The sequence below is a fragment of the Pithys albifrons genome, chromosome 4 (genome assembly GCF_047495875.1).
Source record: "Pithys albifrons albifrons isolate INPA30051 chromosome 4, PitAlb_v1, whole genome shotgun sequence".
NCBI lineage: Eukaryota > Metazoa > Chordata > Aves > Passeriformes > Thamnophilidae > Pithys > Pithys albifrons.
This window is the reverse complement of record NC_092461.1, coordinates 19,122,984-19,267,162: the sequence shown is the minus strand read 5'-3', so window position 1 is coordinate 19,267,162 and position 144,179 is coordinate 19,122,984. Positions and strand designations below refer to the sequence as shown.

General features: G+C 38.9%; 1 protein-coding gene across 1 annotated transcript; it reads right to left on the bottom strand.

Moving 5' to 3' along the window:
• Nucleotides 1-49,632: 49,632 nt before the first annotated feature.
• On the bottom strand, nucleotides 49,633-135,312 carry GALNT1 (polypeptide N-acetylgalactosaminyltransferase 1). The gene is made up of 12 exons (XM_071553596.1): nucleotides 135,225-135,312; nucleotides 94,698-94,928; nucleotides 88,469-88,643; nucleotides 73,217-73,383; nucleotides 67,191-67,398; nucleotides 65,463-65,633; nucleotides 63,904-64,021; nucleotides 62,669-62,849; nucleotides 54,566-54,705; nucleotides 53,693-53,791; nucleotides 52,830-52,964; nucleotides 49,633-50,521 (listed from the first exon to the last, which is right to left on the bottom strand). The coding sequence occupies exons 2-12, from the start codon at nucleotides 94,834-94,836 to the stop codon at nucleotides 50,375-50,377; spliced, it is 1,680 nt and encodes a 559-aa protein (XP_071409697.1). The 5' UTR covers nucleotides 94,837-94,928; nucleotides 135,225-135,312; the 3' UTR covers nucleotides 49,633-50,374.
• Between the last annotated feature and the right edge of the window lie 8,867 nt (nucleotides 135,313-144,179).

Below are 144,179 nucleotides of genomic sequence, written 5' to 3'. Positions count from 1 at the left end.
GCTGTAGATCAAAATCTGCCAAAGGGATTCTGACAGGACTTTTCATAAAAGCTCTTGATACATCAAGAAGCGGAGGCACTGATCCACATCCTGCAACTGGGACTGACTGATTCTCCTTTGCTCCCTCTCCTCCTTGCCATACCCACATTCCACGTAGCCACGGTTCTACTGCAAACCCTGGCAAGTTACCTGAGAATGAAACACTGCATCAGGAAAGGGCAGCTACCACCAGAGCAGAGCAATTCAGAAACATCATCAAAGCTCAGTTCAGCTATAATGCCAATTTTTCTGACGATTAGGAGGGTGTTGCTAATTTGCTTTACTGTTGTTTAACTTTACATGATACAAGACTAATTTTATGTAGCAAATAGTAATAAGTAGTTTTTCGATAAAGAACCAATATGTACTACTCTAGCAATGCACTAGAGGGAACAGAGACCCTGAGAGACAGAGACACAGGAGACGGTATAGAGAAGTGCTGACATGGGGTGAAAACACAAGGGACACAAGTTGGTCCTGGAGAACCCACAGCTATAAACAACTCATCAATGGCCAGTTAAAGAAGTGAAGACCTGGAGTTGGAGAAAACTTGCTGTATGGCTAAGGAAGACAAAAAAAGACACAGTATCTAACATACATAAAAGGCAACATAAATAGTAAATTTCAATGTAACTTGGAGCTGAAGACAATGAGAAAAGAGCAAGGCTGTTAAAGTCAAAATGACAAATTGAATGTGGGGGAGAGAAAAAAAGGAAGGAAAGAGGAGTGAAGAAGAAACTGTTGGCACTGTGCTCCTCCCAGTGAAATGTGCTTTGTTTCCTTCATGATTTATGTCACCCAGACTTGGGTGTCCAAATACTATGTAAGCTAAAACACTAAAGCTTTTCAGAAAAAACAAACCCAACATAAATACCTTTAGACTCTTGAAAAATTCTCAAATTTTGCCAAATCTGACCCCAATTCATGAAGCAGCTTTAGCTGAACTGAGCTTAAAAGTTGAAAATAAATTCTCATTAGGAAAAAAAAATCTCAAATTTTAGTCAAAGTCAAGGATAAGACAACAGGAAGGATACTAGGCAAGAGTTTAGGAGTCTACAGGGCTTTGTCTGAGGATCTGGGATTTGGAGGAGACTTGTTGGGGTTTTGTCCTTTGTGTAGAGAAAATAAAGCCTTTATTTTTAATTTTTTCCCCCTGAACTAGCTGATAAAGAACTTATGAATTCCTCTAGAATATTTACTACCATAGACGCTTACACTGCCAGACTGCTCTGGACACTAAATTTCTTCAGGAATTCAAGAGAAGAATGGATGAAAAAAAGAGCATTATTAAATACACAGATTAAGTATGTGGTCTAGTAAGCACACAGAAAACACATCTGAACCTACCAAAAAATATTTAGAGAGTATTTGGGGAAAATAACACATATCCTTGTCCTTCACCATTTCCTAGTTGTCCACTTGAGGCCATTTTCAGAGGCCATCACAAGGAATTGGACTCCATGCACATTCAGTCAGATCCAGGACATCCACCATTACGTTGCATGCAACATCTTGGGCAGGTTGGAAAGAACTGGTACCCAATTTTACTGAGATGAGGTGTAAGAAATAAGGCCACACAGCAGATCCATACTAACCTGGGCTTACAAATGTCCTGTCGAAAGCCTATCCAGGGATCCAGGACCTTATATTTCCTCTTTCAATAGAGCATACAAAATGGATTTCAGGCAAGGAGGGTCTCCAGAAACACACATTCTCAGGAGGCACCAAAATCCTTAATAAGAGTGAGCCAATCATCATTCTCAGAGCAATACCACTATAGTTTGTTTACTCAGAAGTATTTACCGCCAGCCCCACATCTTTGCACACCAGTTGCTGCTGCTTCTTCAGGCAGTAAGTCACTTGCCTGCTCTCCAAATACTATATATTACCAATTCGTTCCCAAGGTGATTCAATTAAGAAGTCAGAGAAACAGCCACATTGCTCACAAGGCAGTAAAAAATTTCTTTTATGGTATAGTTTGCCATGTGTTCTTCTCTCCTGTATGTAAAGGAAATAATAGGATGCAGTAAACTGCACTAGGCAATAAACATCTGTTACAATTATTTAAATTACTCAGGCTGGCTTCATTGTTTAATTGCCTGCAAAGAAAGCCATTTAATGCCCTTATATATATTTTTCCCTGCCAGAAACACTATCCTTCTCATGCAGGATAAAACATTTTAAAATACAAACGTTTCTTATGATCCAGCATTGTAATTGCCATGCTACAAAACATAATCTGGGTTCAGGTTTCCTGCATTCAGTGTCACTCCCTTCTGCAGATCCACAGAACTCCAAGACTTTGAAAAATATAGTAGTAAGGTGGTGGTGGGTGGCCAGCATTGTTTTCTCATCACCCCTTATTTCCTGAAAGAGAAATAAAGAAAAATCACATCATCATAGCAAATCACAGTTGTGCAAAGGCAATGCATATCAAGAAAACAATAGAAAAGAAATAAACCTCCCAGTTCAGGTGGGATTAAATGGGACAATTTAGGAGCATTTAAGGCAAAGCAAAAAATAATAATAATAATTTAAAAATCAATGCCATCACTCAATTCTGACTTGATAGGTTTCAAATTCAGCAAACATGTGCCAATGAAATCCTTGGGTGTAATGGAAGATTCAAAAGCTGGGGAGGGAGAAAGGCTGGCAACTAAACATCAGCTCTGAAACAGCCGGCTGGCATTTACAGTGCAGCCTGCTCAAGGGACTGCGCAGTTCCAAAGGTGGCAAGGAAAGCCTCGAGTTCCAGCTCAGTGGTATTGAATAAAACTGCAGCAAACCCATGACAATGGCCCATGCACCCTGTCCCAGGGAGCACAGAGGTGACAACATTAAAAATGGATGTAGAAAGGAGATGAGTATTGGTGAAAGAAGTGTATTATTTTCTTTATTGAGCTGATAAAGAAAAATGTGTGCCTTTAATGTGAAGTAAAGCTTATGTTATGGAAGTTATTACGATGCCACTAAATGCATAACTACATCTGAAAAGCTACCTATTAAAGCAGAAACTCAGTGACTAAAATATCAGAGCTAAAACCACCCACACAGCTTACTTACTTCAGCTTCAAGTTAAAATACAGCCTTTAATTACATGACTGTAGACTATATTTTTATACAAAGCCCCTGTCTTACCCAGTGAGTGGCTAAATATTTCCATTTATTTTTACCCTGCTACTATAATATGCATCCTTTAGTCTTATTTACTTCACATCATCCAAGTCCTGACTCAGAAAAAAATTGTTTCTTCCTTCCCGTTCTTCCCACTACAGCATCTTATACTCCACAAATACTAAGAATTCCTTATAGTTTGGTTAGGATACCTAGCAATAACTTTCCTTGTTTTTCCATCCGAGGACAAAGAGATGGTAAAAGTTAAATATAGACCTATAAAAAGCATCTGCAAATTTTGAATAATGAGGCTGAGACTCACATTTTCCAGAGTACTGAGCTTTGTTATAGCTCAGCATCTAGACAAAGCTCCCACCATTTGCCTCTGCATTTAGCTATTCCTTAAAAAAAAAAAAAAAAAAAAGAAAAAAAATGTCCTGTATACTTCACCTTGGACATAGAGAAAATAAGAATCATGCACTCTGTGGTTAATCTTTACCCTGGTTCTCCACAGAGGCATCAACCCTCCCCTCTGAGACCATTTTATGTCTTTCTGTATCCTGCCTCATTCATTATGCATTTTCAGCCTTCTCCAACAAGCAAAGACAGAAAGTGCCTTCACTACACAGTCCTGCTATTTCATTTATTTCTTCTACTCTTCTCTTGGGCATCTACTGAGGCATACATTTGCAGAAAAAATAAGAGAACATGATATTTTAATTAAAGTCTAGATTACTGTGCATACAAAGGACCAAGTTACAGTTATATTACATTGCTCTGACCTAACTCCCAGGAGTTAGTATTTGAGCCCAAAACATTCTTCCCATTCTGTAGGTGGGAAGAGAGTCTTGTGTTTTGGGGGATCCTTGTGTTTTTAAACAACGAGAACACCAGGTGTCTGGATATGCAGAAACACATTGGCATGGTCATGACCCCTCAAGCCTCCACAAAGCAGATCTGCACAGAAAGGGTTTTGTACTGGAGCTTGACGGTGAGTGTATTACCTGCTGTACCTGATGCCAACAAGGTGTTGGCAGTGGGTTTCAGATGCTTTTACTGTCAAGCACATGAGTGAAGGCAATAAATGTCCTCATGTTCAGGAAACAAGGCATATGCTTGTGTACATGTGTAAATATATGTAAATTTATGCAATGATAAGTTTCAAGGGCATTAAAATCTGCAATATAGGCAGCATGGTTGCCTCTGAATTTACTAAACGAGCAGTATATGGTCGTGGGACTGCTGTGACTTTCTCCTCAGGTTCAGCACTGTTGTGGTTCTCACTGTTCGCATACATGGCTCCAACCCCTACAGAAGGCCCATTCTTCTGTCACCAACCTGTTGGCTTAGTTTCTATAATGTGAACACTTCAGAGGAGAGAGGTACTATCCAAAATATGCAGAGGGCAAAACTGGTGAAAAAAATTGTTTGGCTTGACTTTTTAAAGAACTTTTCATCTTAAATAAATTAACAAAAAAACAACAGACAGAGAAATTCAGAATTTTTGTAAAAGAAAAATAAATATCATAACTGTTCTATGAGCTGCAGAACTAACAAAACTTTCTTTCCCATGAATTTGTGATGTGTCCCATAAACTTTCTTCTCCTCCTAGGAGCAGTAACTCCTTTTACCTACTGTCATTTGCTTTTGATGGCACCAAGAAAGCGAAACATCTGTGGTAGCCAGTTTGAAAACACCTGTAAGCATGTCAGCCAGCAAACATACACTGAGGCTCTACTGAAACCTTCCTGACTTTTCTCACTGACTGACTCTAATCCATCAACAGGGACTTTGTTGTTTGGGGGACTTTGATGTCCCTCTCGTCTGAGACTGAAACTCGACAACAGAAAAAACAGCCAGTCAGGGACATGTATCACACAAGCCTTGGGAGAACTGGCCAACTGGATTCCCAGAAACATCCCTTGGGTTCAACATTTTATGTGGGTATCCACATGGCTTAGTTGGGGAGACGCTGATATTGCAACTATTTATGTAATATAAAATTAATAAGCCCAGGTTTAGTTCCCCTGTCTTCTCTCCTATAAGCTTAGCTCAGCACAACCTGCTTGGAAAAGAAGACCTATAATGCTGGATTTTTACTGTAATTGCAACTCATATTTAAGACAACAGACCTTTTTCAACAAAGTGGGTCTCAAACACTTCAGATGGACTTGGCAAGAGCTCTTTTATGGTGCCACATTTAAATATGTGCAAAGGATATAGCATTGCTGTCTAGCCTGACTGCCTTTGCAACTCTCCAAGGCATCAGGATTTGCTTCTTTGCTTAATGGACCTCATGGTTTTTATTCTATCTTTAAGAAGTTTTGTGCTTTCAAGGGGAACAGACTAAATCAGTTTCCCTGTGCATTGCAGGACCTTGGCAGCCATGCAAGAGGCATAATCAGAGCTTGTCTGTTCGTGTTGTCAATACCCCAACAGAGCACTATAAAGACAGATTCAAATCAGAGGGAAAATAACTTGTCAACAGAAGCAGACTCTGTGAAAGATACTGCCTTCGAAAACACAGAGGAATTACTGCTGTGCTCCCCATCTGGTAGAAACGATGAATCAATAGATATTCAATTTTCCCTGAAAAAGGGAAAAGAAATGTTTCCAACATGGACATGTCTATTATTTCATCAGCCATTCTGTTTGCACATTTCAGACAGAAATTTGGCCAGAGAAGTCTGGGAGCTCTGGGTACTGTCAGTTTTGCTAGAGTGCATTTACGCACACACACACACAAAACTTCAATAAGAAAAAAAATCAAAAAACCAACAGTAACAAGAAAACCACTGACAAAGCAGGATCCTAGTCAGCTAATTAAATCAAGTTACCATGTTTAGAATAGCTGCAGCCCCCAAAATGAGCAAAACCTCACTCAGACAGACAGAAGCTCTAGACCAAATGTTGTTTTTCTTTCCCATCTGTTAAAAATAAAACCTGCAGAATGGTAGTCCAGTTTGTCAAAGTCCATCACACTGGAATATTAATCAGTGCATTGTATTTGATATTTCTCTGCCTATAAACATTGCTTAGCATTTTCCCTGTCTTTGTGCATTTTTTGCTGGTGAAAGAACTCTTTACTCTGCAGTCTCATCACTTACTTGCCAAAAATTATCTTTGCTATGCTAAGCAAACACAGTGCTTTATAGCCTTTAAGCAATATGGTCTCTGCTCCTAGGTGGAATACAGTTGAAATGTTGTGGATGTTGTTTAGCTGACCATGAAGAGAGGGAAGGAAATGTAAAAGGAAAAGACAGCAAGTCACATCATGCTACATAGAGAGCAAAGCAGCTTTGCCTAGATATTTACTGGGAGAAAAGTGGAAGACAAAATAAATGGAAATGTGCAGAATGAACATAGAGAGCATTTAGGAAAATGGACTTTACTTGTGAAGCAGCAGCAGAAACAAGAGGAGAAAATGTAGGGACAATGGAGTGGCAGCCCACCAAAGTAGAAGTGAACTTGAGAATTTGGTAGCAGCAAGGGTCTTCTTTTGTGCCAGAGGGGAACAAAACATTGAAAAAAGACCAGTGGTTTGGGGAATAAATGCCAGCTAAGCCAGAAACACAGAGGTTGGATGAACCCAAGATGAAACATTTGGTGGTGTGAGCAGCACAGGAGACACAGAGACTGTACAAACATCTCAGTTCAGTAATGGGTGTGAAATGAAGAACTGTTTATTTTCAACATGACTGAACCCCCAGCAACAGGCAGAGCAGTAGATTTGTCAGTGGCCACAAGTAGAGATGTCAGGGAAACACAGAGACATCGAGTAACTTCATGTTCGGCCTATTCCATGAAGCCCTGGTGGAGATGGAAACAAACGATGGGAGACAACAGAGTAGGGGGAGATCGAGGCAGGAGAGATGTGGATATTTGGGCAGCACAGCAAAAATGGAATTTGTGCAGGATCCCCACCAGATTAGTAGTAATGGACAGGAAGGTGCTTTGCTTCAAACAGAGCACCCTCCACCTGGGTGGTGTCTGGCTTTATTACCCGTTTTCCCACCACATGATCACCTCCTCTAATGTTCTTTCCATTAATGTGCTAACCATTGTATCAAGAGCAAACCACAGTTACAATAAGGACCAGATAGCCTATTTGCATGCTTTGCACACCTCCAAAGCTCATGCACTAAAATTTCATATTGACACTTCTGTACCATTCAGGGTCATGTGCCACTAACAGAAAAATCATAAATTAAAAGCAAACTAATGACAGTCATTGAATTTTAAGGAGAGTCAGTCATCTTACCTGAGCTCTTATTTCCTGTTAGGCATGGGCTGTCAAACACTCAGAGCTGTCTTGAAGTCCGCATTGCACCTGTAAATATTCAATCACAAGCATAAGATTCCCCACGCTTCCTCATCATGCTCCTAAAATATTAATCATATAAATTAGTTAAAGCAATGGTTGGGTCAGAATTTTTATTAATAAAGAGTCATAAACTCAATGGCAAAACAAACAAGCAAACAAACAAAACCAAAAAGAAAAAAGAAAAAACCCATAGCCTGACAACAATAGGATAGGACAGGAAAAGGAAAGTCATGGGATCAGCTTTCAGAAATCTTTATGGTTCCTCAGTCATTGACAAATTCAGGAGAACAAGTTTTATTGTAAATGAGAATTGACTGCCCAGGGAAGTGGTGGAATCACCAACCCTGGAAATATTCAAAAGGTGTGTGGATGAGGCACTTGGGAACACAGTTCAGTGTTGAACATGGTTATGCTGGTTTAATGGTTGGACTCAATGACCCTGAAAGTCTTTTATAACCTGAATGGTTCTGTGACTGTAAATCCAAAGGAGTGGGTCCCACTAGATGACACATTGTCCCACAGTGACATCACTTACTGTGCCCAAAATGATGGTGCCCTTGATTTGAAATCCATAGAAACTGGTGAGGGACCACTTTAGGGAGAGCTCATCCACATGGGCACATGCTGTGGGAACCCATTGTCAACCTGACAACCAGGTGCAGAAGCCTGCAGAGGTTACTTCTGAGAGGGACTGTGAAAGGTACTGAGGAAAAGGAAGTAGGTTTAAACATAAGCCTGCAACCCCTATGCAAAATGCATGGGCTCTGCAAACTGAGGAAGGCAGTGAAGCATCTCATGTCACTGACTTGCTTTTGAGCTTGCCCAGTGCCTTGGGCTGAGCAAAATGCCAACTGCCCAATATACAGTGAGTCTCTCTCCCTTCCTTGCTGAGAAAAGGGAGAGAGGAAAAAAGATTTAAACTAGTTATATATATTTATACAGAAAAGAGAAAATGAAGACTACAATATAACACGTACCTACACAAGTTAGAAATAACAATAACTCCCCACTCCCCATTGAACACAAATCCCACCATTCTAGCTACAAATCACTCAAAAGAACTCAATCTCCTGAGGGACAAACCCAAGCAGAGAGAAAGACTAGGAACAAACATTTTATTCTCCTAAGATGCCATAGCAGTGAGGTCCAGGAAAACAACACAATATGTCTTGCCCAGACGAGCAGACATCAGGAACTGAACTAAGCCCCTCCTACACCTGCTTTTATATTCGAGATGACGTCGGAATATGGTATGGAATACCATTGGCCAGTAGAAGTCAGTTGTCAGCTGGCCTGACCCAGCTTGAGTCAGCTGATTGTCTCAGACCTACTCTAAAACTAAAGCCTAAATCTAGGCCTGGCTAAACCCATAACACCCAGTTAGGTGTGAAGTTCTCCTGCATGACTTGGGGGCAGGAGACCAGTGTCTAAAGGATGAGTCAACCCAGAACCCCATGCTGAGCCTTCCCCTTCCCCACCCATGTAAGGAGGGAAAGAAAGGAGAGCTGATCTCTACTGTCACACAACTGGGACCATGTCAGTGCCTCACTGCCCCAGTGCTCACCTCCCTCACACATATCTCCAGGGAGGCATCAGGGTGCTACCATTGTTGGCACAGTGTCCTATCACACAGAAAAACCTGACTGTAGCGCACTGTCCTGAAGAGGGCAACCCATCTTTGGTCAACAGCTACTCCCTGGAGGAATGTGGAGGTTTTTATATATAAGTGCCACACTGGACACACACAGTGATAGAGTAGCTTCCCCTGGGCTCAGCAGCCCATTCATCCTGGGGCTCTCCCACTGATCATGGTGATGCAGGCACATCTGTCAAGGTTGAGTGGGTCTGCAGGTGTTTCAGCCTTTGAATGCTCCCCCATACTGTACCAGCTGTCCCAGGAGTATCCTGCCATCATCCAGGTCTGGATCATGTCAGAATTTCCCTTAGAGAGTGGGGGGAAACTCATTGTATTTCCATTTGGAGTCTCAAATGCTGCTAACACTGTTGCAGTGCTCTCAAAACACTGAGACCCTTGACACCCATTTTGGCCTGCATGGCCCTCATGGCTCATGGGTTTTAGCACTTGAAAGAGCTTGGCTGGAACTTTCCAAGTGATATGGATCAAGGGATAGGGTGAATTTCATCTGTTTATCTCACAAATGACTTAGTCATTAGCTTTTAATCAAGGTTTATGTACACTGATCAGGCACCACTGGACATCAGAAAAAGACCTGTGTTTCATATAACAGCCTGCCCATTCCCACCAATAGCAACAAGAATGTATTTAAGAAGCCCACTTCAAACAAGCATAAGTGTCAAGTTTCTTCTGAGGAGAAGAAAAAAGTCATGAAAGAAATGTCTTGTCCATGAAAGAGATAAAAGATTTTTACAGAAGCAAAAGTCTGCAGGGATCTCCCTCCTTTCTGCACCTCCACCCTCCCCAGAGAGAACAAAGAGCTATGGGGTTTCATAGCCAGATAGAAAAGAATTTGGTGGACACCTGGGTTAGAAATAAGGTGATGTTTGCTCAGCTCAGACTAGCCCTTTGTCAGAAGCAGAGCACCAGCAGTTTTAACAAAAAACACTAGATGGGAGTAAAGCATCAAGCAAAGTCTGCTTGAGGAGCAGCAAGAAGATTTTTTTTTCAGACAGGGAGAGTGATCAGAAGGTGCTGCTGTGAAGATGTGTCTTATTTTGATGCAGCAATCAAGTAGTCAAAGTTAAGTTAAAATAAATGTGTTTGGAAGTGCTGTAATAAAACTTGGTGCAGACACAAATAGGCAGAACTTCCCTGACAGGGTGCAGAGATCTGGCCACCTGTCCAACATAGAGCTGCTGCAATGAAATGGAAATAGAGGGGGTACTTCATAGACTAAACAATTTCCTTTCTTAGGAAAGTGTTGAGACACTGCATGGTGGTGCTTGTTCCCAAATGTAGGAGGTATGTATTATTCAGGTTGCCATGGAAATTGCTGACCAAAAATCACACACCAGGGCCAGGACCCTAGAAACTCAGCAATATGGGAATTTTGCAGATTTTGCTTTAGAGAGAGAAACAGCATTTACAAAGCAGAGAGATGTTTACATACTTGCAGCAAATTAGCAATGCAGTTTCCTACTCCTCTAAGCCCATTACCAGGAGAAAGTAGTGCTTTTTTATCTGTCAGAAGTTTAACTGAATTAATTTTTTTATGAATCCTCTTGCTTCCCATTTGCACTGAAATGGATGAGCTCATCTCCCAGATATGTAAATGGTGTTTGCAACACTGCCCCCTTCTCTTTCCCACTTCCTTTCTGCCAGCCTTTGTGAGGATGCTGTGTTTCCCTACTGCATGCAGCCTTATTGAGGATACAAGAACCTGTCACATACCATACACATCAGTATATTCAAAATTGTGCACCTGGGCTGAACACAGAGAGGGAGAAAGGGAGACATTATTTCTGCTTTTTTTTTTCTTTCTTTACTCCAACTTAGGGAAAAAAAAAAACCAAACCTAAAATAATTTTAGGTCTGTTGATGTGACTTTAGAGTTGATGAGAAGTACCCAGGACACAGGCCTTTGACAAATAAATCCCCCAGATCACAGTAGTGTAACACCTCTCTACATGCAGGTGCTCTTATCTAAGCACCAAAATCAGCCAGGAATGAAACCCCACAACTCGTCTGAACCCTGTGAAGTTCATGACCCAGGGGAAGGCAAAGTGTCCTGTGGGAGTATTTCAGCTTCCTCACCTTTTTCATCATCAGTTCAGCAAAGAAAGTTCCCTGGAGTGCAAGGTTAAGCAGGACATCCCATTAACTCTCCAGATTGAACCACTCTAATAAAAGGCATTCCCAAACCCAGACTAGGACCCCTTAGGCCTTAGGAAACCCCCAGCTTCAGGGAAGTGAGCAGCAGTATGGCCAAGTCAGGAAAAGGCTTCAGCAGGAATAAACTGAGGCACAACATCTGTGCCCTCATGGACAGTTTGGAGCTGTTATATGGTGTGGGCAAGGTGGAATGGCTTAGCTCTCCAGCCATACTAAAATGCTGCCCAAGGTGAAACGCATGTCAGACACCACCTTCAGAAAGGACGCAGCACAGCACAACACTGCCTCCCCACCTTCATCTCCAGATGTCTGGAGCCAGGTGGGTCCTAGGCCAGACTCTGAGGTACTCCAAGCTGTTGCAAGGATTGAGATCATGGAGGGCTACTCCTCCTTCCCTATTTGCTGCCTTTGCTGCTGATCCTCCCGCTCTCTGCCTACACATTCCCATCTCCTCATCTCCTTTTCTTTGTTCACATTTCTCTTTCTCTTTTGCATCTTGTCTCCTTCCCTGTAATTTATCCTCTGCAGTGTAAGCCTTGTGCTGTCTTGGCAGTGCCATTGTTCCTGGAGAGGGCATCATGCCACACTCCAGCACAGAAGCCCAGCAAGTCACCAGATCCACACTCACCTACAGCTCTGCACCTGTGGCACCAACAGTGTTGTCTCCCTTTCCCACTGCTAAAATAAAAGCAGAACCTCCTTCATGTGAAAGCCAGTAACTGCTTAACCAACAGTTCTTGTAGGATTGATAACAATGACTGCCTACAACACCAGCTGAAGGGCAGTTTTGCTGTACAGGTTTTCCTGCTCTCACAAGTAAGCAACAGGCACATTAAGCAGAGAACAATCTGTCCTTGAGAGGTAATGTTGGACTAAGGGATGTGGGGGAAGGAATATACCAGTAACTTACAGGAGACAGAATTAAAAATACTGTAATTAAATAAACCTTCAACATCAAAATGACATTAAAATTACATACTTCAAAAAGGACCAGTCTGGTTTTATTGAACTGGGACCAGCCTTTTGGAAAGAGATGGGCTGGTAGGTAATTAATTCTGTTTGTTTACTCAAAGTTCAATTGTGTTCCACCACTAGTAAATATTTATTTAACTTATCCTTGCATAAATGATGGAACATACTAGCACAAATAGTGACACTAAAAGCTATATCCATTAACTGATGCTTTAGGGGAGAGGAAAAATGCTACCATGGATCTCGTGTTATCATCTAATGTAGGAAATAGAGTGGAAGTGGCCTTTTCAATTCCCCAAAGCATGCAATTTAACAATTCTCAGCACTCTTATCTTGTGCCGAGATTAGAACTAGGCAAATAAATTAAAGCAGAGTAATCAATGAATGCATTCCTTTTTCCTGTCTGTGAAGAGGGGAGGGAGGCTGGAGTAACATCAGGCAGTCAGGTTAATGAATGCATTCACAGACCAGCATTACTAAATGAGTATGTGTGCGCACACACATACACTGAGCTATTGATTACTCATAACCCTATTTGCAAAGAAAACTCCTCTGAATAGTTTGTAGTTCTGATTAGACATCGGAGCTGTGAGGCTATCTGTAGGGACTGCAATTAAAAATGTCTGTACCAGCTTAACTTACCAAGCTTATTGATTTAACTGCACCAGCATAAAAATCTCTCTATTGCAGGATAGTGAATGTGCATTACAGGTTAGTGCTTGTATCATTACCTCAAGTCAGCTAAACACAGACAATATTGTTCTACCTGACTGACCCACCTGATTGACCCAGCTTCATGGATGACTTGGGACCCTAGCTAAAACAACAAGAATATTGGTCTTGGATTACATATTGCAGTCAAAACTAATTTAAAAAAATACAGCGGGGAAAAAAAATAGGTAGAAACAGGGGTACAACCGAAGCAAAGACCCTGGTTTAAGAGCTGCTGACATGTTTGCAAATTCATTGTATTTTGCAATGAAAGCACCATTGCTTTGTAAACAAGGTGAAATGAGGTTAACAGGAATCCTTTCAATTGGAAAGAACCTTAAAGATCATCAAATTCCAATATGGCAAAGACATCCAACAGATCAGGTGGCTCAAAGCTCCATCCAACCTGGCCTTGAACATGTCCAGGGATGGGGCATCCACAGCTTCTCTGGGCAACGTGTTTCAGTGTCTCACCACCCTCACAGTAAAGATTTTTTTGCTAATATCTAATCTAAACTTACCCACTTTCAGTTTAAAGCAATTTTCCCTTTTCTTATCACTACATGCCTTTGTAAAAAGCCCGTCTTCAGCTTCCTTAAACTTGTGTTTAATGGAAATGTTTTTTCCAAAAATAAGGTGTTAGGAAGCATTTCTAGACCAGAGACTCAGAGCTGAGACCTTAAAGTTTTCTACACTGCTCTGGGCTCCTTCAAGGTCTACAGTATTTTCTCACCAGGAAGCTGAAAGAAACACACAGACATGCCTAACTTCCCAAGTACAACATAAGCAGGGGTGCTCAAGGGTCAGATTGCTCCAGCCGCAAAGGCAGTACCCAATCCCCAAAATGCATGCATTAATCCAGATAGCTGGCAGATGGATTTGTGGCCATAGCTGAACTATCTGATCTGGCTAGCCTTTGTGCTTATGCCTTGGGGAGTGCAGATTATCTCCTCTCTAATCTCCTCTCCCCTTTCCCTAACCTACAGACTGCTACCTGCAAACACGCACTGTTTGGTTTAGCCTTAAGCTGTCAGCTGTTCACCTCAGGGCCCTACCTTCTATTTGCTCACAAGTCCCAGGAACATTTTGGCATGACATAAATAAAAAGAAGACCCATTCAATTTGCTCCTCCTTGTCAGTGTAGCTTCCTCAGGTTATCTCTTTGTTTGGAAATAATGGCTCTTTTCATACCTTGGATAAATACAGTCAGTCTTCTTATAATATTTCCCCTCTGTCTGCATATTCACTTCATCTGTTTGTCCTGGGATGCTTCCAGCTATTTTCAGTGCCTTTCTATGGATATTCATAGGCAGGTCTTTGTCTTCTACAGCAAGGTGCCCGGTGTAATGCAGAGTGGTGTCCAACTGCACTGGTACTGGAAAGAGGCAGGTCTCACTGCAGAAGATAGAGAGCAAACTACTAAAAGATACACCTTCCACTCCCTCTTTTCAGGTTTCCTACTCTAAGACACCAGCTGAATGAAGCCACCCAGATGATGAACAGAAGCCTGCTGCATTCTCCATTGGTCCCTTGCTGCTCCCCACCACTTCCAGAGCCCAGACTGCCTTCCCTGCTTTCCCCAAAACCAGGTTTCCCACTCTCCTCTGCAGGTGAAATCCATTCCCCTGGGTTTCCCCCCACCAGCACATCAGGTGTTTCAAAAAGGATATGAAGTAGTTGAATTTATTACCAGGGCTGTGTGAAGCTTTGATTCACAAGTGCCAATGCTTCAATTTGTAATAACATAAAATGTATTGCTAGAGGGAGCCATTACAGTAGCACTGAAAACTGACTAGTTTCTGCCCCCAGCAGATACAATGCAACAAGAACAAAACCGTGGGGAACTGTTGGTTCATACACCAATTTTTCTTTTTCACTTTGCTCTGCAGTTAAACCCAGGTGAAAACTACTTTATCCTGATACAAGCTTTTCAGACACTACACTGACATCAAGTTACTTGTTAGCATTTGCCAAGACCTCAATTGCATTGCTATGCAGCCATCTAAAAAAAAAAAAAAAAAGAGTCCCACTGAAGGGTAATATTTGATGGTATAACTTTGTATACCATAACAGGGAAAAAACCCCATAGTGCTTTTCAAGTGAATTCATAATGTTCTATAATGGGGGGGTTTGCAGTGCAAAAAATATGCAGGGATATAGTAAAAAGGAAATCAAAAGCACACCAGAGCATGCAAACTCTCCTCCATTCAGTCACTCCAAAGCAGTAAGAACAGCTCATATTTGTAAAGTAAAGTCTGCCAAACCCTTTCCCAGGAAATTATTTCAGGGAATGCCTCTGAATTCAGAATAGCAGGAGCACTGCTATTTAACTTAAACACAGGGATGATATTTTAGTTTGATTTTGCCCTTCACATCCCAGATCCACCAAAAAGCAGCCATCCCTGCAAAGGGAAGGGTCAGTGTTTGACAACACACTGGAGAGCCCGGGGAAATCTTTGGTTAATGATTCACAGACAAAGCTCTGCCCTTAGAAGAAGAGCTTTAAAATACCATTAGACCTTTACTAGAGCAGGCAGTCTTTGATTAATAAGGTCTCATCCAAATAAATGTTAGCTTTTAGACCCGTTAATAATAGAGACCAAAGATAAAAGCACAAGTACACCTGAGTTCTGCCTCTGTAAGCTCCTTAATTGGGGGGAGAAAAACAGTAAAGTTGTGCAGCTGAGGGAGATAGAAGACTTGCTCAGATATGAAGGAAAGATGAGACCTATCCCTGCCCATACTCGAAAGCAACACTTATTCTCTGAAACAGGAATAAGAATAGGCCACAGATCATCTATATTGCTCTGTGTTTCCGTCTGAATGGGAAACAGAGCTGGGAGAAACACGCAAGTGCAAACCTTCTGCTAAGGTTGCATGAAGCTGGCTGTTAGCACTAACTAGTTTATTGTCTTCTTTTTGCAGTACCAGATTCCCTGGATAAATTATGGTGCTCTGTCTTTTGCATCAGAATTTGATCTTCAACATTTTTTGACTGGGCTTTTTTTGGGGGGGGGAGTAAAGTGCCCCCAGTGACGACAGCCCAAATCACCTCCCCTAACTTCTTCACCCTCCCTCTGTGCTTGAGGGGCATGTGATGGGGCATCCTCTTACATGGCAGCTGGGAACTACTGCCCAGGCTCAATCAGGCAAAGTGCTCTGTGCCACCTTGCCTCAGGGCTGTGCAGGTACATTGGCTGCTACATAAACCAACACAATCAGCTAAGAGCAGTGTCTCACATGCCTGTGATACTGTTCTTGCATGTGTATTTTATGGTAACTCTTCCCCAACACAGCTTAATGGGGAGATGCCTTTAGAGATGATGGTTCACTGATTAAAAACAGCACTAAACCAAAAACATCCAAAAACCCCCAAGCAAACAAAAAAATCAAATGAACATTTGAAGACAGAATTAGGACATATTGGCCAGAAGTCTTAAAATCTTACTATAGGACCTCTTCCTCTAAAATTCACAGCAAAAGAGTGAATTTACTTTTTTCTCCTTTTAAAGCTGACAAGTGTCTCCCAGCTCTGTAGTGAAGATATGAATGAGAGGGGAAAATGCAAGAAGATTTAGTGTTTTTTTGTTTTCCTGTGATGCTCCAAGGCAGAATCTTTCTTATGCTTACTGTACATGAAGGATTATTTTAAAAAACAAGCTGGGAAATTTCCATCAATATCACTACAGTTTATGGGTAGAAATCTGTTTCATCGGGCCTTTAAGAATGTTTGCCTGATGAATTCCCTACTGAATCACCTAAACATCATAAATGATGCATAAAAACATTATGAAAAATATAATGTCTATTACTAATGTATATAATATTATATGTGTAATATTATACTATATCTCTTGCCTAGCAACTGCCTTACTGCAGTGTCTTGAGTTATCTTTTCCTCCATATAGCCCCTGCAACTAAACCATGCAAACCCCATATTAACCTCTTTGTAAAGTTTCTGGTTGCAGCAGATCTGAGATGAGGAGGAGCACAGTGAGGCTACTGAGATTCTGTCTAAACAAAATCAGAGTGCTCTTCTTGTCTTCTTGATGGAGAATTCCTCCACAGTGCTGTCACTTCCTCCTTTCATGAGAAAGGAGGGTTTTTTCACTCGAGTAAACCTCAAAGCAAATCTTGTTGCAGTTCTCCTCCTCTCCTCAGGCATGCAGTGGGCTCAATGGCCCCCGGGGTCCTTATGTTTCCTCATGCAGCTGGTGGTTTCTCAGTGTTTCCAGATGAAGGACTGCACTAAAATAAAGAGACAGGGAACCTGCAGGTTGTCCAAAGGACAATACTTCTGTGAGCGCCAAGAAGATAATCATGGGGCCCAAGGACCCAGCCCAGTGGTGCTCTCTGGCTGTGAAGTATAATGATGAGGGAGAAGAGAGGGCTGAGGTGCTTTCAGAATGACTTATTTTCAGAGAATAATGGCAGACAAGGGATGTAGAGGAAAAAAACCTGGATATTAGTAAACAAGAGCAGAAATGGTGGTGAAGAATCCTGATACTTTTACACACATTTCAGACTTCAGAAAAAACCCCAAATATTAGAACTGAAAAATCATTATGGAGAGCTGAAGAGACCAGAGATGCTGACCATCAAATCTGCAGGTCACCAGCAAACAACATGTGGAAAAAATTCAAGCCTACTTATGAGTCCTTCCAGGATACAGAGTGTGTTTCCCTGTGCTGTCATGGCTGCTATTTTCCAGGGACAGGATCTGAGCCGCTGGCTGCACTCATTTTCTCAGTAGTTATTTTCTTGGAACTCAGCATAATATTTCTTCCTTTTCTGCCCTCCCCAATAGAAAAACATGTGATGTTATTTAATGCGACACACCAGCATTCCCATCATTTTAATTTCTTTCAAGGAGAAGCACCCCACAAGGAAAATACACAATTCTACACAATACTGTGCCAAAAGGTCTGAGGGGGGAGCATGGAATTCTTTCAGAGTGTGTCTAAGAGAGTGACATGTAATGCAGGGGTTTGGGTTCTTTTCTTAATTTTCTTTTATTTTCCCCACTTTTCAAGTCTTGCAGTCTAGTGACATTTTGTTTGCTGTTCACATCATTTCCCAATTACAGTTCTTCAAAAATACATGTGAACAGCTGAATAATTCCTGGTGTGGCTTTGTTACAGCTCATTTCACTGCATTACCTCTCCTCCTCAGAGATTGAACCTGGAGATGCAGTTCAAATCTCCCTCTCACATCACTTGCTCTCTACTTTCACTTTTACTGAAGCACATCTCTCTTATCTAACTTCCATTTCACAACATTTCTATTATGACCTGGGTTAGTGTGATTCTCCTTGCATATGATAGCTAAAAGACAGGTTAAAAGGTATCCCAGTAATATAACTGCCCCAGCAGCTCAGCACTACTTGCCTGAGGCATTCCTGAGCAGGGAGGGCACCTACAAATGAGAAGGATCAAGAGCTATAACATGGCTCTGCTATGTTCAAGACTCTCTACCACACCTTTGCAGTTGAAGGAGAGTAGCACATTCATGGTAGGATATTCTGAAGCAATAAAAAAAAGGAGCAATCCATTTTATGTCCATGAAAAGATGTATACTCTTTGAATATCTCTCCTGCAAATATTTGTACTCGCTGGCAAGTTCATAGATATAACACAGCCCAATGAATGCCACTGACATGCCTCTTTTGGGTTAGACTGTTCACAGGGGAAGATTTTATTTCCCAGGCACAGTAGTATAAAGTCTGTTGGCCCAGAAGCCACCTTTATTGGTTAGTGCAGTCCTGGCTCTGCAGACCAAGTGCTTAGCAATCTGGTTTCTCTCATGTCCCTCTCCCCAAATTAAAATAGCTGTGAAAAAGCAGAGTGGAAAATGACACTCTTACAAAGAAGCTCATGATCATTAGTGAAGTCACCCCCAGTTATACCAGCTGAACACGGTTTCTGGTGGTAGCCAGACACAAACCTGAAGGACTTTTCTGCTGCACATGCAGATCAATTTTGCATGCTGTGACACCATGGACACTCAGTGAGGCTGAAGAAGAGCTTCCTGAAATGCATAAAGTTTGTTTAAGATGGCTTAATGCCTAAAAATACACTGAGGAAACACTTCACTAAGTCAGTCTACCAACATCTACACTTCGGTGGTTTGGTTTTTTTCCTGAAGAGATTGAAGGCATATCTTAAGCAGCTACCAGGGCTTGGTAGAAAAGGCACCAGACTGGAGAGTCAGGACCACTCAACTGCTGCCTTGGCCGCAACTGTTAATGCTATGCAATGATGTGCATTGCAATGACCCTGAGCAAACTGAACTCTACATTCACAAGCTGGTCTCAGCAATGAGGTTAACACCATTTTTTCACCCTTCCCTCTTTCACCTGTGCTCAGCGAATGAATTCCTCCTCCACTCAGAACCCGCACCCCAGCTCACACCTGTACCAACGGGTTGAGATGTCCTTCCTTCCCTATCCCAAAGCCTGAACAAAGATTGTCTTGAGGTCACCTTTGCAGCAAGAGCCATATTTCTGAGAACATTCCTGACCACAGAGTACCCACCACACTCTGCTTCTGCTCCACTAAGCCAAGAGTCTATAGATTTCCTGCTCTTAAAATACATTAACGTAATAAAAGTCAGAATTACACAGCCTGGTATTTGTGATTTACAGTCCTGGGCCAAACACAACAAGTAAGAAATAAGAACATCCTGTGGCAAGCTGAACAATCCAAGCCTGTTATGCAGGGAGGTGAACTTTTTACCTGCAATGAGCTATCCTGTCCATTACAGCCAAAACGAAAGTGACAGAGAAACATCTGCAATACCTTTTTTCTGGTTTTCAAGTGAGTAGATCAACATTCCTAACGACTGGCCTTGGCAGCTGTCCTGTCTAATTACCAGCTGCATTCAGACATTATCATCTAATATTAATACCACTGGAAAACCTTGTTACATTCAGTTTATCATGATGTCATGTCTGGCTTCTTGTCTGGCTTCTCCAAGCCTGTATGGTTAATCTAGACCTGTATCACTCTGCTTCCAGACTGAGTAGGCATTTTCAGACCTTCTTTGCTGAGGATGTATTTTAAGAAAAACATCTGTCCTAGTTCAGCAGGCGGCACCAGTTTATCACTCTGTGTGTGTGACCAAAGCTGTGTATTCTACACCCCATATTCATTTGCCATGAACTGTTAACAATGGACCATTTGCAGCAGTTGCCCAGGGCACACCTGACCCCTCAGGATCTGAGCTAGGTGTGAAAGTGTCTTGGTTTGAGATAAGAAACTGCCAACCCCCCCAAGCACAGAGAGAAAAGCCTCCCTCCTAACACCAGGGAAAGGGAGGAAAAGAGAGGGGAAAGAAAAAAAATCACTTCAAACCACGTTTATACTAAAACTACATATATTTCTACAGAAAGGAAGAGACAATTAGAAGAGAGTACAAATATACGCTCACACAAGTCTGCAACAAGTTCCCCACCTCAACTTCTTAACGAACACATAAATTCTACTGTCTTAACTACACATTACTTAAGAAAATACTTATTCCCCAGGGAGACAAACTCAAGCAGAAAGGAGAGACCCAGAACAACACATTTTACTTTCCTGAGATACCCTGTGAGCCAGTGGTAGGCCTGGTCCTCTCCATCCCCTCTGGGACAGCATCGTGCGTCCTCCCAAGAGGAGGGCTGAAAAGCGACTGCCTTAACCACTCCCACACTGGTTCCTACTTCCCTGGAGATGATGTCATAATGTGGTATGGAATATAAAATTACTGGCTAGAAGAGGTCAGCTGTTAGCTCAGCCCAGCTCAAGTCAGCTGACAGCTTCGGCCTAATCCAAACTTCAGAGCCCAAATCTAGGCCCACCTAGGTGAACCCATAACAGAAAGAAACCTGTGAGATAAGAGCTGTGTTAACGCCTTTCCAGCAAGTTGTTAGCACCTCCACACCTAGCCTGAGGGGGCATGTCTGCTAATGGGCCATCAACGATTCCAAATACCCTATGATTCACAGAGTGAGATCACCCATTGTGTAATTCCCTGCCCTGAGGGAGGTACTGGGTGGTCCCAACTGGACCTGAGGGGGTATAATCTTGGGGGTCTTGTGACTTGGGGAACCACTCTTAGGACCCAGAGGAGGACCAGAACCTTGACAGGAGGAGACCACCACTCTTGATCAGACTGTGAACGGCAGTCTTCACCAGACTGCAACCACCATCTGCATCAACGGGTTTTTTACCTCCTTTTGCTTTGGAGTTGGGGGAACCACGTGGGGCTCAGCACAGGGGCTAACAAACCCCTTTGTGTTTGTGCCCCAGGGCACTGGGTTATACTACTGGGTTTTGCGGGTTAAAAGCAATTTCTTTTTGTGTCATTGTATTTATTGTAATATTTTTATTAAATTGTAATTATGACTTACAATCTCTCCTGAGCTGGGTTCATTTCTCCTGCTGGTTTACCTTTAAACCAGCACAACATCACAGAGCAAGGAAATCGGTGGATTGGACATCCAGTCTTTGCTCTACAACTAGCTTTAGTCTGTTCAGAGGCTCTTTTTTTCCTTATCCACATCAGTATTTAGTCTTTATGCATAAGCACAACCTCTGCGACCAACTAATGAGGCTGAACTTTAACATTAAAATGTGTTCTGACCTGAAGAAAAGTGCTATTACTGGCACTGACTGAAAGACTTGCGTGAACAACATCAGCACTCCAGCACTGCACCTGTAGCACCCAGAGACAAGACTTGCCTTTCAAGCCTGTGTATCAGTAGTAGAGCTGTGATTTTCTGTTAGCTTCGACAAGAAAAAGAGTGAATTGTCTCCTTGCATATAAATGAGTTACCTTAATGACATTTCTGAAGGGAGACCAAGGGCCAGTTCAATTCACAAGAAAACTCAGCCTGAGGATACACCGTACTACATGTTTGAGGTTCCGCAGTACCAAATCACCAGGAAAAGATACACCGGGGCTCTAACTCAGGGTCTGTGTGCACTTTTGAGGACAATGTAGGCTCTGTCCCATTGAGACCAGAGAAAACCAGGGTATTGTACTGATCTCTAGGTTAAACTTGTGGCAGACAACAGGCGTTTGTTTTTTCTTACTAGCACATTTCATCAGCCAGACACCCAGAGGAACTCATTTGCAGGGATGAGTGAGGAGCCAGATCTCACCTTTGATGCTCAGACGCATTTTGGCTTTCTCTTGGTATCAGCTGCTAGGAAATGGCCTCTGTTTCTAAAGACATGGATATAAACTGGGCATTTTCCATAAGCCAGTTGGCTAGTTGTTTATACTTATGTGTTGCTTTTTTCCCCTGCTCTTGCCAGATCTCCAGGGATATGGGCCCCACAATCCCTCAACCTTGCCACTCAGCCCCCATTCACCATGCTGGCAGCAGCTGCTGTTGTTCATGACACTTCTGAAACCAGGTGGTGCTACAGCTGGGTTACAAACTCTGTGACCTCACTCTGTATAAAAGGATAACATTAGTCATGGAAAGTGCTTCCAGGAAGGCTAATGAAAGGAAATGGACCCAAGCACTGATGCTTTACATGTTAAGTATCTCTTACTGCAAGGATCTTCTCTGCTCTTCAATTAAATAATATTCAAAGGAAGTATTGGTCACAAACCTACTTCATCATCATCCTTAATAGCTGGTAAAACAGCTACTTTGACCCCTTGATGATGTTGCATGACCACAAAAGCAGTGAAAGAGGGGATGCTGTCATCAGGTGCGGTAAGTCAGAAATGACTGCACATAAGCTTCAAGTTTTCTCACGGACAACTGCTTTGAGGCCCTCAGCTCCCACGCACCTCTCAGCTGCCCTCAGTTACCTCCATGCTAGTCATCTGCCAGAAAAGCAGCAGTTGTTTTAGTGAAGAGAATCTAACCAGGGAACCTAAATCATGATCATACCGCTAATACACACAGGTCTCTTCTTCAGATGAGGACAGACTCAAGTCCTGAGCCATTACACACAAATTTAGGCACAAGTCTAATACAAATGAAAAAAAAAACAAACAACCAAACAAACCAAAACCTCTTTAGCATGTCATTAACCATAATAACAAGCCTGAATTGGGATCAAGTTACCCCAGTCTTAAAAGGGAATAAATTACAAGTGAACAGTGAATGAATCAATACTGAGGATCCTTCCAAAATCATAAATAGATTTACTGTATCTGGAATATATAAATGCATACATACAATGTCTAATCATCATCATCATCACCTGGAAGACTTTAGCCAACTCTTCTCCTGCACATTCTGTTTTTTTCCACTAGCATTTGGTTCTCCTTTTTGTCTTCAATGCAAATGGTAAGAAATTGGGTAATCATGTTTTTGAGTATTTACAGCATTTTGGCTGGGGGTTTTAAGTGGATTAAGCAATATCAGTGTATCCATGCCACAAGCAAGAAACAGTTGGGCACTAGGACTAAATATGATCAAAGGGCATATGTATATCTGGATGTGCTTCCTCTAACTGCTTTTGCTTGCCCAGTAAGTACTAGGGGGCGGTCCCGTGGTGTAATGGTGAGCACTCCAGACTCTGGATCACAAGGTCATGAGTTCGAGTCTCAGTGGAGACCGTACCAGGCAGTGCAATGCCTCCCTGCCATCCGATCCCGTCAGATCTCGGATGCTCAGCAGGGTCAGCCCTGGTTAGTACCGGGTGTTGTAGACAGTCCTGAGGAATTCACTGTCACTGTCCAAGCTTGCTCGGCTGTGGCAGGTGGACCTCAGGACTGAAACGGTGGGGCCAGTTCTGCACACGCTGTGCCTCACCTAAAATCCACTGCGCAGGCTCGAAGGGCTCACCCCCACCTGGGGAGAGCCCTTCCCAAATCTTTGTTCATGAAGTTTGGCCATACATACAAGTACGAGGATCTGTGTTTGTAATATAAGCAATATAGAGCACAGGAATGACAAAGCAAAGTAGGGAGAGCAAACAGAAATGGTTTGATATAAAACCTCACATTTGAGCTTTCCTTAGAAAATATAATCATGCTCCAGAAAGCAGAAGATGAGGATTTCCATAGCATTAAACAGTATTTGCCGAAGTATGGTACTTAGACAAAAAAGTCTCTGTCTGGTGGCAAAAGAAATCCAAAACATGATTCTGGTAGCAGCTGGGAAATTCAAACAGCCAAGTAAGGATCCAAGTTGGGTAAAACTCAAATGGAATTAAATAAATCACTAATCTGCTGTGTCTCCAGCCAGTGCACAGCAGTAGGATGGAGCTCCACTATTTTCCCCCCTCTGTAACAGGGCACTCCAGGTTCCTGCCATCATTCTCTCTTTCTCCCGCTGGCTGGTGGTCTTCCATGCATCTGTGAGAGGATATCAAAATTTTTAATGTTACCACCTGTTGAAGAAGCTTCACGTGTAAAAAAAAAATTATCTTTCCAGTGAAATACGATTTTCTTTAAGGTTCTGAGCTGAGGAGAGGAGTTGCAGTGCAAGGTGAGGATGATTATATATTTTCTTGCAGAGAAAACAAGAGCCCTAAATTTTTCTGAAATTACTTTAGACCCCATCACTGGTGCTTTACATTAATTTCAGTCCATTAGATTTTTTTTTTCAGGTTAATGTTCTTATTGCTTCTGGATGCATTTTCTCAGAACTGGCAAATCCACACTTTTTTGAGAAATATCTAAAAACTGAAGCACTCCCCAGCTGGTTCCTTGCTCCCTTGGGACACACATGTACGCCTTGTGTCAAGAAAGCTGTTCTCAGTCCACCTGTGAAGAGGAATTGTTATTTTCTGATTTGAATGCTGAAGCGACACCAGATGAGACAACAAACCATGCCAGATGGAGAGGTTGAGACAGCCCAGACTCATTTACAAAACTCTAAACTCCATAATTTTTTTGTCTCTTCCAGTGTACAAGCTCCAGCTGTGTCTTGTTTGCTGGTGACAGAGGATACCACGTCTACAGTGGGGCAAGGTGCCAGGTGGGATGAGCCATGTGACCCCCTTCCCAAGCCCAGCTGACTGACCAAGGCCAAGGTGGCCCCAGCAGGTCTCAGAGGGTGAGCTCCCTCATATTCCCCCTCTTAAGTTTGAGGCTTTCACTGGTCCCCCTTCCCCATCCCTCAAACCAGCAGGGCAAAGGAGATACCTCTCCCCCTGACCCCAGCATTGCGGGCATCTCTTCTGTTGTTATTCAGACCACCAGCCCTTCATATTAGGCCATGACATGAAACACCAAATGAGATCATGAAAAGCAGCAATGTGTGTGCAGCACAGCTAAAGGTCACTGCTGCATGTGAATTCACTCTTAAAAATAATTAATTGAACAACAACTTGACATTTACCCTGCAAAGGGATTTTTGAAAGTTTGCTTGCAGAACCCTGATGTTCACAGGCTGCAATGTTTACTGTTGGAGGAGCAGAGGATCATTGTTATTCTACAGCAAATAAAAGAAAATGGATCAAATTCAACTCTGAATAAAAGGGGGAGGGGGAAAACCCTGTAGGCAAACCTTGCTTTGGATTCACTCAGCTTTGCTCTTTCTCCCTGCTTTGTTTCATGGGATTGGTGAATACCATTAAGGCTGAACGAACATTTCCAATGCAAAAAGTAATTTTCCCCTGCACGTAACATCTTTCCTCAGGGCTGAAGTTTCATACACACCTTTTTCTACCTCAGAAGTATTTTTAATAATGCTATTTGGAGGAATTAGAGTCTGAATAATGGTCAGGCAGGGATCTCTTTTAGGATATAGTGGAATAAGGAAAGAAAGGAAATTGTGTTAACCTTACATATTCTTTTTAACTAATAGCTCAGTTGCAGTGTCTCATCCCTCTGTTTCACAGATGGGCTGGGTGGCATGATCAGCATCAGTTGTGATGGGCCAACAATCTAAACTCATTTATTTTATGTCCTTGGTTTCTGCATGTCCATGGGCCATTAATTTCCTTCTGACTACACATGCCCTTTTAAGTTCTGGAAAGAACAGGCCACACACTCATCACTGGTGACATTGAACACAGTGGTTGTTCACCCAGAAGCCTGTTCCACACAATGTTCATTAAGTACTTCATCTCACAGGGAAGCTAAAATGTGAATTTTCATTGTGGACTTGGACCAGGCTCTTTTTCATTTTCAAAACATCTGAAATTTGAATGGAGAGAACTTGTCCTCTACCCAGCTTTCTGTCTATTTAAAAAAAAAAAAAAGAAAATCAAACACCCCCCCAACCCCCCACCCCCCAGATCTTTTCTCCAGTCCCAGAGCAACTTAGTTTTTCTTACTAACCTCTGGTGTGGACCCTTCCCTTATGCCGTTTGAAAATCCATGCACAACACCCTTCCAAGCCCTCCTTATCCACATACTTAGTGACACTATCACTAGGAGGTTATAATAGCATGCAGGAGGCTACACTGGTGGGTTTCCCTTTAAAACAGCCATGCTGACTGCTTCCCGCAAGCTGTGTTTATATGTACCTGCCCAGTGCTCTTATTCCAGGCTATCAGCTCTATCATCTTGTTGCTGCTGGGAGTGAGACTCACTGCCCTGTGGTTCCTAGGACACCCTCTAAAGGTGTGCTTTGCAATTTACAATTAGGGATTTCAACATGCCTTTAAAGAAACATGCTGTTTATGTGCCATGATACTGATTTTAAGTTTTGGCAAAGAACATTTCAGTCTGGTGTCTGTATGTTCTTCGAGCCACAGCCAAATCTGCGATTTTCAGCGTTACTGCAACTGCAAACAGAAGTTTGATTTTTCATCACATATCATGTCTTGCCTAATCACCTGCTATTTATTAAGACACAATTTAAAGGGAACTTTCTACACTAGCACATTGTAGCACCTGACATTAACATGCATATCTACAGACGTACGTCTCCCACATCCATCAATACCGATCCAAATATCAACCAACATTTTTCTTTCAAATAAACAGTATACGTTTTCTAACATATTTGCATAATTAGATTTTGTTTGATTTATCACAATTGCAATGAGATTTCTGAAGACACATTAATATCCACAGCATCATACTGCAGACTGTGTGCAATACAAAGATACGCAAGCCAGACTTTCCAGCCCTGCTGTTGTACTGACATTAGGGAAAGTAAGAAAGCTGGCTACTCTCTCAGGGTGGTCCTGCAGTCACATGAGACCAACTGAATAATTTACTGCATTAGTTTACTGCTAGCTCTGAAATTAATGGTACAGTCATTAATACAAACCAAGCTTAAGAAGCAGGTAGATTTGCAGATTTACTGCAAATACATTTAGGTCAATTATTTTAACCATCATTTTAACTTCCTGAAGGTACATTATAAAGTCAGTTAATCTTATGGCTGACATCTGACTGTGACCTGGGATCTCTTGTATATCTTGGCTCTGGACTCCAGCTTTCCTGTCTAATGGCCAGGGGCATTTATGCTTGAACTCTGTGACAAGCCCAGGTGTGGTACCCAACCATCAGGGTTGGGGTCCTTTACAGGCCACTGGTTTCTCAAGCACAGTTGATGCACAGGCATACTTGGCATGTTTGTCAACACTCAGTACTAATACTTTGCAATTCCTTTATCTACACACTTCGTCAGCAGTTTTTCCCATTTACTGACTCTGGTCCAAATGCCATTCTGAACTCAATCAGCTCAAGAGAGCTGAGTTGTCAGAAAGATGGCAGGTGAGACTTGGTGTCAAGGCAAGCAAGGAAATACGCCTAGACAATAGCCTACCTGTGCTCACACAATGTGAAGCTTGGAAAAGGCAATTACAACTAAAAGAGAACTTGGAGTGACGACTGATAGCTCTTGACAGTTTCTAATGGCATACAGGAGCAGAAAGAAGGAAAAGAACATGTTTGGCATCATCAGGAAGGGGAACAAGAACAAGACAGAAGGAAACATTTTACCACCACATATGAAGTTGACAGCCTACATCCTGACAATGGTGTGTGGCTTGGGTCTCTGTATCTCAAGAAGTACACAACGAAATTAAAGAAAGTACAGAGAGTGGTAACTAAAATAATTAAGGGGACAGTGCAGATGACTGACAAAGAGAGATGGTAACACACTGGGACTCTTCAGTTTGCAAAAGGCAGAACAGGGGAGTATCACACAGTGCAACATCAATATCATGACATAATACCGAAGCTGGTGGCAGTGCTGAATGCCAGACTGTTGTTCACCAAACCCCATACTAGGAACTAGAGGACACTCAAGGAAACTGCCTGGAAACCAGTTTCAAAAAGCTGAAAGAAAATAACTCCTTATCCAGAAAGTAGTGAACTTCAGTGACTTGCTGCAGAAGGTGATTGTGGATGTGGATACTATCAGCCAGCTAACAAAGTAATTAAACAAATTCACAGACAATATATAAATGATTTCTGAAAGGACTGCACAAAGCTGAGTTCTGTTTAATTTTTATGACGGCGTTTGTGAGTGTTGGAGAACTATGAAGAGTATAGACTGATAGGAATGGCAGGACTTGTATAATCTCCTTAAACACTCCCTCCTATTGCCAGTAAAATCTGTGTTAATTTGTAACCATCTTTGCAATCTATACCACATAACCAATGTAAACTCCAGCATATCACGAATTGGACTTGCTAGTAACCCAATAGCTAAAGGCTGTGATGGATTTAAATCTGCTTGGTAAGGAGGCTCACTCTCAGGCTCAGAAACTTCAGAGAACTTCTACAATTTTGACTGGATAATCCAGCTCCATCATACATGGCACACAGTGGACTTTGTTGGATCTTAAGCAAACTCTGAAAGCAAACATTACCACATACTGATTACCAAAATACAAGATGCTTCTTGGTAACCCTATACCCAAGGATCATGCTACATTGCACTCTGCTCACTAAGGTATCTCAGCCCCAGACACTTGGCAGGCAGCTCAGGCTTCTATATTTGCTGATGACACTAAGCTGGGAGGAAGTGTCGACCTGCTGGAAGGTAGGAGGGCTCTGCAGAGGGATCTGGATAGACTTGAGAGATGGGCTGATTCCAATGGGATGAAGTTCAATAAGGCCAAGTGCCGGGTCCTGCACTTTGGCCACAACAACCCCCTGCAGCGCTACAGGCTGGGCACAGAGTGGCTGGAGAGCAGCCAGGCAGAAAGGGACCTTGGGGTACTAATTGACAGGAAGCTCAACATGAGCCAACAGTGTGCCCAGGTGGCCAAGAAGGCCAATGGGATCCTGTCCTGTATCAAAAATAGCATGGCCAGCAGGACCAGGGAAGTGATCCTTTCCCTGTATTCTGCATTGGTGAGGCCACACCTTGAGTACTGTGTTCAGTTCTGGGTCCCTCAGTTCAGGAAAGATATTGAGGTGCTGGAGCAGGTCCAGAGAAGAGCAACAAGGCTGGTGAAGGGACTGGAGCAAAAATCCTATGGGGAGAGGCTGAGGGAGCTGGGGATGTTTAGCCTGGAGGAGGCTTAGTGGTGACCTCATCACTGTCTATAACTACCTGAAGGGAAGTTCTAGCCAGGTGGGGGCTGGTCTCTTCTCCCAGGCACTCAGCAATAGGACAAGGGGGCACGGGCTCAAGCTCTGCCAGGGGAAATTTAAGTTGGATATCAGGAAAAAATTCTTTCCAGAGAGAGTAAACAGGCATTGGAGTGGGCTGCCCAGAGAGGTGGTGGATTCACCATCCCTGGGGATTTTTAAATGCAGATTGGACGTGGCGCTGAGTGCCATGATCTAGTAAATGGACTGGAGTTGGACCAAGGGTTGGACTCGATGATCTTGGAGGTCTTTTCCAACCCAATTGATTCTATGATTCTATGATTTCAGGCAGTTGAACTGGAAACTATTGGCTTTGGTTTTGTTGTCCCAGAGGCAGTGAGGGTTGCAGAATTTCCTAGGTCTAATTTATGTGTGGCAACCTACAATTTATTACCAACCTATGTCTGTAAGGAAACCTCAGAAGAGTCTCACAGGAAAGCACATGAGCATTATATCTCAAGAATCAGAGCTAAAATTGTACTCATAATCCACCTACAAAGCCTGTTACTCATTGCAAAACAAGTAATCACCCCTGTGATTCTGCTAATTGACTGGTCTGTCCCAGTTAATGTCTTGCTCCATCAGGTCTGTTTAGATTCCTACAGATCAGCTTCAGTTTAGAGAGTTAGAGATGGCAACAGTTACTCCCTGGCTATCTGAAACAGGAATCACAGATACTAGACATACGTAAAGTTGTATTGATAGTTCCAAAAGCAATAACCTTTTACCAGGATACAGAGACATCTTTTACTCCACATGAACTTGTGACTTTTGAAAAAAAACCCAACTCAACAAAAACCCCAAAACCCCAAATAAACCCAAGCCTGTCAACTTCATTTCAACAACAACTTGGGGTTTTGCATAAGTTAATGTTAACGATTAGCGAAACCCCACTTCACCTCCTTACCACAATGATGCATTTGTGTGGGAGCAATATCATCATTCCTTTTTAAGGTTCACATTACACAAACTTCCCCTTTACTCAGCAGCCAAGATACTTTCTGAGGAATTTCTTAGGAGATAAATGAAGGAACAGGTCAAAACAGGCTGCTGCCCAGTACCATCCTAGATAAACCCTGTTAAATACCTACCTAGAAATGTAAATAGAAAGGATCTGTTCATATCATCACAGCTTTTTGATGTGGTTGTGCATTACAGCATTCTGAAAGCCCACTTGCTATTTCAAAGCCTCAGAAACAGCAAGGCTGATCCGCAACTTTCTACTCCTTTGATCCATGGATTTTCTTGGGAGTGAGGGGTGGGAGTGGAAGTGCGTGAATTGCTAAATTAAAAAAGAGAGCTCTGTCTGTGATAACAGCTATTTTCTATCCACAAGCCAAGAGTATTTTCATCTTTTTATTTCCTTAAACAGATTAGCTCTAACAACTGCTTTTAGAAGCCTGTATTGTAATATCAGCTCCTCCCAGATATTTGGTTATTCTTCTCTACTTCATATACAAAAGTATGAGCTTGTGGGTGTTGCTTGCTTCTAACCTCTGCTCCCTTTTTCATCAGAGAAGAAATTCCATGCTCTTAGAGGTGCCTAGCTGAAGGTCAGCTCTGGAGCATGTCTCCTTCTTCTACATGAAACTGAGAAAACTTCATGCTTTCTATCTTTTCAGCACACCACACCAGGGCAGTTGGGTGTTAGACGTTCTCTTATTGCAATTCTGTCCACTTGAACTCAGAGTCTCATTCTGATAACTGTATTTCCACAGACACAGTCTTCCCATCAGACACCACTTAAAACATGGGAGCACAAATGGAGAAGCAGAGAGGCTGTTCCTCTGATCCACTGATAGCTGAAGGCAGGAAGCAAAGGACTTGTACACACACAAGCTGGTACTGCTGCTGACCTCAGGAGCTTTTTTGGTTTTGTTTGGTTTTAAAAACAGCTAATCAGTAGAACACAGACATGAAGGATGCACAGCGTGGCACTGCTTCTCTGTGAACTTCTGTGCTCTGCCACTACCTGAAACCTCTGGAGAAATGTGATTCTTTCAAACTAAGTTCTGAACTACTTCTACTGAAAAAACAAAAACAAAAAAAAACCCAGGGTGCACTAATCCAATCCTTGTATGACAACTGCCACTTTCCATAAACATGAGTGCAATATTGACCGCTACAGGATATCCACCTGATATAAGAATATTATATGACTTCCAGTATGGTGCACATTAAAATCTGGCCTGTTTAAAAACAAAACTGAACTCAAAGTACAGCACTATACCTGCTTCTGATATGTCTGCCTTGTTTTCTATTCCTACAGTCACTTTTCCCTAGTTTGTTAAGCTTTCTTTACTTTTTTATGCCTTTTGCCCTCTGAAGAACTTGTCCAAATACTAGCCAGGCTATACCAACATGCATTTTCAAGCAAGTAAAGGAACAGCCAGACAGGGTGAAGAATTTGCAAATTGCAGATTAAAGCCTGAGAGAGCAGGACAAAAAGAAAAATGGACAAAGAAATAACTTTTTTTTCCACCTATAATTTACTGTTTCCAACATTCAAAGAACAAAAATAAGAATCATGAAGGTTGTTTGGGGAGGAGGAAAGGAAAGGAAAGAAAATGTGGGGGCTGCACACTAGCTAAACAGGAATGCACACTGATGGGCACATGCATCCATCAATAGAAGTCTGCACAAAGGAGATATGCATTTGAGACAAGCACCTGCTTCATCTGCTGACATGTATTGACAAGCATATACTCCTGCACCTGGACTTTGCTATGATGGAGGCAATATAATCCAAATTGTGCTTTAATAATATGACTCTACTTTCAAAAAACTACTGCTAACTTTGAGTGTTGTTATTGTTCAAACTCCTTTCCATCTCTGGACATTTTCATTCAATCTGAAGCAGAGCTGATTTTTAACTGAGTTCTTTCTCTCCATGTGAGTCAAATATGCCTTATCTAGTTAAGAGAAGCTTTAGCTCTAGGATTAGACACCTGATTTCATTAAGACTTCTGAAAGCTTTTAATTAAGGACTCTTCCTCTTTACACATTCCTGCAACGCATTGAAGACACCAGCTGATTTTCTCATTTTAATTTTGTCCCCAGTAGCTTTCAACAACTGCTCCTTCAGCTGGAAGTCTTTCTGTTGAGCCCTGGCAACAGCTCCCCAAAAAAACTGATACAAGGTATGACGTGCACTTACCTCTGGCAGATAACCAGAAGAAACTGCTTCAGGTCACAATAAGGAGGAAAAGGCCATCCAGGTCCAGTGCCTCTCTCAGTAGGCAGCATGACTTCTGAGGTTGTGATACTGATGTAAACAGTCAGGAAACGCAGCAAAAGAAAGGTGTGATTTCAGTTCAAACCAGTACACATCTGAACTTAAACACATAGAAAAAGAACAAACACTGAAAAACTAATATCAAAACAAACCTGTTTTAATCCAGGATTTTGTTTTTCTGAGTTTTAAGGACCATTTATAATTCTGAGAAAGTTATAACACCATACTTGACTTGGCATTTTTTTCCACAGAAAGAGAGAAAACAAAATGTGTTATTAAGTCTAAGACAAGCAAACTGTAAGGCCTGCTGCCTATCCTCTGCCTTCATTCCACAGTGCTCCCACTTCCTGGGTTCCTATATCCCACTAACAAATCCGTTGCATGAGAGCAGCTATAAGTGCCAGTGTGGAGAAGGAGAACAAGGGCAGGGAGAAGCGTATTGGAACAAGGAGGTGCCTCGGACTCTTTTTTACCTACTTAGAGAGATTGCCAAGAGACAGTATTTATCTCTCGGTAAGGCAATTCCTTTACTGCAAGTTGTGCACAACCTGAAATGAAGCTCAGGAAACACAAATAGGGCTTCAATGCTGCAAATAAGTCTATTCATCTATAGAATCCTTTTTTTATTGCTACACCCCAGAGAACTCATTGAGCTCCTTCATCTTTCCCCTCCTCCCCCCCCCCCTCCTCCCCCCATGTCTCTATGCAAAATGCAGGAGCATCTTTCTTTTCCAAACAGTGACGCTCTTTCAGAGCTCCCCTCTGATATTACATTGTCCTAACCCAAAATTTGAGAAATGAAGTTCCTACCTTGTATTCCTCAGGTACAATAACCCAAAATTTATTAATCCATTATCATCTTTTATAAACAGATTTACTTGGATAGACAAAAACATCTGATCAAGCTTGGTGGATAAATACAGTCCTAGAGATAAAAGTCTGTTGTGGGTGAGTTTCAGTTGCTTCAAGACAGAGGTTGATGGGCAAAGCATCCCAGCCAGAGGGCTGTTTTCTCCCTGGACCGGCTGCTGCCTTGCTGCCCAGCTGGACCCTGCAGCACCCAGTGTGGGTCACAGTCAGGCCAATAAGACACAGAGGACAGCTGGTTCTTCAGAATAGAGCACCTCACTTTGCTAAACACAGAAAATGTCACTGCTAATCTTTACAGATGAATCAACTACACATGGAGGATTGATTAACAGCAAATTAGCAAAGTAAATGACAAAGAGATTATGCTCAGTCTGCTTATGCACATGTGTGTGGAACAGCAATTTAACATGAAGGTGTCCATTAAATCAGAGAAACATACACAAGTGGACTATCAAAGACTGTACCTAAACACATCAGTACACAGCAGTTTGACTATTTGAATACAATTAATTTTGCAGGCCAGTTATCTGTCCCCTTAAAGTGATTTTACTTGCAAGCATACAATTCCCATCAATAAATATGGACAGTGATTCAATGGTCTTTTTCTAACTGTAAGACATGGTCCACTTGACCCTAATCCCTCTGTAAAATACCCCAGCAAAGATACCATAAAGGCACATATTAATATATTTCAATTATTTTTATGCACGCACATAGGTATTTTTAATATGCATACAGAAGCTTATACTAAAAAAGAGTTCTCCAGCTATTTTCCACTGTAACTACCTGTTACACTTTATTGCACACAAAAATGATTTTGGAACTTGGAAAATAACTACTGTTTCCATCATATTCCTCTCAACATACAGAAGCCAGAAGGAGGGGGGGATGGGGTGGGGAGTGTGAGTCCACAAGCAGGCAATTTGGATGATAAGGCCTGATTTGAGCAAAGGGGTCCATCCAGCAGAAAGGCATTTTCAGGTACTCAGGTGCTCTGGGGCCAGCTCACCAGGCACTGAAGGTGTGTGTCCAAGCACCTTCTGCCCCATGCCACTCTCAGGCATCAGATCATAAGAACTGATGGAAAGAATAGTTGGGGTTTACACACACCTGTAAGAATGAAGGAATTAAATGTTATGGTATTGAGTACATAGAGACCCTTTGGAATGTAAATATTTAAGCAGTATTTCACCCCAAATGAAGTGAAAACTTACTAACAACAAAGAAGAGGACCTTGGTCATTTGGCAAGATGACTTCCATAGTACAGTTAGCAGCTGTCAGAGGCGCCAGACAGAGGAAGATAATAGGAAGAGTCCAGGAAAGTGTGCAATGGGTTGTCTAATTTTTGGCAAACACACAGTGGACAGAAATGATCACCTCAAGCACTGCTAGCTAAGGGGAACTGACAATCTGTCCATAGCCTGCTGCAAAGCACTCTGAAAAGTGAATGAGGTTATTAACTTTCAGTTGGACACCATTACACAGTTACAAGTCAGTTGCCAGAAACAACACTATTAAATGGAAAAAGAATTTCCAAGCACTGAAATTTTGTCAGGGAGTTCAGGGTTTATTTTGAAGAGCCTGTCCTGTAAAAGGAAGAAGGAAACTTGATGCTGGTGATTGAACCATCAATATTAAAGTAGCAGTGCTCAGGAAAAAAAATACTTTATTAGGCAAAGGGTGGGAATGCTTACTCATTGCTTCAGCATGGAAGCAAAAATCCAAGTGTTTGAACATATAAGCCCTGAAGATCTGGATAGGACAACTACAAAATTATATCTTACAAAGCTTCACCTTCCAAATATTTTCCTTCTAGAATGAACACTTGATTTGGTTAAAAATATCAGGAAGCATAAATAACAATGACTGGCACCTCAGGAAAAAACCATAGCAAACACAAACTCAGGCAAGTTGCATAACACAGGATTTGTATTAAATAGTGAAGCAGTAACTGATAACAAATGTTGAGCTAAAGCATGTTTAGCACAGATCTAAATTTAGAGCAGATATACAATATAACACGGGTTTCTGGTAAATAAAGCATTTTCATGTCAAGAAGGGGGTGGCTGTGATGCCAAAAGCCGGCATCAGAGTGTATGGCTTTTTATAGATATATAAGAGGTATATAAATCTTCACTGAAAGCTCTACAATATTTGATTCTAAGTCTCAACTCCATTTTCTGCAACACAGACTTACAGTGGCTGGGGACACCAGAGACTTCAGACAACAGTCATCTCACCAGCTTGCCACTCAGAGGAGTGTGCACTGGGAGATCACAGCCACCCTTGGTTTCAGGGCAGAAGGGTGCCAAGAGAGGATGTGAACAGAACTTCTGCTCCCCAAAACTGCCTCAGGCAACAACCCAAGTAGATGAAACAAGTGCCTTGAGAGTGTTACAATAAACAGATAAGGAAGTTTCAGTACCGGGCAGCCACATGAAGAACCTTGAAAATTCTGTGAACACCAATAGTAAAACCAGGTGTGAGCTTGGGAGCTCGTGTTGTACTGCAGCAGTCTGCAAAGGTCGATTTTGCTGGAAAAAGAAGGTTGTGTTTGAGGGTCACCATTCTCAGGAGCCTACCTATCCTTCCTTCAAAGCCCCGAGAAAACAATTTTTCTTACACCTTAACTTCAAGTTGTGCAATGTTTTCTTCCTTATAAGAAAAGACAGAAGATAGGGCAAGGAGGGAGAAAAAGGCCAGCTAACACATCCTGCCTATTAGGAGACACCACTGACATGTTCCCCTGCCAAACCCTCCTGCAAAACCACCTGATGGAAACATTGCCTGACAAGAGCTCAGGAGGTTCACAGGGAGCAAACTGCTGCTATCAGCACAATGCTTATAAAGGAAAAGTCCACTACAAGTGTTACTTAAACAGAGGAACAATAATGCAAGTTTATTTTGTTGATAGTGGTCAGGCTTTCACGGGGAAGTTAGCTGGCCCCTGAGACTGAAATAGCCCAAATACTACTGTAATCTACCTCTTTTTCTTTTTAGTCAGAACTATATGTATAAAACATAACAGAGACATGTCCAAATAAGAACACAGCCATTGCACTCTGGATTATTTCCATATGAAGCCTTAATTTCAAACAGATGATGACTATTATATGACATGAACAGGAATAAAAAATACTGAGTAATGGTCTCTGAAATGTAATTATTTTAAACAACCTACTTAAACTATAGCTAACACACTAAGTCCACACATTCACAGTTAAGAAAGCGGAAGCATGAAGACTAAAACCCTGTGCTACTCAGCTCATCACCAAACATGCTGGAGGCTGACAGCACAGCCACATGCTCAATGCCTTCCCCGTCGCTTTTCCCTTTTGAACTCTGGTGTCATCCAAACTCAGCTCAGGAACTTTCTGCAAATGCCTGATCTAAGTTTAAAAAAAGTCAAACTCGTGGTCTCACAGTTTCCCTGCCTTGACTCTTCGGCGCATGGTGCAGTTGCCACAGGATGACTTTTACAGCCAGAGCAACATTTCTGCTAGAGTCATGCATCAGGAAAGGAGTCCTATTGTGTTACAGTAGAAAACCAAGGTCCTCTTCTGAGGGTTTTCTTTAGCCTTCACTTACAGGTTCAGAGCAGCTATTTTATTTATTTCTCTCCTATCTCTTTTTAGCATTCTCAGTTTATGGGAAATAATTGAAAACTTACTTGCTCTCTTCAGCTGAGTGATATGAAAGTTTAAGCCAGTTCTATGTCTTTTCTTCAACTACAATAAACTATAAGCACAGAAAGGAGAATTCCTAGGAACCACCATTATTTTCATCCTAAACCCTATGGTGGAATTCACATAAGATTCTGTAAATTTCTTCTTCGGTTTTAAAGCAAACAAGACTGAGGATTAAAGCACAGAACCTGTACACACAATGACCTTCAGGACTGACGTTCAGCTTTGTGCAGCTAAGCTGAAAACCAAAAAAGCAGATTACTTTTTATAAACCACAGGGAAATTACAGTTCCCCCAGTCAAAAAAAAAAAAAACAAACAAAAACCAAACCAAACCCCAAACTACCACAAAAAAAAAGGGGGGGGTGGAAAAAAAGAAAAAAAAAAACAAAGAAGAAAAGAGAAAAACACTATCATTGATGCTTTCAATTTACTTAACCAGTCAAGCAGAGGAGAGATCATTTATCAGCAATGCAAATTAACAACTGAAGCCACCTCTGCTCTTTAAATTAGCCTGTCTGTCAAAGCAAAATGTACAAACTAAACAAAGTATGCATAACAGTCTTGAAAATTTTGACCAATGTGCACTGAATCAAAACGTGGTGCCAATAGCAGGCTGGGTTTATATAGGCAGCTGCAAATAGTTTCAGTCACACCTGGAAAGTTGTTTCATACAAGTGTGAAAGATTTGCTTTTCTATTCTTTGTATTCCTCAGTCTTTTGGAAAGGCCCCAAAGTGGAATACTTTGGACAGGGGTAATGCCTGCATTTTAAGCCAGCTATGACAAAGTTTGACAGGACAGCTGGTTATTACTGCTAACCCTACAAGTTCCTGAAATTTCAGATCACAGAACTTACAGCATTATTAGGCACAGGAAAGATGTTTTAATTTCTTTCATATGGTTTTTCAGCTGCCTGTGGCCTTGCACAGTTGTACTCATAGTAACTGATGCTTCTGGCTTTAACAAAAAACAAAGGGGTTGCCAAAAAGTGGTCCAATACAAACACTTCAAATCCGTTTAAAACAATTGTTTAATGGTTTTCTCTAAGATTTGATCCCTTGCTGCTACACAAAACATTTTTCTTGCAGTACCCAGAAGTGTTCTGAAAGGTTTTCATTACAGGGAGGGAAAAAAAGACTTCACATCTTGGGAGAAACTGAAAATTCAACTCAGAAGCGAGGACATTGCTATCAAAAGATATATAGTTTTGGCTGCTCCATGTTCTCTGATTTTAAGTTAGTTTTTCATAGGTACTACTAGCTGGACAAAAGCCATGCTGATGGCTGACAGCCACTGGCAAGATCCCCAGTACCCTCCATAGTACCAAAGCAAAGCAGCAACTTTTTTTTTTTTGGTTTGTTTTGTTTTTACACTCTTAAAATGTCAAAAATCAAAATGTTTGCAGGTACTTTATACTTCTGGCATCAATCAATTTTGTCTTTGCCATGGCTTTAAGCTGCCACTTTGAAAAGGGTTGTACTTTACAGGTAGGTGAAACAAAATCCATTCACACTGAGAGCAGCCAAGTGATCTGAGGCAAAGCATGTCACTTGAGGATGGTAAGTGGCAGCCACAGCAGCCCAGGCTGGTGCTAGCCATGCTTTAGCTGTGTCTGCCATGGTGATTCAGTCAGAAAGGCAGTTAAATGAAACCAGGGATATGCATCTCCCCTCTCAGCCTGGCTCTGACTAAATACATGACACTTTTGCAACAGGGAGGGAAAGCAGAGAGGAGATACTGTCACTGAGATGCACTCTGTGTGGGGAAGATTTTGAAATTTGATGACGTCTTTGTTCTATGGTTTGAGCTCAGAAAGAGAAGGGTGAGTGGTTGCTCCAATTTTGTGAGGGAAAAGCCACATGAAGTGACTGTCTGTAACAGCAGAAACAGAGGGAGGCAGAATTGAGGAATAATTACAACCGAGGAAAGTGAAGAGCAATGCAAGAACAGCAAGACACCACACCTGCTTGCCTTCTGCTCTGCCCCAGGATTACACCTCTGATGTAACCACGGAGTTAAATTTCTGGCCTTCAAGACAAGGGGGAAGGGGAAAAGTGAAAAGACATGTTGAAATATCAAGAAAAGGGGAATAGACCCCTCAAAAAGGAAAAAGTGAGCTCTTTTAGCTGTCATCATCAAAATACTTTGCCAATTCTTTGTAAAATGATGTGTTCTGTATTCCTCCCTAAGGATAAAGATTTCAAAATACTCAGCCACAAGAGTTGGTGTTTTCTTTTCTTTAAAAAATTGCTTTATGTATTATTTTTCTTTTTTCCCATGAACTAGATACTCATGCTGACAGCTGCAGAATCCTAACTAGCAGGGCTTTCTGTGCAATTCACTGGATAAATTTAAGTCTAAACACATTATCTTAAGATTCTCTGCTTCACCATACTTGCAACCCTCCTTTTTCACAAAAACGGAATCTAACCACAGTTTTTGCTTTGACTGTTAGGCAAAGCTTCCTTGTCTTTAAAAATAACTCCATTTGTTAAGCAAAGCTTCCTTCTCTTTAAAAATAACCCTATTTTACACATGCACAGAAAAAGGAAGACAGGCATGATCTTTTCAATGAGAAGAGGAGGATGGCTGTTGTGGGCTACGCCTTTTGCAAGCAAAAATTGAACAGGTCATGGAGCAACTACAATGGCCATTCTGACACAATCATCAGCATTGCACTTCAGTGAAAGTCCCTGTTACCGAAATTCCAATCCTGGGTCTGGAGCTGCTTTGACAATTAGAAAGACACTTCCCCAGCCTCAGCATGCCCACCTGTTTCAGGATATCCAGAAATCCCTCCTGTGAAGCACATAAGTGATGCCATGCGAGTGACAAGGAGTCATGATGAGTGATGCCTCTTCAGTTCGTTTCCAATTGTCATGTCTTAATAGACCTCTGTTCTTGTCTCCCTATAACCTGCCTCTGTACCTTCTACAAAACTGAGGGGCCAGGTCCCTGGGCTGTGCTCTGCAGTGCAGCCCAAAGCCAAAGTTCCCTGTGCACCTGCAGTAGCAACATGCAGAGATGGCTTTTCACACAGGCGGGAAGTTCCTCACAGAAGTGACAGGCATTAGTTACCTGCCCTTAAGAAGCACATGAGCTTGAGCTCAGTCCTAGTTTCAGAGAAAGGATTTTAAAATAAGGGTTTAAATTTAGCTCAAACTTGTGAAGACATCTTTTTCCATTAGTGATCAGATACAATATTTGCCTCTTCTAACTTGCAAGAAAAATAATTTATTTTTTCCTAGGACTCAGCTATATGTATCTATTGTAAGCTGCTTGAACCAACAGAATGACTCCTGAGAAAGCATAACTTGCCCCTGTGCTGGCCCAAAACATTTCTCATCTAGAGTGGTTGCAGAGACAGCAAAAACTGGTTAAGAAGATACATTAACTTGGACTTTTTATAAAAGAAAAAAATCCTGCTTTCAGTAAGTAGAGAAGCAGTAGAAATTAATCTTTGAGGAAATCAAAGAAGCAACACATTCAATTGTTCATTGAGATTTTTTTTACTATTCCCATAACTGCCAAAAATTAAAACACAGTAGGGCCACTAGCAGGGCTGGGGCATTCTTTTGGTGTATGGGGTTTTTTGTTTATTTTCTGGTTTTTGATTTTTTTTTCTGTGCCACCAAGGAACAAATCTGCTCCAGGTCATATTTACCCCATTACCTTTTAATCTAAACACTGGCAGGTAGAATATGAGCTTCTATTTCTTTTCTCCTTTACTATATACAGCTGTATAAAATCTATTTCAGCTAGTCAACATTCCTAGTCCAGGCACATCCTAAAAATACTGAGCGGAACTTTACACTCATCAAGCTACATCCACAGGATGCAGGAAAAATCACTTCATTAGCCTTTTGCAACAGCTTAGCTTTCAATAAACTTCATATTCTGAATAATCAAGACAGAAGTCAAAGCTCACTTCATCAATTTAAAAAAAATCATACAAAAGTTTGCATACAGTGAGATTACCTTTAATTGGATTTCCTGAAGTTGCAGTCTGCTTGAAAATCTGCATCTTAGTTGTATGTATACCATATTTATTTATTTATTTATTTCTACTATCCATGGTGGGAAAAGTAACTCTTCTACTCCTCATATTTGCGGTACAGTTGTGCCCAGCACCACCAAAGTTCCTTCTTATCCACAAACTGTAAAGACTCATAGAATGTGAAAGGAGGGAGGAAAATGAGCACACACATATGGATTAATTCCAGTTGTAGGTCTTAAACTGCTCTATTATCAAGAGATGTATGGAGTCACCCATGGTGTTAATGTGAAGTGTCCAACATATCAATAAGTGCTTGTCAGAGGCTGCTTCTCATAAACACCTTAACGATGCCACGTTAGCCCTAGGTCCTCACATCATCTGCTTGAGAAGCAGAGAAAGGACACAGTATAACCCCAGTGATAATATAACTGCAGTGAAGAACTCTCCAAAGCAGGAGGAGGCAGACATGGTGTATACACTGAGGTGACTGTTCCCCTGGCTTTGTCAATACTACAGACAATATTAGGCAGACCTCATACTATTAACTAAGGCAAAAATGTCTGTGATAATACTACGAAGCAGAGCTTTTGAGGTGTATGGTTTAATGAAAAAACAACCAAGTACCTTTCTGTAACAATTTGAGTAGACCTCAGATTGCCATCGGGAGAAATTTATGCTGAATTATTGTATCTCAAAAAAAGCTTGAGTAAAGGTTGATTCAGGGCAGGGGAGTTGGTATCCATAAGTCCTATTATCTTCTCTGTGTTTCCAGCAGAATTTGCTCTTCTTACAGATAAGTTCCATCAGGAATGCATAAGATTCATCTCACTTCCTTATGGAGCTGCACTATTGCAGAACACGAACACAGCAAAGGACAACCCAAACCCGAAAAACAAAAACAGAATCCCTCCACAAAACTGAAGGACATACCAGTCTCCTCCAGTTCCTATGGCTCTAACCAGTGATATCAAGAACTGTAGGAACAGCACAATAAAAATCATACATAGGTGTATGCTCTGTAATCCTTTTTGCTATTGAGGGGAGTATCTTGTGCCTGAGATCAAACACAGCAGAACTGTTTTGCACAGTGCTACACATTTCTCCAACAACAGGTCTAGGAGAAGGGACAGCATCACTGAACAACTTTTAAGGAGTAATAAAGGCATTCCCACTACCACTACGGTCCCCACCAGACCACATTGCCATCATTACTGTGACTCTTCTTCTGTCATCTCTTCAAAAAATGAGGGAAACTTGTACATCAGCCTTTCCAGTCCTACAGCCAGAATCACATCTAATGGATATAGTTTTTAATTTTCCATATAACACTGACAGGATGAGAACAATTAATCTGTCTTGTGGATGTCCAAGTCAAACACACAATTAATGGGCAGACTCAAACAGCCCCATGTCTGGAAGAAAGTCCATTACACATTCCTCTGGTATTTCCTACATGTGATATGGAACTTGAACCAGAATATTCAGAGTATGCAGTAAATGAGTCAGAAGCAAGTCTGAGGCTCAGAAGCAAGTCTGAGGCTCAATACATCAATATAGCAGTGGTCAACTGCTGCTACACCAAAACACGAAATTTTGCTGTACTGTGGATATTACATCAGCTGGTTATGTTGTGTTGTCAGGTACATGTAACAATGCAGCAGACACTGATAGAACAGCATGTAAAAGGCATTACCTGCTTGCTGTTCACAATAATACTACTTGTCCATGATGTCCATGTTGCACAGTGGCAGCATCATGCTGACAGAGAGGTGCCCATGAGCAGGTGGCTTCCAACACCAACTGTGGACCAGAACAAGTGTGCTGAACTGGAGCAAGCCAGGAGCTCTAAAATGCCAATGCCTGAGCGTAGTTGAAGAGTCATCTCAAGTTACTGGCCTGACAAAGGCAAAAAGTCCCTTCTTTGCTGGCAAAGTGTTGGGGGTAGGATTTTTGGGAACCTGAAGAAAATTTCTTTTTAACAATGTCAGTGATTATTTGAGTCCAACATTTGTCACAAACCTGACTGCAGGAACCCACAGTGTTAATGGATTATACTTAAATGACCTCTGAAGTGTTCATAAGGCTGGAAGATCATAGACACAATTGGACTGAAGTGTCAGAGAACAAAGCATATCTTAGGAGACTGATCTTGACACACCCAGGAGACCTTGCTCCCGACAAGTCTGCAGCCAGAAAAACCCCAGACCTTATGGGTCTGGTTTCTACAAAAGCCATGATTCAGAAGAAGATACAATTTCCTTCAAGACATATTGCAGCACTGTTGCATAGGATTGAAAAGCACTTTTCAAGGCAAAAGTACAACACAAGTGGAAATAGCACACAGTGCATCCTGGCAGTCCAGAGCCATGGAAAGAAAGGAGAATAATGCAGCTTTTCATCACACCTGGGACTCAGCTGAGAAGGGTTGAGATGGCAGTAACCAATTTATGTACCAAACATGACAGGTAGGACTAAGTATGCCTACAACAGATAACACGGGAGTGAAACAGCCTGCTGTGGGGTTGAACTTCAATTCTAATTGAAGTGGTTTAATCTTCTTTGTCTAAACTACTTCCCATAAATATGCTCATATGCACAATCTGTAATTGAATAATTCTCTGCTTTTTCTTTCAGTAATTCACACTCAAGATCACAGAAAACCCCAGGTCAGCTCAGAATGATTGGCTTTGACTACAAGGGGTAATTCTGAGAGCTACTACATTTGAGCAAGCCTTGAGTGTGGGTAATATAGAGTGGGTTCCTGTGGTTTTCAGTATCTGGGAATGTGAGGGAGGATTGGGGGAATGAGAATTGTATCCAGTTTATTCACAATCTAAGTACAGCCACATCTAAATGGAATTATATGTGCAACTTGATCTCACTGCCTCAAGCATAAATTTCTTTCATCATTTCACATGGGGAGAGATTCTTTACTCTGGGGTAATGGAAATGACATTTTCCACTCCCAGCATGTCTCTGACTCAAAAGAGTACAGGAAAAAGTGCAAGCAAAGGGTCACTGGCATGCACAAGCCATCACTTAGCATATTACAGTGATCATCTATAGTGACAGCTGTTATATTCCAAAATCCTAGAATACTTACCACCAGAACTGGTCATTTGAGCTGTGTCTGTCTAACTGGTATAGATCTGAAACTGCCATTTGGCTAATCTGGTTAGCTACCTGAAAACATTGTCAGACCAAAAGGATCCATTAGAGACTTGGATACCCTGATTAATCAACTCATGTACATTGAAACCAGGACAGAAAACAGCAGCTGGAAAATTCTTCCTGTTTTCACTGAACTTGAAACAAGGTTTCTACTCTGAAACAATCCAGGTCTCCTCATTATGCAGCCAAGGCAACTAAAAAATTTATTCTCAAATTCTTTGGTCTGAATATTTCCAATGCTGAAATTGCCACAGCAATAAAAGCTGGGCTTCTTTCCTGCTTCCTGTGGACTGGATATGGACTCAACAGTTTTTATTGGACCACTTCACAAGATAGGTGCCTCTCTTTGCCAAAATTAAGTTTGTAGGAAAGGCATTTTTCTAGAATTTACAGGAAGCAGTGGTGAACTCTCTTTAAAACACTGGTTTAACCTTGATTCTATTAGCAGTTCATTTGCAGTACACAAACTACACATAGTCAACTGGTTATAGTCCCAGAAACAGAGAAATGACATAGCAGGCAGTATCTGCAAAGTAAAGATTTATGATTAAGGTATTATCATTGAAATGCACAGTGAAAGGGACAGACAAGCTGCAGGAAAGGAAAATCCAATTAGGTACCAGGGTGGCAGGTGGAGGACTTCTCAATGTGAGAGGTGTCAGACACAAACAAGTTGGCCAGAAGTTTGTATTGTTCCAGACACACAGAAGCTGACTGGACAAGGCCCTGAGCAACTTGATCCAACTTTGAAGTCAGCCCTGCTTTGCAAGGGTTTGGACCAGATGATCTGCAGAGGTCTGCTCCAGCCCAAGAGAAAAGCAGAAGTGGGAATGTCCAAAACTTGTGATTGAACCAGTATTACGTACTGAGAAAGAAGTCCCAAGTTATTTAAGACACAAAAATAAGCAAAGCTAGGTGACTAAACAGCATACACTAAAAGGAAGCAAAAAACCTATAAATTAGACTTAATGCAAAATGGAAAAAAGTCACTTCTACAGTCTGGTATAATAAGCTAAATACTCCTGAAAGCATTTACTTAATGCACTATTAGAATGCATAATGTGTAACACAGAAATAATGCACATCTCTGACAGCAATATATATGACCTCATCACTATCTTAAACACCATAATCCAATCTTTGAAAGTAAAATAAGACAACTCAAAGAAAGGTGATAAAAATGAGACAGGACTTAACAAATGGTGAGGCCAAAAAGCTTTTCTGAAGAATACAAAGCATGAACAACATCAAGGTTATAAGAGAACTCCTGATGACATCCATCTACCAAAAGAAAGAAAGAAAGAAAGAAGATGCATTCAAAACTGAATGAAAGGAAGTTCTTCTGTGTGCTTCAGAGGCAAGAAAACATGTAATGATCTCTTCACAGCAGGTTACCATCTATGCCCCAAACCAGTGCTGTGACAATTATTTGGTTTATTGTCAGAACAAGCAGTTTGTTTTCATCTCAGAGTTTAATTCTGTTATGGAATAACATCATGTAGTAGCTGAATGGCTTGGCATGGTAAGGATCAGTTGACCTTGCATGAAATGCAAGAAGAATGCTACAAAAACATTCTCCAAGATTCAAAAGGAAAACAACTGAACAATGTAGTGAATGTTCTCATCTCAGTGTCATAATTTCTAGTCTTTAAATAATCTATTGGATATGTGCCAATTTTGTTTTCTCCATTACAACCTTATTACAGAAAAAAGTACTGTACAACACGTGCACAACCTTCACATACCATAACTATGTTTAGCTGAACAATTCTCAATTATTAATGGTTAGCACAAGATGAAAACGTGAGAACTATTTGCTTTAGGGTGACTGTAAGAAATCTTACAGACCTGACAGCAAACAGCACTCTGACACTGTGCAAGTTTTTAACTTTGCATATTCCTGTCCACCCTAAATCCCTACTATTCATAAATAAGTTTAAATAAGAGGCAAGGCTCTTAAAACTATAAAAATCTCTTCTGTAATACTTATGCTTTCCTGCATTTCTTAATTTGAAAGCATGTAGGAATAGTTAAGGTAGTGAAGGAAAGCTCTGAGTTACTATTTCTTAGTCAATCTTCTGAAGCACATTTGCATCTCCTTAGTTACCTTGAAGGAGAAATAGAGCAGAATAAACCTGTTAGGATTTTGCTCATCCCTCTGAATGCTTTACATTACTTGAACAAATAGAGCAAGAATTAGAAAGACTATCTTAGTTTTTCTGCTAACTTGTAACAGAGATTCTTTCTTTTGCTTACAGTGCATATCTCAGATGAGGACCATTGCTGTAACAAAATGAAAAGTAATCACTAAGCCCTTTTATATAAAACTACCATAAAACTAAAGCCACTAAAATACAACTTAATTTAATACTGATAAAACAAATTGACTGAGACAATAACAGTCATAGTTGTATTACACACAGATAACTGTTTTGTGACTCAGTATCTGAACAGACTGAAGATGACCCAATCAGACCTGGCACAATGTAGTTATCTAAAGTTTGCAGCTTAATATGTAATATACTTCAACTCATTTAAAGGGCACTGGTGTACCTCAATAAATGTCTTCACAGAGGCAAATGAGAAGAGATGGAGAACAGAACACTGCCTTTACAGCATGCATAGGAAATTTATGCTAAATACACTGAATACAGGACAGACAAAGGTCAAAAAGAGAGTTTACCAATTCTCTTCAAAAAGCAGCTACTGATTTCTTTTTCCACTTACCCTGCATGTTTGTGCTGTCAATGTCAAGTAAGACAGCAGTGGCCTCCTTTCTTTTCCCCACTCCTACATCTGATCTGAACAGCCATAAATGCTAAAGCACTGGAGTATAGAGTGGTATTTCTACTAGAAATTATTCTCATGTATGTCTCATAACACAGGTGTGTTACAAAGTAAGGAAAAAAACCAATGCTTTTTTCACAACAGGTTAAAGAAAAATACATAGATGTTCTAAAAGTTCCATCTGGAAAGGAATTGTGTGCTTGTAACTAATCAAGTCAACTAATATACCTATTCAAAGCTGATATATAGAAGCTCTATGCCTTTTAGCAGAGGACCACTCCTGGGACACTGCAGCTAAACAGAGATCCAAGGAAGCTCACTTTCAGCAGGGAGCTCTGGTAACAGCCACATTGGCAGCGAGAAAAGCTATAAGGTAACTGTGTGTGGGAAGCTGTTCTGTGGCCATGTTTGAAAGTTCTTAATACAAGAGATTATTTGAAACGCCCATTGCTGCAGGGAGTCTTTGCAGAACCCCTCTGTTGTTCACCAACACAGCACAACTCCCCATATTCAGCAGGTAAGAACTGGTAACGTATGGGCTGGAAATCACATTGCTGCCTCAGCTCTCTGAAGCTGACAACTTGGTACATGCATTTTGTGTGATTATTTTTACAGCAGTTTTATGTGACCAACATATAAAGTGACTTGTTGAACTAAGAAAGGTAAAATCACAGTAACACTGGGGCCTATCTACAAGTTCAGTTTCCTTGCAAGCCATGGCACTTCAGTTCTGTTAAAAGGCTATCACAGCAGTAATCATAAGATTTGGAAATACAAAGTGAAAACATGTTCTTTTTGTGGGTTCAGAGATCTGCCATAGGCTTATGAAATCTGAAACATTAAATTAAGCAATCTTGAAAACTTACAGAACTTTTGCACTGCAATTCTGATGTTCCTGCTTCTCATTCCATGAAAGCTTACCTGACTCTGATCTAGAGCATCTTTGTTTTTGAAGTGATGTGTTTTGTGTCTGGGAAATTGTTTCTGAAGTAATAGACATCCTACTTTTAGGCACCATCACGCACACACCCCCTAAAAAGTGCTAGTTTGCTAAGATAAACTAAAAAAACAAAACAAAACAAAACCAAAAAACCAAAAAAACAAACAAACAAAAAAACATGACCCAGATCATCATTCACTGGTACACAGCAGAAAACTGAAAACAGTATTTTGGTGGGTAATATGCACTATCAAACACACACTGTACTTGAGAAACAGTATAAAAGCAGGAGGGACCACAGAGTATCTGAAGAGCAAGAAAATGCATCATTTACACTGTCACCCAACGTGTCCTCTTCACTGACCATAATAAAGAAGTAAGTCTTCTCACATAACCCTTAAGACAGACTTTTTCCTTTTTTTTCAAAGTCATCTTGGCACACTTCAGTATTTTTCTGATAAACTACTTTCATAAATTCCCTTCAACCGCACATGATTTGCAGGGCTATCCAAAGAGGGGGAAGATCAATAAAAGATATTTATATATTTGGATGCTTTATCTGATATTAATCCCACATTGTCTCATCGTATGTATTTTTAAAGTAGCAACATAATATTACAATTTGTTAACATGTCCTCTGCTTTGTGTATGAAAATTCTCATGAACTGCTGCAGAAATAATGGAGATAACACTGACTTCATCAACTGTAAAATGGCAAATCTAAAATGGCCATAACAGCAAATATAATTCCACACAACTTTTGCATGAGTCTAGGTTTAATTTGCTTTATGGGACAGTTGGCCAAACAGTAATATTTGTCATAAAAATATCCTCTGCATTAAACAAATCCAATTTTAATTTTCAAAAGAAAATTCAGTGTGTACTCTGAGCACTCAGTGGCTCATTTTCAAGATCAGCCCACAGATTTTTCTTAACAAAACAAAGCAATTCAGTTAAAAAATGCAGACCAATGTAATGACAGTCATATTGCTTTTGGATATATTAAATTTAAAACCCATGCCAATTTAACTATTTTTCTTCAGGTTTTATTAGAAAAAAGCAGCAGATCAACATTACAATTCAGAGTCTAATCTAAATATGCACTTGACAATGAAGCACATCTGAATATGAAGTGAAAAAGAATTCCAGAAAACCTTCAGTTTTGCCAATCTTCTGCTACCCAAATCATGTATCTTTTCTTCCAGCTTTCTGATGACTGAAATCAAACAAGGAACAAAAGATTTATTGCTGTGAAAAAACCCTGTAGTACAGTAGTACGACTCTTGGGCGCTAAGCATACTCTGTCAAGTTAACTTAATTTCAAAGGTACTAAAATCTTTTGTTTGGCTATGAGAGTCCACAAGGTGACTGACCCAAGTATAAACTGAAACGGCAGGTCTGGGGAAAAACCCAAAAGTTAGACAGCATGTTAACCTCCAGTTTTCAGACAGTAATAAAAAGATACATTTCCAACAGCCAAGGAATTAAAAAAAAACAAACAAAAAATAGTTGGTCTGACATTCAAGAGCTAAGTTTATTCTTATGCTCATTCTGTTTGCGCCCAAAATTATTTTAGACTGACCAGAAAAAAAAGTATTTATGGACTATCACACAACTGAAAAAAAGAAACAATTGCCTTTTGACTTGGTTATTTTCCCCCACTGAGGTATAAAATCTACATATAAATTTGATACTTCACTATAACAAATTGTACTTTTCATAGTTCTGATTTAGTTTCATTAAACCCTGTTTACTTTTTGTTTTAAACCACAGAATTCTTATTTCATGTTACTGAATCTGGTGTCCAGCTCTCTCTTTCATTTATTTGTGGATCTATATTTAGTAGTCTGGTTACCACTGCTAACCAGGAAAAAAATAATTCTTGAAACTTTCTTCATTACAGCAGCACTTTCAGCAGAGGTTACTGATGTGCAAGCAAACTAAAACGATATGTAGCTCTTCAGAGAGACTATTTCATTGATTATGTTTCCACTGTCCAAACGTTCTCTAAATTATTTGCTGGAAGAAACTCTTTCGATCTTGTAAACATCAGTGGGCACAGTTTCACTAGTATGTGTGGTAGTTTCACATCCTTATTCAGGAAGGCTGGTTCACAGATACTGAGAAGCTGCAGGAGTTCTAACAGCGACAGACTGTGGATTCTGCTGAGCAGAAGTTTCTTCTGTTGCTACTTAACAGTGTAGCCAAAGCATCAGCCGAGGTAGCCCAGTCAATCTTTGCTTTTCTTTAGAACCTCTCAGAATATTTCTGGAAGGGTGACGTTGCGAAGCAGCCACTGCTGGGAGCGGCTGCCGGTGCAGTCTCTGATGCTGGGTACCTGGCTGTCCTCTTCAGTGGCTTTGTCCAGGCACTGGTTACTGTTCACATGCAACAGGGTTAATTTCTTGAAGACAAAACAAAAAGAAATTAGCTTTATAAAAATCACCAAGAGTAAGGTAACAAAAAAATTTCTAGTTGCTACCAAAACTCTTCCATAGGTAAGTAGAAACTAGGCAAGACACCGTGGTTACTGATTCCAGACCCCAATCCTAAAGAACGTTTAAATATGCTATTTCACATTGTAGGTGCTAAAAACATTGCTTCATGAAAAACAAAACAGTCTAAATAATCCACCATTCTTTAAATAGAACTACACAGCTGGGATCTCTGAGGAGTTAGAAATTAAAGTTTGGTAAGATGTACAACTTCAATTATTAGTTATAATAGTAGCTTTTATCAGATCAGAATGATCACATTGAATATGTATTCAGAAGTATGTTTTTTTCTTCAGTTGGGGACATGGAAGCAACTTTACACTATGCTCTTTTTTGAAAGTATGTTCTTTTATAAAAAGAATGTGCAAAATCACATAAGTATATATCTTTTCCAATGCCTACTAATCTTACTTATGCCTCTTTGATACACCACTCCATCTGCCTCAGCACTATATTCATGGAGGAGAGATCTTTGGTGGTTGCATTTCCTGCCACTGTACTATGGATACTCCTCAGTGCATCAACTAGTTTATTGTACCAACAGGCATTACTGGCAGTATTTCTTCTCTCATTCAGCAGCACAACCAGAACACTGGACTGACTGAATAGTGGCAGAACAGGCCTTATGTGCACAAGCAGCAAAGGGTAAAAAAAAAAAAAAAAAGAAAAGGCAATCAAAATCCTCAGCGCATTAATCTGCACTCATCCAGCCGCTGAAGAATGAAGAAGGTAGTTAAACAGAGGCAGAAAGAAAAAAAGATACAGAAAAAAAGTCACTCAACAACATGGGTAGGAGTCCTTTTTAAGTCTCCTCTAACTTACTTTTCTGCCATCTTCCAGTAAAATTCTGAAGATTATGCCTAGATTCTCTTTTGACAGAATAAAGAGAAAAAACACATACAACCAAATTTATGGCTGAGGATCAACACAGGGGAAGTCTGTGGTAATCACTGCAAGACAGACTATTGCCATTAGGTGTCTAAAAATGCATTTTTCTTACCATTGATAAATTAGAAACAAAAAAAATGCACTTGCCCTTTGATGAATCACTGTGGGTAGTAATATTACTCATCTTATTTCCTTAACTCCGGTAAACTCACCACATAAAATTAAGAATGAATGGTTCCCAAGACTGATTTAATCTTTTCAATTAACATGTAATCCTGCCAGTCTTCAGCTTTCTTCAGTCTCCTATCAACAGTTGCTAGCAATGTGCAAAAATCCTAGTAGAGATCCACCACCTTCCACATTAACTACCATCCTAATCAGAAAATCATCATTCACACATATTTGCTTTTAGTCTTAAAGGCTGCAGGTCTTGTTAACACCTCAGCTACTAAAATCTACAGCAAGTATATTTAGCCAGACATACCCAACTCTTTTTTTTTTTTAATTAGTGAAATGATTTTTCAGTAGATAAAGTTATTTTTACAAAATATTCATCACAAATATACTGGCAAGGTTCTTCAACCACAAGTTGTTTTGCAACTGTCTTTTGTAATAACTGATTTTAAATTAACCAACTTGGGAAGTACTTTTTTCTAACTAGCCATGAAGTCAGGGTTCTTGACTGCATTATTCAATCACAAAATTGTTTTCAGAGCCTGCAAATCAAGTTAGTGATGAGTGGATCAATGGACAATGATTTCTAGATCTGGCAGTTCAACATATGGACTTCAAAGTAAATTTGAACATTAGGTGTAAGAAAGAGAATGATTAAAATAAAGCTGTCTCAAGCATCTATACATTAAACATACCATGATTAGAAATGTAAAATCATCTTTATAAGTTTGTGATGTTCATTTTAATTAGAAAAGTATTTCCTTTTAACTTTGTGCAAGAAAAGATACCAGGTGCTGAATTGTCACATCATTAGTGCTATCTTTTATTGGTTCAATAGATACCTGGAATATTTTTCCATTTTTGATCTCATTCTAACACAACACTACACTCATCGGACTATATTTCTCCAGAGGATCCAAACACACATTCAAAATATTCTTCTACAAGTTCCCTCAAAACTCATCAGGTAATTAAATCAATACAGATGTCCATTGAGAGAAGACATGGTGAATAACAGAGCAAACATAATCCTGACTTTGTTTTCTGTTATGACTGTCAAATAGTGGTCCCACACTGGATTATGCTGCTCTCTGTAGGCTCCTGTAAAAGCCCAAGTTGTCCCATTTTACTGTCACAAGTTATTAGAAGACTTACCACTGCATCATACTCCCAAAGCTGATTTCCTTTTAGGTGGTGGCACTTGAGCATTGTTACTGGGCCATTAAGTTTAGATACATCTAAACACAAGTCATCTGTTCGAATTTCTTTATTGGCAGTGTATGAGAAAACCTAGACAGAAAAGCAATGAGAGGAACTAAAAAACCCCTTCAACGAAAGGATTCCTGGAAAGGGGGAACATTCATACATTACTTCATTAATACACACTAATTTTTTCTTTTCTGTTCCCTTCAGCATGTATTGAAAGATTTTATTATTTTTTAAGGGAACGAATATAAACACTATGTGAACAAGTTCTTCAGTCAAAATAGACTTTTTTTTTCTTAATTGCAGACTACTTTCTGTGTAGGAACAGGAGAATCCCCCAAGACAGGTAAATCTCTGTACATTGCAAAACAATTCAACAAGAATCATTAACAAAGTCAAACAAAAAAATAGACATAAAACAAATCCCATAATTGACAGCCAGAAAAATATATAACAAAACAATGTTTCAGGCACTTTTTATAAAGTAATTATGCCAATCAGGAAGTCCAACCAGAATGCAGCTCCAGAGAACCTACAGGAGGTGAAGTACAGCTTATAGCAGTCTTCTCCTCCCCTTGTTTTGTTTTTTACTTTAAAGTTGCTCTAAAATATATTGCAATCAGGCCTCAAAAACTTACAAGTACAAACCACCACCAAATCTTCTCATGCATTTCCTCTTACAGGCATCTTCTTTAATGAGGGTTTGCTAACTTTACAACTTAAGTATATTTTGAAGATAACTACTGAAAATACTGAAGTAGTGTTCCAAGTAATTTAATACATTAGGATAATTATTTTTCAAAAATGGTCACCTGATTGCCACCCATTCCATGGCAGTTAAAGATTCCAACTTTCTCATTTTCTTTTCTTGCCATGTTATCCAGGCATTGATTTGTTTCCACATTTCTTATCTAGGATTGAAAAAGAGCACATCATCAAAGGCTGCTATTTTTAGAAAAGAACTACATCCATATCAAACCACAGTGCCACCACTTCTCTCTGCTACACACCAGAGCTAAATCTACCAGGCTACAGAACTGTGTTTCTTTGCATTCTTTGAGGGATCTTTCCATCTTAGGAACACTTTTTGCTCAAAGACTCAGCTACAACAGAACAGGCACAATGGAATATCCAGTCCAAAACCTGCAGAAGTATTAAGCCCAGTATTATTCTATAGTAAGCAGACATGAATATCAAGTCTCCTGAAAGTCATGCAGCAGCATGGACATTTGCTCCATTTTTCTGAAAGAGTTTTAAAACCAAACAGTACAAAATCACTCTACAACAGGGTTGATATTTAGATCAACATGCCTTGTAAGGGAAGGCAGGTGCCTACATTTTTAGGACAGCATCACCTGTACTACCTCTACCGTCACTTAAAAATGCTAAAGAAAAACAGAAATGCCCAGCAAGGCTAAGGGATCATACCGAAGGGATATTTCTAAAGCCTTTCGACATGACATTTTGTACTGTGGAGAAAAAAGGGAAAACATTCAAATTACAGTACTGTATACCAAAATTCAATTGTCTGCTCCACTGAGAAGTCAGATTTATCATTTTACAGGTGACAGGAACACAGGTGCAAGATAGTTGAACTTTACTTGCACTACTCAGTTCAGAATACAAACAACTTACTCACAGTGTACTTTATACAGGGAAGATAAATACGAAGGATAAAATCTTACCTCTCCCAGAGAAAAGTAATGACGTGGAATTTGGGAATCAGGATAAACATTCTCCAGGTACCAGGAGAAAGGCTTGCACTGGAGCTTGCGTCTTAGTCCAAGACGTGATGATATGTCCCCATAATCAACTTTAGTAACTCCTGCAGAAACAAAAAAAAAGTTTTATTCAGCGGCTGATAACAAATGTTATATAATACCACTTTAGACAAAAAAATCATCAGTATAGTATACTACTTCCATGGAAGACTTTATCTTCAGACAGTCAGCTCTATATAAATCAGTTTTTGTTTAATATAGTATTATGCTGTTTATACTCAGAGAGGACATATCTGTCAAGACCTGTGACTTATTTTTCCAGCTAATTATACAAATGACAGAATCACTGCTTTTGGGCTGTGCACAACAATTTCTTACCTGTGGCTTATGGAACAATTTGAATGCAGTTGCTTACTAAATTAACAGAGTAGAAAGGCTGAAACCTTTATAGTTGCTAATGCTCTTCTATCCCCCAATGATAAATGGGGTGCATATCTACACAGCATAACACAGCAGTCTCCTCCTGTGCAGCAAGAAGAATCCCATTTTAATTTATTTCTGAGCCAGATACCACCTGCTGGACCCTTCACCATCTATCTAGCTGCACAAAGAAGCAGGCAGAAAGCAGCCTTCATACAGGGAACTAAACCTTTAATAATTCAGTATTTGTTCAATATAACTGCAGCATTTGCAGGAAGTATGTTCACCATTACAACTACTATAATTTTTTTTGGTGGTACTTTGCTTGCCTTTTTATTCCTTTGCTCCTCATTAATCAAAGTGCTCCTTCTTCCTGTATCTCCCCACTCCTAATGGTGGCTTTAATTCCTTCTGAAAATTAATTTGTGCAAGTCTTATCTGCAGATGGGTTGAGGAAGATGTGCATGAACAGTAGACATTTTTCCTTCACCAGAATTCTGATAATAATAATTATAAGAGTAGGATAATTTCTAGTTTTCAAACATCATGTCTTTTTCTATTTTCCACATCACAATCCATATCTCACAGGTGAAATGCAATACACTACCAGAAAAACAAAACCAAACAAAAACCCAAACAAAAAAAAGAACAAAAACAAGCTCTAGCAATTTAAATTACCAGACCACAAATATGGCTCAACTGATCACCACACTACAGACCTTCAGCTTTGTACATGATTCAGAAATCCCACCACTTAGAGGACTCTGAATTACCTCTAAAACTGTTGACCCCCTGGAAAGATAGTTTGAGACAGTTCTAAGCTGACCTACGGTGTATTAAATCAACTTGCCAGCAGATGGTGTCTTTCTACTCAATTGAGACAGATAATTGGTTAACTTTAGCTAAATGACTGTAAATATCAATAAAAACAGTAGTAATTTCAATATTCCAGAAAGAAAAAATGTTAGCCAGGCTTTCAGGCTTCTTTTTTCTTTTTCCAGTTAAAGATCTTTTAATAAAGATGCCAGAAAACTATACTGGTAAGGGAATGAATGCAAAGGAAAGCTTGCTTTTATAGAATCTCAGAGAATTTCACTCTAGGCTTTCAAGTCACAAAAGAAATCCCAAAACCAAAAAACACAAGACAAAGTTAAAAAAAAACAAAACAAAACCAACCACAGAAAGCTGCCCCATTGTCATGAAAGCAACTATTTCCTCCACAACAAAAACAGCGCTTCCTCAAAAGATGATGTAAGAACAGAAAGATTCCAACCACAGCTAAGTATGGGATTCTTCATTTTTCAGTGACGAAAAAGCAGCTAATGGATAAAACAGTTATCATGCCATCTTCACAACCTTATGACACTCAAAACGTATTCAGTCCGCTACACTGACCTCCAGAAAACAACACTATCACATCACTGAAGGGCAATAAGAATTAAAGTCACAACCATAAACAATTAAATGTAAAGTGAGACTCAATAGCATACAAGCATTCTGTTCCTTAAAGTAGTTTTAAATGTCACCACATAGAAAGTGCCAGCTAATTTTTTCTCTGCTACAATATATTCCATTAAACCATTTTCATTTTGATTTTTAAAAAACCCTCTCTGAAGTCAGGTCTGCAGCAAACCATGCACTGTCTTACAGACTACAGTTAACATCAGGTTGGCAGATGGACTGAAGGGCAGAGACCCTAAGATTACCTCATTTGGTTAAAAATTGGTTGCAATAATGCCAAGGTCATGGGTTCAATCCCCTATGTGGGTCATTGTCTTAAGAGTTGGACTCAATGATCCTTGTGGTGGGTCCCTTCCAACTCAGAATAGTCTGTGATTCTGTAACAGGTATAGTTGTCTTAGGAGAGTCCTCTAATAAGGCTGAATTACTCAGTTTCCAAGATTTCTGGTATGTTATCCATTGTACTCAAAACTAGCTTGAGTATTTCTATGCAGTGCAGAGGCAGTTACTTATGGGGAATTTCTTTTTAGAGAAAAAAAGAATGAAAAAACACAAAGAAAACTGCAGCAAAGTATAAAGTATACCAAAAATTAAGCACAGGTTTAAATCATTATTTCCTCTACAGACCCGTAAAATTTATATATATGTATGTATATATATATGTACACACACACACACACACATATATAACAGTGGCACATGACCTGCTAGTGGGTTTGGACATTTTTTCAAATGCTTATCTAAAGGCACAAAACAAAAAAACAAACCCCAGAACATGAATGAGCTCAAATCTTCCTCCCAGGAGACAATTATGCCAGACTCTAAAGGTACATGCACCATGAGGAAGACAGTCCATGTTAACTTGTTGTTCTTTCAAATCTTTGGTTCATTAAAAAAAAAGAAAAGTTAGGAAAAATCATAGAATCACAGAGTGGTTTGTGTTGGAAGGGTCCTTAAAGATCACTTCATTCCAAACCATTTGCCATGGGCAGGAACACCTTCCATTAGACCAGGCTGCTCAAAGCCCCATCCCACCTGACCCTAAACACTTCCAGGGATGGGGCATCCACATCACACAAATCAGCAGTAGTATTCAATAATACTTGCTGTCTTTACTTGACCATAAAAATATATTTCCCCCCCACCTGCCTCCCCCAAACCCTAATTACATTAGAAGCTTGGGCCACTCTGATGACCCTATTGCCGCACAGCTTGATGTTTGCTGTGGGGCAGTCACATGCTCTATTTCACGCATGTGCTTAAAGACAGGAGCAAAATATAAATATTGATAATGAAAAAAATCCACATCAAATCATCTAATCACGTCATCACCAGGTCTTTTGTACAAATGTAAAATTCTGCACTAACTTGTACTGTTAGTCTTGAAGAAGTGTGGTATGCAGTACCAGATCACTCTGATTATTAATTTACAATGGTCTTTCCTTACAAAAAGAAAACATACATGTAATGATGTCTATCAGTAGAATACTTCAGTTTAATTTTCTTTGGCACCTTATGTTTAAGCTTCCCATCAGCCATGTTGCAACAGTTTTGCCATCCTCAAAATTTCAACAGCTGAAGATTTGCTTGCCCAAGTTCAAAGTGTGACAATGTATTTATGATAAACTGCTTTAGAAAAAAACACCAAACCAACTCATGATGTTTTCATCACGATTATAAGTTGCTCAATCATTTTGAAAAGCACAGTATGAAAACTGTTTCATCTAAATCTAGTCTTTTGATAAAAATAATATAATTTGTGTTTATTTAGTATCATAAAACTTGAAAAGCAATAATAATTTAAATCCAATTTGCATAACTACATTCTTTGCATTCCCAATTAATGCTGATAGGGAAAATAGCTGAATACAAAAGCACATGGAATGTATGGACTTTGAACATGGGCTTAACTGCACTGCAGTATGTGGACTCAGTCCCTCCTCTGTCCTCCCTATCAACCATAAATAATGTTACCCATTTCTGCCTATACATACTGAATCTTGACTTACCCTGCTTGACTAGAAATTAGTGCATATAGTGATTAGATATGAGGCCTACTGATCCAGTTTTCAGGATAACACAGCTATGTCTCTGTGCAGATGATTCTTACTCAGGTAGTTCCACAATGCTGTGTGTTCAGGCCTTCTGCCTACCCACTTGGCCCCCAGAAAACAGAAAATAGCTTCCGGGGCAAACTTTTGGTCAACAATACAATTAATTTCCATAAAAGCTGGACAAGACTGTACTCAAGCTCACTGGACCTGCTTCTGGGGATGTTTCCAGCTCACCAGCTGGGATGCAAGAGGCTGCTGAATGATGAGGATGCACACTGGACAAGGAGTAGGGAACTGCATTTAGGAGCTGGAATCCAGACTCACAAGCAGCACGGAGAAACCACAGAGTATGAAAGTATCCATGCTTCATCTTTAGATTAAGGATACCAACGAATTCTACAACTGTCAGTTTATCATTAATTTGTTAGGAGATGGTTAGGGGGAGGTAGATGTGATAAGCCAGCCCAATGCTTTGCAGCTGTTGCTGTAGAAAGGGGAAGCTTTCCCTTGCTCAGCTTCAGATTTCTGCAGTACCTCCTGTGCTGATACAGGTGCTAAATTAACTCTTGGGGAGAAGCCCACAGGACAAATAATCCTGCCAACCTCAGCAAGCCATAGAATCAATTCATGCAGATGAATGATCAGCAAGTGAGGGGAGGTGAAGCCCTACCACCTGCCAAACCAGACACCTGCCATGAAAAGCAAAGCACTCCTCTCACAGCAAGCTGTAAGACTGACTTCACCATCTCCTGAAGCCTCACCTTGGACAATCCAGTCCTAATATTTTCACCTGGAGAAAGGGATGAAAGACCAGCACTAGAAATAAAGAAATGGCAGAGTCCACAGAACAGAATGACTGGAGCCAGGAATCAGACTATTCACCTGCATGTGCTGGATTTGTTTTCTGGAAGCTGAAGAGGAAATGGCCTGGAAAACATGATCCTGCTGTAACACATGACTGCACGTAAAATTATCAGGTAATGAGAAAGGACTCCAGATAGAGCAGTTACTGTTGAGGAGAATAGCTCTTGGTGCAATGAGACAGGCTTCATTTTGGCTGAGCAGCAGCAGCTGCAACATGTTCCTGCCCAACCTCCAGCTGTTCCTAGCCATTCCTAAGCAGAGAGATGGCTTCTAAAATGCATGCAGGCTTAAAACAGACAAGTAGTAGTTTTTACTAGGCTATGCTTATAAAAGGAAAAAAGGATTACAGGCTTGCTTTTCAAGAGGGCAGCTTTGCATTTCACTACATGTTATGGGTTCACCTAGGTGGGCCTAGATTTGGGCTCTGAAGTTTGGACTAGGCCGAAGCTGTCAGCTGACTTGAGCTGGGCTGAGCTAACAGCTGACCTCTGCTAGCCAGTAATTTTGTATTCCATACCACATTATGACATCATCTCCAGGGAAGTAGGAACCAGTGTGGGAGTGGTTAAGGCAGTCGCTTCTCAGTCCTCCTCCTGGGAGGACACACGATGCTGTCCCAGGGGGGATGGAGAGGACCAGGCCCACCACTGGCTCACAGGGTACCTCAGGAAAGTAAATTGTGTTGTTCTGGGTCTCTCCTTTCTGCTTGAGTTTGTCTCCCTGGGGAATAAGTCTTTTCTTAAGTAATGTGTAGTTAAGACAGTAGAATTTGTGTGTTCGTTAAGAAGTGGGGACTTTGTTGTTGCAGACTTGTGTGAGTGTATATTTGTACTCTCTTCTAATTGTCTCTTTCTTTCTGTGAAAAATATATGTAGTTTTAGTATAAACGCGGTTTGAAGCAGTTTTTTTTCTTTCCCCTCTTTAGCATCAGCTAAAGAATCCTCACTTTGCTCCTTGCAAGAACTTGTGACACTGGCACAGTAATACTGAAAGTACACATCGTACTAGCGAACAGTTTCACAAGCTGCACACCGTGCTCTGCCCAAGGGTTACTAGGCCATCATTCTGCAAGAACTATATAGTTAAATTTTTATATTAGAAGGGTATCTGGAAAAGCAGATTGTGGCTAAATGAGCTAAGGTAGCAGAAATTCACTGACTTCCTAAAGAACTAAGGGCCACAGAGCCTTACTGAAACTTTTACTGATGCTATTTGTTGTCAATGGGTAAAATCAGTCTGCAACACTCAGCTAAGTCTGGAGATACCAGAATAACAAGAATAAGGTGTTTGTGAACTGCCTAAAATAGTAATCCTTCCTAGTCAATATCTACTGGCTCTCACAACTTATGCGGATTTGGTGGGTAAGAGGCGTGAGTGGCACTGAGTACATTTGCGTGTTCATTCTCTGAACAGTAGATATTCATCATAGCTAGAGAATGACCCAGAGTACTAACCACTTTCCTCAAAGCCCCAGGCAACAATCCAATTTCAGAATAATCCATCTTAATCAGGTGCTACATGATCCTATTCTTGAAATACTTGGAAATTCCAGCATCAAACTTCAGTGCACTGTCAGTATGGATATGAGTACACAAATGAGATCACGTGATAGTCAGCAGGTGTGGATGCTCTAAGAGGAGCTTGGCAAGAAGACATCTCTATCCAACAATCCTTCAGGCTATTGGCATACAACTTACACAGACATGCATCTTTTGAAAGGAAAGAAAATACACCATGCAGTTATAGATAAAGGCTTAAGTTACTTTGAGCATTTCAGAATTTTTACTGTCTTTGGAGAAGGCATACATATTCTACAATACTGCAAAGCTATGAAAGCCCTACCAAAAACCTAATCCTATGAAAATCAAACAGTATAACTCCTCTTGTAGCTTAAGCTTACCACAAGAAATGGAAGGACTACAGAGATATATAAAGCTACAGAGCCTTATAATGGCTTATCGGTAATTTACATTTTTTAAAGAATTAGGTTATTTTTGTAGTTAGTTGTTCCAGCTATTTTTGTACATTTTAAATTCTAATTTGACATGTAGCAATCTTAAGGAAAATTGACGGCACCTATTCACATACAACTTTCCTGAATATCTATACAGGCCATATTTGCATTCATAATGCTGCACTAATTACAAAACAGGGCAGTAATTATAAGATGTTAGCTTCTGACTCCATCCAAAAAGGTTTGAATAGTAGCAAGGTATTTTTAATTAAAAATCTAACACAGTCTTATTTGAGTATGCATTCTTTTAAGACAAAAATCCACCATGAATCTGCACAGTCAGTTGCTCTCACAAACATTCTCAAAACCCATAATATAAAATTTGACACTATTCAGACTCATGTTACACTGTATTAAAACTTTTAAATTTCAATACTAATGCAGGTTTAATAAGCAAGTCATAAGGAAATACTAGTTTTAAAGAAATTTCTTTGGAAAAGCAGATGTGGCATATAGAACTACCACTTAGTATTTGAAGTCAAATGTCTCTCATGTCTCAAGTATTTAGAAATGTTGCCTGTTGCCATCCAAAGCTTGCTTCTCTGTCTTTTTATAGTACAACAAAAATATCCTGTAGTGGAAAGTAATAATTCAACATTTCACAGGCCTTCCTTCTTTTCCTGAAATTTTTTTTCAGAAAGTTTGAGGTCATAGGAAATATGATCTCATATTTTATATCTTCTTGTTTTGTTAACATCCACTTTAAGAAACATAATAAATAACATCACAGTCAAATATATTGGCAACTTGTCCCTATACTTTTGACAGTGAAGTGTAAATTCTACCAGGACAGAAGATATTAACTTTTGCCACTCCTGCTAACGCGTTTCACTTAAAACACTTCTGATCTATTCAACCTGGAATGCCTGCAACACAGAAGCCAGAGGCCAAATTTCAGCACATTATGATATGTATTTGGATAGCTAGTGTTCAGCACTACAGCTGAGCTCTTTGATGTTCCACTGAGCTTTAATTCTATTGCACAGGAAACTCATTCATAAATCATATGCAAGTTTAAAAAAAAAGAAAAAAACAACAACAAAACCAACCAACCAAACAAACAAACTCTTCAGGGCAGATCTCGTAACAAAACTATTTTTCAATTAAGACCTTCCTCTTTCTCCATCTTACATGAGTTCTGTCTTAAGAACTTCAAAGCAATAACATTTTTATATAAATAACTCATGTTATTTCCCAGTAGTAATAACATTTAAATTCTTCATAAGTATTTCTCATAACCAAATACCTGCTTACCTGGGGAAATGATGTAAAAAAAGTTTTTGAATTCATCCATCCAGACTTCTGCAAGCCGCCTGTTATTTTTGTTGATTATCTGCCCCGTACCTCCTGGAAAAGTGTATGGTGTTGCTTTTCTGAACACATGCCCAACATGTGAACAAGTTACAATTTCCAAGGTGCCACCACACTGCCAGATCTGAAAGTGATAGAACAATTATTGCACAGTTACAAGTTGTTAAAAAAAGGTTAAAAATAGTAATAACTTGCTTCTGTTCAGTTTGGGGAAACAAGATTAGCTGAGGTCTAGAACAAACACATACTGCACAGTTTTTCCTGCTCAACAGCTAAAGATGCTCACTAGCCTTACCAAGGCAGCATAAGAAAGTATTTCAGCCCTTTCAGCAATGACTCATCATCAAGAAGTTACTCTGGAGATCTGAGCAAGCTGACCGCAAAGGAAGGAAAAGGCTCACATGAATCACAGGAACTAACAGGTGTCCAAAAAAGTCCATTGTAAAATAGAATCTCTATATAAAAGAACCCATACTCTTCCCAAGAAAAGTTTCTGAAAATATTTTATGTTTTATTTTGGACCTTGAAAAATGGCAGATTCAGAAAGCTGAAGCACTTCAGCAGTTTCCACCTATATACTCTGAGCTGGTAAGTGAAATCAAAAACATTAAAAAAAGCATTAAAAATGTTTTGGTGCTGTACGGTAGGAACAAAAATGAGAACAACAGTGAATGCTCCACATCCAAACTAACACATGCAATCATTAAGTTAGTAAGGATCAAGAAGAGCAGGTTTGTAACAGAGACTCTCACATTTCACTGACACACTAAAACATGCACTGCTGAAGTCATCACTAATTGATACTTCCCCATTAGCTTTGCTAACCGAACTCCTTTTAACACACACACACACACACACACACACACGCACACACACACACGCACACACACACACGCACACACACACACGCACACACACACACGCACACACACACACACTCACTCTCTTTCTCTTCAGAATGACCATCTTAATCTTTTAATCACAAAGCTCTACCAGCTATTCACCACACACTTTTCACTGACAGATACAGTCATTGCAAATCTCCACTGAAGGAACATAACAGGAAGAGAAGTGCTAACTGCAGCAGAAGAGGACACTGATGCAGGCAGCAGATCTGTGTATTACAGAGCTCAAGATGCACTGTCCTGAGTAACAAAACACTGCAGAGATTTACCTACCCTGAAGGAAATTTCTAAGTTTTCTCCACCCCAAATATCCATTCCAGCATCATATGTTCCAATTTCCTGAAAGTAATCTCTGTCTATTGAAAAAAGACCTCCTGCCATTGTAGGTGTCCTATGGGGGAGGAAAAAAGAGCATCAATCGCCATGAAAACATAAATACATTTAACACACTTACAAAATACCTGTTTATTTCCCAAGTTCCTAGCATATTCCTTCTTGATAAGCTTCCATTCAAACTCAATTATCACTGATGTACTTGCTAGATCAAAATTTTCCAGAGATGTAACCAGTTAGTGACAGTTCTCCTTATTTTCTCACTTCAAACTGGAGTCTGGATAGAGATACAGCCCCTAAAAAGGTGGTGCCGTTCCTGCAAATGACTTCTGCCTCCAATTCTGGTAACTCATAGGAAAGAAACCAGTTTCACACAGGAAAATCATAATCCTGGCTACTGTTTTTGAAAAAGTTATGGGAGGCCATGAAGTGGCCTGCTTGCTTTCACTATTATTGCTTCATACAAGAAAATTGTACAGCCAGGGTTGCATCCAGATTTTCTTTCCAAATTCCTTATTGGTAGAAAAAAATAAAACAGTGCTAGTAGTTTCTCAGAGCTTTAGAAACATCTATCAAATTTCACCTTTTTAAGACAGCAAATACAGAGTAAGTAAATTATATATTAGGTTGATGACATAACTTTGTACTTCAATTATTTACAATTTTAGCATAAATGATTTTATACCAGTAGTTATTTTCCTGAAATGTTTTGGGCTTTTTCTGAAAGACACATAATATAGAAGCTAGGTCACAATCTAACTGAAAATTCTTATGTCTTTTACTCTATCTAAAAAGGAAACAGGGGGAGGGGGAGAACACAATTAGCCATATCCTGAGAAGATCTCTCAATTTCTTAATATAAAGACAAACAAAGCAGTAAAACCATATGCTCAACTTTACGGAAAGTAAACATTGCCCCCTTTTCAGAACAATAAGGCCAACAAATGTGCATTTCCAATTGTTAAAAGGTACATATTACATGCAAGTTATCTTTCTCATTACTTTTCACATGAACCCACACAACATTCAAGTATAATCTCTCCCACACATGCACTTGTGAGACATTAAGTTCATATATGAATGCACATACAAAAATACATACACACGCATGCCAAAACCAATGCAATCTTTGCAAAATATTGTTGACTTCGTTAGAATAAAAGATAAAAGGTTCAATAAAAAAAACCCAAAACCTTTGTTAAAAACCTGTGCATCATTATGAAAAATAGCTGAAAGCTAGCAATTCTCCAGTAATTAACATAAAACTTAAAAATATTTCCAAAGGGACAAGTTTATCACTTCAATTAATGCTACCAAAAGTTACCTACAACCAATCCATGTAAAAACTTTTATATTGTTCCTTCAACGAGACAAAGAAGATGCTACAATGCCTAACTAAGTACTTAACAACCTAAAGTACCTACTTACAAGTTTAACCTCAAAAGGGTATGAGTAAACACCAGCTTTAAATTTTAAGCAATTGAACAATATCTCATTACCTAACAGGAAGGGTTCGATCTCCTTTCCGTCGATCCATCTCTCTCTGAGGAACGGGGTACCAGCGAAAATTCAACTTCCAGTTGAACCCACCATAGGTCATGTCAGAACCTGCCATATACTCAAAGGTGTCATCACTGATTACATCAATGATGGGACACACTACTGTCCTCCTACGAAAAGGGAAGAACCAAAACCTATTAATTAAAGTGTTAAAAAAGATAGTTTGTTGTTGTTTTGCTGTTGTGTTTTTTTTTAATATTGTTTTTAAAAGATACGGCTTAAATTTTCATAATGCCAACTCTTAATAACAGTACTCAATACCAGGCAACATTCTCAAATTCTGTCTTGCTAATTAGAGTTAATTCAAATAAAGAAAAATGTCTTTTTCTGACACAATTTTGGCAATACCAGATCTTTTTTTAAATAACATTTGAGAGTAATAAATATTCTTCCCTCTACAGATGGAATTATTGATTCCCAGCTTTCTTAGTGCTACATAGTGCTTGGGTAGAAAACAAGAGGTTCTTATTTCTAGTTGAGTGGTCACAGTCACTAGCACGTTTTGAAATGAAAACTTGGAGATCAACTCTGGGGAAGTATTCTTATACACCCTCAGGACTAAGAAATTCTAGTCATTGTTAACAAAGTATAACTACTGTATCAAAGCCGACAGAAAATGGCCTCATTGTCCACTGTCCTGACGTTATTAAGACATATATTCACAGAAATCAATTCTAATCATATTAAAGACACTTAAGTAACCCTCCTCAAGGAGGCTTCCTCCCATGGGAAGCTCTGTAAAAAGATGTAAGGTTGGTTGCAACTGAACTTAAAGGACTTAAATTTGAAGTGCTTGCACAAATTGTAACCATATATGTATTTTAGTCTCAGAAAAAGTGTATTAATGATAACTTCAAGTTTAGTACTTCGTCTTAGCACAGTGCTGAACAAAGATTCTTCATTACTTATAGCTTATTTATCATGTAATGCTATATTTTGTAACATCAAACTTTAAAAGTGATTTTTACCTATAACTGTAGGAACTAAATAGAGATCTGTAACACCATACTTGATATCCATTCTATTTAATATGCTGCCTACTAACAGACCAGGGTGTAACTCAGATAATTGAACAGTCCATAAAGCAAACCATCCTCTCACTTTCCCCCCCAATATAATTTCTATCACACTATCACGGATGTAAGTGTAGATCAGTGTGATTTCAGTAGTTACTCAAACTGTGGAAAATAACCTCCCAGAAGGCCAAGACACAGCACAGATTTTCACAACCAAAACCACTTCAGAATAAAGAAATTGCAATGAGAACTTGAAAACAGTAAACCTGACAGTTCTTGCACACAGTGTTGGTGTTACTTGAGATCAGGGCCCCATTTCTTCCTCACAAGTATCTTCCCAAATACATGAAGGGATGGGCCAGGCTGCAGACTAGACTACAGACCTCAAATTCTGCTGCTTTCTCAACTCCATTCATGCTCAGGACTCCTGCTATTTAACATATTATTCCATGTACCCCAATAAAGACTTCACTTGAAACAGAGTTTTACTTTTAAAAAAGTTTTAACTGTGTTAGTCTTTTATCCTTACAGCAATGAGAATTTATTCAGCCCTTCAGAAGGTATATATTTGCTTGTAGGCTATTTCCTAATACTTGGAAGATTTCTTAATAACCAAAAAAACCTGACATGGCTGAATAGATGGATAATTACCTGTCAGCTTTGATCCTTGCCAGCAGAGGTTCAAGCCAGCCTACTGTACATTCACAATGAGCATCTAAGAAGGTGATGACCTGGCCTTTAGAAGCAGCAGCTCCCTTTAATCTCGCTCTAATCAATCCAGAACGCTGTTCCATTCGAATCACATGAACAGGTACTTTTAATTTTTTCACATAACTCTCCAGAGGTCTTTTCAAGAAGTCTGCAAAAAATGATCAAAACCATGAAAAGTGTCAGTTATGTAGTTCAGCTTTTTTTCCCACGAAGAGACTTGAATTAAGAGACATTTCCTCATTTCTTTTCTATTGTTTTCCTACTATCTCAGCTGATTTTCTCTATTGCTTATTCTACAGTTCACAATAGGCCTTTCCACATCTCCAAGTGTTTCACTTGATAGCAGAGCAAGCTTTTTCTCCTTTTTAGTTTTTCATAATGGAAAACACAACAATGAAGAGAAGGTAGAATGCTTACACAAAAAACAGATGGGACAGCAAAGGTTTTACTATGGAGATGTGACTCCTACTTTCAAAAGCAAATGCATAAGTGGTCTTGGACACAACAATTCTCTACCAAGAAAATACAGAAATGGTCTGACTAGCTGAGCATAATGAATTCCCTCCTACAGTAATGTAAGTTACAGATATTTATTTCCCTAGGAGTTTAAAACACGATCAAAATGATTTTTCAACTGTAGTTTCTCTGGGGTTTTCTGGCTAATATTTTTTCTACTAAATTATCACTATTAACACCTAAAATAAAAAAAAAGAAAATCAGCTTTACATAAATGAATGTCTGTAGCACCAACAAAGCTCAACTCAGCTGAGGAACAAATTATTCAGAATAGAATGGTCATAACTGACTACCACGTGCCTAGAGACTCAAAATTACTTGCATTGCATAGGCCTATTTGGTTATGATGAATGATGTCAAAGGCAGAACAAAGAATTCAGGGAGAATGCAATTGACAGTCACGGGAACAGACTTCTGCAATAACTTGCAGATTTCAAATCTGCCTAAAAGGCAAAATTGTCTTATAGCACAGCTACAGAATATATTATATTATTCACTCGAAGCACACAGGAGTTGTACTACAACAGTGCAAAGCCTGTAGTAGGATTTAGCATAAGGCACTTTTAAGTACCTCATGTAAGAATAAATGTGACACCAGAGGAGGGAAAAAAAGCACGGCATGAACTCTTAGTGGCTGTTTTGTAAATCTCAAGAGGCAGGGCTGACCTGAGGGTGATTACCATTCCTTACCACTGCTCCGGATGAATGAGTTCCAATTGCCTCCTCATTTTTTTCTGTTCATTGTTGGACTGTCACTAAAACCCACAGAAATAAGTTCTGACACATCTTGAAAGCTGAACTGTGCTGAAAGTGTGTAAGAGGTTGATACATCTTCAATATTTGTCTCCAGAGTAACTCAAAGCAAGTTGATTTTTATTTTGTACATTAACAGAGATTCAAATGTATAAATGTTTATTAGCACAAACCAAGTGCACATCTGAACATTTTGCAGGGCTTTTGTGGTTGAGCACATAGATGACTTAGCTGACTGGGTCTGTAGCAAATATAACCTCATCTCATTACAGTGTAGCTTTCCAAAGTCGCTAATTTAAAAGAACTAGTATCATGGTAATTTATAGGTTTAATATATATGGCTTCCATGATATACACAGAGTGTGCAGCATTTCTTTCTATGCTATCCATCTGATAAGCAAGTCACACAAGTCGACATGTTTCTCTGCCCATTTCAGGTGTAGTGCAGATAAGCTTTTAAAGTAGTTCTAACCAGTTTAAAGCTGAGTAAATGAATATGGGCTGTGACATTGGTTCTTCAATGTAGTTACATTAACAGAATGGTAAATTCTGACAAGAGGAAGAGAGAAATATTTCAGTAATACAATTGCAGCCAGTGAAGAACTAACATAAAATCCAAACTTACATTACAAAAAGTCAGGCTCAATATTGCATATAAAAATCTTAAGTCCTATCTTCATTTTGTCTGTAAAGCATTTAAGATTTCCATTTATCAAGTACTTTTCAACATTTTTTTTCTCTAAGAAGCAATCAGAGATGTGTGCAGCATTTCCATTATGGAGAGAATAAGGTTAAGAACCCTCTCCCATGTTTAACCATGTCCATAAGTACACTCCTATGAAATACCACCTTGTTCAAAACTTCAGAAGAGACTATTCCCAGAAACAAAGCAATGTGACCTTAAAATATTACTATAATTTCAGCAAAACAAGCAAAAAGTTAAAGCTTGATGTCTCAGCCCTACAAAAGCATGGTAATAAAACTCAGGCATCAAGATTTCTGAAGTTCCTCTGCCACCAGCAGTTAAGGTTAAATACTCAAATCTAAGCAGCTATTTTCCCTCTAGAACACCCGCTCTAAGAGTGAAACACATCCTTCACAACTGCTCCCTTTGTTCAAGTAGTACAAATCTAGCTTTTTGAATTAATCATACATCCAGAAAACGGTAATAGTTTCTTGTAAGGTAAGACTTCTTTTTTCTCTAAAGAAAACAGTATTTCACTAGTCTTTTAATGCATGCAAAACATTTTGGCCTATAAGAAACACCAGGATAAAGCCGTAGGGATAATTTTCTATCCAAAACTATTGGTCATATTTATACTAAATTCTAGTTTAAACACTTAAATGAGAAGTTCCATGCATTATGTAGGCAGTCACTTATGAGTGATCCAGGATAACAGCTGAGTAATTTTTTAGCATTGTTTCACACACTTCCAACAGAGTGAGGCTTCATAATATACACCCCACCCTTCCCACTCCAACCCCCCCCCCCCCCCCCCCCCGGTACTTCTACTTGGGAACAATAATAATTCGTGTATTTTCAGAGGTACAACTCTAACTCTTTGTGGTAGATATTCTTTTCAACTTTTTTCTCTATCAAAAGGGTGCATAATTTTACCTAGGACTATGGACAGTTTAAAGAGCATCTTCTATGGCAGTAGCAGAACTAAGAAAGCCAAAAAAGCAAATATATTCAGTTCAAGTCAAGTAAATGCCTTAGTTGAAAAATATCTTGCCAGTTCTATTATCAATTCACACTGATGTGAATATAAATGAAAAATTTAGTTTCAAACTTTTTTTTTATTAAACTACAATAAAATACAGATTTAAAACATATAAGCTTGCCAACACTGCTTTTTAGGAAGAGCTAATATTTAGCTTTGGTTACATTTCTTTGATCTGTATCTGTATCACTAACTTCTGTGGATGTAGTCTATCCTAGTGCAAACTGTCTACCACAGTTGGCTATTCAATGCTGACCCAGTTTTAAGTACTGGCTAATCCTGATTTCTCCAGTTAACTTTTTGTAAATAGTTACCCAAGATCAACACTCAAAAACTAAAGTTGCAATCCTGATCAGTAACTAAAGAACAATGTTACAGATATGTCTTGTTTCTCCAAAGGTTTTCTTTTCAGTGTAAATAGATGTGTGATATTATGCAAATTCATTCTTAGAAGAGCATGACACTAGCAGGTACAAAGTGTGCTGCAGGCAGACTGAATGCTTATTTTTTTCCAATTAAAATGATTCTGATGCTAGAATTCAATATACACTACTCAGGCTGAACACTGTCTTTTTCTGGAAAAGTACACTGTTTTAATTCAACACAAACAGAATGCTTAAGTTGTCTATGTAAACCCTTCAAATTTTCCGGCATCGCACCCATCTGTTTTGTTTAATGTAAAAGCATGCTTGATGGAACCATAACAAGTTTTTGGAAAACAAAACCCCTATCAGTAATTGTTGAAAATAATGACAAATAAAAGATGCCTAAATGAAATGAAGATCACAGGCTTCAAAATAAAATATTGGAACAGGTTCAACAACCACCAAAAAAGTACAAAATGCTCTATCTTTCAGTCTGGAATTAAGTTCCTCCATTTTTATTACCTAACCCAAACCCAGAAACAGAAAATTTATCTACAGAAAGCCACATGATGTTTTAAGTGGACAATAATTCTGTGATTCATAGTGAGCACATGTCCACTGCTATATTAGAATTGATATTTTTCTAAAACAGAAAAACTGAAGAGGCAAAATGTAAGCAATGTTATGTCTACATTATTCTAATATTAGCTTGCTCTTTTTTTCTAGGTCATATTGAAAGATGACCTGTCACAAATAATAATTAGCAATAATTTTAATTGGTGCCAAAGTCTGTGTTGATAAAAGAAATGTGACATTTTTATAGAAAAGTTGAAAAACTACAACAAAATTGAGAGACATAATTACAAATTACCCACAAGTGAAGAAAAGCATAAATTTGATGTTGTGCCTTTCTAAAAGCAAAAGTTCATCACACCCCTCACCTAACCTGGAAGACATTTATGTGGCAGCCTGGCACTTTGTATGGGCATTTCTCTTCTGCTGCCAGAACGTAATTGTATTTAAGGCCTCTGTCCTCTCTTCCAAATTGCACTGGAATTGGTTGAAGCAGTTAAATGCAGTATCATGTAATAAAGGAAAAGTAAAAGCAAGAGAGAGTGCTTGTGAGAGGAAAGGAACAGAGACAAGTGCAACACAACCTGAGTGTATTAGCTCTGCTTCTTTAGGAAAACAGACTGGTCAGAGAGGGATCAGAGTTAGCTGATATGATCTTTCTTTAGTCTACTCAGCTACTCCACAAGTCGCTGTACTCTAGACCTCTGGAGTGCAGAACAGGTCAGCTAACACACATGTAATGTGAAGAAGCAAATTGTTATACCTTCTACCAGGTTAGACATGAAGTGTAAAAATACACTTCTAATACTCTTCAACTACAAACCCTCCTGTATTGGTTACTATCTATCCTAAAACCTGCTGTAAGCCACTGTAACCCATGTACCATGGTGCTACTTGGGCCGTACGATCTGAAAACCAATTTCTCTTCATACATACAAATCTTGGGCAGATCTTGCTGTTTGGACAACAGTCAGATATCTTACTCTGAAGCTGGAATTACCATAAGCAGCAAAACATGAATTTTGCATCACTAGAATCAGAAGCATCAGGTAGAGATGCTAACATGCTGTGTGTAAAACCCTTCCTTGTCTAAAAGATGGGAATTTCTTCTGATACAAGTAACAGCCTACAACTGGTGACTGTCAAGAATTTTTTCTAGTGGCCTACTAGCAATTAATTCTGGTAGAAAACTTTCAAAATAGAAATACAGAAAAAGGGATGATCCAATATAAAAATACAGAAATGTTTTAGATGAAAAAACCTGAAACACCCTCTCACCTCCATTTACAAACACAAGAAAAAAAATAAATCCAAGTTATACGTTATAACCCACACCTCCAAGTAAGATTAAGCAAAAAACAAGCCAATTATAAGCCAAAATGAAATTTTTAGTATTGTCTGGAATATTATTTTTATTTCTAATATATTATAATTTAAAAATACTATGAAGAATAAAATCTAAATAATATTACATTTTAAGAAAAAATTCAGCTCAAGTTTTGTCTGTTACACATAGCAAGTTTCATTCAGTAGCATGAAATTTTCATATGGAGCACTAGTTATTAAGAAACGGAACTCTTACAGCATAGAAACTTAATTTTCACTTCCCATGAACTGAATAATCAAAATTAATTACCCTGAATGCCAAGCCTAATGATGGTAGTGATGGTAAATCTGGATGTGAGTACTGAACAGAGTTACCTTTGCTGTTATTCACCAGGTGATTAAAGCATCAAATGCCCTCAAGCTTTAAAAACATAGTAAAATTCTAAATGCAAAACATGAAAGCTGTAATAGGATAAACTGCTAGCAAACAAAACCTCTACACTGTCAACAAAAAAGTAAACAGACAGATAACCTTACACTGGCTTTCAGTGCAGAATGATCCATCTGTATTTCAAAACAAGTGTTGTTCCCTTTGCCTTCCCCTGCCCCAGCTACTGTGTTTTGCCGAGGAGGGCTAAGCCCATATTAAGTCAGCATCAATTTTTGAAATAAAAAGAGTAGCAAGCTAAAGCACTGCCATTATCATTACCTCTTTCACTGGCATCATCGACAAGGACAATTTCTTCCAGCATGTGCCGAGGGGACCGGTTTATCACGCTGTGAACGGTGCGTAGCAATGTGCTCCAAGCTTCATTGTGAAAAACAATGACAACACTCGTCGTGGGAAGGTTGTCTGCATACACCTTTGTTTTACACCTATAAACAAAAGTCAAGCATATATTTGTAAAGGTCAAGACTTCAGTTAGACCTGCAAGTTTGAGGTCTATCTCTGAGTATCAGTATTAACATTCCTGATATATCAATTGCACGCAAAATATGGCAAAGGAGCAAACAGTGCACAGATTCATATCTTTACCTATCAACCATTATGACTTTCATGCATACATCTATGTATTCCAACCTATCACTCAGAAAGGAGAACTTCACTTCAATAACCAATTCTAGAAATCAAAGAGACAAACATGCTACTAACTGAGTATGGTAACAAATTATTTATTTCCCCTACTGCTGTTTTGTGAAGTGTAGTATGTTCAGATACACTAACCCAAACCCCTACTTTAGACCTGCATTCCCTCATAGGGCAAGGGAGAAACCCTAGTACTGTAATTGGGACAGAAGGGAATGGAGACAGACAAGTTAAGAAATGGCAAATTTAAACTAGGAAGTAAATGCACTAAAGGTATATAAAGAACAAAAGTAAATAATACCTAAAAGAGGCAGAGAATTCCAGATAGAGCTATGTTTGGAAAAAGCCAAAACTAAACTCATACTACCTACACTACGAGTGAGTTAAGAATTTTTCACAATTTAATGAGTTTATATTACATAAAAAACAGGGTTTTCCACTTCTTTTTATACATGTTGAAGTGCTCTAAAGGCTCATCAGATTAAAATTACATTCACATGCCAAAGTTAGCATGGACGATCACAGGTTTAGCTCTCCTAACAGCATATACAGGGCATTTATAAATCTATGACATGCACTCCAAGTAACTCCACACACAGTGAACATTTTTACATTCTGCAATGCTAATTTTTGGAAGCAAGTAAGATTTTCAGTATCTTCTACAAAAATCAATACAGAGTACACAGAGTACTGATTGCAATTCTGGAAAAATTCAATTGTGCTCTAAAAAAATAACCACGCAAATTTAATTGTTCTCTGCACAGATCAGTTCCTTCTGCACATTCAAAGTCACGTTCAAAAACACAATTACGTACACAAGATTTGATGGCACTAGGTACTAAATATTTAAAAATCAAAGCTGAAGAAATATATGTACATCTCAAACGCACAGAAGACACTGACAGAGAAAAAGAAATATATTCACTGGAGCTTCATTCCAACCAAAGAGCTTTTATTAGATTCCAAATTTTTGAGTCAGCTCACTGTAATGTAACCTGATCTGAATGCTACTAAAATACATTAACAAATATTCATGAATATCAACCTAACAGCAGCACTGTTCAAGGGCTTGAGAAGCACATAGTACACATCCTCTAACCTGAACATACAAAAACAGCACCGAAGGAACAGCCTGCTGATACAGGATCATGGTGTCAGCATCCAATACCACGCCAACAAGTGACACCAGGAACATCGTCCAGAACTAGGCTCCCAACATGAATATTTTATTTGTTGGATAGCTTGGTTAGCCAGAGCTCTTCTCAGAGAGAGCAGCTCTCACAGCACATTGGCATTTGAGCTCTGAGGTGGTGACAAAAGCCCAGTGTGAGCAGATATCTCAGAAGAGATCAGTAGGTCTATGTACAAAGAAAGAAATATCTGCAAGAGCTTCTGTGGAATCATTTTTCGTTTCTGAGAACTGAAGTAGTAGGATCAGGCACTATCTGTCTTCAATATAATACTTATTACACAACTATAGCAAAATTTAATTATTCATCACACTGAAACGAACATTATAAAATCTTTATGGAAATCTACCGTATACCCCTATGTTATCCTGATTTATTTCATGGGGAAAAAAACCCTTGCAAACCATGCCAACTGAAAAGGTTATTTCTTTTGTATCCCTTGAAAAATAAAACAGCTTTTCAAAAAAAAGTGCTATGAATTTCAGATGAAAAATGCCATCATAAGCCAAATAATCTTATCCCCAAGTTTGCCACTCTTTCATTCTTTTTTGCTCCTTTAATAAAACAAAAATGTTTTATTCCTTCTGCTGCACTGCTCCCTAGACCAGAAAATAAGTGTGTCTGATTGTAGATCTTCAGCTACAATAGTAATACAAATCCACCAATTGCTCCTCTACTTTTTGGAAGAATATTTATAAAAAAGTCAAGAGAAGCCTGTTAGCGATTCTCTATGAAAAGCTGTAACAATGTGTCATTCACCAGGAATATCGTGCTGGGGTAGCCACAGGATCCACTATTGTAGAATGAAATCTCTCATCTCCAGCCTTGCCTTTTATCATGGTTTTACACAAGATTTTATTTTACTGAGCTCAAATCAATGAACTAGTGTAAATGTCAGCCAAGTAAGGACTACAATGTTTATACACCATTACACTGTCTGAAATACAAATATATTAAAACATTTCAGATCTGCCTTTGAAGGGGAACTTTTTAGCACCAAGAGGAAAGCTTACAGGAATTTTTGGGGACAGCCCTTCCCCCTGCAAGGCATTCCTATTGCCCTGTCTGCAGAGGGTGAACATTCTCCTTGCCCTGAGATGTGCCTATTCATATCCCCAGGATCTACCCTTTCTGGGGTAACAATTTAAGAGTGACCCTAGACTTGGTTGCTGGCTGGGTTCAAATCATAACACTCGCTTCCCATGTAAGAGGCTGCCATGCATAACACAAGAGTGTTTCATAACAAAACTGGTTAGACATTTTGAATGCTATTCTTAATAAAGTGTTTGGTATGAAATTATTCCGGAAAGATTCACTGATGCAGGTAGGATAAATGAAAGAATTAAGAGTATGAGATCTGATTTTTAACAGTATTTTTACCTGACTTTCTATATATACCTTTTAGCTATATTTGTACAAATTGCTGTGAATACATACAAATAAAACCTCTTGTTTTTAATTTTGAAAATGCTGATAACTCCTTCGCCCCCCAGGAATAGATCACTGCAGAACATAAGACAGAATAGAACACTTGATGCCTGTGATTAGACATTAGCCTTCTATGCAAACCTCATGTTTTATTCTTATTAGCAAACATTTAAATTAAGAATCCTTTTTGTCTTTCATTTGAAAACAAATCACCCCAGAAAGGGAGTACTATAGAATTTAAAATAAAGCATTAGCTTCAACCAACAGTTATGCAACATTAGAAGCAGAATATAACCATGAGGGGTATGACACGTAGGCTATGAATTAAGGACCATTTGAATTTTAATGAGCTACTAATACATTATGTTCCTTTTGTTGGATCATGCCTCAAACAGTTTTAAAATTGAGTGTATAAAATTAGGAAGGCATACTAGCTCCAGTAATTTAATGAAGACTCCAACCAGCAGATGAGAGCATCTACTCCACATGGAATGCATCATCCTTTCCTTAATTTATGGCATTCACAGTGCAAACTCTCAGCTAATGTGACTCCATATATTATTTAGATTGTGGAGGCTCCCCCAAAATGCCAGACATTTTAAATACAAGCAGAGACTTACAGTCCTATTACCTAAAGACACAGAAAAAGAATAGGCCAGATTGTTAAAATATGATCAAGACAAAGAGTCTAATTAGTCTACATTTCTTGGTGTACATATTGTGATGCTCAAAACAACGTTCTTAATTTCATAGCAAGTCTCTATCTCATGCACTGAAACTCCCACTTTCAGTTACATTACCCTTGTATTCTTCCCTAATATTTGATTTCTTGCTTTCATATAATTAAGAAATTGTGCTGATTTTGGCTGGGGTAGAGTCAATTTCTCCACAGTAGCTAAGAGGGGGCCATGCTTTGGATTTGTGATGAAAACTGCATTGATAATTCAGGGATGTTTCCGTCCCTGCTGAGGTGGGCTTACACAGAGCCAAGAGCTTCTCTGCTTCTCACCTCACACCACCAGCGAGGAGGCTGCAGGTGCACAAAAAGTTGGGAAGGGACACAGCTGGGACAGGTGACCCCAGCTGGCCCAAAGGACATCCTGTATCATGTGCTGTCATACTCAGTGTATAAAGGTGAGGTGAAAGAAGGAAAGGGGTGGGGGATATTCTTCAGAGTGATGGTGTTTGTCTTCCCAAATCATCATGACATGAAGCCCTGATTTCCTGGGGACAGCTGAACACCTGCCTGCCCATGGGAAACACTGAATGAATTCTTTGCTTTGCTTCGCTTGTGTGTGCAGCTTTTGCTTTCCTGATTAAAGTGGCTATCTCAACACGCGTTTGCTCACTTTTCCATGTCCAATTCTCTCCCCCAGCCCACTGTGGGGGGAAGGAGTAAGTGGCTTCATGGGGCTTAGTTGCCTGCTGGGGTCAAACCACAACAGAAATAAAGTGGAAAATTACATAGGAAATAAAATTTAAATTGTCAAGGATTTTTGATGTAACATCAAAATCAGATCTGAGAAAAAGCAATTAAGTTTAGAAGCTAGACTTTTTAAAGTTGATTTATGAAGAAGGCACAGGACTAGAAAGATATGACTCTGTTCTGACTTCCGTAAGATACTCATATACAATCCTCAGAGAACTTCATATTTTTGCAATTTTATATGATATATTTAGAATATTGAGTACTGCATTCTACTCTGGGGCCTCTAACATGAGAAAGACATGCTTTGGTTGGAAAGAGTCCAGAGGAGGGCCACTAAGATGATCAGAGGGCTAGAGCACTTCTCCTACAACGACAGTCAGAGAGAGCTGGGATTTTTCAGCCTGAAGAGAAGGCTCCAGAGAGACCTTATTGCACCTTGCAGTACCTACAGGGGGTATAAGAGAGCTGGAGAGGGACTTTTTACAAGGGTCTGTAGTGATAGAACAAGGGAGAATGGCTTTAAACTGAAAGAGGGTAGACAGATTAGACATAAGGATAAAATTCTTTACAGTGAGGGTGGTAAGGCAGTGGAACAGGTTGCCCAGAGAAGTTGTGCAAATCCCTGGAAGTGGTCAAGGCTAGACTGGATGGGGTTTTGAGCAACCTGGTCTAGGTCAAGGTGCCCCTGTCCATGGCTGGGTGGGGTGGAACTAGATGATCCTTAATGTCCCTTCCAACCCAAACCATTCTATGGAACTGTGTGAATAGTTTGGCCCAGTTCATTGTAACAACATAGTCAGTCCTATGCCCGCATCTCCCCAGAACACAGGAGAGTGCAACAGGTCCAAATCCTTCATAACTTGAAATCAAGTTTAATGGACTAAAAGCAAAGAAAGGCAGACAGATCTTAGCATATAACTGTATAACACTGCCAAGGAAGAACAGTGACAACAAAACAATCATACGTTGCTGCCCTTAACACTCCATTTCAAAGTTTTAAATCTACTTAAAAAGTTTTTAAAATGAAAGGCTAAAAGCAACTATGTGTTTTGTTATGCTTCTCCATTATTATGACTCTTTGTGAAGGTGTTAGTTGAATCTTACACAGAAACTCTGCCTGCTTTACATGATGATGTACAGAAAAAAAAACCCTCAGCGAATTTTATTTGATGGATTAAGTATAGCCACTTGAGAACTACCTGATGCTACTTCAAAAGCATCTGAAGACTGCTTTCCTACTTTCTCTTTCAGTCCAGAGTACAAATAGTTCTCAGGAGACTTTAGAAAAACAAGCAGAAGAGACAATAAGTAAGGCAATTCTGTCCAGATAAAATTAAGCCATTAAATATCAGAGTTTAATTGCTGCTCCAGCACAATCTTGCACAGAAAAACGACAACTTTTCATACTGCACTTTCTACAACACCACAACCTTACACACGCAATCCTCCTCCACATCTGCAGAACTGGAAGCCTCTCTTCTCTCACACCAGTGAAGAAATGAGAAAAAAAATGTACTTCACCACTGGAGGGACAGAAGAAATCTAGCAGAATCTTGTACAAAATCCTTCAACTGAATTCATCAGAAGGTTAAATTCTTCTGATACCTATCTGCTCTGCTCAGTGTCCAACTCAGAGGTCAATAAGGCTTATCCACTCTAGCCATTGACACACCCAGGACAGAGAGATGCCAGAACCTGGGACATCACCTTTGACTATCTAGGTCTTTGACAAATGCATCAAATATTACCTTAAAAAAATGCAACTGTGCAGCCATCTTATTACAGAATAGCACTTGGCATTTTGTAAATATTATAAATTTGTATTCATGGATCAATTTACTTAGAAATTATTCCTAAAACTCAAGATTGAGTGCTACATGTTTAATATTGTCAAATCTTAAAAGACAAATATTTACAATGTTAGCAATGATCTGTTTGCACACCCTTCAGAGTCATGCTAAATCATTTCTGAAAGTATAAAAAACAGGATTTAATATTCAGATAACTCTTTAAATACTTTGGTTTCATCGGCTAAAAAATCACACCCCAAACATAGCTACAAACAGGGTAGAGGTCTTGCAGGAAACCACTTATACACTACCACAACGTTCACGTGATGAACACAATGAAGAAAACCTCATTTGCTGAGGCAAAACATGAAGTAAATTTTAGGCAATTTTCTAGAAAGATGAAGTCATAATTATATTCTGCATTAGAAATAAACACTAAATTTCTAAATACTACAGGGCAGACCTCTACCCCTTGGGTTACTGCCAACATGTTATTCTCCACAGAGGAGAAATGAGAGAACAGGTTAACATTAGACCACTTCTTTTTAATATGGATTTTTCAAAACAAGGCTACTCAGGCTTAACTAATCAGGAAAACTATTAGACTCAGACACTACCTAAGCCATGATTTGCTATACCTGATACCAATTATATTCCCAGATTCCACCAGCCTTTCAAAGGAAAAAAGTCATGAGCAATAATTTACAGTGGCTCAAAAACATTAACAGCAGTAAAACATAATCCATGTTTTCTAGCCCAGTGCATGCAGTCCAGAGCACTCTGAGAAAGGACAGAGATGGAACACAAGTAAAAGCGTCTCCTGTGCCCTAAGCAGCTTAGCTGGGAAATCCCAGTGGAGCTCAGATCAGTGCTCATACATACAGTATGATAACACAGTGCCAATGCATTTTTGAAAGCCATACTAGCAACAGATTGGGGCAAGAAGGGAAGCATCTTTAGTCATCTTACAAATTTAGTACAATCTTTTATCTTGCATACTACAAACAACAGTTATAAATAAAAACTGCAGTTACAAATAAACTGCATCTCACAACTTAAATTTGACAATGACACATAGGAATAATTCAAATCTTGCTGAAAATCAGGTTAGAGCTGAAATTTTGAGGAAATACTACACAGCATAGTCCCTGTAATAAATCTGTTTAATATTACTGATGCAATACAAGCAGCATACACTTCAGTATTAAAATATATTGAGTCTCTGGAAAGTAAGCATCAGTATCCTTTTACTTGAGAACACATATTTATTTTCCTTTGAGGTTACCAAAGTTATTTCCAGATCGATAGAAAACAAAATCAGAAAATCTGAACTCCTCTCATGAAACCTGAGGTTTAATTACTGATATTTGATGAATATCACTGCAGTGCCATAAAATGTCAGTATTCCATTGCTTACCTGTTCATATGCCTTAAGTTATAGCCTGCAATAAAGTTAATGTAACAAAGCTGAGGCACAGCTATGCCCAACAAAAAAACTCCTCTCTACTTAAATCATGGGTGAAACCAGTTTTGAAATAAGACTCTGAGAGTCACCCTGAAGCTGCTGACACTGACCTACATTTCCATCAGAGAACACCCTATAGCAGGTTGGCAGAGAAAGTGTCAAAACACTGCAAGCAAGAATCACCAGGACTCAAGTCAAGTAGTGTGTTTGTGGTAAACATTGACAGTCTTTCCTGGACATAGGCAGCAGCCTCATATTATTATTTATACAAGGGTGTTAATAAATCCATTTCCTACAGAAATTCTAAAAATGTTCCAAGCTCCCAAATTGAAGACAATCAAGTTGGATAAAGATCTGATTTTCATAGAGAAGCAACACAGCTAAAAGGATGAAAGCCAACACTTCTGAGAAAAATAGAATCACTGGCTATCATAACATGCCAAACCACATTTCACTACACAGACTTTGCATACAATCACAGCTTTAATTTGCAGCTGCACAAAGAGAAAGCACTGCAGTAAGGTTGCAACAAAACTTCACACTACCATAAAGCTGCTTCTTCCAATCAGAAAAATTCAGTTCACAAAGAGGTCTTCATTTCTATAATGGGTATCACAACTCCAATTAGTCTTTCTGAATAGGTGTCCTGAATGCAGGCAAATCCCTTATTTAAACATTTCAATGCAGCCTGCTTGTCTGCTCTCAATAGTATTACATAATTTACCTGACATCAAGAGTATGAAACTCCTTTCTTCTGATCTCAAAGAATTGGATATAAGAAAGGTCGCATTATCTCATGAGTCAAGTAGAAATCTTCTTTAAACCCTGAAAACAAAATCCAAAATGGTTCTTAAAACCATTGTGGTTACAGAATTCAAGCAGATCTTCACGAAAATATTAATAGCTGCAATTGACTATTTTCCTTATCCTGAAAATGATCACAGGAAAGCATCTCTTGACGGAAGAAAACCAAGTCTGTCCTCAGAGACTGAAATTGAACCTTAAGATGTCTAGACAATTATTTTCCATACCTGACCTATCAATTTGAATAAAGTTCAAGATATGGCAGCTCATCCAAAATGGATGAGCACAACTAAGAAAACTGCAACTAAGAATGAGATTTCCAAGTGTTTGTGCATATATGCATGTGTATATGTGTGTGTGTGTGCGTGCGTGTGTGTGTGTGTGTGTGTGTGTGTGTGTGCGCGTGTGTGTGTCTGTATGAAGTACTAAAAAAAACCAAAAAACCCTCCTCAGTTTACAGGAAGCAAGCTGATTTTTAAAGTGAATTTTTTCCCCCTCTAAGCTTTCTCTAAGAAAAGGATTTATACATAATTTCTTCCAGCTAACTCAATAAATCAGTGTGAACAAGAACAATTCCAAATGTTGATTCTACAAGGGGCCAGTAACAAGCTATATGCACCACAAAAGCCATATGAAAAAAAACATTCCTGCTTGAAAGAACAGTAAAGTGTTTAATACCTCATGTGCTTTCAGACTTCCACGACATTGCTGAAAGTTACATTCCTGGTGATCAGGTCTGCAGATTTTCTTTACAGATGCCAGGTTAATTAACAGCCTGGATTTCTAGCATGTGTCAAAATGTTGAATGAACTCTTGAAGTCTTCCACCACCTATGCTGGCAACTTTGCTCTTTTTCAGTTATCGTTACATCACTATGACCTGAGCTAAATGAATACCAAAGGTTCACAAAGCATATTACATTTTAAGAGCTATTTAAATCCCCATGCTCTTATGGGGATTTTAATACACAGGTTCTGTAAGAAAGCTTTTTTTCCCCACCCTATTTTGCCTAATCTGGTGAGACTGTGGGCTGCTGCCAAAAGTAACAAACTCATATTTCACCACTACAGTTTTGTCCCATCCTCTGCTTTGCACCAGATCTGGTAGTCACACAGCTGCTGCATGCATTGCTTCAGTTTGCCGAATCAACGAAATATACTTTTTTCCCCCTTTTTGGTATGCAATCCTCTATACAGTCAGTGAATGTCAAGACCACACAATCAGCAGATCAGTATCAACAGAAGCAGTGAGAAACTTCTTTTGTCTGCTGTCCATATTTATACCAGATTATATGTAGTAGAAAACTGCAAAGCTGTAAAGATTTCTCCTGAATTAAAATAACTAAAAGCAAAGAGAGTGCACTTCCATAAGCCTCACATAGAAGCAAATACCTTGAGTGCTGTCATTTAAAAAAAAACATGAAATGTCACATTTGAGTTCCAAGAGCATGTTCTTGCCTGTGTGCCTTTACCACGTTTACTATGAATAGCTCTACTCAAACTGTTTTCCTCACACAGAGTGTGTGTTAGTTTTATGAATGTGTCGTATTATGATTCAACCATAGTATCCTGAAGTAGAGAGCAAATAAATTTGTTTTGAGAAGTTAAAAATCCAAATTCCAGTATCTTCTCAAATGCATTTCATACTTAAAATCAACATTACATTTTTAAAGCAGAGATATGAAAACCTGATTGTGATTCCTTAACTGAAAAGCATTATATTGTATCATCTAATTAAGAGTGCCTAAATCTAAATTCTGTTCTTTCTAATCAAAGAGATTATAGAATTAGTTAGAATTATTATCCTACTAGACTTACCCAGAAAGAAGCCCAGCATAATTGCTATAAACACAACAACATACACGTAACTTAGACTTAGAAGAATGTCTTTTAACCCAGAATACTGTCTACTTCCTCCCAGCTGTGAAAGCAAGCTTGGCAGCAGGAACTGAGCAGGGTAGTTTGATTCAGAAAAAACCCTTCAATAATAACAACAGACAACATTAATGTACTAATTAAATCTGAAGGTCTGAGAGATCTTCACCTATTTTTTTCATTAGGTGGCCAAAGTCATAGTTTGTATGGATTTAGACTTAGTTCACTCAAATATGTAGGGCCATCCGGCTAAAAACTCTGATTATACCCTAGCATGATTTATAAAACTCAAAATGCCACCACACCCACCTTTCTGTATACAGACAGTTTGAGAAAGGACAGTTGAAAGGTCCCAAATTTTATGCAGAATTGAGGTATAATAAGATGTCTGATACCCTTAATTCTGGCAAAATTATACTAAATGAGGAAAAATTACAAGGAAGATCTTTAAACTATATAGAACCTACAGTCTTGGAGAAAGTGTTGCTGAGATATCAGCAAGGACAGTGGATACTCCTCCTTGCTGCAGGTCTGCTTGGGGAAGCCCATCACCCTTCCAAGAAATCTAACCTGCAAAACATGACACCCGCCTAAGCACTACATCATGTGCTCCAGTGGAGACCAGAGCTTACATGAACATCATGTCCCAGCTATGCCTCCATTGTTTCCAGCCTTGATTGCTCGTGCCTAGAAGAGTGTTTTAAGAAGTTCTTTTCAAGTGTCAAATCCTCAGATTTTGGTTTAAACTCTCACACCGAAACACAAGTGTCTATTTAAATGTTTTAGATATTCCTCAATTATTCTATAATGAATGCAGGCTGGAAAGTTCAGCCTTAGAACACTATACTCATCCTTCATTTTGCAAAGCAACTTCTAAAGCCACCTTCGATTGTGCTGAGAGCCAAACCAAGGCATACGACAGGTGCAAATTTCATGCGTTCAACCATCCTACCTTCCAGCCTGAATACCATTCTAAGACATGCAGGCACAGCTGAACATGCACTTCGGTCACTGACACCTATTTTATTAATTGCCTCTCCCATCTCCAAGAAAATCAAGGCAAGACTTTAGTGTTCCTATTCATCCATCTTTTACTCTCTGTTGTCATGTCAAGCCCACAGCTGCATATTTTCCTGGCAACTGTGAATCAACTCCCACTTTGATGACTGATTCACGGAGTAGAACAAGACATACTTAGAAGAATTATTCTATTGACAACTTAAAACCAGTCTGGAATGCCCAGCTGCTTATTCTCCAGCAACAACTTTCCTCTAGAAGTTGTAGTTCTGTCTGTTATATTAGTTTGCTACCCTAAAACGCCCCAGAGTCCAGATTCAAGGAACTATCCAAGCAAAAAAAATACTTCTGGCTTAGCTTTTTCTGTTCAGCAAAACACATTTGGATGGATAATGAGAAGAATAAGTAGAATAACGTTCCTGGTTACAAAGACACTAGCAATTCAGACACATCAATGACTTAAAAGGCATCTATGTGCATCAGTAATAAATATAAACCTGTTAATATGACTAGGGCACACCTCAGCAGAACAGAGGTGTCGACATCTGCAGATGTCCTGTACTGAGGAGTTCTCTTAGCTGGAGAAGTGCCTAGAAGTTATTAAAACAGCTCTTTCTTTGTTCTTCTAGTAAGGAAACAAAATTTCTTGGCCAAAACATAAATAGGATGCTCGGAGTGGGTCACGTGTAGAGATTAACCTATGAGCACTCTAGGACTGAGCATGTATATGAACGCACTTGTCTTCACACAGATGACATTGGGGCTTGGCAGAGCTAGAAATTAATTAAAGGATAATGTAGACTACTTCAAAAGTTGCTCTCCAGCTGACAGATCATGCCGTCCCCAATAAATATGTGTGGCAAATTGGTCCTGGCACTCTTAATTCCACCAGCTTTCCCATGATTAACTGTTAAGGCAAAACTTCTACAAGCTTCTGTACTTCAGAAGAACTGACATGCTGGAGAATTAGAGGACTTGAAATAATCACATCTTCCCACCACACCACATTAAAGGAAGCAACTCACAAAACCTGTGAAGAAAATAATTACATGGTTGAACAGCTAAGTGTGCCTTTGAACATACTCTGCTTTTTCAAAACCTTGATTGAAAGTGCTACTGGCAGCTGTGCTGGAGGCATATAAATGTGGTAAGGAATGATTAAAAATTATCCATTCTCCTTTCCCACTAACTATTTACATATTAGCAGGGACATAGATACAGCAAGTTATAATAGAAGTAACTTCACTAATGCAGAACAAAGTGCTTCTGACCTTTGAGTATTCTGACTAATCAGATAGTTTCATAAGACGTACACACAACACTGGAGGTTATTTATAGTTTTCCCAATTCTGAAAATGGTTACAGTGTTCTGTAAAAGTAGTACTAATCCACACATATAGATTAAGATACCCTTGCACTGTAAACACAGCATTGTACTCAAATTTGCCAGGGAAATGTTAGCGCACTCCCTGACTTCTTAATTAGCATGACCTTATAAAGTGCATCTTGAAAAAAGACAAAGCAAGGAGATTTTTGTGTGTCATTTTTCTCTCAAAATCTACTAAAAATCACACAGCAAATAAATGTTAAAATTTTAGCAGGAATTTACAAGAACAGAAAATCCAATTCTGCCCTGATACTTTACCCAAAATTTTATTCTGATTCCACTTTCACACATATATGGCAGTATTGTATCAAGACAAATGGAAAAGAGAAGCAAATGCACATCACAAAACTGACAAGGTATGTTTTACTGAAAAACACAATAATTACTGAGCATAGCCAAGTGTGAAAGATAAAAATTTCCTACATCTAAACTTCATCACAGAATTGCAATTTCATTTGTCTGCAAGTTTGAGTGATGCTTAAGTAATAATTTTTAATAGTTTGTAACAATTTTTCATTCCATTTTTGGCTAATTCAAACTCTAGACCTCACAAAGCTTACAATTAAGTCAGCCTTTTAGATCCACGAATTTATTTTCTAATCTTTGCACTTGCACAATGGAAATGGTAGAATATATACATGAAAGTTTTCCAGCATGAATGCTGAAAAAAGATGGTATTTTCTTTCTTCCATTCTTCAAGGTCATTATGAAGACTTTGCTCCTGTTTACCATCCAAATAACAAAAAATTGTAATTATCGCTTCCCCAAACTTAACTCCTTTCATTATGCTCTTCCAGGAAAACATGCAAAAATCATCTCATACTAGCATCCCAGCTTTGACAAAGTTCTCCAATGAAGCAGATTATTTTCCTTGCATTTAAAGCAAGTTGAGAATCCTAACTGCAAGTTCTTTGCCAGTGGAAGTCACCACTTTACAGTGAGGCAATTTCCTACCCTACAGATGTGATAAAGGAGGCAGATATTACATATGGATCTGCACAAATGCCAAGAGATCCATTGCCAAGTTACAACAATGACCAGAGCAATAGCATGAGAGGAAAGGATAAACCCATTCAGCAATACACTGAGAAATAGGCAAGTAGTGACCAAAAAATCTGACTAAAAATTTATCTGAAAATCAATTGAAGGGTAACACTAATTCAAGATTGTGAAGTAATATTTTGAAAAATATAGAACAGTTATTAAGAATACCAGCACTACCAGGAACTCACACGCTACTTACTTTCATCACAACAGATGAAGGTACCTACAAACCAGCTCTTTATTCCTCATTAAAAATGAAAAGCAGAGCGTTTCATCTCATTCTCCTAATATTAATCTTCTGAGGTAGGAGATGAAAACAAATTAATACAGCAGCTAGACCTTGGGTATACAGCAGCAAAGCAGAGCTTCTAAAGAAATGGGTTTCTGTAGCATCTGATTCTTGTATGAGAATGCAGTTAACAGGGAAGATTTTGTTTTATGAGATTTATTCAACTTGAATGTCCCTTTCATGAACAAGACGGGTGAGGGGTGGGGGGAGTCATCAGCTATCCTGTCAGAGTAGTCCCAGGAGAGTAAAGCAATCTCAGTTTTCTTTAAAACAAGGCTACAATTTTCTTCTTAATTACTTATGGCTCAAATAGCTCTGAAAGGATCAATATTCCAGAGGCAAGATCAAAACCAAACCAGATGGATATTAGAAAACATTATAATGCAATCTATATGAGGCTTTGCACATTTCATTAGGTAAGAAAATTTTAAAGTATTTCTCTCATCATCCAACCTTTTCTATTTTATATAATGCCGCATTTTAGTCTGCCTCATTACAAGCAGTGCATGCATTTTCCAAATAAGTAATTTTTTCCTGAAATGCCAAGTCTTAAGTTAACTTTGTTTTCCTTCAGCCAAATTAACTTCTATTCCCTGAACAGGCTTCATACTTGTAATCAGATTCGAAGTGAAACAACACTGAAGGAAACTGGTTTCTGCTGTTCAATCTTATTTTACATATAAGTATCTTATTTAGAGGCAGTTAAATGCCTCCCTGACATCCGATTCCGTCAGATCTCGGAAGCTAAGCAGGGTCAGCCCCGGATTAGTACTTGGATGGGAGACCTCATGGGAAATGCCGGGTGCTGTAGGTTCTAGTCCTGAGGACTTCACTGGCACTGTCCAAGCTCGCTCGGCCGTGGCAGATGAACCTCAGGTCTTAAACGGTGGGGCCAGTTCTGCGCATGCTGAGTCTCACCTAAAATCCACTGCACAGGCTGGAAGGGCTCACCCATGTGGGGACAGTCCTTCCCAAATCTTCGTTCACGAAGCCGAGCCACACACACACACACACACACACATCTTATTTACAGGAAATTCTCGCACTGTTTGCTTGAACAGTTATATCTTACAGAACTGAATTATTGCTTTGGATTACTCTTTACACATTTTTCACTTGAATAAAAGGACATTTTTAATATAACACAAAGTACTTACCCTTCTAACCTGACATCAGGTAAAGATCTGTTGAGTGCAATCATTTCACTTGCCATTAAATTAAATTGATTTATTTTAAACATTTCTTTCATTTTTTCTTGCTCCTCCTTTGGAATGACCACAGGCTTCCCCATCTCTCCAGGTCCTTCATGTGGTTTTTGTATGGGTTCTGGAACTAAGAATAATAAAATGTTACTAACTTCTTTTAGGCTTATTTTTGTTTGTTTATAAATTATTTTACACTGTAGGAGTACTCACATTTCATATAGTCCTAACCACCCCGGTTTTCAAAGCAAAAACAAACCTTCACATTTAGAAGTTTGACAGAGGTAGTTAAGTGCTATTCATGTTAAAAACCAGTAAGGATTTATTTCTATTCATCATTACATCATAATCGACTTTACTAAAGTTCCTGTAAAGGAAAATTCAACTTTTCCACGAAAGCCTCTGTGTGTAACAAAAATATGGAATGTAACTGAGGAGAGACCTGATTGCAGTCTACAACTTCCTCTCAAGGGGAAGCAGAGAGACAGACACTGATCTCTTCTCTGTGGTGACCAGCAACAGAACACAAGGAAATGGCCTGAGGTTGTGTCAGGAAAGGTTCAGGTTGGATATCAGAAATATGTTCTTCACCCAGAGGTTGGCTGGGCACTGAACAGGCTCCCCAGGGCAGTGGTCACAGCAACAAACCTGACAGAGTTCAAGAAGCGTTTGGACAAGGCTCTCAGGCTCAGGGTGTGGCTCTTGGGGGTGTCCTGAGCAGGGCCAGGAGTTGGATTTGAATAATCCTTTGTGGGTCCCTCCCAACTCCAGATCTCCTGTGATTCTATGATAGATGTCTGATGTTCCAGAACAGTAAAGGTTCAATTAAAGTAGAAGTGTAGTTTCACATGTATTTTCACCTTTTTATTTTGACAGAATGACACTGGCATTTGCAGTTTAGAATAATTTCTCTTGGTTTCACTAACATTATTTTTAGTCAACAAAATTACATTTTGGAGATTAACGTTAGTACTCAAAACAGTAACCCTATACATCTTTAAACCAGCAAAATCATAAATATCAAATATCTGACCAAACTGAGGAGGGAGAGAGGGAGGAGGAAAGGAATCCAGACTCTTGCATTTTTGGGGGTTTTAAACAAAATAAGTGAAAACCAAAAACATCTTTTAAAAAGTTGCACTTCTCTTTACAATTACTGTTCATTTTTCTCCTGAAAAGAAATACTCAGATATTGAATTTGAGGTATATTACTACTTTACAAATTGCAGGAAATACTTTAATTTTAAAAAATAGTAATTTAGGATCTAAACAGAGAAAAAGGATGTATTTTGAAATAAAGGCACCAAATCATTCAGAAATAAGCCTTGCTTCAAGTTACCTTTAATTTGCATCTTAGAATAACAGACTGCAATTAAAGCTTATGGCAAGAGCAGAGCCACATAAGGAATAAAAATATTTTTTTAAAAATGTCTGAGCCTTCCATTCTTGCTGATATACTTAGGCTTCAAATATGTATTACTAATAAATGAGACTTTTTGCTAGTCTGCATTTAGTATTAATGGGTAACAAGCACAGTGTGCTCCTTGAGAAACTTTCATTTTGAAGTACCTGAAGCAATTGCAGCAGTTGCATTCACACAGTAACACTCAGCAGAGTAAATCCTCCCACCACAAGGTGCTTTCTTTTTACCAAACTCCCCATGACTGCCAGTTGAGCTATAAAATTCCAGAAGTTGCCAGCCAGCCAGTCATACATTGAAAATGGATAGAATAAGTATGTTCAAACAGATTCTGAACAGATTGGCCAAGGCACTCATTTTAGTCATGGGCTAAACTGAGCAAGCAGCTTGCTTTCCATCTTCGCCTCTTAAGAAGGGATGGATGAACCTGCATCAAACCTTGCTGATTTGCAACTGCATAACCTTTTAAACCAGAATTTGTGCCTTTTGGGGTGTAATTAACATCAAATTGTGAAATATGATAAGGTAATTATTTAGGCTTAATTTTATACAGTCAGCTTGGTATTATGCGGACTATCATAATCATTTTTATTAACCGTACAGCAATGAGTATATAGGTTAGACAATGATTAGACAATGAGCGTTACACACATCTAAAACAAACAAAAATTATCAGAATATAGTTATATTCATGATGTTTTTCTGTATTCTGAAGAGTGAACTACCTACTTAGAAGAAAAAATAATTTCCTGTTTCATTTACACTTCCAGTTGTTCCTTAATTTTCACTAAACCAGTTAAATTGAATAGCTAAATTAACTTGAAACTCATCTCTCACATTTGCAGATCTTCCTGTTAGATGTGAGTTTAGCACATCAGTGACTTGGATGCCGATGTACAAATTCCAGAAATTCACCAGTTGAATATTTAAATTTCTATCAATAATACATACTACTTGATTACACATTTTACCTTACTAATGGAGTCCATTCCCTTGCAGAAAAATCCAGCAACAACAAACTAGATCCAGACATTTTGTGCAACTCACTAAAGGCAAAGACAGTCAAGCCTGGTGCACAGGCAGGGCAATGACTTTCCAAGAAAAGTTAACCATCTTCTCTCAAGTTTCTGAGAATCATCTTTTCTTGCTTTCTTTTATGGTTTTCTGTTTTCCCACAAAAGCACATAATTTTCACATAAACACAAACCAAAAATGTTCTCCCAAAATGACTAATACACATTGTTAAGAATTCAAACCACAGTGCTTTTTTGTCAGTTAAACATGAAAAAAATGTTTCCTTTGAAGGACTGTAGACATGTACTGATGACATACTTCTAAGAAACAGAAATTTAATCTACAGCTGCAAGTTTCAGAACTAAATGAATGACTTAATCATAACCTGATCCAATAGGAAATCTAGTAATGTTTTCCCAGACATCTCTTATTTGTATCAGTAAGCCACTGGTTTCAGAGGGCTTGATCTCTTCCAGATCTTCATTAAAAAATAAGGAACTCTTTATGTCTATGGACTACAAATTTCTTTTTACCAGGCAACATGCCTGATGAAAGCCAGATACTTCAAAATTTAAGATCATCTAAAGCCAGGAAAAAGGGCTGGATTCTTCTGGTGAGATGTCTCCAGGGGCCACAAAAATGTAAAATCCAGTCATTTTTGGAGGCATCACCATAATTACTAGAAAGCTGTTTGGGCAGATAAAAGTTCAGAGAAGTTCTGTCTTTTACACAGACCTCAGCCTTAGTAGAATAAGACTGATTTATGAAAAACAGTTCACAGTTTCAAAAATTAAACTTACTTTTCATCTTGGGATTTTTTCATGCAGGTGAGATAATTCAGAACCAAGACACAATTTAGAGATTTCATCTTTACTGCAGCTCAAAATTCAGAACACAGGGCCTTGGTTGGCACTTGACAAAAACAGCTGGTTGCATTTTAAATTTGTCATTGCCCCATGAAAAGAGCATAAATAGCAAGGAGCTGAGAGTACAAGACTCCTGCAATACCAATCCTAGGTCTGAAATATTCCCCACCCTCAGGCTTCTAATCATTAAACAAGGGGAATGCACCTTGAGGGAGGAAAAAAAGGGAAAAAGGATGAGTTTGACAGTTTAATTAGAAAGCACATCAAGTGCCAAAGCTGGAAGTTCGTTTGCTATCATACCTTTAAGAAGCCTGTAACTGGGGGTAAAGAAGGACTCATTGCCTATGGAAAACATCCTTCTAAGTTCATGAAAGCCCAACCTGTCCAAAATTATCCCCAAAATCTTTTGCTCATGCTGAAATAGCTAAAGACTATTTTTTCCAACTAGACAAGCACAACCTAAAATAAACAAAAACTCTTCAGAAAAACTTACTTATATGTCAAGTAGGTTCATTAAATGCTATGGAATTCTTCCATGAATTGCAAAGTGAAGCTATATTACCAGAGTGACATGGACAAGAGGTTATTAAATTCAGAACACTTACATAATTTATGCTGAATCAAGAAAACTAATTCAATTATGGAAATTAATAGGAGGGAAGAAAGTCAAGTGAAAAAGCAGATTTTTATAAAAGCTTCACATCAAAAATAGCCTCAATGTTATCTGAAGATTATAGGCATTCTGAGCAGGAATCAATCCACTACAGATTCCAAGTTAGTAAACTACTGTAACAACTAAAAATACCAAAGACCAGGCATGCAACTTGGTTAAAAGGAAGTGTCACTTTCATCTATAACCATGATTTTTAGCAGACATATTTCTGTATATACCTTACCGCAAATCAGCTGTTTAAAAAAAAAACCAGAAAATGTACATAACTATACAGAAGGTTTAGTTTGCTTGGTTTGGGCGGTTTTGTATTTGTTTGTTTACCAGCCAACCATGAGATATTAAAAAGATACCAAAGATTTTGACACACACAGGTTAGGGAAAGGTCAGAATGAAGACTGTACTCAACTAAGTAAAGCTAGTTTTGCATAAGCAAAGTCATAATACTAATATGTCAAAACTGCACACTTTCTCTCACCTGAAAGTTCCCCTCAATGACTTTACACAATAAGCCACCTGAAATGTCAACATCAATATATCAAACTAAGTTTCATAGATGTTGACTTTAATTGCTGCTTGCCAACAGAAAAAAAATCCACAGCTCTGAAGAAGCCTGGCATAAGTCCTCTACTTAGCATCACATGAAAACTTTATGGGAATCCAAATCCATTCCTACACAACAATATATCAGTCGTCATCTTACCATCAAAAAAATTTCACAACTTCTAAAAAAAAAAAAAAAAGAGAACCAAAAAAAGAATACATACTTTCCGAAAAGGCTTAATTACTTTTCTCATCACTTTACGCACTGCTTATTGAGAAAGAAACCCAAAAGATGAAATGCAAGCAACTGAAAATTTCAGTTCCTTCTGCAAAACTTAGGTGAATTAGACCTCTCTAAAATGTTTGCAAGCAGTTGTGGAAACAATGGCTCAGGGATACCAAGCACAGAAATTCTACATTCCTACACATTGTTGTTCTCTGTGGAGATTTATTAGCATGTTTTCATTATGGAGCAAAAAAACCCATAAAACTAAATCTGACATTTCCTAAATATCTCCTGAGTGTTGATCTGCAACAGAGCAACATTATTCTTAAAATATTTCAGAAAACCTCCCAGGAAGGTCAAGGTTGTCCATACCAGATGTTGACAGCTGAAAAAGTTTTTTGTGATGAAAAGCATTAATCTTGAGTACAATTGGCTGAGTAGCCTTAACAATTAGCATCAGTGCATAAGTTTATTATATCAGCAGTGAAACACAGACACAGCCTTTCAGATGGGACAGACACCACACTACAAAATGAGAGGTTTCACAAATGAACTGGAGACAAAGTTCTAAATGCATATGCTGAGACATTTCAGAGATGAGAAATCTCCCTGCACCAATTTTTCTCCCATGTGATCAGCTGTGTTGACCTCCTTAAAACAAAGTTGGCAACATGAATAGCAGTGCTTTCAATACAAAAAAAAACCCAAAAAACCAAACCAAACCAAACCAAAAAAACTCCAAACAACAATACCCCATGCTCAGCTCATCTAACTGGTACTAAACTAACAATAATAAAACTGAAAACTCATCTGAAGACCTTTAGCATGCAATAATACACCTGTCGCTTAAAAAAAAAGCTACCACATAAGCATGTGCTCATATTTGCCACTTCTACATCCAAGTTCATTATATTTATTTTTATAAACTTATTTTCACTGCAATATTGATTGTACCTTATTGCTATAGTCACTGCCAAAATTTTTACTTAGGTGGGGTTGGGGGGCAGAGAGTGTTTATTCATTTGGTTCACTGAGGTCTCTTTAGAAGGGGTAGGCAGGCAAGTAAGCTTCGTTGTTGGTTTAGTTTGTTTTACTACTGAGTCTAGTGGAGATAATAGCGCTTTTTCTTCCTCACTAGTGGAAATTTAAAATAGGCTTTAGACTATATTAACATAGCTTACATTCCTGAACTTCTTGTTGCATAGTTTTATTATTTTTTTCATTTACATTACTGCTTAAAATGCTACATCTGAGGCATTTAAGTGTGCAACATACATCTCAAGGAATGTGGTTATGTCCTGGTCATTCAAAGAAACATGAAACATTCTGCAACACCTAAATGCTGATACAGTGCTATATTGTTGGGAGAAAATAAACCCAAATGTTTAAAAGGAATGCAATTTTAAATAAGCATAATTTAAAGAATACTCAGGCAGAAAACTTACCATCTCCAGCAGGCAGGCCTCGTTCTTTTTTCTCATCACATTTGTTGCATTCACTGAAGTACAGCAATAGAAACATATCCAAAAGGACCCAAACCAAAGAGGTGGCAAGGACCACCTTGCAATATGCAAATTTTTTCATGGCACTTTAAGTCAAATACAAAAAAATAAAAAAGTATAAATAAAAATATCAACAGGTTGTTTTAATCCAGTTTGAGAGACCACGTTCTATACCTGCAAAAAGATAAAAAAGAAAAAAGGTCACAAAATTTACTTGGGGACAAATGTTAAAAGCAGAAATTTTAACCCCACTTTAAATAAAGGTATTTTAAAGAAAGGAATTTAATCACCAAATGCTGGATGTAAGAAAATGAATGCTCTATGCATGCCAGTGAGATTAAGGGAACAGGGTCAATTAAAGCAACATTACTCCAGTCCTTTACTATGTTAACATTCATCATCTGAGATGTTAAAATCAGTGACCAAAACAGAGTCCTCTCCTGAGCCACAGGAAAGGGCGGCAGGCACATCCAATGAAATTAGAAGGAACACTCTGGATCCTCTGGAGATCAGAACAACCTAAATGAATGAAACCCAGGAACAACTTGGGAAGTAAGGCATCAATCTGTACTGCATGAAGCCCACAGCTAATATTTCTCATGCTCCTCCCACATAGTACACACTGACTTTCTGGGTCCATCACTAGGAATGCTGGTCTACAAATGCCTGGGTTTTACACAGTGTTTAATGGCATATTACACATTTGTCACAAAGACAAATGCTTTGCTTTCAGCAAACCAAAAATAAACATCTCTTTTGGCAAAGTTAAACAGTAGGGAAGGTTAACAAAGTACCCATAAGCCACCATGATCACTTACTAGGTATTCAAAGCTAAAGGTATCAACTAGCAATTTTGACACTTAAAGAGACTTTTACAGCTTAATGCTTGATTATAGAGCAAACTTTTATACATTTTTCAACATGTATATATTAGAATTTTAGAATGCCAACCTTTGAAGTTCTCTTTTTCCCTACTCAAATTAGAAACAAATTTTGTTACAAAGACTGCTTATTTCCATGACTGGCAGTGCAGAATCAAGAACAGCTTTGAGCCTGTTCGCTTACACTAAAATATTGCAAATTTTTTATTTTTCTTTTTTTTACTAACAGGTTTCTTGCCCTTGCAGACATATTTCAACTCAAAGTACACCTGAAATGCTTTCCAGAGGGAACAGCTTACCAGTTAAAACCAGAATTGTAGATACTGTTAACTCATAAAATAAAGGGAAAGTAATACTTTTCAAACACATGCTAGAATTTTAAAAATTACACGCACACAGGTTTTCTCTACGTGCTTTCAACATAAACTGAGAATTTATTGAAAAGGAGAACTTCAATCACAAGCCATTCCCCTGGTTTTGGTTGGGGTAGAGTCAATGTACTTCACAACAGCTAGTAGGGGTGATGTTTTGGATTTGTGCTGGAAACAGTGCTGACAACACAGGGATGTTTTCGTCACTGCTGAGCAGCACTTGCACAGTCAAGGCCTTTTCTGTTCCTCACACAACCTCACCAGCGAGGAGGCTGGGAGTGCACAAGGAGTTGTGAGGGAACACAGATGAGACAGGTGACCCCTACTGCCCAAAGGGATATTCCATAACATATGGCATCATACTGAGCATACAAAGCTGGGGGAAGAAAAAAGAAGTGGGGGATGTTTGGAATGATGGCCTTTGTTTTCCCTAGGCATTGTTAAAAGTGATGGAGCTCTGTTTTCCCAGGGATGGCTGAACACTTGCCTGTCCATGGAAAGTAGAGAATGAATTCCTTGGTCTGCTTTTCTCATCTAAGTAGCTTTTGCTTATCTCAGTCCATGAGTTTTCTCCTTTTTATTCTTATAATTCTTACCCCATCCCAACAGGATGGGGGGACAGTGAGTGAGTGGCTGTGCAGGCTTGGTTGCCAGCTGCAGTTAAACCACATCAGCCATGATTATGCAAAAAACCTCACAAAAAACGCTGTTTCATTTAAGATTGCCCTTTCTTTAGTATTTCATTGTCATAATTTGATCCCTGCTTGCCCCTGGCCTTCTGAAGGGAAAATACACAACATCCCTCTTCTAAATACAGCTTATTTCTTCTTCTTGGCAGCAGAAACAGCCATGTGTCCCTATGCACTGAAGTGGCATAGGCTTGGATGGCAAAGAAACATAAGAGCCTTCCACTTGTACAGTGCTAGAAGGGTGTATAACCCTCTGCTTCCTGCCTAATGCTCATCAAATACCAAAAATGAATTTTGTTTGGGATCCCAGCTCGCAGCTATATAGTTTTAGTGTACAAGGATGGCTTATAAAATTAAGAATTGCAAGAGCATCTGTAATTAACAACTTGATGATAAAATAGCAGATGAAAGTACTACAAAAAAACATTAAGTGAGGTATATTAAGAAAAAATCCTAGGGCTTGTTTGTTTGGGTTTTTTCTTTGAGTTTTTGGTCTTTTTTTTTTAATAGACACAAGGATAGACCTGAACTCCGGATCTTGACTATAAAATTCTGTAAAATCATCAGCAGCAGAGAAAGAAAAATAACTTGCTACAGACTACTAAGTAGAGAACAGAAACCAAACCAACACTATGCCATTAAACAGTATCTGCTTTCTCATATTGAGTACTGTGAGAACATCCAGTCTTGTCATTTCAAAACGAATATAGAAGGATTAGAAGGAACAAGTGAGAAGTGCCAAAGGATGAATACAACAAAGAACAGCCTCATTATAAGATGAAAGTAGCATTTTGCCTGGCTGGAAAAGATATAACCTAAATCAAGTGGCAGGTCTATAAAATCAAAAGCTGTACAGAGATGGTAAATCAAGATCAACTGCTGCCTTTTAATCCTCCCTCTTGTATTGGCAGAAATCAAGCTAATTTAGCAGCAAGAGGTTAAAGAACAGAAAGGAATGTATTCCCTACAATGTGTAGTCATGCAGGGGAACTGTCTGCCACCATACACTGCCAGTGCTACAAGTCTATTCATCAGCTATTAAATACCAAGGCCTGACCCCTAGTTCAGGCAGTCCCTGACTATGAACCTCAAGTCACTGCATGCTAGGGCATTATAGTGAGGAAGAATCCTTATAATTTCTCCTATTCTCTTCCTTAGATATGCCTATCAACCACTGGCAGAAACAACTACTGTACAGAGACAAGATCTCTCTGACACAATATGACTGCACTTAAACTCTCCATAAAATACTTTTTTTTGACTGAAAATTGGGACACCGTAGAAATTACTTGGTAAAGAATCAAGTCCTACCACCATCTTGATTGTACTTAAAGAACACAAATGCTAATAAAACATAATGTTTTGAAGAAAATCATATAAAATCTTACAATCTCAGACTTCTTGAAGTTCAGACTTTTTAGATATTGGGCTATAAAAGAAAGTGCAAAACACACAGGAGCACGGTGCTTAGGGATTCTCAAATTAACAAGACACCAGGAGAATCATAATCTAGACTTTCTGTCCACAAAAATACTAAATATATCAAGTGTTTTACAATGCATAGACTGGTGGTATATCTGCCTCTAACACATAAAAATTCCTTTGACAGTTCACTGAAATGTCAGAGACAGACTTTGTGAACCCTTTGAATCCTTTGAGTATTCAGGGAAGTGATGAAAAGACAGCGATTCGAAAGTTCAACACACTGTTTACCATTGATAAGGCCCTTCCCTGTACCTTTAGTTGAAGACTCTCACTCCCTTGGGCAGTTTACCATCTCATGAATTACACTGTATTTTTACCACTGATTTTATTACAGCAATCCCCCTGCCTGCTTTGCAGCAGAATTCAGGCAGAACAGCAGTGAAGCAGAGGGGTCCAGAAACTTGGATGAAGTAAGTGCTCTTAGTATACCAGAGCCTTGACCCAGAGCTCTGGAAAGAGGACTTCACCATCCAGGGCTTGGGCTGTATGCTTGGTTCCTCTCTCTGATGCTGGAGTGGTGGTGGTGGCCTCACCTGTGGGAGGGATGCTTTGCCTGCCTGATGGGTTGCTTCTTCAGTGGAAGGGTCTATGGGACAAAGTGAGCAAGGACGAAGAATAAGTAGATGCATCTTCAAAGAGACCTTGCAGCACCAAAAGTCTGAGCCCCATGATGCAAGAAGGAAGAGACAGCTAGGCATGGCACTCAATGGATAAATGGATGGAGACCCCTAGGATGGGGAATGAGTGAGAGAAAAGCCAGGAAATTACTGACTTGTGGCAACAAAAGGAAACCCCGTAGATGTGCCTTTCCAGAACAGCTGAAAGACTGATTAATCTGCCTGAGTTTAGCTCTTAGACAACCATTCCTTGGCTATTCATTTACATATAAATCAATGATACTGCCAGGTGTGAACCTGAGCATGTGAGCAGGGACAGCAGAGCTTGGGGTGTGAGGGTAGAGTGCAGCAGGCATGAGACCCAGATACTGCTCTCCTCCATTGCTGCAGTGGGATGGCAAAATACTGGCAAGTGTGCACACAACCTGTGAACACCTGGCTTCAAGGGTGCTCTCAAAGGCAGGCTTCTGAGACCACAGGACCTGCTTTGAGGAATGAGGGCTGCTGGCCAGGAACAGCATGACAAAGCGAGGCATGCAGCATCATGGAGAGGCTCTTGCTCTACTGCAAAACATACTGGAAGGGGAAGCACAGCTGCTTTGGAGGAGTATAGAAACATTTCCTGGACATGTGGGGAGGTTCTCAGATAATCCTGGCATACAAGTTCAAAATAAACAAAAGCAGCAACATGAAAGGCACCTTAAGGATATTGGGAAAAAAAAAAAAAGGAGGATGACCAGCAGTATGAAGTCGAGCTGGCAGACTGTCTGAGGCCAAAACTGGAGCTGGTAATGCTTAGTGCCTTTACTGAGCACTGCAGACAGGACCAAAGGCATGCTCAGCAAAGTTGCTGGTGACACTCAGCTGGAGTGGAGCATGCAGACAATACCATGAAACAGTACGTAGGAATGGCCCAGGGTGGCTGATTCTAGAGAAGTCCAAGGACTAGAGAAACAGCCAAGCTGAAGCCTCAAAAATTTCAATAACTGCAAGTACAAAGTCCAATATGCAGCATGGAATAACCTTATTCCATGCAAGGCCAAGTTGGATGGGACTCTGAACAACCTGATCTAGCTGGTGGCTAGTTCCAATCCTTGTGGCAAAGGGATTGGAACTAGATGATCTTCAATGTCCCTTCCAACACAAACCATTCTATGATTATTATTCACATAGGTTGGATATTAGCATGCTAAGAAGCTGCTCTGCAAAAAGAAACATTTGGTGCCTGATAGCAACTTTAACATGAGTCAGTAGTGTGTTCTTATGGCAAAGAAAGCCTTCTGCATCTATAATCAAGTCCAGTAACCACAGAAATATTCCCCAAATGCATAGGTTTAGTAACAGTATTTACCTAATCAGTATTGTAATAAAACCTAAAATTTTTGCAAAACCAAGTATTTTTCATCCCTTCAAAATACTGGATAATAGATGACAAAACTCTTGTACCATGGAAGAAAAAGGAGTATTATAAACACCTTGGAAAGGGTAGAAACACAGGCTGTAATTTATCAAGAACAAAGCGAGAAGAGAAAAAATAGATACATTCAAGTCTTGTTACTTCTGAAGGTCAAGTGAATTTTTTTTTGCCCTGTGACAAAATCCATGATACATTTGACACTATAGAAAAAGGTCATCTTGAAAATTACTGCTCATATAAAGAGCATTGTTTCACTTTACTACCTCTTTGGCAAACAGAGTTGGCATGGGAAAGAAAGCTTACTCTTTTACAGTACGACACATAACTATTCAGTCATTTTTATCTTTGGATCAACTTCATCTTTGTTTATACCAGTGATCAGTCTTCAATACAACTTTGTAACAGACTTGACAAAGGACTTCATTGCCATTAAAGAGCTGAATCAGAATTCTACACTGGATGTGTCACGTAACCAGACAAAGCTGATGTAAAGTTTGTTTTCCAGACTTTCAGATATGAATAAACAGAAGCTGGCACAAAGTAAGGGCTCATCAAAATCCTGACAAAACATTGCTATGTCTAAGCTATTAATATCAATTTAAACCAAATGGAAAATGATTAACTGAACAGCATCTAAGGAAAGATTGATGGCCTACATGAAATTGAATTTTCAGCTTCTCAGTCTACTTAGTAATGAAGGAGAAAAGACTGGCATACTCTGAGGTAACATGTCAAGCATATGTATGAAGTTTTGAGCAAAATTCTAAAAAACAAAGCCAATGCAAATTGTCATGAGCATTGTCTACAACTCCGTATCTCTGAACTATTAATGGGACCAATCCAGTTGATTATATCCATATTTGAAAACAGAAGTGATGCCAACACTACAGTCAGGTTTCAGAACTACTTTTGCTACTGCGCCGATGTGGGGTTTTTACTTTTTTACTGGCCCACGCTCTGTTAAATTGGTTTTAGTGCTTGCTTGCAGAGAGCTCATCAGTTAACAGATCAGTTTTAGGATAAACAAAGTCCTACCTTTCAATGCTATAATAGGAAATGTAAAAGAAACATTCAGACCACAAGATCAACCCATCACCTGCGGAAAATGGGTGTGTTCTGCATTTTCTTCACAGAAATACAAATGCATCAAGTACATTTCTGCAGACAAAAGTAATACTTAGTTGTTTGAGGAAGTCAGCACTTTATAGCTCTAAAATTAATACAAGAGAAGTACTTTACACTGGAATAAGCTCATTTGATAGCTTTGAATGGTTTTAGCATTCATCCGTTCAGTACAATTCAGCAAGTAAGTTCTGAAGAGGTGATGAGAGAAAACATCATACTAGTCTGAGCAGTATGTAAACAATTCATTAAAATCTATTCAGAAAAATCTGAGAAATGTAGGTCAGTAAAATTACCTTCTATTTTTCTTGCTCTGTGTAGGAAGACTACACCTTTAATTCACTGGAAGGGATTTTTCAATTTGTAAGTCAAATCTTTAACTGACATTTGAAAATATATCACTTATGTTTCTAAAACTTGTAGGCCTTGGAAGGAAGAAAAACACAAACATAGGCATATCTGTCAACAGTTGAAAAACAAGGATGAACTTAATACACAAAGGCAGAAGCTACTGGTTCATACACACTTTCCTACAAATAAATAGAATGCATTATTACACTTACAAAAGCAGAAGCTCTTGTGAGATTAAAATCTGTCTCATCACACAGGAAAGCAATATCAAAAATGGAACAACAGGTATGCACTCCATTCACAATTTGTCCAACTGTTTATAACCATATGGAAATAAGTCACTGTGTATGTGAACCTCTGATTCTCCCTATTTAGAATCAGAGAATCATAGAATGCTTTAGCTTGGAATGGACCTTCTTACCCGAACAGACTTCACTTAATCTCTGAACTTTTATGATTAGTTCTAATTACTTCTACAGATACATAGTAAGGAAATAACATTTCTAAACTGAGTTAAAAGGCTTTTAAAACTAAGCTCTTTCAGTTAATACAAAAAGTTAATTGAAAATACATCAGTATTTTGGTACCTATAATTTTCAGAAACATCTTAACTATAATCACTGAACTTCCAAAAACAGTACATAATTTTGCAAATCAGTCTTAATGGTTTCTCAAATGAGTTTGCAAGTATGCTGAAACCCCTCAATAGATCATTTCTGAGAATGAAATAAAAGATTATTTGCACAACTCCTCAAACGAAAATCTCTGAAATCACTTAAATTACATTTTTCCCCAGCCAAACTTAAAGTCAATAGTTTTTACACTGACTTTAAGAAAGCCCCATCTTGCTTGTAGATAGAAACAGCAAAAGGGCTAGGTTTCAAAGAACCTGAAGAATGATATTTTAATCAAATAATAAAAGTTTAAACCAATTCAATCCACAGATTTTGGATTTACAATCTTTTTCACAACAACTTTTGCTATACAAGAGAAAGAACAAATTGATCCAGGAGGGAGACAAACTGTTCTCTATCAGAATCTCATTGTAAATATTACAAGAGCTCAAGAGTATACTAGAATTTGGAAATTAAGAATACAATAAAAGTACAAAGAATACTGCTGTCATATAAACAGCTAACATTCACTGGATGTCTATTCTATGACTATAAGTAGCTTTCAAATGTCTGAGGCAATAATTTAATTTTTTTGTCTGCTCTCCAGGTTGAATGAAAATTATATCAAAACTGACATCTCATTCAGGGATCCTTCATACATTTCCATTCTCTCAAGTGCTCTGAAATCTAAAATACACTTCTATTATGTGCAGAGAATTATCAGGATACATTACTTAATACTGCCAATCCTATAACAAAAAACAACTCTACATCTTTTTACAGTACTGCTTCAAATATTTGGAGTACCTTATTAGTCCAAGTTAACTGTAACACACAACAAAATGAACACTCAGATATACAGCACCTTGAAGTGAAGAGCAGCAAGTTTGCATCAACATTAAGGAACTGGGTATCACACTACTGGCAGGCAAGTTCAAACCCCCACTATTCAAATATTTTCCTTCTTATACTGAAGGGCAGACATTGCTTCTCCTGACAGTTGCAGAACGGGCAATACTTTTAGGAAAGCAGATAGACAGTTCTTTTCCTGGAGCAACTGTAGTCTTAAATTGGGCTAACTGACAACTCAGATGCTGATAAAGAGCAAACATTGCTCTTCAAAGCCACAGCTACTTCACGTGCACACTCTGGGATGGCTACTCAGTGCGCTTAACTAAAAGTAATAGCCAGCTAAAAAACACAGGTGGGATTTTCATCAGTAAGTACCACAGGCAGCATGAAGACAATGAGCAATTCATGAGTGAAAAGCTTTCATTATTAACAGCAGCAAGAGATGATTTAAATACCAAGCTCATAAACCCTTGACAATAATTAATGTCTGAAGATGTATCAGCAAGACCTATTCAAGCCTTCTGCTACCCTTCACAGCAGCTGACAAGGCTGAGATGGAATTCTTTTTTCATTTTTCCCTTTGGAAGATTCAGACAGTGACCCAGCACTTAGCTTTTTCAGCACAGCAACACTCCAGTCGACCAGCATCCCAGAGTTATAAACTGACTTCAATCTTTAATAAATCCCTGAAGTGCTCTGCTAGCTGGTCTTTCAACCCCAACACTAAAGGACTTTTAGAGGAAAATCAAGGTCACATCAACACAGGTGTTCTAGGTGAGGACCTCCATTTCCTCAAGAAAAACAATTTTGTCATGTGAGCTACAGACCTTTCAAGTTCACCAGAACTCAGAAGAAACAGTTTAAAACTAAGTAGTTTTAGCTTCCCTATCATATCTAAATGGTCTTTTAAGAAATAAAAAGCTGAACGACCAAAGTTTATATTGCAATGGAATATTGTCACAGAGTAGAGATTATGCTATTAGTCTACTATTTGCTGTGTGCAAGAAAAAGCCGTAAACACCTCCACTTCTTGGATACTCAGGCTTGTGACACGATGTAACACAGCAAGAAGGCTTCTAGCCAAAAGCAGCATCACTTGGCCTTACAAGGCTTATGTCCACTAAGAATCAAAGTACACAAGCAGTCAAGAATATCTAATAATCAACAAGTCATACATTCCAAAGACCATTTTAAATATCTTGGCAGGTGCCAGATGAACTGTAAGTAGAACAGGCTAGCTGATAGGACTTCTTTTAAAAGTTAAAATTCCTTCTGAAAGAACTTAAATTTAGTATTGTGAGCAATCATCTATAAGAAATCATATGCATTAGACTATGTGGAAGTACAACCACAGTAAGCTGTTTCATATTCTCAATGCTCATATTTTCCAACTTCCTTTGTAATGTTTCTGCATGTTCCAGAAAACCAAATTGACTTGCAAAATGTTTTAAAAGTTATACATTAAAGTGTCCAACTGCAAACTCAGAATTTACCAGCTAAGTCTGAACTAAAATGAATATCAATAAGTCACTCTATGTACAGATGTGTCAAATAATAGAATTTTCTGCAGGTAATACTTTCTTCATTCTGACCATGTCACAAGTGTCAGGTAGCCTTTTCTTTTCAAGTATTTTGAGGAAATAAGCAAATTCTTCTTGAAAACACTGATGAACACAGATAAAAGGGCTTTGAATTTACTCTCGATTCTGATACTAAGGTAGAAGATAGAAGAGAAAAAACTAGAAACTCAGGTGTCAGCATTAAAGAATTACAAATTTCAGGGAGAAATCTTTGACTACTTAAAGGTCAGGAGAATTCACCATCGCTAAGCTAGTTACACATTTTTCATAGACAAAGACTTAAGCAGACTCTGAACAATCAAGTGAGTAAGACATTCTTGACACTTTCCTTGTATGTTGTGAGAAATTGTTTAACCTTTCAAGCTAAGTCTCAAATGCGCTAAAATATCCAACCTCCATAAAGCATCTGATTACTTTTTAGGTACGTATCAATGCCAAAAGCTAGAGTGGAATAAAATTGTTCATTAATGCTTCAAACACTTCTAGAGATGGCAAAACATTACATAGGCAAATAGTCATCATTAAGGATGAATCACTAATGGGCAAGAATTTGAATTAAAGAAAAGCAGAGTCAGCTAACTAGAAAAAAAAATTACAGGGGAGACTTCTGGAAACATTGGGTAAACTGCAATCAACAGAGTCAATCATCCTTATTGAAATGCAGAAACCTCTAATCCTGAACACTTTCCACTATAAATTAAAAAAATCCAGAAGGGAAACATTAAGAAATATCAAATAACTTTGATGAACACTTTCTCTGCCTTTGATATATGTGGAAAGTATTCTAAATACTGAAGTGTTTTAGAAGAAAATCTTTGAAAAAAACACAGGTAAAGAAAAATTTAAGTTCCATGCTGGGGCCATAGGATGTTTATCCTAGAGAAGATGATGGAATTCTGCCTGGAGTAACTTCAGAACTTGCTGACAAATCAAAATACAGGCAGATATTGAGTTAAAACCTGCAGATAGGATAATGCATGTGACTAATTGTAAAGATTTAAAGAATTAGGAAATACAATTTGAAAAAATAAGGATGATAATTATTTAACACTTGATGGGCTACTTAACCTCAAGAAAAATGAAGAATGGTAGGGAATTGAAATGTTTTGTTAACAAGTTTTACTTCCCATCCTTTAAAAGTAATACTACAGATAGTTTAAACTAAAAATTTAAAAAAACAAACCTCAATATCTCTTGGGAAACATCAGAATTCTAACAAATGTAACTCAGCAGTTTCGCAGGACTAAACACTTTTTGAAATGTAGGGAAAACATCAGATCTCCTTCCAGAAAAAACTAGCATAAAAAACAAAGAAAAATCAGAACATATGCCTGTTTCTCTAGAAAGGACTAATTAGATATGGAGAACAAAAGAAAAGCTGGCATTGTCCCATTTTGTGATACATTCAAGAAATTTTTGCAATGTTTCTCACAAAAACTTGTGCTCCTTTGCTATATCCATATGTAAATAAAATGTCTGCCTAGAAGGCAAAAGTCTGTATTTATACAGAAAGGCCATATAGCTTTAAAGTATACATTCACACATGTGCCTGTTCTCACACCATAAAGCTGTTTGCTCAGCAGGTAACTTCTGTTGCTAACAACTGTTTTGTACTTAATTAACACACAGACTATTGCACTAAGGATCAGATTCTTCACATCTATCCTTCCCTTTCCCCCTTAGACTCACTTGTTTTAGAGGTAATTCTTCTTAATTCTGTCTTCTCAGAGACTGCTGACAACACAAGCTTGAGAAATACCATCCTTTAAAGTTCTTTGTTTTGATTGTTAATCCATGCAAATGTACAGATGGTATAAAAAGAAAAACCATGAGGTTTTCCTTCAAGAACCCATAAACTTGTCAATTTAAAGTCTATTTCTAAAGTAGACAATATCCATATCTGGGGTTCAACTTTGAATAGGTGAAGAAGAAGAAAAGAACTGTCAGATAATATCCAAAAAGACATAATAGTAAAAGCAGAGTTCTGGAAATCTTTTAGAACTTGGGAACATTTTGCAAGACTGGACAAAGAAAGAAGACTCTGAAAGGGGTATTGCTGGAGTAGTTTGCAAACAGACCAGTGTAGCAATGGCTCTTCTTCAGGACTAGAGTCCTGGATACTATTTTTGTCCCTATGGCATCTTGGTCTTCTGCACTGGTACAGTATTTCCACAGGAACAGACGTTAAACTCTAGAATTGAGACTTCAGGTGAGCTCCAGAGGCTTATATGCTTAAGCACCTGTGATGCCTGACAGTACAAGAAAATTTATGGAGGTACCAGTACTGTTCATTTTGAACAAAGACTTGCAAAGGCTAGTTTCTCATTTTGGGACATTCTCACCACAGAGATCTACTCTTCCTTTCCTTTTCACTGCATTTACCCCTTTGCTATTCAAGCAAATAAACTATCCCTAACTCTCCAACAGGCAGCAGCCATGACCAATGCAATTCCATGCAAGCAGAGGCACTCTCCTTCGACATTGCTCTTCCATCTACGTCTCTGAACTCGCTACCATACAAAGAAAAATTAGAACAGGTAAAGCAGAGACAGGATGGAAAAGTGATCTGTTGCTGCCAGACTCAACACTATAGAACAAAGGAAAGAGAAAGAAGCAGAAGAACCCACCTAACTAAGACATATAAAGTAGCCCATATGATTAAAAAAGCCTGGGGCACACAGTATTCACCTATCATGAAATATCGCTCTGTAACTGCAAAAGTAAGCAATTATAAAGGATGACCAGATCACAGAAATTTTAATTGACCATAGACATATGCCTAGCTCACTACGTTATCAGCTGGCAGAGCTTTCATATTCCATCAGGTGAATGGGGGAGAACTGAGTTTTTTCCACTCATGTCACATGCCAGTCCTAATACAAATAAATGAAAGTTTCAACATCAGCAGTCCCTACAAAAAAGAATATGTTACAAAGCTGGATTGACAGACAAGCAAAACAAAAGAACTAAGTAGTCATGAAAGATTAGCAGAAGTTTGATGGCAAGTAAAGCCAAAAGACAATATATGACCAACCAGCAGAATCAAATCACATTTAATTGCAGAATACTGAGACTATATAGAAAAAAAATACAAGAAATCCAGTCTACTAATTTCATTGCAAACACTTGTTCTCTTCCCTCCTGCCCCAAACCAGGTATTTTAGATAGCTTTATTTAAAAAAGTAATCCAGAAAACAAGACTTCATTTGCCAAAACTAAATACTGGCTACACTGATAGATTCTCTTAGACTCATGTCCAATACTACAGCAAATATTTTAATTACTTCACATTCACTAGAGTAGTACTTCCAAACAATTAAAAAAATCCACTAAACTTGGTTTGCTGAATCTTAAAAACAAAAAGGTATGAATATTGAGACCAAGAGCACATATAACAGTGTGACAAAACATCTTGGTTTTGTAGTTTTTCAGGATGAACTCTCTCCTTCACTTCAATATAAAAAAAAATACTAATGAGACAAAATGTAAAAAAGAAAAAAGGTCTGCAGACAAGACGATGTAAATTTAAATAAGCTCTTGGGTAGCCCTATTAAATCACTGTTATCACAGCATTTGTGCAGGATTGGATGCACATTTTTACTTTACCAAAGGTCAAACAGAACCACTGAGCACTTTTCCCAACTTTCAACTTAATTTAAAAATATAAAAATTGACATTCAAGTTCACATTTTATCAAAAGCAGAAGTATGGAAAAGATAAGTTGAGTTCTATAGAAGACAACAATCCTCTTTTGTTAACAGCTTCAAAAAACTTCATATTATGTTTTGAGTTCATTTGTGTAAGGAAATGCTAGAAAAACAAAAATCAGTAAAATTGCAAAATACTTGTTTTCACTTAGACCCTGGAAATTACTAAAACAAAGTAATTTTTTTAAAAAAGCAGTATTTTCATTCTTCTGTAATAACTGCTTTTCAGATGTTGCTGGATTTTATTTCTTAATATTGGTGAAGAAAAATGGCAGATTCATTCAGACGTTAAATTTCAAGACTATACTCTTACAGCTAGTGATGCCAAAAAAGGTTTTTCCATCTGGCCTAACTTGTAAGTTTTCATCCTAGAATGAAAAAGGCTTGACAAATATATAAAATAGCCATATCAAGACATAGGAAATGCACCAGAGTAAGGTGAAAAAGTAAATAAAATTTAGAATTTCTTATTTGTGCTGTGCATCACTCAGAGAAAACTGAAGAGTGTGATATGTAATTCAAGGCAGAAAGATTATTTCATGGAAGAGATCACTTGTTTCCCTGGTTACCTATAAGAGTGATGATAACAATCTTCTGCATAGCTGCATAGAGCAAACAATCAGCAGAACATTAGGTATGGCAGGTACGTATCAGACTTCACTAAATTACTTAAGTTTCTTCAAATACTTAGGTGCTTATTACTTCACCAATTTTTTTCCAGAAACTGTCAGGCACTTCTTGAAAAACAGCTAGTGCATTTAATTTGACACATGATTTTTGAAGGTGTAAAACTTGTAATAACTTACAACTCAAAATTAATTCCTGACTAGAAGCCAAGAAACAGGTCACCATAAAAAGGTTAATCTGTCAGAAAACATTAAAAAAGGAATATTATGGAACTGTTTTGCAACTTCAGCTATACATTAATTGGAAACTGCAGAATTTGTGTAATACAATCACTTTCAAAAATTAAATTAAATGAGATCAGAGATCAGATACTTTTTAAAGACTCTTTTAATATTCTGTGCTCATTTAAAGACATTTAAAATTACTTTTCAGTACCTTTTCTGAAAGATTTTCAAGTGCAAAATGAAAAACTAGAATTTTGACCAGAGAGTAGCCATGCCTGAGAAGCCATGCCATGCCACATGATCAAACCATGGTTAAAGACTGATCAACACACTATTAGTGTTTCAGTAGCTGCTACTCCAACATGCCAGCCTTCTGCTTTGCCAACAAAAATCTACACAACGAGGAAGAAACTTCATTAGAGAACTGACACAACTGAAAAATAACCAAGAGCAATTGTGATTATTCATCCACCTCAGTCTCTCAGTGCACCCCCAGACCAATCAGGTATTCCCCACAACAGCAGTTATTTCTACTCAAATCTGTTACCTCCTTAAACTCAGCATTAGAGTCAACAACCATAGAAGAGGTGACTGGGCTACCATGAAAGATACATCAGTGCAGTTAGAGCTCAAGGTCTACATAAGCAGTAAATCCAGAAGTAAAAAATTTCCTCTATTTTTCTTTTTTTCTTTTTACTCTCAGTAGCTTCTACTATTAATAACTAGTATTTTGTAGTAATTTTGGATATATTTTTCCCTCTCCCTTAAACTGATGCTTGTTCAAACATACCTTTTAAATACTGAATTTAACACTACACATTAATCTGTTGAACTTCACTGGAAAAGGACCCACTCAAACCTGAAACAAACTTCTCCCATTTTGCCTCTGAACCTGAACTTCAGAGCTGCACCCTAAGAGTTCTTCAGACCTCAGTCTATGGAAACTAATCTATGAAAACTGCTAACAGGTTTCAGGAAAGAAAAAAATCAAGATGAAAAATAAGCAAAAATTGTCAATACCAATGACACCAAGTGCAGGACACCAATTGACATACTAAATACAACTGCACTGGTTAATCTTTCCTGCCAAAGGAATGGACTTGTCATACCACATCATTGCCTGTGTGTCCCATGAAACTCTGGTTCTCCATCTTGTTTCTATCAAGCTTAATAAAAGTGGGAGATGCACACAGAGAGAAGACTTCACAAGGATTCAGTTGTTAAACACCTCACTGGGCAGCCAGTGACTACACAGTGGTAGTTTAATAAATCCTTCTCGTCTGACAAGGATGCTTTAAGTGAACTGTGTTTACTGCAGAAACACAGAAAATAAAACTTAGGCTTTCTTAGTTCATCTGGATGGTAAGTTGATCTGAATCCCACCTCACTGGAAAAAGCTGGCAACAGCTCCATTGGACACTGGGAAAGCTTCTAGCAGTTTCCCACAGAAATTACCTCTGTAACTAATTTGCTACCAAAAGCTTGCCACACAAACCCAAAACAATCCAAGGACAAAGCAGTAGCATACATGCAGTCATTAAGTGTTCCCTTTGCTCTAAGACACAAAGCAGATAGATCTGGCCAAAGCACCAAAAGTATCTGGAACACGTTCTGTACCAACCTCTTCTGCAGGTTTACAGCCATCTGGATGGTCCACTAGCACTGGTGGCAAAATCCCGACCCATTGCTGTAGAGCACCTGTGGTAGGAACCATGGAGCAACAGACTGGCCCTAGCCATTCCAACATGAACACAGAAGCAAAAGAGGTCTTCCACCCACAAGATCTTAAGGCTGTCCTAGAAGAAAAACAGAAATTCATGTAAGTTCCTAGCTTAATTCTGGTAGAGCTTGAGGTGGAAGAGGAGGAATGTTTCCCACTAAAGATTTCAAAATCCAAATTCCTGTGCAAGGGAGAAGGAGTCAAAGACTGTTTCTAAAAAGAGGCAGTGAACTGAGCTTGTGAGGAAAACAACATATGCAGGGCAGAGTGGAGAGGTGGAACAAGTCATCAACATTTTTTAGCCTTTCAGATGATATGATTCAAGTGGGAGGACTGCCTGTCCTCCCAAATAAGCAGTTATCTATTTTTGAGTTCTATATATGTCGTCCTCTATCCAATCATGAACACTTAGCACAACAAACTATGAATTGTTCTCAATAAGGCTAGAAAACAGCCTCCTCAACAGCACACATTCACATGAGCAGCTCCCCTGATGATCATTCTTTTGGACTAAATTTCCCCATACATAATCTAGTTTATGGATGTAGGGGCTTTTACATTCTTTCATCTCTCGCCCACAAGTTAAACATTAGCATTTATAATGACAGCATTTGTAAAAAAAAAATGTGTAATTACACTAACATAGATCTGATGCTTAAGAAGTAATGTTTTTTCACTTCTAGGAAAAAAAGTGACACCTGAAAAATTATGCCTGAGCCTTTCCAAGCCTTATCTGTTAGAATTTCAGCAATATTGAATGAATTTCTTCTTTTTACCCAGTTAATAAACCAAAGTCTGATGGAAATTCTAAGCAGATGAAAAGTAAAGATTATATCTTAACAGACAACAGAGGAGGTTGTTCAATTTTTAATTCAATTGTAATTGTCAACATTTAGGTAATATTTGCCATATATTATATGAGTTTATGTCTTGTATTTGCCATATTATTCATAAGCCTACTAAGTTATTCAAGTTTATTGCTCTACCTCTTTAAACTGCTAGCTGGATGTACCTGTCCAGATGAAAAATTATGTACAAGGGAAGAAAAAAAGACACTGACACTATGACAACATGACAGTGTGGAGGAAGTACTTGGTAAGGCAAGCTAAGACTGACAGTGATAGAAAAGGTGTTTGCCAGCTGCTTATCTGGAAACAAATTACTACGCCAGTACTGAGGTAGGTGAAGTAAGTATAATGCTTGCCAATTTTCCCATTTGTTTGCATATCAAAGTAGGAAGGGAAAACATCTCAACTCCTAAATTTAATCTCTATTTGAGAAGAGATTAGCAAAATACTGAGAAAGCATACTGATAGAAGAGGAACACTAAGCAGAAGTGGTTTACAGTCTGATTTTTAAAAGAACTGTCTAAGGGTCTCCCTGAAATTATACCCATTTTTACCAAATGGAAAAAAATAGGAAAATTTCAAAGGGCCAGAAAAATATGGTCCAAAACATACCCAGCAGGGGACTTAAATCATGTTTGTTGCCTTTCTGAACATGATAATGTAAGAGATAATGACATAAATCTGAAGAAACCCAACCTCCTTTATCAAACCCAAATTAGCTGGTGCCTTCAAGAAGGTTAAGCACACACTTCTATGATACATCTGACTAGGCTGTACTCATCGTGCTGTAACACGCAATACACACACCAAAACCCCCAGTGTTGCTTATGTTAAAATAGCTTTTTGTGTATCACCTTTCTTCAGTGAAACTCAAATGCCTTACAGAGGTGGAGAACATGATTCATTTTTACAGATGGGGAAACTAGTCTGTTACTAGCTAAGTGGCTGGCAAGTCTGGGAGCAAATTTTCTTCTATCTGCTTAAGAGTTTTAACTGAAGTATCTATCTATACATCTATCTGGTTAGATGAAGAAGCCTATTTTAGTAATTTTGCTAATTCATATAGTTCTTCAAAGGATCCTAAGATGACAGGCTCTTTGTTCAGTGCTGTCCAGACACTGAAGAGAAATAGCCCTTCTAAAAACACAAAAGCAAAAAGCAAACAGTGAGAGCAGAGCACACAGAAAATGCTCCATGTTGCCATTAGTAAGCAAGGCACATCTACCAAGGGTAGATGTTTGCTTATTTGTAGTGAGCTTCCACACACTTAAAAGCTTGTGATTTCCCTTGATCTTTCCTTTGGGTTACAAAAATGCCAATTCCATCAATCTTGCACATACCATCTTTTCGAAATCGTCTGTCATTACTATTACACTCCTGAGGCAAATTAACTGTGCCTACATCTTTCTTCAAGTACAACCATCATAACTGATAAAGTACTTGAATTCCACAATACCGAACAGAGCAAAAGGCTCAACTCCACATCCTCCAGATTAGACCACCATTTAGTTTTACCAATAAACACACACACCTCTTCTTTGTGAACAATGCTGCATTGTCAACCCTCATTTTATGATCCATGGTGAGGAATGGGGTGGCAGGAACAATTTAACAGTTGTTCTCCATATTTTATTTTATTTTGACCTAAATATAAAGCGTTTCACTTATTCTTGTAAATCACATCCTGTTCTTCCAGGTCATCTCTCCAACATTTAAGATTTTTCTGAATTGCCATCCCAGCTTTGTGTAACTGCATTTATTCCCAAATACATCTTGTCTTCAGATTTCATAACCATATGCTAATTACCTAGCTCATGAACAAAGAACACTAAGCGGAAACAATTACACAAAATCCCATATAATATGCTTTCCTTGCTGAAGAGAACTACTGAAAAAACCTCTGGCTACTGTTAACTTAATGATTTTACATACATCCTAAAATAGGTTGTTTTTTTTTTATCTGGACCATATGTTTCCTTAGCTTGATCTGTAAGAGTATCACATGTGGCTTCTCTAGTCCACAAGCTTCCTGTTGCAGAGGATGCTACACTGGCTTGATGATGCATTTCCTATCTTCATAGAATCATACAATGGTCTGGATTGGAAGAGACACTAAAGGTCATCAGTTTCCAACCCCTCTGCCATGGACAGAGACCTCTTCAACTAGAACAGGTTGCTCAAAGCCCCATTCAATCTGGCCTCAAACACTTTCAGGGAAGGGCATTCACAACTTCTCTGGGAAATCTGTTCCAGTGCCTCACCCCTCCCAGTAAAGAATTTCTTTCTTATTACTAACCCATATCTACCCCTTGTCCTATCACTATATGCCCTTGTGAAAAGTCCCTCTCCAGCTCTACTGTGGGCTTCCTTTAGGTACTGGAAGGTCTAAGGTCTCCCTGGAGCCTAATAGGAGAGGTGCTTCAGCCCTCTGATTGTCTCGTGGTCCTCCTCTGGACTCACTCCAGCAGCTGCACGTGCTTCCTATGTCAAGGGCTCCAGAGCTATACACAGAACTGCAGGTGGGGTCTCACAGAAGCAAAGTAGAGGGGCAGAATCACCTCCCTGACCTGCTCTTACTTTTGCTGCAGCCCAGGACACAGTTGGCTTTCTGGGCTGCAAGTACACATTGCAGCTCAAGTTGAGCTCATCAACCAACAAAACCATCCTCCACCCAGCCTGTATTTGTACTCCAGGCCAATTCCCCATCCCTGGTTTATATACAGGGCATGGCATTCTATGGTATGCAACATCCCTTGCGCAAGTTCAGGTCAGCTGTCCCAGCAAAGTTCCCTCCCAACTTTTTGTGCACACCCTCACTGTCAAGAGCAGGAGGCACTAAAAAGTCCTTGACTTGGAGTAAGCACTACTTAGCAACAACTACAGCATCAGTGTGTTATCAACATCATTCTCATACTTAATCCAAAACACAGCTCTGTACCAGATATTAAAAAGAAAATTAATTCTATCCCAGCCAAAAGCCATCACCTAAAAACAAAGAAAAGCTTTTTTGAAAATTGACTTTTCAAGAGAATCCAATATTATGAGCTTTTACTTAAATCCAAACAAATTTTAGCTAGTCTCTCTAATATGCTGACCAGATTCACAGTCACAATGTTTGTAAACTGCAAAATATAATTGTCTCATATTCAAGTATCTATACTAAATAATCTCAATATTTCCATTCCTATTATGCAGAGAACTTTCTTCTGACACGTTTAATAACAGCAACCATCATGCAGAGCTAACTCTACACAGTATCTTTTCCTAAGTGTCACACCCCACTTATCACTTTCACCTCTTCCTAAATATAATATAGATTGACTGTATGATTTTTCATTCATGCATTATCTTTCTAGATTGTTCAATCAACTTCTGTTTATTCATTGACTCTCCTCCACACACACACACAATCATGCAGCTCCATAAAGTATGGAGCCAATTCCATTGTGTCAACTGATTTTTCTACCAGATCAATACAGTGGTTTGACCCTGCACATGGTCAGAAACATCAGTGCAAGAAAGTGAACAGCAAAACATGAAAAGGAGAGAAAATTTAGTGGGCTGCCAGTAAATTCTAGAGAAAACAGATCCATAACACTCAGAAAACCCCATCTTCTATCTGTTGTTCTGAGGTGACCAACAATATTTAAAAAAACAGAGCATAAAACAAAACCACCACAGTTTTATTCCATAAAATCTCCATGTTTTTATCTTATACAGAAAGACAGTAAGGGGGGGAAATGTAAATTGAATTCTTAATGAAGACAATCCAAAGGCTTTTCTTCTGCATGCAATTTGTCAGGAAAAAAGATTCACAGACATCATTTATAATAGAATCAGCAAAACCATAAAGACAGGTATGTGTTTAACAGGTGTAAAGCACACACTGCTATAATACTATCTCCCAAAAGTTAGGAAGTTGTTGAGCTAACACTTACTTTGATGAGACTGACAGCTAAAGTGTATGCCTTTACTTTTCTTGGCCTTCACCAGACAAGTAACAATTCCAGCAAGTACAGCCATGCAAAAAGTCAGCAGGACCTTCTTCTCACAGGCCTCTTCAGGGACCACTGACTCAAAGCAACACAAGAAGTGCATAAAAGGGACCAAGAATGATTGAACCCATGGAGATATTTTAAAGTAAATACGGTTTTTAGAAATCAACTGTAAAATGCACCCCAACCCCCACTCCCAAATCAAGACTGCTGCAAAGCTCATTTTCAGATTACTTGAGAGTACTACACTGCTGGAAACACAAGAAAGAATTAAAAATACAAGACAGTTGCTTTTACCAATGACATGTCTACTGTCATATTCAGCATCATTACTAAATCTCTTTGGACTTTTTTTAATAATTCAAACAGTACCTAAACAGAATTGCTCAACTCAAAAAACAAAAACGATGTCTTTCATAACCTCACAGCTGCTCTCCAGAAAGACAGAAAAACAAATTATTTGCAAACAATGAGCAGCACCACAGGTTTGTAAAGACAATAGAAATCTTTTTTTGACTGTCATGATTCAAAACATTAGCAAGGCAATCAGCAAAACCAGTTTATTTTGATAGCATTAACTTACATCAGCTTTAAGTAGGAGCACAGAGCATCAATCCAGGCATGCTTGCCTTCAGTGGGACTATCAACAAAGAGCTGAGTGTTGACTGCTGTGAGCTGGCAGACACCCTCTGCACCTTCTCTTCAGCCACCAGGAAACACTACCCTCATTGTCTCACAAGCATGCAAAGCAAGCAGTAAGGGTGCGTATGGAGGATGTGAGCCACAGTGCAAAACGCATTAGACACCTCTCAGCTCCTTCAGTTGACAAAACATTCACTATGAAGGAATTCAGAAGTCAAAAATCAAGATTTAGTGTCAACTAAAGTTTTTTGTTTGTATTGTTTATGAAGAGTGGGAAGTTTAGTATTTCAGTAATATTTCCATTGCAATAAGCAATGAAGACAGAGACTGACTGAGCTGTATTTCGCTCTCAAAACTTCCACCTTCCTATCCTATACTGCAATAATTTCAGCTCCAGTCTTGTCCTCCTGTCCCCTGCTCATGTGAGCTGAGGTGAGACCAGCAGCAGATGCATATCCCTGACATTACAGACAGCACATTTCTAGTGTAAAAAGCACTGGCTTTGGACCTCACTGACAACTCTTTGCCAGAAGTCACATGAACCTCAGGAGAAATCAGATAATTATCACTTTAACAGCACATGGTTCTTCCAAAAATGCAAGTATTGGCAAGAACCCTAAACCAAGCAACAGCAACTAGGCAGAAGCACCAGCCCCTCATGCATGCCAACTGGCATCAGCCACAGCTACCTATACAGGTGTGTGCAGGTGCATAGCTATGTACACAAAGTGGATTTTTTCATCTAGTTTTTATAAATGTGGACCAATTTCCATTTTCAGAATACTGTTCTTTGCTAGGAAAAAAAACACTGGCAAACAAACAGAGGATTCCCTTCAGCTGAGGAAGAGGGAGCTCTCTGTTTCACCTTTTCTAGTCATCTCTGACTCATCAGAAAGAAGTTTCCAGATCCACTGAGAAAAAATATCCTATTAAATTATGAATACAAAATAGTTAAATACATAATTACATTAAAATCAATGACAGTTTCCCTCATACATTTTACATTATGTAAAATTGCATGCCCTATGATCAATTCTTTCTTCAAGAGCAAGCAGAGGGCTTCAGGAAAGCTGCCTGCTATATTCTCAGGTATAATACTCCAATGAATAATCTGTAACATCCCTTTCTCTGATCTGATGCAAAAACCCCAGAAAGCAGGAAAGCTTACAGGTGGATGGCATGGGAGAACAGAGCTTAGGGAAAAAATGTACATGAGTTACTGCCATACTCAGGTTCTCCATTTCCACTGATAATTATTAATGGAACTACAGACAGCAAAATACCTACAAATATTTTCCATTACCTCAGAGATGATCAGAGGGATGCAAAATTACAAACATTTAAATATACTGCTTTAATGGTGCTTAAAAGACTATGACCTCTGCCTTCCGTGGTCCAAGAACTCAGCTTGCAAGTGGTAACAAGCCACTGTGGGATAATAAAGTTACAGCAACTCTCCTATACACAGAGAAAGGGAACTACAGAATGTTCTACTTCTAATCAAAGGCTTAGATTTTTTGAGTTCACACATACACACAGAGTATTATAGCAGGCACTGTAGCACATTACTTAAAGCGAGAAAAGTGGGAGGGGGAGGTATCTAAGTAAGATCCTAAGAACTGACATTCACAAGAGGTAGTACTTGAAATAAATCAACTGGTAAATTTGTAAAAGCAAATGTCAAATTTACACAACGCTTCTCCACATTTACAAAGGACCTCAATTATATTAATATTCTTGCGTAAAGACAATAAACAAAGTGGTAAGTGGCAGAAAGTCCCCTAGGTAAAACCACTGCTCCACACATCCAATTATGTCTCTTTAGACACTGAGAAACCATTTCTTCCAGCACTCTGGCATAAGACACTACTGTCCATTCAGCTCTATAGCTTCATTTCAAAAGAAATAAATATTAGAGTTCTAAGCCAAATCATTTGCTTGTGTACACAGAGCTAAAAAAGCCTTTTTACTTATTTACTGACTTAGGAACCAAATGAAAACATAAAACCCCCTCACAAATCAAAAAGGAAGCAGTCTCTTGCAGTATATAATTAGCACTTGTTAATCAAAGAGGAAAATGAGGAAATTGTATTCTTGTCCACAAGCTGTTACAAAGTCCTATACTATCACACATCACAACCTTAGTCCCCCAGTAAACAATGTAAATATACATAGCTGTTTAAAAGTTGAACAAGCATATCATAACTCCAAAGTCCAAAAGAACACACTGCTTATTAGGACTTTAACTCTGGGAACACTTAAGTTTACAGTACACAAAAGTAAACTTTCAGAAAGAAGTTAGCCTAGGGCACAGAAGTAATACATAGAACCTCCCTTAGGAAAAAAAGTCTGGCCTAGGGACTCAGTCCTTTGAAAATACTAATGCTCTATTTAAAACCAAAATTTTGTGGTGAGAGAATGGTTTTTGGCCTTCTGCCAGAGTTAAAGCATTTCAGTAAGACTGTCTGTCAGTGTCAACAGGAGAAAACGTACCCAAACCAACAAACTGCTTGACTGAGCATATGTCTTCATACACAAATACTAACCCTCCCACAGAAGTGCTAGTTTTGGATACATGCATCTGCCTCCAGGCAAAGCTCTGCTGCTTGCAACAGTATCTGAAATTTGGCTGAGCAGAAAAATGACTATCATTTCTCACTTGTAAAAGTAGGAAGATCACTTTAAAAAAAAATTTTACAAAAATCCATTCTTTTAAGCAGAATAAAGCAGGCAAACTTCTTCCGGCTTCAGGTGAGATAATGGTCCTTTATTCAGGAAGTTTTGTTTACCGCAAAGGAACACAGGAAACATTGCGTTATCAAGTTTCCAAAACAATGGATGCAGTTAGTAACATGGATCCCAATTTCTTTCTTGTCCCTTTCTGTAAAATCAGAAACAGGTAGTTGAAACAGAATACTGAGAGCTATTAACACTGTAATAACAAGGATGAGGAAACTGCGACAATAGGCCAATGAGTTAGCTTTTCTAAAAAAAGCACTGCTGTTTCAATGCAGCCCTTGGCAGTGCAGCAATCTGGCATACAGTTTCCCAAATCATCCTGCAAACCTTAAGGTTTCTTCCTAGAAATATCCTGTTTCACTTGGTTTACTAATTGCTGAGTCAGTCAGCTGTTTGCAGTACCTTTCCTTTTACAAGCACAAGCCCAGAAGATACTTTGGTATGCAGGAAACAAGGTATGTAGTTTACATGTCCATCATGCTCAAAACAAGTGGGAAAAAATTAGTTAAGAATACTGAAAACCAGCACAGCAACTCAAGGGATGCATTATAATGTCCCCTAGTCCCTAAGCATTTGCTCTGTCCCCACCCTGACTTCTCATTTGGGGGCAGGTTAGATCTAATTCAGCACAGAAATATACTGCAATCCAGAAAATTTTGCAATCTATTTCACAATATGTGCCTCAGAAAGGGAGAGAATGACCAGGAAAAGACTGTTTACTTCAGTGACAGTGGCAGACTGGCATGCTGACGAAGCTAACAACCTAATTCTTAAATTTTGAGAGTTGCCACTGTTTTTAAACTAAATCTCAGCAGGCCTATTATGTGGTAATCGTGTCTTCTATTTTCTCCAATTCTTTCTCTTTTTTTTCCAGTTATTCAGTTTTTCACCTCAATTTAAACACCTTTTTAGCAGCTGGCCCAAAAACATTGTGAATTACATCATAACATCATGAGGGAAGGATTATTAATTTGATACCTGGCAGCATGCTTCAGGGTCTGAGAAACTGTCATTACTGGAAATCTCCATCAGTTATTCAGATATGAATTCAATCATTTAGCATTTTTAGTAACTGGAAAGATATCAGTTATATGAACTCTTGTTTTCCTAAAACACCTGACTGATTCAGGGCTGACAAATAATTCTTGTTTGAATACTAGAAAAAATGATGAAACAGAAATCTTCCATATCAAAGCTCATCCTAGTGCACATCAAAAGCTACAGTTTCAAATCAGCCCCTAAAACCAAAACTACTACAGATAAAATAGTAACAAGTAGGTTAGTTACTTGCTATACTGAAAGAAAGGTCAGGGTATAGAGAACTGACTTACAAAATAATAAGATCTGAACATTTTATTTGATAGCAGGTGCACTATAGAACACTTCAGCAAGCACTAAAATGAAAGAAGGCACCTTTTAAAAATGCAGTTAAAAGCAATTAAAAAAATGAAAGCAATACTAGTGTTCAATCAGCATTGAATTATTTTTATTCCTTTAGACAGATGGAAAAATCTTTGGAAGTACTACAATGTCTTAAACCACTTAATCTAAAATGCTTGACTTGTCATCCAGAAAAGCAAGCAGGGAACTCTCAATGCTTTTGCACATCTCATGACAGACCAAAACAAAGCCTCCCAACTCATTCAGCTCAACTGTGTGACAAAGTCATAGGCTTAGCAAACAACATTTCCTCAGGTGGAAAGTATCAACTAATTTTTTTATAGGTTAGGAAAGGTACTATGTTTTTTAAAGACTCAAATTCAATTCATCAAACTAGAGAAGCAGTACCAGCTGAAACAGTATTTCTAAGACCTTCCTCAGCAACTGAAAACTTGAGGCTTGCAATTACCTCCCTTTGAGGCTCCACCAAAACAGAAGACAATCCATTTGTCAAAAGACCTGAGCTGGATTTCTGTGATATGATATATGAACATTTAGTTTCAAATTACGTTGATAGGAAAATAAGCAAAAATAACTTAAAAGTAGCAGCTCAAGTGCTTCACCAGCTTCAAAAGAACAGCAAATGCTGAGAATCGGCATTTGCTTTGCAAGCTCAAGTATTCTACAGACCGTGTGTGCTCAAATCACTGATTTGTCAGCATTGCTCTTAGATTTGCACTGAAAAGTGTCAGACACTTCCAGAAAGTAAGTTCTAAATAAACTCTAAATAAAAATATAATGACAAATATGATCCTTTCAGCAAAAGCCTTATCACCCTTCCAGATTCATGGCAAAGTTACAAACAGATTGGAAAATTCAATTTTAGTTTCCCCACCCTAACAACATTCTCCTTACTCATCAAGAACGAATATGGTAAAAAAGTTCATAAAAGACTATAGTTCAGTGCTATCTTCAGTAAGTGTATATAAAAGAAAATTCCAAGCATTTAAAGAACATGTACATCTAACTTTTTATATATGGTCCATGATTTGGGCTACCATGCAACTTTTTGTTCAAAAGACATCACATCTTATCCAAATACATCAGCTATCTTTTCTAACTCCCCAACAATTACTCCAACACACCCCAGGGCTATATTGGTGTGCCCTGTGCTACAAATGAAAGCAGACAGTGCACCTATTCTACATTTTACTGGGGTATATAAACCCATCCTATTTCTTGCAAAGATCCTACCAGTATTTTCCCGGAGACTAAATCCTGTGTCGAGAGTAAATTTTATTCTTGTCAGAGTCAAGACAGGCAGGAAGGAAGAAGGTCAAACTGATTTTTTCCTAAGTGAGATTGGCTAGACAGGCAAATCATACTAGTCAAAACTTTTACCTGTCAATAGGAAAATTCTCTCCAGTTAACACTTCTACATTTTCTAAACAGTTCTGGATTTCCCATCTTTTTTACTAATTAGCTCACTACAACTTTCTAACTCTCACTATTTGACAAAAGAAATAGTGAGATACTGTTTAGCCATTTAAATATTTTTATCATCTTCTAGAGGAAAATATTGACATTTTATTCTCTTTTGCCAATCTTCTGTTCTCTTCTCCTACAGGTTTTATGTTGCCTAGTTCCTGTCTGCCTTTATTTTGAGCTCTCCTCCCCACAAGGCCTTTAGACAAAGCATTGACCAGGAGACTCTTCAATGCTGTTTGCAGCTGCTGTAAATTAAAAAACTGAAAAGGTGAATGCCATTACTTCCTTCAGATTGATCAGTGCAGCTGTCCAGGGAAGGCTGGAGAACACAGCTTTAGTCTCATCAACAGGATTGTGTACAAGAGTTCCTATTCCAAATCTGTTCAGATGCTGCTGAAACCTCTAATTCCAACCCACCCCTAACTATTTTATTTACTAAAAGATGCTTGGTAACATCACTCGTGCCATCCAGTTCCAATCTTCCTAAGTTTCAAACATTTCCTCTGTAGTAGTTCTCAACAAAGCAATGTCTCATCAGATAGATTTTCTTAATTATCATTATTATTTTATTTATTTATTTATTTATTCATGCATGCATGCATGCAGCTGCAGGGGAGAACAATGTTAAAAATATGTCCATTCTTACAATAACACTCTAAGAAGTCAAGCCTTTAAAATCATATCACCCCATATGACCTAGCAGCATTCATTCAGAGAGAATACTATTATGTTTATACTATTATTTGAAATATAAGAAGTCCTTCCTAATAGTTTATGTGATGCTACAGTGTAGAACAAGGTCTTAACTAAGTATCCAACAACTGAATTTGAAAGTTACTTTATTAACTTTCCCATACTGCTTTTCTCCACAAGCAGCTGCCACAGTTAAAAAAAAATGTTTGGCCAATACAGTAAGGTATTCAGTTTACTTTTAGCACAGAAGATAGAAGCACAAAGACAGTAAACTGAGATTCTTTCATTCCTTTTCCTCATGCAATTCAGAAAGTAGATAACCCAGGTTATCAGTCTCCCTAATTACATCAGCTTACATACTTTACATATATGAACAACCCATCTTGTCTGTAGTCTGCTCTCCCATTCTCTTCTTTGGTTTTCCAATAGAGGAGCAAGAGAAGTTATATTTACAAAATAGACACTTTATGAGCTAATTATCTCTTCCATGAGCAGCTTTCAGCTCTTCCCATTACAAAAAGAAAAACAAAAACAAAACAACAAAAAACCCAAGAAAATCACACCTTCAATGAACTCCGATTCAACAGCGGCTTAGCAAGCCATGAAAACTTTGTTTCAGGAGAAGAAACTACATGACCTACTCCTCATTAAATGCAAGCAAAGTGGTTTAACTTTTACTACTACGGTCTTCGAGAAAACTACTCTGTAGCAGCAGCTGGCTACGTTTTTGTAACTTAAAAGAATCAACTGCCGCAGGAGCAGCAGCACACTGAAAAAAATGTCCGATGGAATGTTGATCCTTGGAAATAAATTACTGTCCATCTGACAACAGCCCTTGTTAAAACAATTATGCTGTTTTGTGGAAAGCAGAACTTTGGGACTGATCTCCCATAGACAGCCATAACATCAGCACTTTGTTGCTGCTGCTGCCCCTTATGAGCTCTCCTTTATTCCTCCCCTCCAAAATGTCCATTCCCCACAGGGTACTATGGCATCTTCCCTGTGTCTCTTAATTACCAAATCAGCATGAGGTACCAGAGGCTCAGGTTTGTTCCAAGGTTTAGGTATGCCATCCGGTCACTGAAAGCTTGGCTCACTGGTGAACTGGCAGCCTAGAAAAGACCAGTAACTGTTGAGTTGTTTTTCTTCCTCAGCACCAATTTTCTCCGAACTTGTGCTAGTTTAATATTTTTCGGGATATTTGCTCATCAAGTATGACTAAAAGCAGTCTGCAAATTGGAGAAGGGTGGTGGGAGCATAGTTAGGTAAGCATGATGGGAGGGCTGAAGGTGAATAGAGCCGGAGATGAAACTGTCTCAAAAAGACAACTTTTTCTCTCCTGCCAAAGCAATTTTTGTTGCCTGGCTGGGGCAAGCATTCAATTAAAAATCCTACTAGCTTTTACAAGAAAGACTACCACAGGGGATGATGTCACCATATGTGGCATACAATTAGAAAACAGACAAATTGCAGGCAGAGAACACAACGCCAGTCAGTGCTGGGGAATGCCTCTCCCATCTCTTGAAGACTGGACACTTGATCCAAACAGATGCAGCCAAAGTCAAGTGCTCACAAGTCTTGTGTACTCACTTTTTGTGTACTGAAGTCCCATCTCTAACTTTCCTCTCTCCTGAAGCAAGCATGGGGGAAAAAAATATTTATAAATCTTAAGCCTTCTTTGTGAAGCTGAACAGGAAACAGCATTTCTTCCACAAACCTTCATTTACATACAAAGATTTTCAGACATAAACACAGTTTTAAGATAGAAGCAACTTAAAATTTCATATTTTCCAGTTATATTCCTCCATAAACACTCAAGCTTTTAGAAATACTTCTTGATTTTTCGCCCCACCATCTAAACAAATCCCTTTTGGAAAAGTAATTCTTCAACAAGTTTGCATATGACTCTAAATTTCTCCTTCTTGTGTCTGCAAGTGACTGCTCAGCCCATTACAAATTTCATTATGCCAGAGTAGTAGCAGTTCCAGACACCACCAAAGAGCCAGTTAACTAATCTCCTTTCCTCCAAACCTAAGAATTGGATATGGAAATTTTAAACACAGAGTTTGTCAGTTGGGCCACTGTGCTCATTTCCTCTTCAACACGCCTGACCATAAACTGATTTCAATTTACATCAAAAATGACAGTCATTACTTTTTTTTTATGCAAGTCTTGTCTCCCGGCCCTGACATATCCTAGTTTACCTTTTTAAGTAACGGTTTAACACTTGTTAAAATACATTTAAAAACTCATTAAGTTATTCAAAATACATTGAATATCTCTAGTAAGTTGAATTATGTCAAGAACTGGCAGGCAAAGGAAAATATAAGACCTTACATCTTTTCTGAATACACTCCATGACCAGTACAGTAAAATGAACATTCTCAGTAAGCTTTGACGTAATTTCCTTTTTTTTTTCCTTTTTTTTGGAAATACTTGAGTTGCACTAAAGTGATGAAGTTTTGAAAAACGCTGAGCTTCACTTTCAGACAGCTAGGTCTCTAAGACATGTGAAACTATATATCAAAGAACCCAAATTACTAGCAATTTCTATTATTTTGATTTCTTTCAGATACATTTCTCCACTCATTCTTGAATCATTACCACATTCTTCTGAATAAAAATTAATGATACACCAAATCACACACTACATACCCAAACAAATGCAAGAAATGGAGAAATCACAAATCATGGAAAACTGAAGCTGGTATGCTATAACAGTAATTGATATGAGCTGTTTAAACTAACAATTAGCCAACATTTTACAAGTGACAGATAAAGAAGCAGTCTCTTAGAATAACAAGAAATTCTTCTTGGGTTTGCTCCACAGAAATATAGTGTACAGCTCATCCCTGCAGACGGAAGCAGTATTGAATCACAATTTCACCAGTCTTTGCAATAAAAAGATGGTTTTATTATAAGAAAGTTGGTATAAAATATTTTTGCAGTTGCAGAGCTGAAAATTTAGTATGAAGATTGCAAGGTTAAACATTTGATTTGGAAATCAGTGCCTGACTTGAATGCTATTTAACTCTTCTGCATAGAGGTGATAATAAAGAAAGTCTGTTCATTTTAAAAACCATTCCATTGTGGATTCTTTGTTTAAAAATACTAATGATCCAAACTGGCAGATTAGTGGAAACCAGTGACTGCAGCTCAGTGCTATTCAACTCTACTGCAAATAACAGGAGGTATTCTATAAAATAAAAATAAAAGGCATTTTTTCTTCTGGCAGAAGCCAAGATGTTTTATGAAGTTTTCAACAAAGAAGAAAATGCGGTGCAAAAAAGGAGTCATTAGATGCCTTTCAAATATACATAACACTCATGAAATATAGAAAAACCATTGGTTCGGCTCTTAGAAGTTCGTACTGTGTTTGGGAAAGCACAATTTTGGGGAAAAAATGAATAGTAATGATAGTCTAAAACTGCATAAGAAAGCTTTATATGATCCAAAGCAAGAAAATTACATATTGTTGTACTTCCGTGAATCAGATCACAGCTGAGATTGGGTCAATTGGTTTCTTGCATTAGCTGCTTGCAGGGAAGTGATTAGTTTTCCTGGACATGGAAAGACAAAATAAAAGACGTGATTTGAGAACTCTGCAAAATCCAAAAGCAACTAAAATAAAGAAACACAAGGAAGGAAAATAAATAATGTCTAGTAAACAAGTGGTTTAGTTTTCTGCTTTTTATAGGGTTTATTTTTTAAAGATTTAACAAATTCAATATATAAGATTACTTTGTTTCCTTTGGGCATTGGTTACCTTGCATTTTTTAAAATTAACTACTGCAGATATAAAGATTTTATGATTTAGAACTGTAGTGCAAAATTAGATAGAGAGCCTGACAAGTATATTTCGTTAGAGAAAAAAAGTTTTGTGCTGAGCCTGCATCCACAAAGTGCTCATTGTACTAAAATATTTTAACCAGCTCTGGTTGCTCACTATACTCCTAGAATTCTTCATGTTTTTTAAACATCCTTTTTCATTTGATGAGATGACATCGTATCAAAATAATAATATGAAATAACACTTGAATTTGTAATAAAAAAAAAGAAAAAATATTAAAGCTGTACCATATGCCTTCTGAATATGCAAGTTCAGACTTTTTTCAGAGCTTTTGTCAGAGTAACTCCATTCTGATGTACCACAGATAGGTATCTATCTTCCAACTACACTTTCACAAGACTTGATGAATTGTTTAATATTTTCCACATCAGTCTGTTAGTGTTATTGAACAATTATGGTACCCAATTCTTTCTCAGTTGTACAAAATGTTAAAGAACAAGTAGTATTTTAACCACTAACATACAACTTATTTTAGACTTGATAAAATATTAATGTAGCTTCCAGCAATCCAATGAATCTATTCACAGCCAAACATCAAACACAGATTTTAAAGCATGTAAAGCCTATAATGAATGCTATTTTTTTCTGAGGCTATACTAACAATACTTTTAACCTCTCAGCACATTAGCTGTTTTGAAGGCTAGATTATCAGCCATTTATTTCTGGAACTCTGTGTAGTCTAAGTTGTCCTTACGGATGATGTTGATCTACACAATTTGAAACTATTTTAGTACAATGTTCATAAAAACTGTGATACCATACCTTAAAACTAATTTGAAGCTGAAAAAACACACAAACTAAAACATTTCTGATGAGTGTGCCATCTAACATAGCAGCAGCTGCCCCGCTGTTCTGCTTTAGCAGGGAACCTAAGCTTTTTTTACCAAGAATGAAGAATTCCTGGGCATTCTTCCTGCCACATTATTCTCCCTATTCACTTCAGTGCCCAAAAATACCACAGTAGAAGTTGAAGGAAAGGGACCACTGAGCAGCTTGGAGTTGTTTTCCCACAGCTATCTCAGACCACATTTCCAAAAGGTTACCAGGCTGTTCTTTAAAGAGGACAGATAATTAGATTAAGTCTCAATCAAATGTAAGTTTAACTTACTGGACTTTTGTATCCTATCTGTAACCTTTTCTATACACAAACAGCACTGGAGCAAGGAGCAGTTCAAGGTAAGAATCTAAAGGCCTCTCAAAAATTGTAAGAAGATACAAAGAGTGTATAATTTTTGACAAGAATTAAGACTCCTGGAGGTGGTACTGTGCTTTCCTACTCCCTAGAGTTACTGAACAACTTTGTATTGTTCATGCCATTTCTGAGACTTTCAGTTCACAAAATTAAACCACAAAATCAAATATTTAGGAACATCAGCCTGAAAAAAATACTTGCATTTTACAACCATTTTTTGCAGGGAGAGGGCCTTACGGGGTGAGTTTTATTTTTCTTGAAATATATCATTCAAATAAACATATTTAAATTGCAGTACCTCTGCTGCACTTTAGGAAGCTTAATATTTGTTGTATGCCATGTAGAATTTGAAGACTGAAAACAAAATAGGTTCACTAAACTCTTAGGAACTTAAACTTCTGACCAGAGAGTACTGAAGAAAAAATTCCAAGAGCATATTGGAAAAGAGGTGAAAAAATTACACACTGCTAGCAGGGGTGGGGGTCTTCTTAACTGTTCTAAGTAGACTTGTTACCTCTTTGAAACAGGACTGCTCTGGTATGTTGTCTTCAACCATTTTTCAAAGATAAAGATAGCAGATGTTTATTTCATTCACATGGACACTATAAACAGTACAGTTTAAAACCATAAAGTGCTCTAAAGACAAAAAAAATTCTTTGAAAATGCATCCTTAACTTCTTTATGGTAAACTCACCAAGTAGACATTCAAGGTAGTATTCCAATCAGCAGAAACTGAAGTAATTCCTTATAGAAGTATTGTCCAGAAATAAGTCAAAGCTGAGTTTTACACCTAGAATTAGGATTCAGCTTTTGTGTTTGAAAAGTGTATCAATCCCAATTACCTTGAGTACATAATGAACTGAAAATTAAATAAATCCATTAGTTTAATTTTAACTTAAATGAGTCCTTAAAGATACTTTAAAAATGCCCCATCAGTTAATGTTTTCTCTTGAATGTATTTAATGCAGAAACATAACGAACAGGACACACACATAAGAGCCTGGGCTGTTCTTAATGCTAAATTATTCATAATGGTAATCAAACTGATGAATGTCATGGAGTGAAAACAGAACTGCGATCAGTCCAATTTTTTCACCTACAACTAATATGCATTTGGACCATCTGAAGATTCAGAGTCTATTGTACTTTTTGTTTTTAAAAAACCTATCACCTAGAAAAGTTAAGAACTGACCACAGGAAATTATATCTGTTTGTTATCTACTTTTGGTTGGGGTGAGAGACAGCTTTATGCTTGATCTTAGTCCTTGCTCATCCTGGCCACAGAAGTTAAAATAATTTTAAAACACTGTAGTGGAGACATCCAATTAAGACCAGTACTAAATAACTCTTTCTCTTTATAGATGTTGATAGTCATTTGTTCAATTTTTCATTCTGCTTTTTAGTCAGCTACTTCATTCAGATATGTAATGAGCACTTCCAAAGCTCTCTCTCTACATACTGGCAATTGATTCCAATCTATTACCAATATTCCCGTCCCCTGGTTTGTTCCTCACAGACAACTCCAAAAAAAAAAAAAAAGTCCAAACCCAAAATTCATGTCCCTCTCCCTGAAGAATCCAGGCATTATCTCTTTCCTTTTAGTTTTCAGCACGAGTCTAATTGTCATTCACATTCACAATTTGTACTAAAGCATTGCTAGCATACAGAGCACAAGCTTAAAAGGCATGAAAAAAGGTAAGATAATGATGACCTGTGACTATGAAAAAATAAACATATTAGGATTCAAGTTCTTCAGGTTCTGTTGGCCTTCATCATAGAATCACACAATCAAATAGATTGGAAAAGACCTCTGAGATCATCAAGTCCCACCAATAAATGTTGCCATGTTATGCCTGTAAAAAGAGGCAAGTATTCCTGCCTCCTGTAGAACTACTTATTGTGAGACATTTATGCACTGTGTTATTATCATCATTCCTGTGGCTGACAGGAAGCACCAGCTGAAACTCAGGAGTCTATTCTAATGCAGCATAAAAATAAAAAGCCAAAGAACATGACACACATTCTCGCTTGCCTGCAACAAGTTTTCACAAGCAACCTGGATGCTGAATATCATCCTGACTCAATTGTTCCACATAACCAGGATGATAAATTTTGTTGTATGACTTCATTTACATGCCAGGAGCTCTTTTACATGAAGATATATTGGAATTCAACATTAAAATAGTACTGCATCATATTATGAAGAAATACTATTTGTACAAAAAACATTAAGAGTTTATCTACAGTAAGAAATCCCACCAAAAATATAATTCCTAGAGATCCTAGCACTTGCACGTCTTAGCCAATACTAGTACTAGTGAAAACAAAGCAGACTTTCAAAAACATTTACAATATTACACTGGCTTACAATTTACAAAGCAAGATGAGAATTAAGGAACAAAAGAGCAGTTCACACATTCTGCCTCCAAAGGATGCTAATGCTCTTTCAGCTAGATAGCAAACACTGAACTGGCTTATCTTTTGGATAAGTTTTCTAACAGAGTATAAGTTTCTGAAAGTTGATACCAGCATGGCATGAGAAAAAAAATTATGAAAACACTTCCCTCTTTAATTAGGAATGAATTTCACAGCAGCTGTACATCTGCTGGTCCCAGAGTCTGAACTTTCACAGCAGCAAACTGCTGCTGCTTTATGCTGTTCTTCACTAGCAGTAACTTCTCACAGGAAAACAAACACAAATGCCTTGAGGAAGACCAGTTTACATAGAATAGCAACACAACACAGTGTTCAGTATCCCTACCTGTGTATTTCTTTTAAATGCTGGAAAAGATCTGATAATAAAGGAAAAATACATGAGCTGAAACTATCAATGAGCGTTGCTGTGATCATTAAACACAGATTCCACTGCAAAGGCATCAATCATTACAAAGCTCTGATTGTTGAAGGTAAGTTTTTCATTTCAAAGAAATTAAACTGACCACTCCAATATCAAAACTAAATACCTTGTCCAAAAAAAAAGGTTTTGAAGTTACTTCCCAATCAAGTTCCATAGCATAGTTACCTAGGACTTAAAGAGAGGGGAGTGCAAAAAAACACAAACAAACAAAAAACAAAAAAACCACAAAAACCAAAACAACAACAAAAAACCCCAAAACAACAAAAGTTGTATGGGTTTGTCTAATAATTGAAAATAAAGCCCTGGATCAGAAAAGCAAGGGTGGCAAATGCTATCCAGAGACAATCTTTGGAGACTATTTGTAAAGGGTACCTTTTCTTAACTAACCAGGTCTCTAAGCACTTTTGCTTTCAGTAACAACAAGGTTATCAACTAAACACACCTTTCAGTGTTGACTGCTCAGTTCCACTGGCCCTTCGAAGACATGAGGAATCAAAATCCTATCTCCTACAAGAAACTACAAACCATCACTCAGTGATGTGCATAGTCCAGGGCTTTAGAATTCAAGTTAATTCTCTCTCATGGATTATAAAAAGACCTTTATGTGAACCTGATGGTAAAAATGCCTCAGTGAGCTGGGAGTGACTGCAACAGCACATGCATGAGATATTTATGCAGTGCTCAAAGTCACCGAGTTCCAATTGAGCCAAAAGTAAATGCCCCTTAAGAAGCTTCATATTTCATAGTGCAAAACTGTATTTGAGTAATCAAAAAGTGAATAATAGACCAGTTAGCCAGCTCTTTAATACATTAGCTAAAAGTATATCAATTCCATTGATTTTTACGATGGGCTGATTTCACATAATGGATTAAGCTCACTAGAAAGACTGTAAATGGGAAAAATGCTTTGCCAGAATTAGTGGAAGATGGCATCAAAGTGCTTTTATGACAAGCATACAGTTAAAACATTTTATTTGGGGATGGTAAATTTAGAATACTTGTGTCAACAGTAGACCTGGTGCTAGGAGTTGAGTAAAAGCCATGACTTCAACACTGCAGACATATTTTACAGATTCCAGTTACATTTTGCTTTAAAAATTTTATTCCTACCCAAGAAACAGGAAGCTCAGACTATGAATACGTAATCAAACTTCAATATGGCAAAAGGTTAACAACAGGATGCTTCAAGGATCCATAAAGCAAGCAACATTTAAAAGTACTACTTAACGAGCTGAAAAGGAAAATAGAAAAGTTAATACTTATATAGGTTAGTCAAGTACAAAAGACCACAAATGTAACCAACTGGAAGCTAATTAACTATGATGTACAGGTAATACAGTGGCAGATAAAATTCAATGTTAATAAATGCAGAAGTGTCACTGCAAATTAAATAATTATCAGCATGGTCAGCAACCTTTTAAATTGAGTATGTCTAGTATAAACAAGAGGATTACAAGCATCCCTGTGGAACTCAGGGAAGATCTCTGCTCAATATGAGAACATTGCTGCTGAAAATTAAAAGTATCAAGATTCAAAAGCAGCAGTGGCAAGCACTAGCAGACTATAAAACTAATGCTTCATTCTTAATCATTACCTAAAAAAGACTGCTGCACTATAAGATTAAGTGAAGAATTAGAAATCAAATACAAAGGTTCACAAAGCAAAACATGAAAAAACACAGTTACAAAAAGACTAAAAGATGTAAATAGAAGGGAAATAATTTACTCCTCAGAAATTAAGATTCTGCTCAGTGAAAGGGGGAAGTACACAGTTCAGACAGATGCTTTTTTGATACAATGCATAATTAAATAATCAAAGTTTTCACCAGTGCATCTTTATTATAAAGAATCTGTTAATATTCAAAGGAGGACAAAAAACGGCCTGGGATGAGGAATGCCCCATTTAGGGATCCAAACCTACTTTTATTGAGCTCTATTGCAAGACTCATACCATAAAAGAAACATTCAACATTTGCCTCCTTTAACACTTCTACTATCTGTCATGAGCTATTCACCCAAATGAACTCCAGATAAACTCCAGTGTCACAATTTCAATACTCAAATCACCATGCTGACCCTGCCAGGGAGGAGAGAGGCACCAAAAACACCATCTTCCAAACAAACTTTAAAAATCAAGATCCTGAAGAGCAACGCTGGAATGAAAAACATGTGCTATAACTTGGCCTGAAGGACAGCACTGCATACTTCCAGATTTTGGTTATGATTTAAGAGAGACAGAAGAACTATAACATTCTTGATAAAGTGATCAACTAAGTATGAAACAGCACTGATTTTAAAAGCACCACAACAACAGCTAAAACTATTTTAATGCATCTTATACACATGCACACAAGAAAAGAGTTCTAGCTGAATTTGTAGGTTATTCCTTTTCCTTTCAAGCACTGACAGTTCCCAGTACAGGTCAACTTGCATCTAGAGATGTTTCCTGCACTACCATATAGAAACCACTTCAAGACACAAGCTAGGTAAGACTGCAGAGCCAAAGACCATACTATTTTGGTCCTGTGAATCAAACTTCTGTGCTAGGTGGATAGTTTGACACTTACGTGCACTGAAATGCAAAAAAAAAAATTAAAAAATCACTACAAATAGAATCTCTTTCCTCTTCATAATATAAACTGCATTCAAAGCATTTAAGTATTTGGAAGTACCCTATTTTTAGATGAGTGTCCCTGCAGCTACTTTTTGTTCTCAGCCCAAAGACAAAGATTATGCTCTTTCTGTAATAGAAAAAAGAAAAATATTTAAGTTTATAGGTAACATATAGCTTATCTACACATAAGCAACAAAGAAAGGACAGCAGGGTACTATTTCACTAAAGCAGCAATTTGGCATTGAAATTTATTCCAAACTACCTCCATTCTTTTTCTGTATAGCTTATTCCTGAACCTGATTGAAAAAATCCAGTATGAGACGATGAAGGGGGAGGAATAAATCTTTGTATAAAAGTGAAACAGTTCCAACTCACCACTAGGCAATGACTGTCACATGGTATTTTTAAAGCATTTCCTTGACTTTCATTAGTTCTTTGAATTGCCTTATTCCTATAGGAACAAGGTATATTCCTTCATGCAGCTTACAGTTCTGAACAGACAGACAACATCCAGTAATAGTCCATGTGGTGTTATTATCACCTTGATCTCAAGGGTGGTTTGTGTGTGGTGTCCTTGCCAGGTACCATCTGTATAATTTATCTGAAGATGACCATGCTGTCACAATCTCTTTGTTTGGCAATATTTGTCTCTGATGCACGATCATGTTTCACAGGTAAGGCTGATAAAATGCAGCAAACTCAAATTGAAAGTGCTAGCAGTACCACTCAAAAAACAGGCCAGCATCACAGGTGAACACAGACAAAATTCTAAATCACAGAAAATGATGAAGCTGGCACTGGAAATTGAAATGCTTTCCCCAGTATAAGCAATCCTTTGTATTTACAAGAAAAACGACTTCTGTGGTGTTCCAAGTGTTCAGAGTAGCATGATCTTGAATGCCTTTGCAAAGGAGTGAAGTTGAGAGCAGCAGTGTATAATAATACATGGTTAGTTACATAGTTTTGGTTTGCACAGCTGTTAGCTACATTCATTTACAGTTCATGTAGTGCCAGCATAATTTATATAAACAGAAGAGACTGTTTCACTCCTGTTCATCACCATAAAAGTTATTTCCCTCAGCAGCTGCTGCACAAAAATCAGTTTCTATTTCAGTTGAAATAGAAAGTTCATGAAGTGGCAGGTTCTGGGGTTTGCTAACACGACCTAAAAAAACTTGCCTGGACTTAATAATAAAAGGGGAGTGGAGGGGGGCAGACGACACACACTTCTGCATTCTTTGGGTGGAAGGAGGTAGTAACCCTCTGTTAACACGGGTGAAGTCACATGAAAACCAAGTTCCTGTAGGCAACCACTTGGAATGAGAGTCCTAGCTTTCCCGACCCTCTTCAGCTTTATGAATTAAAAGGAAATAAAATAACACTGATCCGGATTCTAGCAGATATGAGCAAGTCTGAAATATTAGTTACATATTACATAATAAACATTAGCTAAACCAACTTGATGTGACAGCGGTGCAGCGACAGAGCCGGGGATGCTGCCCTGGTACTCCCACCCCCCGCGCGCGTACACACACACACACACACACACACACACACACACACACACACACAGGCAGCGCTGCCTGAGGCTGCTGACACACAGCAGATCCCGACCCCTGGACGCAGTAACGGGACGCCCCCAGCCCCCCCGGCCCTTTCCCCGGCACGAAGCACTCGGGGGGCCGCCGGAAGGCAGCGCGGGCTGTGTGTGCCCGTCCCCCCCGGCCGCTGCCCCCGGGCGGGCACCGCGGCGGGGCCACAGCGCTCGGAGGAAGCGGCGATCGGCCACGGCGGCGGCTCCCCCGCAGGCGGACGGAGAAGGAAGAAGCCCAGCGCTGCCTAAACTTGGCGTTTCCCTTACCCCGAGCCCCAGCGCGGGGGAAGCGGAACCCGAGGCGCTCGGAGCCCGCACTCACCTCGGCCCTCCTCTCCGTGGCTGCGGGGCGGACGTCGGGGAGAGGCGAGGGGCGCCGCCGGCCCCGCCGCTGCCGCGCCTGTCACTGGGCGCCCGAGCACGAGAGTCCCGCGGGGTAAATCCTCGGGCGGGGACGGGGACAAGCCGCGCTCCGTCCGCTCGTCGAGGCGGCCGCTGCCGCTGCTGCTGCGCTGCCGGCGGCGGCCGCTACGGCCACGGGGAGCCGGCGCCTGGGCTAGCCGCCTCGCCCCCGGCCGCGGAGCAGAGCCGCGCCGCCGCCTCGGCCCCCTCTTGCTGCGGCTGCCGGGAGCCGCGCTCCGGGCGCAGCGGCGGTCACACGGAGCCCCGCGGAGGAGCCGCCGCCGCCTCCCTCGTCGCCTCGGAGCCAGCAGCTGCAGCCCCGCGGCGGCGCCCGCTCCGCATGCCCCGCGCTCCGCCGCTCCCGCTGCTGCTGCCGCCGGCGTCCCCACCCGCTCTCCCGCGCAGCACCGCCGCCGCCCGAGCCCGCTCAGCGCCGCGTCTCCATCACCGGCGGCGGCGGCCGCGGCGCGGGGAGGCGGGACCGGGGAAGGGGCGGTGACCGCTCCGCGCCGTCCGCCGCTGCCCCGGATGTGCGGGGGGCGCCGTGGTGGGGCGCCGGCGCCGGGGGTCTCGGTCGCGGGGGTGCCGATACCCGGCGAGGTCGGGAATCGCCGCACACGCCGGTGCTCAAAGCCGGCGGATGCCCTCGGTGTCCGCCTGCCCCCGTGCCGGAGGAGGGGAGGGGGGGGGCGGGGGGAGGGGGTAGTGGGGGAGCGTTCGCTTGGGCCGGTTCTGGTCCAACACGTGTCGCCGCGGGGGCCCTGACTGAGCGGCGTGTGCGGCGCCGTGCAGTGCTTCGTGCGCGATCCTGCGGGCCCTGAGTGTGTGGCCGCAGCGGGGCTGCGGCTCTTCGTGGTGTCTCGGGTTTGCAGCCGGGGAGCAGGTGTGGTGCTTCCCTGTGTCATCCCTGCTGCGCTGGCACCTGCTGCACCCGCGACTACGCGTGCCTTACAAGCAGGTCTGGTCTGTGAGGACGTGCGAGAACCTCGTGGCATCGAGTTGTCCTTCCTACGCCTTGCGATGGGGGTCAGCGGCAGCTCCCACCTGCCTACTGGGCTACGGGGAGTTTGGGCATCGCTTGTGTACCATGAACGTGGTGCGCCGGCAACGATGGTAGGACCCATGAAATAAATGTTGCAGCGGGTCATTAGGCTGCAACGAGCTGCTTCTTAGCAGTGGCCGCTGGGCAAGGCAGAATCAAAACGTTAAAACATGTGCCCTGGAACCATGTTTGTGTACTAAGATTATTCAATATAACTAGAAAATTACTTAACACTCACAAACACACACACGCCTCAAGATATATTTTGACACTTGAATTCTGGAAAGTGTATTATCTTCTTCCTACTCTTAAATTCAGCTTTTTAAATCTTACAGATCAAAGTTCGTATGCCCTCTTTAGAAAAGTCTAACTAGCAAAGTTTCAGTGAGGAAAACACTGGATTTCCTTGACAAGTGAATCTTAAGTCTCTGAAGTGATGTATAACTTTAAAGAGGTATTTGTTTACAGAACCCAAAAACCACACTGTGCTCATTATAAACATTTTTAACAAGTTCCTTGGCAGAAACCATATATTCAAAACAGAATTTAAAGAGGGAACGGGAAAAAAGGTGTGCAGACAAAGTTAGGTGAGTGCCAAACACGTGTCAAACTGATGCTTCATAATTTTTATAGGGAATTTTGCTGGCGCTTCCATTTATTTCTTTCTTTGAAGATCTTTCTGTTCAGACAGTACTTGGTTCTAGCCCTTTACCCACCATACACTTGCAACTGCCACTAGCCCTATTTTGGTCTAACCATTAGACTGATTTTTTCTATTCTTTTTGCCACATATGCAGGTGCTTCTTCCTCTTACCTCCTTAAAAAGTAACTTAGGCCCTTTTAAAGGCACTTAGCTTTTCAAACCATTCATTTGGGATGCTCTTTATTCAGATAAAACCATTGAGTTTCAGAATCCTCATGTACCCCCATGAGTACTTAGTTTACTAGCTAGCATATAGGATCCTGCTTCTCCATATATTTTGATATGTATTTTGAAGTTGTTTCAGGCCCAGCCTCTTTAAGCAGGAGAGTACAGGCGGCAGCACAGTGGTTGCACTTGATCTCCATCTGCCTGCTCTCCCCTCACTGGGGAAGAGTCAAAAGTGCAGGATGGATTCTTGAGAAGACATTTAGCCAGGGTGAGCTGAGGATTAGCCTAAAAGGAGATCTGATTAAAAGTGACAGAAATAGTTTGAATAAAAAACATTTTGAAAAATGCTTAAAGTTGTAGTCAGGTGACAGAGTAAACATTACTGTGAAAATCCCAAGGTAGCCAATGCATAAACAGTAGGACAAGGAGGCATTCTTAGCACAGCCCAGGACTCTCACATATGGTCACCTTCAGTGAGCTGAATGGGATTCGTTGTGTGTTTAAACAACTTAAGTGTTGGAGCTTTGCTGATACGTTCATCAGGGAGTGTGTACTATGACAGGTACTCACTTCCCTGTGAGAGGAAATGCACACAAAAGCAATCGAGCTGCCTTCATTTAGCATTTATAGGCTTATACACATACATAATTATAAACATACTAGAAGTGTCAGGTTTTCCTATGCAAAAAAAAAAAGTGTATTTTCAATTTACACTAAAAGGTTTTATCAAGAATGATCTATTTTATGCAAGCAGCTTAACACTTGTTCTGTTATGATTGATGATGCTGTAGGATATGCCCCAAATCCCTCTGGTGGAATGTCTTTATGACACCTTGATTAGCTATTCTATTGCACTCCAACCAAGTCCAGGAAACTCACTTAGCAAAAACATTATCAGTTTCATGAAAAGAAAAAACTCAATGAGAGATGTCTAGATACAGATAAAGACAATCTAATAAGTTAATATGAATTCATGAAACCACATAAATAAAAAGCTGTAGTTTTGGAGTAAGTAAACTTCCAAAAATGTAGGACAAATTTTATGGCATTTGTTACGAGAAGTATACTGGGATTGAGGTTTATGGATTATGGAGCACTACTACATCAATTTTGTAAAATTACTATTGGAGGGATCTTTTTAAATATGCATATCTTCAAGTCATGAGAACAAATAAATACATTTTTAAAATCCTTGTGATGGTTTGTAATGATAATCAATGGTATCCTTCTGATTTCACAAGACTCTCAAATTCCTCTAACATACATACTGCAGAGCTGTCTGAAGAAGAGAAGGAAAAAGAAAAGGTGCTCCGATGGGCCCAGAACCCCATAAATTACCAGGTCTAAGGAAAAAGTAGAGGAGAACCTCCTGTGAAATTTGTACTGTACCAGGGACTAATGGGCATGGTTACCTACATAAATCTCCATCCTAAGTCTGCAGCCCACCTATAGCTGCAGAGATAAACTGAGGTTGACCAAGACAAATGCCAAAGCTGCCAGGCCCTGAGCACATGAGGAACTGAAGGTCAGGCTACCTACAAGGTAAACAGAAGCATCAGTGACCAGATCCCACAGACAAGGTATATGTAACCACAATTCACGTCAGCAGCAGGGCTTAGTGTCATGAGCCAGGAGCAGCCTTGCCAAAGAATTCTCATAGAACTGGAATAAAAGTGTTCCACAGCTGAAGCAGGTCACTGTGTCAGGGTTTGGCAGTCTGCTGCATCTGAGGCAGCATCCCATTTGAACTAAATGCACACAAGCAGTACATTGGAGGTCATTTGCATTCATTCAGTATTGAAGCGATGCTCAGAAACCTTAGAAATAAAAAGTATGCTTATGTGCCAGATACAGTCCATCTTGTAAAATTAAAGAAATATGTCAATACTGTCTTCATGTCAACTTTGGGGAAGTGTTTGTCTCAGCAGAGCTAATTGTGAATGAAGAAACTGGCATTTATTGTTGAGGTTGTTACATAGGGTGTCATAAACTAACTTTATTATAGCAAATGTTGAACTGTATTTGCATTATTTCCATCCCATCATCTTTGCTTTACAAGCTGTCTGCAATAGCCATTCTTGGAAGGTCTCCAACAAAGCATTCTCTTTGGGGCTACTAACTGCAAATAAGATTAAAGCTTAATATGTCTGGTAATCAGTTTTCTTTTAAGGAGTACAATTTGATTTCTTATGGTCAGTTGGGATCTCACATATCCTCGTCTCCTCTGTTTTTCAACTCGCTGCTCAATAACCCAAAAAGGCAATTTGCCAACAGATGTCCTTTCACCACTTTTCCTGAATTGGAGTGTCATCTGAGAGGCAGTCATACATGCCTTCTACTCCAGAGTCCCAGACTTCTGTCTATTAAATGCAACCTTCTCTGTTTTTTTTTTTTCCCCTTGAGTCTGGGCAAGAATGTAGTGCTTTATGTCCTCCATTTGTTCCCGTAACAAGCAGTGAATAAAGATAGGTAAAACTTCTTCGCTCAAAACCAAATAACAGAAGCAGGTAAACTCTGTACTCACCAAAATAACTGATTTACTCCAAAAGAACTGTGGATGATCTGAGTGGATTTTTCTTGATAATAATAAAAACAACCTTTGGGGCCAACAGCAAAAAGAAAGAGAGACCGCCACAAGAACTTGTCTGTCTTTCATGAACCCAATCCCACTTGCCTGCTAATCTGATCTTGCCTGACTTGTACAGGTGGGAGGAGGGAACAGCCGGGATCTGTGCTGACACCCAGAGGGAGGGTAAGGACACTGTCTCACCTCCCAAAGTGAGGAGTGCAAGGGTCCCAGCACTCTCACTTCCCATGAATGTTCCCTGAGCCCATAAAGGCACAGCCCTTGTCTGCTTTGCTTCTTTGCTGGAAAGGACTAGAGGGAGAACACCACTTCTTCCCTTGGATTAGACTGGAACTAGGATGCTGTCCTGTATGTGAGGAGAAAATTCAGGACAGAACAACAGAGAGGCTGGACTGGCAAAACTGGACTGGGTAAGCCTAACCCTGCAGATATCATGTTGGTTTGACAGCCTAATAATTATTAAATTATTTGGTACCATATGCAAGCTGAGTAACAGCCTCACAGTGCTACTGACATCTATGCTGTATTATTGTACCACAGAATGGTCAGGAGTTTCAGGAGACCATGAATCATTAAGCAAAGCATTTGGTAAAAGAGCATGCTGTTGCTTATTCCTTCAATTTAGTTTTTTTTTCAATATTCCTAAAATTCATCTTAACTGATAGTATACTTTTCCTATTGGGTCTACTGGAGGAACCCACCAGAGGATAACAGCATGTTAATTCCACACTGGGGGATAGTTTCTCAAATTACAGTCCTTAAAGTTTTAGTTTTGCTAACTCTCCTATTGAACAGGTGGCCCAGAGATGTTGTGGCATCTCCCTCACTGGAGATATTCAAGAACCCTCTGGACACAATCCCAGGTAGTGTGCTCTGTGATGACCCTGCTTGAGCAGGGAGGTTGGACCAGATGCCCCACTGTGGTCCCTTCCAACCTTACTCATTCTGTGGTTCTGTGATTCTGTGAAATAAGCTTTTAGACAGCATCAGGGCATGTCAGTATATTCGTCAGTGTGGTTGTCAGAGGTCCAAGAGGATTTAAGCCAAGTTTGCTAAAGTATGAAGTTCCTTCTAGATATAAACATTTCAAAGAATGTAAACACCAGTTTTCAAAACATTGTTAAAAGGTTTTGGCAGGTATGAAAGTGCTTCTACATTAAACCTGGAACATATTCATCACTCTTACACAACCTGTTGCAATTCCATATGTCATAATTTGTTTTGATACTTCTAAGTTCTGCAACAGGAAAAAAGGTGAGTCCTGTGTTTTTAGGGCATTTTTGTCACAGCAATGACATGTTTCAATATACTTACTTTACCACTACAAAGTATGTATGTTTAAAAGGCAAATGAAAAATAACTATTACATTTCATTCAAAATTACACATGACCAAAAGGACTGGAGATTTATTACAGACAGCTCTAGCCTTTACTAAGTGGTCCTATTCTAGAAGAAATATGAATGCACTTTCTCACAAGAAAAAAAAAAAAAGCAGCCTGAGGGCAACATAAAGGTATAGTAAACTTCTAGAAGATGAAGTCTCTATTTTATTTTTACTGGAATAACTTTATGTTATGGATAAATAAAGACAAGATATAATTTTATGCAGCCATTTGAAAGTTCATAAGCCTGGCTAAAGCAACTTTTCATAAGCAGTCTTAAAAAACAACAGTAAAACTAACAACTAATATCTTTGCCTGATATACTGTCATGTCTACACGATAGTAAGATCTGTCTAACACCACTCATTCTCCCTGCAGATGGGATCCCACTGTTCCTATTTCAGCAGGATGTGTTTGTCACTGACTTAAAAATAATAAGCGATTAAAAGTGAGAGCAGATACTAAATATTTTCACATAAAAGCCTGTTACAGATTTCTCACCCAACTGCTTCCATCTATTCTTCACTATTTACCATTGCTGTTCACACAGCAGGTCAGCAATATAATTTTTTGCCAAATGTGTGACAAGGCAATTACATAGGGTATGCTGGAAGCCACTTGGAAACCAATTGCTCGAAGGAGGAAGTACCTTCTGAAAAGGGACTGTAAAAGTGGCACTCGAGACTTCAACTTTGTACCTTAGATGGCTTCTTTAATAAATAGGATCTGTTTATCACATACAGAAAAGGAGAGGAAACAGGCTTCCCACAGACAGGTCTGCAAAGCGAAGGTACTGTCTGCTTCACACATCATGCATTAAGCACAATAAAAAGTCTGACTTCATCAGTATAGAGATATGCTACATCATTAAATTATGCCTTCTGTGACAACTGAATAGTCCATTTGCCTTCAGAAGGTTTCTAGTGGAGGCAATGATTGAAACTTAAAAAACTGTTGTGTTAGGAAAATGCTGTTTCTTGAATATATGGCTTGTGAAGTACAAGCAGTAGAAGAAAGCCGGAACATTTCTTTTTTTTTTCTTTTTTTCTTTTTTTTTTTTTTTTTTTTGTTACAAGCACCAGAAGAAATTAGTGGCAGGCAAAGGAAGTAGACTGACGTAAATAAAAATACACTATTTACCACTCATTTGTCAGGTAGAACAAGCCCTTAAGATGTATTTGGTAGGTTGTCCCATTAGTCTGGTGTTCCTAAGGTGTGCATTGAGTAGCATTACAAAGCACTCCACCCCTAACCTAGATTCCAATTTGCTTGCCCAGTTAGGTTTTTAAAATGATCAACACCCACTGCAATTCAATTATTTAATTATCTTTACCGTTTACCTAAATGACATTGCTACACCTGCACCAATGAATGGTTTGATTCAGAGCAAAGGTCTGTCTAACCATATCCTCTCTCTGACATCTCTCAACATGAATACCCAGAGAAAGATTACACAGGCCACTAAAAAACACATGGTGTCACCTCCCCAGCTTCCAGATGAACCTCGGTTTCATTTCTCTTTTCAATACGAAGGCGTTTTGCAGTTCAATTCTTTTCAACTTGCAGGAGTCTGCAGAGACAATAAGGTTGAAGAGGATCCTTAGCTAGGTCCATCCTTAAGTACACACCTAATTGAAAAGTACTGACAATATGTAATTGCTGCAAGTGAGCTTTGTAGATATGCAATCTGCTGGCAAAAGCAAATGGGAAAAAATCATCTCTATGTCTTAATTCAGTTTCTCTATTATGGTCTGTCCCAGATCACGGAAATTCACATACCTTCCCCTAGGGGTTTGATTTCTTAAAACAGTGGAGGATGTGTGCAGGGCTCAAATAATTTATCCAAAGTATAAAGACATTTTTCTGTAAAACCATGGAATAATCTATCTCTCAGGTTTCTTTTTTTAATAATTTTCAAGAATTAGGAAGATGTCTAAATTTTTACAACTCCATACTTATTCTTAAGTCCTTCTACTCCACAATCTCAAAGTATATACTAGGATAAGATATTTGACTCAGGATACACATTTAAGTGATAAGGGCATTCCTTCTGTCTTGCTGTGTAGCAATAATCTTTGATCTTAATACATTCACTGCCTTCCTTCCAGGCTTGCACTTGTTTTAGACAAGGTGGATGAAAATCCCTCCACCTGGAGCTGTTTTAATGCTTACTGCCCACTTCCTAAATCCTGTACAGGAACAGAGTGGACTGTGGCTGAGCACAGGCCCAGGATGGAGGGATTAGAGAAAAAAAAATTCCAGCACCCTAAGGCACTACTTGGCAGCTGCTGTTTTAGCCCTAGAGCTACAGCAGCTGCCACAGCCAAAGCAGTATTGCTTGGCACAGACAAAAAAAGGAAGGTCTGCCTGATCTACTTCTGCTTTCCACCTTGTGGCTTGCCTGCGTTCTTTAACTCTTCCTTTACGTTATGCAAATAGTTGGAGAATAATCTTGTGGATCCAAGGGAAACACTGTTTTCCTCCCTATTACACAATACAGCCACAGAAACCTCCCTTCTATTTCCCCCAGTCCCAGCCAAATATTATGTTAAATTAAAACCAAGACACATTGTTTTCAGAAATTATATATTAAATAATTATATATTATCATATAATTATATATACTTTTTATATGTATTAATTATCCTAGCACAGATGGACAGTACAAAAAGATTATTTCCTCAAATGTAACAAACATGGAGACCATGCAAGCAATACACTTGAAAAATGAGAAAAGATTGAGCATATAGTTCAGAACCAGCAGCGCAGCATTAATTTATTTAAGTATTTTTGAATCTATTTTCATACCTTTCTTTTCTTGCAGTCTTTTTCAGAAACAGGTTTAACTCTCCAGAGTGCCATTTCTGAGATGGTTTCCCATAATGCAAAAGCGAAAAGACTATAAGCTTTCCAGTATAATAAGTGAGGAGCAGATGTGTGTGAGTACAGTTCAGTAAGTAGGTATTTCCAGAGAGCTTATATAAAGTGCTTA

Coding starts and splice junctions, on each gene's coding strand:
- GALNT1 (XM_071553596.1), bottom strand. CDS start 94,836: ATGAAAAAATTTGCATATTGCAAGGTGGTCCTTGCCACCTCTTTGGTT. Junction 65,634..67,190: donor GCAAGGATCAAAGCTGACAG/GTAATTATCCAT, acceptor CCCTTTTCGTAG/GAGGACAGTAGTGTGTCCCA. Junction 50,522..52,829: donor TTTGGGAGTATGATGCAGTG/GTAAGTCTTCTA, acceptor TTTGTCTTCAAG/AAATTAACCCTGTTGCATGT.